This window comes from Oncorhynchus mykiss, chromosome 24 (genome assembly GCF_057628025.1).
Source record: "Oncorhynchus mykiss isolate SJ-2025 chromosome 24, ASM5762802v1, whole genome shotgun sequence".
NCBI lineage: Eukaryota > Metazoa > Chordata > Actinopteri > Salmoniformes > Salmonidae > Oncorhynchus > Oncorhynchus mykiss.
In genome coordinates, this window is record NC_143045.1 from 24392270 (window position 1) to 24536448 (window position 144179).

Below are 144179 nucleotides of genomic sequence, written 5' to 3' on the forward strand. Positions count from 1 at the left end.
TGGGAGGAGAGTTTACAGTCTAACCAGATACCTAGGTATTTGTAGTTGTCCACATATTCTAAGTCAGAACCGTTGCAGTGCGGGCAGCGATCGGTTGAAAAGCATGCGTTTAGTTTTACTAGCGTTTAAGAGCAGTTGGAAGCCACAGTTGGAGGCTGTGATTGGAGTGTAGGTGGATTTTGGTATAAGACATATATAGTGGTCAGTGTAAGGGGAACCTCTATATGGGAACAAAACCCTGTGTTACATAAACAAGTAAAAATATATTTTTCAGAACAAGAAGTGTCTATTTTTTTATATAACAATTAACCAATTCTAAGAAAATGAAGACCCAGACACCGGTGAAGGTTGCAGAGAGGTCTACGTGGGTACATGCCAACAAGGTAGACGATCCAGCCCCTGGCATAACAGTAATGGGGTGGCAGGGCACACTGGGAGAAGTAGCCTCACTGAAAACATCTGGTATCAATTCACCAAGTTTATGTTTGACAATAGTGTTGACAGGAATGTGTCATGTTTTGTTTGTGCTGAAATTCCTCATGCATCCACAAACCATAGACCAGTATTCCTGTAGCCTTGCCAGATGAGAAACGTTCATGCAGAATGATAGCATTAAGAGCTTTGGCTAAGCATTGTGATGGTGCAAGTGGTGTTGAGCGTTGTGTGAATGCTACCCAAGCCCCCCAGGATACAGGCATAGAAGCTAATGATATAAGCAGTGAGGGAGAAAGTTTAAACTGTACAACCATATGTTACAATCTGTTTTCAGGTGTAACCACCAGAAAGGGCTCTCGCTCAGCGCTGCTAACAGTTGAAGAAACATCCTCGCCTCATGCACAGTGCGTGTGTCATAATATTACTGATACACCATACCTTTGGTGGTTAGGTCAGTCTTGCTATCAAAATTATTTCAATTGGTCTAACCCTGTGGATGGTATTGCCTATAATATTACCATGAGAAATGGGCAGGTTAAGTCAAGACCTTCCCCATTAGTACCGGTTCCATTAGGTTCAACAGCCTTAATGAACACATTTTGGCACTACGAGAACAAATATGTGGCCTAGTCTTCTTCCTGGTTGGTCAGGATGCTGCACCCTAGTGAGACTAAACACCTCCCTTACGATTATTCCAACGCAGCAACCAAACCAGTCTCAAAGGAGAAGAAGTTTGAGCAAACCCACATCAGTTCCCCTAGGCCATAGGCGATCAATCCCTTGGGAAGATTCTGGAGAGGACTTGTGCCCTGGTATAGAGCCATGAGAATGCTCATGAAATAAGTAGGCTGGGTTATGTTCTTCAAGGGTATATCAATGCAACCATGCTTGGGTTTAGATCTGCCTCCGCAGAAATGAAACAGGATAGGTTAATAACTTTGCAAATTAGGGCAGCCTTGGATTATCTGTATGTGCTCTAGCGGGATCTTCGTTATACGTTCATTCCAGACTCTACTGGAAATATCTCATCCATGGAAGGAGAAGCTGGACAAGGCAGATGACCTTTTGCATGGCTAACTTCCGTTAGGGCCTTGAGGAGAAACAAGAAGGCTGCTGTGCCTTCTTCACCACGCTGTCTGTGTCGATGGACCAATTCAATTTGTCCGTGATGTGTACGCCGAGGAACTTAAAACTTACTATCCTCTCCACTACTGTCCCGTCAATGTGGATAGGGGGGTGCTCCCTCTGCTGTTTCCTGAAGTCTATGATCATCTCCTTTGTTTTGTTGACGTTGAGTGTGAGGTTATTTTCCTGACACCACACTCCGAGGGCCCTCACCTCCTCCCTGTAGGCCGTCTCGTTTTTGTTGTTGGTAATCAAGCCTACCACTGTAGTGTCGTCCGCAAACTTGATGATTGAGTTGGAGGCGTGCATGGCCACGCAGTCGTTGGTGAACAGGGAGTACAGGAGAGGGCTCAGAACGCACCCTTGAGGGGCTCCAGTGTTGAGGATCAGCGGGGTGGAGATGTTGTTACCTACCCTCACCACCTGGGGGTGGCCCGTCAGGAAGTCCAGTAGCCAGTTGAACAGGGCGGGGTCGAGACCCATGTTCTCGAGCTTGATGACGAGTTTAGAGGGTACTATGGTGTTAAATGCTGAGCTGTAGTCGATGAACAGCATTCTCACATAGGTATTCCTCTTGTCTAGATGGGTTAGTGCAGTGTGCAGTGTGGTTGCGATTGCATCCATGTGGGAACAGCAGACTGGGATAAGGATTGATTGATATGTCCGTAAACACACCAGCCAGCTGGTCTGCGCATGCTCTGAGGATGCAGCTGGGGATGCCGTCTGGGCCTGCAGCCTTGCGAGGGTTAACACGTTTAAATGTTTTACTCATGTTGGCTGCAGTGAAGGAGAGTCCGCAGGTTTTGGTAGCGGGCCGTGTCAGTGGCACTGTATTGTCCTCAAAGCGAGCTAAGAAGTTGTTTAGTCTGTCTGGGAACAAGACATGCTGGTCCGTGATGGGGCTGGTTTTCTTTTTGTAATCCGTGATTGACTTTAGACCCTGCCACATACGTCTAGTGTCTGAGCCGATGAATTGCGACTCTACTTTGTCTCTATACTGATACTTAGATTGTTTGATTGCCTTGCGGAGGGAATAGCTACACTGTTTGTATTCGGTCATGTTTCCGGTCACCTTGCCCTGGTTAAAAGCAGTTGTTCGCGCTTTCAGTTTCGCGCAAATGCTGCATCAATCCACTGTTTCTGGTTTGGGAATGTTTTAGTAGTTGCTGTGGGTACAACATCGCCGATGCACTTGCTAATAAACTCGCTCACCGAATCAGCGCATTTGTCAATGTTGTTGTTTGACGCAATGCTGAACATATCCCAATCCACGTGATCGAAGCAATCTTGAAGTGTGGAATCAGATTGGTCGGACCAGCGTTGAACAGACCTGAGCACGGGAGCTTCCTGTGTTAGTCTCTGTCTATAGGTAGGGAGCAACAAAATCGAGTCGTGGTCACCTTTTCCGAAAGGAGGGCGGGAGAGGGCCTTATATGCGTTGCGGAAGTTAGGATAACAATGATCTAGGGATCTTGAGTTCCTGTATATTGTTATGATCACACCACGTCTCGGTAATCATAACGGCCCTGATTATTAATAGGCCAGCTCCTTGGATCTGATCTACCCCTGGGTTTAACAATATCACATTTCCTACTCACATCACATGACGGAAGAGGACGCGAGATCTCATTTGCTCCTTTTTTATCTGGTTCATATACAGTCAATGAACTAAGCATACCAGACCCAGCTGCTAATGCATTGGAGCCACCCCTTAATCAGACTGGATCTGTGATCCCAAAGAATTAGATGGTAAATGGCCTGAGTGGGACATCTTCAGTTATCCACAATCTTTGGGAATGCTTTTCTGTCTCTCTTGCTAACATACCCTAAAAACACACCACTTGGATACAGCTACCACTGGAAGTTACTTTTTCATAGCAGGTTAGGAGAATTTAGGTTAAGGTTAGGAAAAGAGTTATGGTTAGCGAAAACTCACTTCCAGTTGTAGCTGTATCGAAGTGGCATGTTTTTAGAGAGCCCCTCTATGCTGGCATTAGAGGTATAACTTCCTCCTCTCAGGGAACCGGCCAATCAAAATCCTCATCAAGCCAGATCCAAAGGCAAAGGGATTCTGTAGATTACAGGGCTATTGATAAGGGTGCTGCGGAGGTCTGTAAATATTTTTGACAAAACATGATGCAAGTTCAATGCAATAGAAATGGCGATACGAAATATTGTATGTACGCAGATAGCTACTGTACATTAGCAACCACTCTTAGACATCCAGGTTACAGTATGACAATTTTCTGTGAATTCCACATGATGTGTTAATCTTTTTGTCAGATGAAGACACTTTGTCATAAAAAGTGTAATGAAAATCTTTACATTTACTGGGAAGCATTGATTTTTGTCAGCTAGTGAATTCATAATGCATGGAGCCCATGGCCAGCTGCGTGTGTGTGTAATGAACACTATTTTATAATCCATTATGAAGTGGCCTGGGGATGTTGAACATGTCTCCAGAGGGTTCAGTAAGCAAACCAATGCTGCATTAAAACATCTTAGGAGAGTTGAGCCTTTGGCTCACTGCTATGTGTTCTCATGGGCTACCTTGATACAGTATCTCTGAGATTGTCATGACCCCTCATATACCTGAACCTTTTATACTTCCCTGGAGAGATGTGTGGATATCAGTCTAAAACCACAGATAAAGTAACAGCCATAGTGCACAGCAGATTGAGTCACTGGATTACAAACAGGTAACTAAATAGTAAAGAACAGTTAAAATCCTTGCGACTCTCTTATGATTCTCATTTATGTTATTATGCTGATTAGTTGTATTTGGATTGCAAATGTTTTTTTGTTGTTGTAAATTAACACCATTCATGTTGATCCTGTCAGGCTGACCTGAAGGAGGTAGTTGTGATTGACAGCCCCACAATCTCCCTGCCTCCAAATTCCTGCTCTCCAGAAGATGGACAAATCGGCCAAACATCTGGAACTGGTTTACTAATGGGGCCATCCGCAGAGGGCCAAACTCTCAGAAAATCACTTTTGCTCTTCTCTCTCTTTATCACTCTCTCTCACACACAACCTATTTTGCTCCTTGGTTGGCTAAAATGTATCTAAAAGAGTATAAACTGAAGCAAAATCACTAAGGAAATATACTGTCTAGTTGATCCTAGCAAGCCATACTTTTCCAGAGCAGGATGTTGTCATATAGATGTAATCTGGAGGAAACCTTTTGTTGAGTCAGAATTTTTTTGGTACACGGGTCTCTTAGGATTTCAAAGAAATGTGCTTTGGCAACCACTGCAAGGGGCTGCAGGGACACCTGAATGCTCTGTGTCTCTGAGGAGGAGCACACAATGGAACACTCTCAGAGCAGAGATCTGTGGAGATACAGCCAGCCGCCATTACACAAAGTCAACCGCTCTCCTCCTTCTCCCCTTCTCTTTCCTTCTCATCAGCTTCAGACATCAGTCTACAGTTGCATGGCTCCCTACCTGGAACAAGTGTATCTGACCGCTTGTGTTTAAGGACCTCTCGAGACCACTAGTGTGTGTTTGTGTGCGTTTACAGGCAGAGTTCAAAGTAAATAAAGGAAGGAAGTTAGGCAGCATGTGAAAGTAAATAAAGTGATGCATTAGGCACTGAGGAAGACATAAGTGCTATTGTTACAGGACACATCCTGTGAGTCAGTACAGCAAACAAAATGTAATCATATGAATCCAGCTCTATGAAATACAGGGAATTCTGTGAAATTGTGAAACCCTGGTGGAGTGACGACAGTGGGCTTTAAGTGTGGTGTGTGTTGAAACCCAGACAATGTACACTACCGTTCAAAAGTTTGGGGTCGCATGGCAATGTCCTTGTTTTTGAAAGAAAAGCTATTTTTTTGTCTATTAAAATAACATGAAATTTATCAGAAATACACTGTAGACATTGTTAATGTTGTAAATTACTATTGTAGCTGGAAACGGCTGATTTTAATGGAATATCTACATAGGCGTACAGAGGCCCATTATCAGCGACCATCACTCGTGTGTTCCAATGGCATGTTGTGTTAGCTAATCCAAGTTTATGATTTAAAAGGCTAATTGCTCATTAGAAAACCTTTTTGCAATTATGTTAGCACAGCTGAAAACTGTTGTTCTGATTAATGAAGCAATAAAACTGGCCTTCTTTAGACTAGTTGAGTATCTGGAGCATCAGTATTTGTGGGTTCGATTACAGGCTCAAAATGGCCAGAAACAAAGAACTTTCATCTGAAACTCGTCAGTCTATTCTTGTTCTGACAAATGCGAGAAATTTCCAAGAAACTGAAGATCTCATACAACGCTATGTACTACTGCCTTCACAGAACAGCGCAAACTGGCTCTAACCAGAATAGAAAGAGTGGGAGGCCCCGGTGCACAACTGAGCAAGAGGACAAGTACATTAGAGTGTCTAGCTTGGGAAACGGATGCCTCGCAAGTCCTCAACTGGCAGCTTCATTAAATACTACCCGCAACACACCAGTCTCAACGTCAACAATGAAGAGGCGACTCCGGGATGCTGGCCTTCTAGGCAGAGTTCCTCTGTCCAGTGTCTGTGTTCTTTTGTCAATCTTAATCTTATTTTTTTTACTGGTCAGTCTTAGATACAGCTTTTTATTTGCAACTCTGCCTAGGAGGCCAGTATCCCGGAGTTTTGTACACTATCGATAAGAAATATACAATCTTTATGCAGATGTTTAACATCCAAACCAGCTCATGTGCAGTTATGAGGCTGATTGTCTCTGTTGGTCCATATTATACCACAGGGATAGCAACCAAGGCAGGTGTTCAAACATGCAGTTGTTGTTGCAGAGAATATCTGAAGGATTTTGGCCAATGTCGATCCAAAGTCGATGATGAAGAATAGCTGCGACATTTACAATATTTCAAAGTAGGGTGAATAATACAATGTATCAAATGACATGTGGCATAGTGTTTCAGTTAAAACACACTTCTCTGTCAGAAGAGATGTTAAAATACAGGACAAAACATGTCTGTGTTTAATACAAGTACAAGGACTGTTTTATGTTTTGGTCACGGTCATGAGAAACTGATTCAATAACGGAGCAGCGAAAAACCCCTGGGTGACATTCATAAATGTGTTTATGCAATGATTTGTTCAGACCACATTTCATCCTCAGTTTCAACCTCAAAGAGCAGTTGAAACAGAACAGGCAATGTTGGCTTCTAGGTCTTAGACCATGTAAACATTACGGAGCAAGATAGCAGGAGAATGTGTCCACTTAATAAAACTAGACATCAGATGAGGCTGGTGGAAGGAGCTATAGGAGGATGTGCGCATTGTAACAGCTGGAATGGAATAAATGGAACAGAGGCCAATGTGGTTTCCAATCTTCACCCGGCACAGCCAGAAGAGGACTGGCCACCCCTCAGAGCCTGGTTCCTCTCTAGGTTTCTTCCTAGGTTCCTGTCTTTCTAGGGAGTTTTTCCTAGCCACTGTGAATCTACATCTACATTGCTTGCTGTTTGGGGTTTTAGGCTGGGTTTCTGCATAGCACTTTGTGACATCTGCTGATCTTAAAAGGGCTTTATAAATACATTTGATTGAAAAATGTATTTGATACCGTTTCATTTATTCCATTCCAGCCATTACAATGAGCCCGTCCTCCTATAGCGCCTCCCACCAGCTTCCTATGAGAGACATACTTAACTATATACCCTACATAAGACGTTTACCTTTCTTTCTGAAATAAGAGTGGTCCTTGCATAGTAATGTGCATACTTCAATGATCTGATGATTGTTATGGAATATAACAATATTTTTCCTAGTGGCTGAGGTCTGTTTCTATTTCCAGATCCTAAAAAACTAAATGGTTTTAATATAATATCCATCAATGCTATTGGTAGCTTGTTACTGTAGTTGAAAGACATGCTTTATGCATAGCAAGCATGACGTGATAGTACAGTGGATTACTATAAATACCTCAGGCCTTTGGAATAAAAGCAAAACACATTTTTGAATTGAAATTTAAACAAACTGTTCAAATAGTAATTATCATGATTGGCGGCAATAACAAAAAGTGTTCTTTGCATATAGTGATATAAGGCACAGTTTTAGCACTAATGTGTTAGCTAGATGTCCATATTGACGGCAACGATCCGAACACAATCATGAGATAACCCCTTCAACGTCACAGGTTAGCACCTCGTCATGTTTCTGTTCCTGTCCGAGCTGCCTGTGAAACTGGCCCTGCTTTTGAGCCCTCCAACAATGGATATTCTGGCCCAGGGTGATACTCTTGATGATTGGCAAGTGACTTAGCATGTTATTTGGCAATGACGTTACTCCAGAGTTTGACAGATTGAGCTCCTGTAGAGACACAAGTCCACTGAACACAGCTGGGCTCAGTGTTTTTAGCTTGGCGTTGTTGGAGAGGTCCAAGACCTGAAGGTTCTGTAGGCCTCTGAAACAGTTGGGCTGGATGTTAAAGAGCTCAGGAAGCCCACTGAGGGACAGGTAAACAAGGTCCTTGAGGTCCTCAAAAGCACCCTCCTCAATGCGGGAGATACTGTTCCCATCCAGGTTTAGGTCCCTCAGCAGGATGCCTTTTAGCTTGGGCACGGCCCTCAGCTGGTTGGCTGCTAGAGTCAGGCTCTGGACATGTAGCAAGGGGCTCCTAGAAGAACTCAAGGAGACCACTGTCAGCCGGTTGTGGGACAGATCCACGCTGATTGGCTCTCCGTGATCTTTAGTGATGAACATGTCCAGATCAAACTCTCGGAAGTGGTTGTGGCTGAGGTCCACCTCGGTTAGGGAGAGGCCAGAGAAGCAGCCCTCGTCCAGGCCCTCCAAAGAGTTGTGGCTGAGGTCCAGAGACTCCAGGTAGCGCAGCCTGGACAGGGCCTTAGGGCTGACCATGGAGATGAGGTTGTTGCTGAGGTCCAGGCTGACCAAGGTGGTATAGCCAGGCCCAGAGAGCATGGTGTCAGTCAGCAGGGACATAGAGTTGGAGGAGAGGTCCAGGTGGGCAGTGTCCAGGGGGATGGAGATGGGGTTGGTGCTAGGGCCCACTCCCCTGCAGTCCACCCTGGTCAGGCTGAAGCTGTCGAACAAGCCGAAGCTCTCCACCTCACAGTGGCAACCCGGGTGGCAGTTCTTCACTGCTCCAGCTTGGCCATGGACCGCCAGGAGCATCCACAGGCTAACACACAGGAGAAACGCCATCATGCTCTGAGGGGACACAAAAACAAAACAAAGATGTTACGTCAAATGTATTCAGATGCTTTTAGTGTATGTGGACACCTCTTCAAATGAGTGGATTCGGCTATTTCAGCTACACCTGTTGCTGACAGGTGTATTAAAATAGAGCACACAGCCATACAATCTCCATTGACAAACATTTGCAGTAGAATGGCCTTACTGAAGAGCTCAGTGACTTTCACCGTGGCACCGTCATAGGATGCCACCCTTCCAGCAAGTTAGTTTGTCCTGCTAGAGCTTCCCCCGGTCAACTGTAAGTTCTGTTTTTGTGAAGTGGAAACGTCTAGGAGCAACAACGTCTCAGCCACGAAGTGGTAGGCGACAGAATGGGACCGCTGAGTGCTGAAGCTTGTAAAAATCGCCTGTCCTCAGTTGCAACACTCAATACCGAGTTCCAAACTGCCTAGGGAAGCAACGTCAGCACAACAACTGTTCATCGGGAGCTTCATGAAAAGGGTTTCCATGGCCGAGCAGCCGCACACAAGCCTAAGATCACCATGCACGATGCCAAGCATCGGCTGGAATGGTGTAAAGCACTCCGCCTTTGGACTCTGGAGCAGTGGAAACGTGTTTTCTGGAGTAATGAATCCCGCTTCACCATCTGGCAGTCCTTGTTCAGGGGCAGAATGACAGATTTTACCTTGTCAGCTCAGGGATTCAATCTTGCAACCTTACGGATAACTAGTCCAACGCTCTAACCACCTGCCTCACGAGGAGCCCGCCTGTTACGCGAATGCAGTAAGAAGCCAAGGTTAGTTGCCAACTAGCATTAAACTTAGTCAATCATAAATCACTAGTTGTAACTACACATAGTTGATGATATTACTAGTTTATCTAGCGTGTCCTGCGTTGCATTCAATCGATGCAGTGCGCATTCGCGAAAAAGAACAGTCGTTGCTCCAACGTGTACCTAACCATAAACACCAATGCCTTTCTTAAAATCAATACACAGAAGTATATATTTTTAAACGTGCATATTTAGCTAAAAGAAATCCAGGTTGGCAGGCAATATTAACCAGATGAAAATTGTGTCACTTCTCTTGCGTTCAATGTAGGCAGAGTAAGGGTATATGCAACAGTTTGGGCCGTCTGGCTCATTGCGAACTAATTTACCAGAATTTTACATAATTATGACATAAAATTGAAGGTTGTGCAATGTAACAGGAATATTTAGACTGATGGATGCCACCCGTTAGAAAAAATACCAAACAGTTCCGTATTTCACTGAAAGAATAAACGTCTTGTTTTCGAGATTATAGTTTCCGGATTCTACCATATTAATGACCTAAGGCTCGCATTTCTGTGTGTTATTATGTTATAATTAAGTCTATGATTTGATAGGCTTGAAGTCATAAACTGCTCTATCAACTCCCGAGATTAGGCTGGTGTAACGATGTGAAATGGCTAGCTAGTTAGCGGTGTGCGCGCTAATAGCGTTTCAAACATTACTCGCTCTGAGACTTGGAGTAGTTGTTCCCCTTGCTCTGCATGGGTAACGCTGCTTCGAGGGTGGCTGTTGTCGTTGTGTTCCTGGTACGAGTCCAGGGAGGAGCGAGGAGAGGAACGGAAGCTATACTGTTACACTGGCAATACTGAGGTGCCTATAATAACATCCAATAGTCAAAGGTATATGAAATACAAATGGTATAGAGAGAAATAGTCCTATAAATACTATATTAACTACAACCTAAAACTTCTTACCTGGGAATATTGAAGACTCATGTTAAAAGGAACTGCCAGCTTTCATATGTTCTCATGTTCTGAGCAAGGAACTTAAAAGTTAGCTTTCTTACATGGCACATATTGCACTTTTACTTTCTTCTCCAACACTTTGTTTTTGCATTATTTAAACCAAATTGAACATGTTTAATTATTTATTTGAGGCTACATTAATATAATACATCAATAAAATCAAGTTAAAATAAGTGTTAATTCAGTATTGTTGTAATTGTCATTATTACAAATACATTTTAAAAATCGGCTGATTAATCGGTATCTGGTTTTTTTTGTCCTCCAATAAATCGGTATTGAAAAATCATAATCGGTCGACCTCTAATATTAATGCCCATGATTTTGGAATGAGATGTTCGATGAGCAGGTATCCACATAGTTTTGGTCATGTAGTATATCTAAGAAAAGGTAAACGGAGAGATACATGGAATACTAATAATTTAATTGCTTCCCTTTTTTCAAATATAAAAAAAGTACAGCTAATTGGATATCATTTTCAGTGACCCAATATAAACACAGTATATGGGCTATTTAACAACACTCTGCATCATCTGGTGAACAGAGCAACACTACAGGCAGAGACACTACAGGCAGTAAAGAAGCTGTGAGTCACATTGATATGCACTCCATTACGGAGATATAAATACATACAGCTAGCGTTAAACACATAATGCATAAACATAATCTCCACATAGACATTAAAAACAAAATAAATATGACAAATGTGTTAACGGCCATAATTTACATTTTTGATTTTTATATCTTTTTTTTTAGCAGACGCATGTTAGTAGTTCATGTTTTTAAACCGTATTCCTTCCCTCAAGCCACTTATCTGAACAACATAACATTGAAGATTACACTCGGAGCAGACAGTAAATGTAGTTTTAGAATTCAAATAAAGAGTTTTTCCTTTCAAAATGCCACCGTAGCCATCTTTGCTACTCGTCAAGCTTTCCTTGCAACCCACACCAACAGCCCTAAGTTCTCTTTTCTTTGGGCTCCCAATGGATTTGACCTAATTTTCCTTATCAAAATGTATCAAATGTTTTCTTAGTTTACAACAAACTATTCATGGTTCTGATGATGCAAGCAGAGACCTCATCACTGAAGGTCCTTATACTATCTGTGTCTAATCTGTCTAATGTGTCTTTAGGAAAGTCCTCCTCGGTCTCCCCCAAGCCGACAGTTATGTATAAAGATGTCGGAGACACCAGTAGCTAGCTACTCATTAGAAAGTTCACATTCACATATTAAGTATTGTGTGGCAAAAGGCACGTATTGATGACTACTGTATCACGAATAACAATGGAATGCCATCGGCAAAACAGTTAAATGATTCCTCCAGAAACCTTGAAAACATTTAAATAAGTTTAATAACCAAGCAATAACTAAAAATGAAAATGCATTTCATACCACTATTTTCTGTTGTTGTTGATAGTTTCTTGTTCACTGCACAGCTCTAGATATCTAACTGAGAAGGCTAGTGGTTCACAGGACTTTTGTTCCTGAACCCACCTAACTCGCGTCCTTTGTGCAGGGAAAATGATCTGCTTCTAAACCTCTTTGTGCACTTGGCAGCAACACTGCCATAATGAGCAGAGCACCAGAGTACCCACACGCAACACATGGAAATTGGACAAAGGTTAAATGGGCAATCAGCAGTTGCGACATTCATTTAATTTGTACTTATAAATTAATGATATGTACCCATTGAGTATTTAAAGAATATAACTTATAAATGTTTAGTTAAACTGTCATACCCCATCAGAACACAAAATATAATCTTGCTTTACGCCAATGTTTGTAAACCAAGTAAAATGAAAAACAAACACTGTATTGCCTAAAAACATGGTTAAAACTATCATTTTGATATCATGGATGGTCTGTCCTTGCATCTAAAGCTCTGTCTTTTGAGAGTAGTAACCATTCTCAAGCCCCATCCCAACAGCTTTTTACCAAAACAGTGGTGGGGAGGGCTTTAGTGTTGTTTCAATTGCTGATTGCTGCTTTAACAGTTGTAGTTGTATAACAACTGGATAAGCGTTCAGGAGGTGTATACCCAAGCATGACCCAGCAGAAAAGCCATTGAAGGATTGATCATTAATTTGTGCAGTGGGCCAAAGTTAGGTATAGTCTGTGGAAGGTTATCACATCAAGCTTTCCAGTAGTCAAATGACCAAATTGACCTCCAATGGCCTCATGGGTGGAATGTTATTAATATCTTTCATAATGAATAAACATTTTTTTAAACAGCAGAAAATCTGGTGTTTCTATGCCAATGTGTTATGATATATTTCAGTCTTCAGTGATGTATATAAAGTGTAATATTGGGATACAAACTCCAAATGAAATACATACTTTATCTGGCATGGTACAGGTGTCTTTTTTTTAACAACTTGACCATGTGTGTGAGTTGTATACTTCCGTTTCAAAGTAGATTTGTTTAAGACTACCAAGAAACACTGTGGCCCTGATTTAGTCCACGGAAGTAAAAGGTTTGAAAAGTTCCAAAGGCTACAGAGTGACCTGCAAAGGCTACAGAGTGACCTGCAAAGGCTACAGAGTGACCTGCAAAGGCTACAGAGTGACCTGCAAAGGCTACAGAGTGACCTGCAAAGGCTACAGAATGTTCTTATGTAACAGGGGATGTTGGATAATCAAAAAGGACATCTGGAATACTTGAGATTCAACATAAAGGCTGATTATGTGTTAAGCTTCCCAGAAACTCTGATATACTCAACTGGAGTATATCATTTTGTGTGGTGGTTGAAACTGTTTATTCTATTAATCTGAAGGTTAAAAAAACGGCCAGTAATACTGGTTCTGATGTTTAATCAGGCAAATGTATACCGAATTTGAGTAATGTCGCAAAATGTTGGTTAAAAAATATAATTCTGCAAAGATCTATCAAATTTGCACATAAATAAGTCACAGTTTCCCTGTATCCAGTTGAGCGACTGTGTGTATGTTGGTGAGAGAACATGTGTTTTCATTGTTGACTCAAAGCCGAAGTACCCCCTACCATACAAGATAGACAAAATAAGTCAAAAGAGATCTGCCCTATCAAATGGATGGTCAGTAAATATTTCCCTATTAAACAAGATCAAGAGATGGAAAAACATAAGCATAATACTTCACTGACTTCTAGGGATACACAATATATCGGTGAACATATCGGAATCGGACCATATTAGCTAAAAACAAACATTCAAAGCATGACGGTATACCCAGGGATTTCTTTCAGAACAGGACAGAATGCTTCAGGAAACAGTGCTTCTACAGTGGAAAAGTAAGCCAGCTTGCAAGGCATTGTTGTCATTTTATAAAAAGCAGAAATAAGGGAGAACTATCTCATAGTAGTATACAGTTGAAGTCGGAAGTTTTAAAACTTGTTTTTCAACCACTCCACAAATTTCTTGTTAACAAACTATAGTTTTGGCAAGTCGGTTCAGATATCTACTTTGTGCTTGACACAAGTACTTTTTCCAACAATTGTTTACAGACAGATTATTTCACTTATAAGTCACTGTATCACAAGTCCAGTGGGTCAGAAGTTAACATACACTAAGTTGACTGTGCCTTTAAATAGCTTGGAAAATTTCAGAAAATGATGTCACGGCTTTAGAAGCTTCTGATAGGCTAATTGACATCATTTGAGTCAACTGGAGGTGTACCTGTGGATGTATTTCAAGGCCCACCTTCAAACTCAGTGCCTCTTTGCTTGACATCATAGGAAAATCAAAAGAAATCTGCCAAGACCTCAGAAAAATAATTGTAGACCTCCACAAGCCTGGTTTGTTCTTGGGAGCAATTTCCAAATGCCTGAAGATACCACGTTCATCTGTACAAACAATAGTACGCAACTATAAACACCATGGGACCTCGCAGCCGTCATACCGCTCAGGAAGGAGACGTGTTCTGTCTCCTAGAGATGAACCTACTTTGGTGCGAAAAGTGCAAATCAATCCCAGAACAACAGCAAAGGACCTTGTGAAGATGCTGGAGGAAACAGGTACAAAAGTATCTATATCCACAGTAAAACGACTTCTATATCGACATAACCTGAAAGGTCGCTCAGCAAGGAAGAAGCCACTGCTCCAAACCCGCCATAAAAAAAGCCAGACTACGGTTTGCAACTGCACATGGGGACAAAGATCACACTTTTGGGGAAATGTCCTCTGGTTTGATGAAACAAAAATAGAACTGTTTGGCCATAATGACCATCGTTATGTTTGGAGGAAAAAGGAGGCTTGCAAGCCGAAGAACACATTCCCAACCGTGAAGCACGGGGGTGGCAGCATCATGTTGTTGAGGTGCTTTGCTGCAGGAGGGACTGTTGCACTTCACAAAATAGATGGCAACATGAGATAGGAAAATGATGTGTACATATTGAAGCAACATCTCAAGACATCAGTCAGGGAGTTAAAGCCTGGTCGCGAATGGGTCTTCCAAATGGACAATGACCCTGTTCTGTTATGCATCTGTGTGATGTGATCAATCAGTTTGTTCCAGTTCAGAATGAAAATGCATTGAATTTTAACTGCAACAGTTCCAACCTAGACAAATATGTAAGAGTTTTTAAATGGGGGAAATAAACATGACTAGCTATTTATATGGCCATTTCATTTCATTGTTATTTGTTTTTGTCTATATTGCATTTGTTTTAGGCATAAGGGCAATGAAATGTACCAATATTTAAGTATAGTTGCACATGTTCCTAAGCTTGGGTCCCAGGAAAACACAGAATTTCTAATTTGGGTCCAGGGCTGAAAAAGTTTAAGAACCCCTGCTCTACAGTTTCCATGCCCTAATGTGAAACCAAATAAAAATTAGTGCAAGGCAATAAGATAACGGTGGCTAAATGCCAGAGGGGAAGACGTAAGGAGGAAAAATGTATAAGAAGTATGTGTCAAGACTGGAAAGGGAGTTGCTTCACGGACCAGCTCGGCTGTTGTTATATTGTAATACAATTCTAATTGAACTCACAGGCTCCGGTATTTGAGAAATATGATTGACTGTTTACTTCCACGACACTAGCCAGCTACATAACCCTGTTGCCCAAAGCTAATGTTATAAGCAGCCAGCTTGCTTCATCTGGCTAGTGAGGCTCCACCGGACCGGGTTATGTGTTGTGAAGCTAGCCTCGAGATGAGTGATGAAAAAGCTGCGACATTGGAGAAGGAAACACACAAGCTACAAGGGACAGTCAATAAGATTGAAACCCGAAATGAATGAAATGAAAAAGGAGAACACCGTTCTGAGGGAAGCCTTACTGGACATACAAACTAGATCAATGAGAGAGAATCTGGTACTTACAGGTATCCAGGAGAAAGAAGGGGAAGTCCCTGAATCTGTAGTTAGAGAGTTCCTCCTTATAGGCTTTAGATCCCACGCGAAGTTATCGACAAAATCCAACTTGAACGTGTACACCGCTTCGGACAGAGAGGCCAAAGGTATGAGCGCCCAATTGTTGCCAAATTTACTTAATTTAAAGATAAAATAATGGTTAAAAGCCTGGGTAAAAGACTTGCTGGGACCAAAATTGGCATGAACGATCAGTTTCCGAAGGAAATTGCAGAACGGCGCAAAGTTCTGTATCCAATTTTCAGAAAATAGATTAAAAGGGAAACGAGTAGCTCTCGTCGTTGATAACTATATATTGATAACCAGTTGTTCAGAGACTCAAAGATTACTCCTTGGTTATTTAAAAAATTACAAAGTTCTCATAGAAAATAAACACAATTCTAGCCCGGTTATGGATTGTAATAATACAATAAAAGAATAAAGCTTTTCTATATATCTTCACATTTAACTAATTGAACACACAAGCACTAATTCAACATAGTGAAGATAAAAACAAAGTAAACAGAAGGCTTTGGTGTGTGTTTATTTTTATTTGTTATGTTGTTAAAGTTGAGTGAGTGAGTAAGAAATGGTTGCATATCCCAGAGCCAATGTATTGCTGTGGGCCGGGGTATGATACAGCTATCAATGTTGATGGATATACTTTTAGAATGAATTATACGTCTTATTTATTTATTGTCCTATCATGGTGGAACAGTTTTAAAATAGATGATACATTTGATTTGTTATTGTCCTATCATGGGGAACTACATTTTTAAAATAAATGATATCAAATGATTTATTTATGATCCTATTTTAATGGTAAGATCCTATTTAATAGTAATACCCTAGACACCCACCTGAATGACCCAGATACTAAGGAGAAGTCCCTAACTGTTTTATGTACATGCTGCAAGCGTTTACAAACATATATTTGAATAAAAATAATTGAAAGTTGTGTCTCATTATGATAGGTGGTGAAATAAGTATAGCCAGTTACAATTGTAATGGCCTGGCAGATAATAAGAAAAGACAATGAGTATGTACATGGCTAAAAGAGTAGGAATATAATATCTATTGTTTACAGGAAACCCCTTCAACAGTTTTAGATGAAGTTTTGTGGAAAAAGAGCTGGGGGGGCAAAATATACTTCTCCCATGGGCAAAGAAATTCCAAAGGGGTGATGGTTTTAATTAACAATAATTTTGATCCAAATGTGCAAATTGTCCAAACAGATCCTCAAGGCAGATGGATTATTTAAAATATGTTATTGGACAATAAACAGAGATGGCTTATAACCTATACGGTCCGAATAATGATGATCCAAGCTTCTTTGAAAATACAGTATATACAGTGCCTTGCGAAAGTATTCGGCCCCCTTGAACTTTGCGACCTTTTGCCACATTTCAGGCTTCAAACAAAGATATAAAACTGTATTTTTTTGTGAAGAATCAACAACAAGTGGGACACAATCATGAAGTGGAACGACTTTTTTAACAAATCAAAAACTGAAAAATTGGGCGTGCAAAATTATTCAGCCCCTTTACTTTCAGTGCAGCAAACTCTCTCCAGAAGTTCAGTGAGGATCTCTGAATGATCCAATGTTGACCTAAATGACTAATGATGATAAATACAATCCACCTGTGTGTAATCAAGTCTCCGTATAAATGCACCTGCACTGTGATAGTCTCAGAGGTCCGTTAAAAGCGCAGAGAGCATCATGAAGAACAAGGAACACACCAGGCAGGTCCGAGATACTGTTGTGAAGAAGTTTAAAGCCGGATTTGGATACAAAAAGATTTCCCAAGCTTTAAACATCCCAAGGAGCACTGTGCAAGCGATAATATTGAAATGGAAGGAGTATCAGACCACTGCAAATCTACCAAGACCTGGCCGTCCCTCTAAACTTTCAGCTCATACAAGGAGAAGACTGATCAGAGATGCAGCCAAGAGGCCCATGATCACTCTGGATGAACTGCAGAGATCTACAGCTGAGGTGGGAGACTCTGTCCATAGGACAACAATCAGTCGTATATTGCACAAATCTGGCCTTTATGGAAGAGTGGCAAGAAGAAAGCCATTTCTTAAAGATATCCATAAAAAGTGTTGTTTAAAGTTTGCCACAAGCCACCTGGGAGACACACCAAACATGTGGAAGAAGGTGCTCTGGTCAGATGAAACCAAAATTGAACTTTTTGGCAACAATGCAAGACGTTATGTTTGGCGTAAAAGCAACACAGCTCATCACGCTGAACACACCATCCCCACTGTCAAACATGGTGGTGGCAGCATCATGTTTTGGGCCTGCTTTCCTTCAGCAGGGACAGGGAAGATGGTTAAAATTGATGGGAAGATGGAGTCTGCAAAAGACCTGAGACTGGGACGGAGATTTGTCTTCCAACAAGACAATGATCCAAAACATAAAGCAAAATCTACAATGGAATGGTTCAAAAATAAACATATCCAGGTGTTAGAATGGCCAAGTCAAAGTCCAGACCTGAATCCAATCGAGAATCTGTGGAAAGAACTGAAAACTGCTGTTCACAAATGCTCTCCATCCAACCTCACTGAGCTCGAGCTATTTTGCAAGGAGGAATGGGAAAAAATTTCAGTCTCTCGATGTGCAAAACTGATAGAGACATACCCCAAGCGACTTACAGCTGTAATCGCAGCAAAAGGTGGCGCTACCCAATTTTTCAGTTTTTGATTTGTTAAAGTTTGAAATATCCAATAAATGTCGTCCCACTTCATGATTGTGTCCCACTTGTTGATTCTTCACAAAAAAATACAGTTTTATATCTTTATGTTTGAAGCCTAAAATGTGGCAAAAGGTTGCAAAGTTCAAGAGGGCCGAATACTTTCGCAAGGCACTGTATAAGAACTCTACAAGCAACACTAGACTCTATTATTATGGTGGGAGATTATAATACGGTCTTAAATACCTCTATGGACCGGAAAGGAAATCACACCACAAACTATCAACCTCAGGCACTTAAGGAAATCATGCATGTCATGGATATATTGTAATTAGTGGATATATGGAGACTTAAATAGCCTGACCTAGTGAGATATAGGCTTAATAAAGCTAGTCGCCTTGACTACTTTCTTATACCATTCTCTCTGGCACCAAAACTTTAAAAAGTGTTGATAGGGGACAAAATGCGGTCGGATCATCACATAATTGGCATATATATTACTCTTACAGAATTTCCACGTGGGAGAAGATATTGGAAATTTAATCAAAGCCTACTAGATGATAAATTGTTTAGAACTAGGACAGAAAAATGTTTAACTGACTTTTTCAGACATAACATAGGTACAGCAGATCCCCTTACTGTATGGGACACTTTTAAATGTGCCTTTAGAGGCCATGCAATTCAGTACTCATCTATAAAACAAAAGCAATTTAGATCAAAAGAGTCCATATTAACAAAGGAAATTGAAGGACTAACAGTACAGTTAGATAGCACTAGAAACTGTACCATAGAGGCACAGAATAAGTTAGAGGAAAAACAAAAATAAATCGAAGAACTTATTCAAGAAAGATCCAGTGTAATATATTATAATAATAAAGCGAACTGGATGGAATATGGGGAAAAATGCACCAAATTATTTTTCAATCTTCAATATAGCAATGCTACCAACATTTTTTTTTATTAAAACTTGTTACAAATTATGGAGTCACGCATGATTCACCAAATTATATTTTGAAAGAGGAAGTAAAGTACTTTAAGAATATGTTTTCATTTCAGGCTCCTCCATCTCCACTAACTGAAACTAATTATATGGATTTTTTTCCTAATAATAATGTAAAATTAATATCTGTACAGAAAGACTCATGTGAAGGCCAAATTACAGAGGAGGAACTGCTTGAGGCAATTGGGGCCTTTAAGGAAGGGAAAACTCCAGGGCTGGATGGCATACCAGTGGAAGTATACAAAATGTTTTGTTGGTATATGGTCAAAGGACCATTATTGGCTTGTTTTAACCACTCCTATATCAATGGTAGATTATCAGATACACAACAAGAAGGTCTGATATCATTATTACTAAAACAGGACCCTAGTGGTATATATAAAGATCCAGTCCATTAAAAAAATTGGAGACCTCTTACACTTCAGTGTTGTGATGCAAAAATCCTAGTAAAATGCTTGGCACATAGAATTAAAAAGGTATTGTCAGATATTATTTATCCTAATCAGACAGGTTTTTTACATGGGCAATACATTGGAGACAATATAAGACCAGTACTGGAAACAATAGAACACTATGAAATATCGGGGACACCAGGCCTGGTTTTCATAGCTGATTTTGAAAAGGCTTTTGATAAAGTATGACTGGAGTTTATATATAAATGCCTAAAACACATATGTCAGAGTCAAGGCCCGCGGGCCACATCCGGCCCGCAAGAAGGTTTTTTACGGCCCCTGGGATGATCTTGATTTATTATTAGAACCGGCCCGCAGCAAGCCGGCAGCCCGCAGATCTTTTACACGCACCAATACTACATTTCCCACAATGCAAAGGTGACGCACCGAGCAGTAGGCTGCTTCATTTCAATATTTATTGGCACAGCAGTCGTCAGCATCACAGTAAAATTAACTTTCAGATACCCATCAAAAATGGCAAAACGGAAGGTGGATACTGAGAACCGGGGGTTTCAAACAAGGTGGGAGTCGGAGTATATGTTCACGAAGGTAGCTGGAAAACCTGTGTGTCTTCTGTGTGGAGAAAGTGTGGCGGTACTGAAAGAGTATAATCTGAGACGACATTATGAAACGAAACACGCGGACAAAAACAAGAATATGGACATGGAACAAAGGCTACAAAAGGCCAGTTTTATTTTGGCAGAAGAGATCGCTAAATCAGGCCGGCCATTTACGGAGGGGGATTTCATCAAAAACTGCATGATTAAAGTTTGTGACGAAGTTTGCCCAGAAAAAAGGCAACTCTTTTTAAATGTGAGTCTGAGCAGAAACACCATTGCCGAGAGAGTAGACCAGTTGTCCATCAATCTAAAAGAGCAGCTTGTGAAAAAGGGAAAAGATTTTATTGCATATTCCTTGGCTGTGGATGAGAGCACCGACATTTCTGACATTGCCCAGTTGTCAATTTTCATCCGCGGAGTGGACTCCAACCTAAGCGTGACAGAGGAGTTTTTGGCTTTACGTCCTATCCATGGCACAACTACGGGGCATGATTTGTATGAAGAGGTGTCAAGATGTGTAAATGAGATGGAGCTGCCTTGGGAAAAACTCGTGGGTTTGACAACCGACGGAGCACCTGCGATGTGTGGACACAGGAGTGGACTGGTGGCGAAGATACGGGAAAAGATGCAAGAGGAAAACGCGACAGGTGAGCTGACAGCTTATCATTGTATCATACACCAGGAAGCGTTGTGCGGTAAAGCCTTGAAAATGGAGCATGTAATGAGCATCATCACGCGCACAGTTAACTTTATCAGAGCCAAAGGTTTGAATCACCGCCAGTTCAAGGCATTTCTGACGGAGTTAGAAACGGAGCATGGTGATTTGCCTTATCACACAGAGGTGCGATGGCTAAGCCAGGGAAAGGTGCTTCAAAGATGTTTCGAGCTTCGTGAGGAGATTTGTCTGTTCTTGGACAGCAAAGGGAAAGACACAACACAACTCCGAGACGAAATGTTTCTGTGTGAAATGGCTTTTCTGTGTGACATTACGAGTCATCTGAATGCAATAAACTTGCAGCTGCAGGGTCGGGATCGTGTCATCTCTGATATGTACAGTACAGTGAAGGCATTTAAAACCAAACTGACTCTGTGGGAGACGCAGATGCGGAAAGAAAATTTGAGCCACTTTCCCAGCTGCCAGACCATGAAAGAGAAGCTCTCTACCAGTGCGTTCCCGAGCACACAGTTGGCTGATAAAATAGGTATGCTTGCCGCTGACTTTCGACGCCGATTTGCTGACTTTGAAGCACAAAAAAGCAGGTTGGAACTGCTCGGTAACCCATTTGCTGTTGACGTGGAAAGCTCACCACCAAACCTCCAAATGGAGTTGATTGACCTCCAATGCAATGATGCACTGAGGGCAAAATATGCGGCAGTGGGTGCTGCGGAGTTCGCCCGTTTCCTCCCCGGCACAATGCCCCAGCTGCGCATCCAGGCTGCTCAAACGTTGTCTATGTTTGGCAGCACATACCTGTGTGAACAACTGTTTTCTTTGATGAACCTGAACAAAACATCACACAGAAGTCGACTTACTGCTGAACACCTCCACTCAATTCTGAGGATTTCTTCAGCTCAGAGCCTTACCCCGAACATTGATGAACTTGTGGAAAAGATGGGACACCACCAAGTATCACCCTCAACCTCAAACAAGTGAACATTACTGTGCAATCACATATTTAGAGTTTTTACTCAGTTCAAGTTTAAAAGTTAAAATGTAATATTTGTTTTCACTGCATGTTACTTCTCCTTAAACAAAGTGTTGTTTTTGATTAATAGATTTTTGCACTTTATTTTTTTGTATTTCAATCCAATTATATTTTAAAAATATTTCAGTTGAGTGGATGATAGAAAATTGCTATTATTGTTTTTTCTTTGAAGTAAATTTAGCCCACTTTTGCTAAAATAGAAAATATAGTCTACTGATGGTGCCTTGAATACCGGTTTCTTTCATTTAATGTTCATGTTATGGGGATATTTATATAAAGGAAATTTGTCTTTTGTGTCTGTTGAAAATTAAAGATTACTGACAGAGCCATAAGAAAATATTGCTTTATTTATCTGATCATATTGTAATATATTTGTTAGGTTTTCAGTAGGTTCAATTAGGTTCACTAGACTATATGCGTCATTTAAAAATTTTTCAATGAACATTCGAACAGTCCGGCCCTCGTCTTGTAGCTGATTTTTTTATTTGGCCCTCCGTCCATTTGACTTTGACACCCCTGGCCTAAAACATTTCAATTTTGGGGAATCTCTTATAAAATGGGTTAAGGTTATGTATAGTAACCCTAGGTGTAAAATAGTAAATAATGGCTACATCTCAGAAAGTTTTTAACTCTCTAGAGGAGTAAAACAAGGTTGTCCACTATCGGCATATCTATTTATTATTGCCATCGAAATGTTAGCTGCTAAGATTAGATCAAACAATAATATTAAGGGATTAGAAATCCGTGGCTTAAAAACTAAGGTGTCATTGTACACTAATGATTCACATTTTCTTTTAAAACGACAATTAGAGTCTCTCCAAGGCCTCTTAGAGGATCTAGATACTTTTGCTATCCTCTCTGGATTAAAAACAAATTATGATAAATGTAACATATTACATATTGGATCACTAAAAAAATGCACATTTTACATTACCATGTAGTTTACCAATTAAATGGTCTGACAGAGATGTGAACATACTCGGTATATGGGGCGGCAGGGTAGTGGTTAGAGCGTTGGACTAGTAACCGGAAGGTTGCAAGTTTAAATCCCTGAGCTGACAAGATACAAATCCCCTGAACAGGCAGTTAACCCACTGTTCCTAGGCCGTCATTAAAAATAAGAATTTGTTCTTAACTGACTTGCCTAGTTAAATGAAGGTAAAATATATACATAAATAAATCCCAAAAGAAATAAATTCTCACTCCACTATTTTTTTTTTAGAAAGTTAGCAAAAATAGATAAGATCTTGCTACCATGGAAAGGAAAATACCTGTCTATTTGTGGAAAAATCACCCTGATTAACTCTTTAGTTATATCACAGTTTACCTATTTGATTTGCTTATGGTTTTGCCTACACCTGCTTTTTAAATTATATGAACAAAAAAATATTACATTTTATTTGGAACGGCAAGCCAGATAAAATTAAAAGGGCCTATTTATATAACGAATATGAATTCGGTAGGCAGAAATTATTAAATATTAAAGCATTAGACCTCTCACTAAAGGCATAAGTCATACAAAAGTTATACTTAAATCCAAACTGGTTCTTTGGTCAATTGGTACGAATGTCTCATCCTAAATTTAGGAAGGGCCTTTTCCCCTTTATTCAGATTACACCTGCTCACTTTCGGTTGTTTGAAAAGGAAATAATCTCCAAAATATCTTTATTTTTTAAACAAGCCTTAGAAAGTTGGTTGCAATTTCAGTTTAATCCACCTGAAAGGACGGAAGAAATAGTACAACAAATATTGTGGTTAAATTCAAATATACTAATTGATAAAAAAAACTGTATTTATCGAAGAAATTTTAAAAAAAGGTATAATTTTAGCGAATGATATCGTAAATAGGACTGGTGGAGTTATGTCACACATGCAGCTAACACAGACATATGGAAATGTCTGCTCTACCCAAAATTACAACCAATTAATTGCAGTATTACCACAAAAATGGAAGAGGCAAGTAGAAGGGGAAAAAAGTAAGGAACTTGTATGTCGGCCCTGTATTAAAGAACATAAATGGTTAAAGAAAAGTGTGATAAATAAAAACATATACCAATTTCATTTAAGGACCAAAAACTGACAGCTGTGCCATATAAATTGCAAAATAGTTGGGAAGAGACTTTTGATGAACCCATTCCATGGCACATGGTTTATGAATTGATACGCAAAACAACGCCGGATTCAAAACTTAATTACTATACAAAATTCTTGCAACTAATAGAATGTTATATATATGGGGGATACAATCTTCCCAGCTCCTCAGATTCTGCTGTGAGGAGGCAGAGTCATTAGATCATTTATTTTGGTATTGTCCATATGTTGTTCGTTTTTGGTCTCAGGTCCAGGAATGGCTGAAGAATTGCAACATTTGCCTAGAACTAACGCTACAGATAGCAATACTGGGTGATTTGAAAAGCCATAGTCAATCAATCAATAATATAATAATTATTTTAGCAAAAAAATATATTTTTAATTTACAATCTGTAGAAGCGATGAGAATAGGAAGGTTCAATTATTTTGTGAAGCATCACAGCACAGTTGAAAAATATATGGCAAATAGAAATCTGAAATGGCTGATGTTGAGATATAGATGGGAAGGTTGAATGGAGCTGAAGGGTGGGACTAATAACAGGATAAACAATGTAAAGCATACGGGATCTGTAAAATGTATAGGTTCGGAACTTTAGTGAAATAGCATAGTTACAAATAGAAATCAAACTGGATGGACATCAGAAATAGAGGAAGGACTAAGAACAAACAAGAGCGCACTATTGTAAAGTAGACTGTCTGTAAAATGTATATAAGATGTATAAATTGAAGGTAAAAGCAGAAGTGTTTATTAGTTTACTCCAATTGGGGGATCAGCGGTAGGGTTTGCGGGGAATAATAATAAAGGTATCATCTTAAAAAAAAGTATGTATGTCTATATATATGTATGCATGCGTGTATGGATATATATATTTACCCCAAAAATATGGGGGATTGGAAATGATGCAGACAATTACATTGGAAGCATCATTCTTTCCGCAATATTAAGCTGATCCACCCCTTAAAAAAATAATAATAATAATTTTAAAAACTATGCTAATGAAACAGATGATGTCGTTATGCTATGTTATTGGGGAAGAACATTGTTTGCATCCATGAGCTTGCTAGCTTTTTTTTATGACCAGCACTGTAGGTACGCAAGACAACTTTACCAGCATCATAGCATACGTATCGATGAATCGTTGTGACATATGAAATACGAGTAATAGTGTAATCAATGTTTAATAACTACGTAAAAAATGTATGAGCGTGTTAAATTATTATGTGACGTGCAGTCATATTCAGGTCCTGATTGGTCAACAAGCTTATTTGACACGTCAAATAGTTTTTTTTGACACGCAAAGACCCAAACGGCGTTCCATAGAAATCCCGGTTGAGAATGAAACAACTGATCAAATGAACAACGAAACAGCACAGCAAGTAAGTGAAAGAAATAGGTTTTGATTATATTTTACTGGTAATGGGGACGTATGTAAATGGAAACAAAATACATTTTTGGTCAGTGTGTGTGTGTGTGTGTGTAACATTTATTTAACTAGGCAAGTCAGCTAAGAAGAGATACATATTTACAATGACGGCCCGACAATGCTGGGCCAATTGTGCGCCACCCTATGGGACTCCCAATCACGGCCGGATGTGATACAGCCTGGATTTTAACCAGGGACTGTAGTGACCCCTCTTGCACTGAAATGCAGTGCCTTAGACCGCTGTGTCCATGTGTGTGTGTTAACTATTTAACTGTGCTAGAACGCTTAAAAGGCCACAAAAATTGTAAATATCGGTTATCGGTATCGTTTTTTTTGTCAAGGAAAATATTGGATATCGGTCTCGGCAATAAATGGCATATCAGTGCATCACTACTGACATCACACAAATCCAAGATAAGGTATATATCTTTCATGATGTTGTGTTTTCACAATACTGGATGAACTTTTACTACCCATGTTTTCCTTTTAATAAAAACAATTATTTTAACAGGAAATCATCATCCTCCATCCTCCCCAGACACCGACTACACCCTGAGTGAATGGCTTTATTAGCAAACAGATGAGGGGGCAGTCTAAAGCCATGCTGTTGGAATCTGTGGCTAAAACTAAGTGCTCATTTAGTTTAGAAGTCTAGTCTACGACATTGATGCTAGCTAGTGTCTTTCCCTCTCTCTTCATTGTCCATGTATGTTATCCATGAATACATCTGCTGCTCTTTTACTGGGGGCTGTGAACATTCCCAAACCAGGTGTTTTTCTCATCCTTTCACCAATAAATTACAGCAAACAGCAAATGACTGTTAGCCCAGACTTCAAATCAGCCAAACATTTACCACTATAATTACTTGACAACTATGGCGTACGCGCCTCAACTCTCATTACGGGAAATTATAGGCCAAACACATCTCACTTTTAGGATCTTATCTTTCAACACTCTTATATACTCATAATACACCATATACAGTGCATTTGGAAAGTATTCAGACCCCTTACCTTCGTCCACATGTTGTAACATTACAGCCTTATTCTATAGTTGCTTAAATCTATTTTTTTCTCTCCTCATCAATCCACACACACAATACCCCATAATGATGAAGGAAAACTGTTTTTTTTTTCCTTTTTCTATTTTTAAATATCACATTTACATAAGTATTCAGACCCTTTACTCAGTACTTTGTTGAAGCAGCTTTGGCAGAGTCTTCTTGTGTATGACACTGCAAGCTAGTCACACCTGTATTTGGGGAGTTTCTCCGATTCTTCTCTCTAGATCCTCTCAAGCTCTGTCAGTGTCACGCCAGCTCCCGCTCTTCCCTGTGCCAGGCTCCCCAGCATTGCGCACTCCTGCCATCCATCATTATGCACACTTTCCTTTCCCCCGTCACACGCATCAGCGATAATGGACTCACCTGGACTCAATCACCTGTTTATTACCTCCCCTATATTTATCAGTTCGCCAGCTGTGTTCCCCACTGCTGCATTGATTGATGTTTGTCATTGTGTATACGTGTGCTGACGCTGTTTCTGTCCTGCTCTTTGTCTGTTCCTAATTAAATGTAAACTCCCCGTACGTGCTTCTCGTCTCCGGAGTTGGTCCTTACAGTCAGTTTCGATGGGGACCGTCGCTGCACAGCTATTTTCAGGTCTCTCCAGAGATGTTTAATCGGGTTCAAGTCTGGGCTCTGGCTGGGGTACTCAAGGACATTCAGAGACTTGTCCAGAAGCCACTCCTACGCTGTCTTGGCTGTGTGCTTTCCCATGCCCAAACTGGACAAGTGCGTGCATCCGTGTGCGCAAATTGATTTTGTCCCCTCACACCAAACGCAGGTTGGAATATCAAAACAAACGCTGAACCAATTATATTAATTTGGGGACAGGTCCAAAAGCATTAAACATTTATGGCAATTTAGCTAGCTAGCTTGCAGTTGCTAGCCAATTGGTCTTATTTAGCTAGCAAGCTTGCTGTTACTAGCTCATTTGTCCTGGGATAAACATTGAGTTGCTATTTTACCTGAAATGCACAAGGTCCTCTACTTTGACAATTAATCCACACATAACGCGGTCAACCGAATCGTTTCAAGTCATCTCTCCTCCTTCCAGGCTTTTACTTCTTTGGACTTTATATGGCGATTGGCAACTAACTTTCATAATAAGGTGTATTACCACAACCGACCTCAGTTCATCTTTCAAATCACCCACGTGGGTATAACCAATGAGGAGACGGCACATGGGTATATGCTTCTAAAAGCCAATGAGGAGATGGGAGAAGCAGGACTTGCATCGCATTCTGCGTCAAAAATAGAAGCAACTTCTATTTTAGCACCTGGCAAAGCAGACACTCGTTGGCGCGCACAAGCAGTGTGGGTGCAATGATTGAATAACATGTACAGTTGATGTTGGAAGTTTACATACACCTTAGCCAAATACATTTAAACTCAGTTTTTCACAATTCCTGAGATTTAATCATAGTAAAAATTCCCTGTCTTAGGTCAGTTAGGATCACCACTTTATTTTAAGTGAAATGTGAATGTGAAATGTCAGAACAATAGTAGAGAGTGATTTATTTCAGCTTTTATTTATTTAATCACATTCCCAGTGGGTCAGAAGTTTACATACACTCAATTAGTATTCGGTAGAATTGGCTTTAAATTGTTTAACTTGGGTCAAACGTTTTGGGTGGCCTTCCACAAGCTACCAACAATACATTTGGTGAATTTTGTCCCATTCCTCCTGACAGAGCTGGTGTAAGCACACGCTTTTTCAGTTCTGCCCACACATTTTCTATAGGATTGAGGTCAGGGCTTTGTGATGGCCACTTCAATACCTTGACTTTGTTGTCCTTTAGCCATTTTGCCACAACTTTGGAAGTATGCTTGCGGTCATTGTCCATTTGGAAGACCCATTTGCGACGAAGCTTTAACATCCTGACTGATGTCTTGAGATGTTGCTTCAATATATCCACATCATTTCCTCTCCTCATGAAGCCATCTATTTTGTGAAGTGCACCAGTCCCTCCTGCAGCAAAGCACCCCTACAACGTGATGCTGCCACCCCCGTGCTTCACAGTTGGGATGGTGTTCTTCGGCTTGCAAGCCACCCCTTTTTCCTCCAAACATAGCGATGGTCATTATGGCCAAACAGTTCAATTTTTGTTTCATCAGACCAGAGGACATTTCTCCAAAAAGTACAAAATTGGTCCCCATGCGCAGTTGCAAACCATAGTCTGGCTTTTTTAATGGCGGTTTTGGAGCAGTGGCTTCTTCGTTGCTGAGCGGCCTTTCAGGTTATGTTGATATAGGACTTGTTTTACAGTGGATATAGATACTTTTGTACTTGTTTCCTCCAGCATCTTCACAAAGTCCTTTGCTGTTGTTCGGTGATTGCTTTGCACTTTTCACATCACAGTACGTTAATTTCTAGGAGACAGGAAGCGTCTCCTGCGTGGTCCCATGGTACGTACTATTGTTTGTACAGATGAACGTGGTACCTTCAGCCGTTTGGAAATTGCTCCCAAGGATATCCAAGACTTTTGGAGGTCTACAATTTTTTTTCTGAGGTCTTGGCTGATTTCTTTTGATTTTCCTATGATGTCAAGCAAAGAGCCACTGAGTTTGAAGGTAGGCCTTGAAATACATCCACAGGTACACCTCCAATTGACTCAAATTATGTCAATTAGCCTATCAGAAGCTTCTAAAGAATGACATAATTTTTGGAATTTTCCAAGCTATTTAAAGGCACAGTCAACTTGGTGTATGTAAACTTCTGACCCACTGGAATTGTGATACAGTGAATTATAAGTGAAATAATCTGTCTGAAAACAATTGTTGGAAAAATGACTTGTGTCAAGCACAAAGTAGATGTTCTAACCGATTTACCAAAACTATAGTTTGTTAACAAGAAATTTGTGGAGTGGTTGAAAAATTAGTTTTAATGACTCCAACCTAAGTGTATGTAAACTTCCGACTTCAACTGTATGTGTACATTTATTTTGCAAAGCTGGCACGTGATGTGTCCAGTTTGGGCAGCGTGTTAAACAGTGTCATTGTCCAATTGGAAGGTGAACCTTTATCCCAGATTGAGGTCCTTAGCGCTCTGGAGCAGGTTTTCGTCAACAATCTCTTATAACTTTCCTCCATTCATCTTTCCCTCGATCCTGACCAGTCTCCCAGTCCCTGCCACTCAAAAACATCCCTAGAGCATGATGCTGCCACCACCATGCTTCACCGTAGGGGATGGTATTGGCCAGGTGATAAGCGGTGCCTGGTTTCCTCCAGACGTGACGCTTGGCATTCAGGCCAATCTTGGTTTCATCAGACCAGAGAATCTTGTTTCTCATGGTCTGAGAGTCATTTTGGTGCCTTTTGACAAACTCCAAACAGGCTGTCATGTGCCATTCACTGAGGAGTGACTTCCGTCTGGCCACTGTACAATAAAGGCCTGATTGATGGAGTGCTTCAGAGATGGTTGTCCTTCTGGAAGGTTCTCCCATCCCCACAGAGGAACTCTGGAGCTCTGTCAGAGTGACCATCGGGTTCTTGTCACCTCCCTGACCAAGGCCCTTCTGACCCGGATACTCAGTTTGGCCGTGCGGCCAGCTCTAGGAAGAGTCTTGGTGGTTCCAAACTTCTTACATTTAAGAATGATGGAAGCCACTGTGTTCTTGGGGGCCTTTAATGCAGCAGACGTTTTTTGGTACTCTTTCCCAGATCGGTGCCTCAAAACAATCCTCAGAGTTCTACAGACAATTCCATCAACCTCATGGCTTGGTTTTTGCTCTGACATGCACTGTCAAATTTGGGACCTTTTTTAGACAGGTGTGTTCCTTTCCAAACCATGTCCAGTCGATTGAATTTACCATAGGTGGACTCCAATCAAGTTGTAGAATCATCTCAAGCATGACCAATGGAAACAGGATGTACCTGAGCTAAATTTCAAGTCTCATAGCAAAGGGTCTGAATACTTATGTACTGTACAAAAGCTATTTCTACTTTTTATTTTTTATCCAATGGCAAAAATGTCTAAAAACCTGTTTCGCTTTGTCATTATGGGGTATTGTGTGTAGATTGATGAGGGAAAAAAATAATTGAATCCATTTTAGAACAAGGCTGTAACGTAAAAAGCTAACCTATGTGGGAACTGGGAAGGATGTTTTAATGCATTTTCAGCTATTGTTCAGTCTAATTTGATGTCCCGGTATCTGAGGATGGGTTGAGCCTCATTACTATAGGCCTACGTAGTAAGGCTAAGAGTGTATTTTACCAGCTTAATCCCAAAGTCAAAGCCTACAAACAATGTAATTAGGAGATAGATGGTGCGGGCACGCTAATCCATTTAAAACAAATTAATGCATGACATTAAGAAGAGCCACGTTTAATCTGAACTTGAAGTAGTACATAAAACAGTATAGGCTAGGCTCATCAGGACAACAACAAGTAAATCCTCATTTGCCATGATTAATATGGTTGAACTATTGCACTGATAACACTGTCCATCTGTCTGTGCTGTCAGTGTATGGTTAGAGATTACATCGCGTGTTAAGACTTCAAAAGTGGTTTTAAAATGAGTTCTACACCATCTGTTTTGAATATCTAGCTTCCTGACTCAATCCCAAATGAATGGAAACGACGGGCACTAATTTCATCATTTCAGAAACTTCATTTCATAGTTCAGATGGTACCTATCTTTCACTTTCATTTGGAATTGAGGGACCACAGCATGGTGAATTAGATTTGAGTGACGTTTCTCGTATTTGCCATAATAATCGTAAAGCCATGGCAATGTCTTCCTTGCATTATTTAGATAAAGTCTGACTCAAAGCCCTATGCATGCATATCCACATAGGCTGCCTACATGACACTTTCAAGAAAATATTTTGTACTTGAGCGCAATATGAAATGGAGGAGTAATACGACTACAAGGCTAGCAAATGAACTTCGTTTTCCGCTGGAAATCACATTTCCTGTAGCCGTGGCAAACCTAGCCTTACCTTGCAGCCTACTTTTCTGAGACTGTCAAGCTCATCCGTGTGGTACCTCAGAAAATAATCAAATCTCATATCTACCAGACTACTACCAAGTTCCGCCACCTTTCTCTGTCAATCAATCATCACTCGATTTGTCACTTTCTCTGAAGCACCCAACCAAGTTTACGCATTTGGCCTGTGAATAAGTAATGGTTTTCAGGGGTTTAAAATAAAGTAGCTATATGATTATAATTGTAATTAAATAATATGTACAATGAGCCTAATAGCCTATGAGGAGGAGCGCAGTTTTTCTGAGAAATCAGAAATATGATCTGACCTCCGTGGTTCCGAGGCTTGAAAACCTTGAAATCCAAAGAAAACTCTAAAATACCGTTGATAATAAGGGTTATTCTAACTTGCTCACATATTTTCAGACATACCTTGACCATCAAATAGAAATGTAGATAGTTGGCTCGCCTGGATAATCCAGTTCACTTCACAGCGCCGAGGAATCCTGCATGAGACTCAACCTCCGCACCCATTTTTATAAATCCCATATCATTGTGTGGTTCAGGCAAGCTAAAGAGATGTCTTGCGGTTTTATATTAACTGTCAGTGCTGCGACTAGCTATTCTGATTGGAGGTCGAGACGAGACTCCCCCCAACTTCTTCGCTGAGCACTGAAGTCCGGATAGGTTTCCGCCAGCACCCCTGTCTTTTTCTAATCACTTTTGATGTTGGACCCGAACGGTGCGCGCTCTAGTGGAGAGACTGGTGCGAGGACCGACATGAAATTATTCCATTGTTACAGATATACAGAATGTTATGCAATAGAGCCCCACAGTGGAAGTGTCATAATATCCATAGAAACTAGCGGTCAAACACGGAAATGGTTCCAATCGTTCACCCACCATTCACTTTTCACATTGGGCATTAAAATAAAGGCCGTGTTTCATGTGGGCTTTGATAACCATGTCAATCTCTCTCGGACAAGGTGATTTATATCAATATATTTGGCTCAATTTACTCTCAGATTCGAAAATGCTAATTCGTATCAAAGTAGACATAATTTAAACTTGCACAATATTTACTGCAGCCTCAATGTGGTGATGAAGGCCATTCATAGCAACTAACAAATGGTTGATGTAGACATAAACAGCAACAGGGGCACTGGGTGTTAACAAAGATTTAAGAGGAAGAGAAGGCCAATATTGCTGCACAATATTGGGCTTGACGCTGTTCATCTGTGGGTTCTGGGCTACATCAATTGTTTTCACAGTATGATGACAGAGAGTGGGCCCCAACACACACACGCACACAGATGAAGAGGCAGGTATGAAAAACACTGAAGTGGAGAGAGAAAACAATACAATGTCTTTTCAACTGTGGGCTTCCCTCTCCTTTTCAGGTCTGTAAAAAGAAAACAGCTGAAGTCGAGATTAGAAGGTTGCCACAAACAGTTTGTGTACTAGATCAATTTGTATGCAGAATTTGTTTCAAGGATGAATAATTTGCTGACTGTGTCCTCAGAAAACATAGGCAGTAAGTCCTAAAATATCCCTTCCCCCCCATCTGTCACCTTCTATTTGGCAGTAAATGACTGGAAAAGTTAGAATAGTTCCAGAGAACCGTGTGATTTTGGAATCCTGTTCATTTATTATGTGATATTCAGAGAATGAGCCCCTTGTGTAGCTAATTATGTTATCAGAATCTGTCTGGATGGGGATGCTCGTTACAGATGATAAACAGTTTCTCCAGCTGAGGCATGGGGCTGGAGAAATGTAACCACCACCAGAACTGTGGACTGATGGTCCATGAAATTGACATGATGGTTTGAAACATTCTTTGAAGCTGTATATTGATGTTGTGCAAAAAAAAATAAGGATTTTGGCTCAATCTATTGAATGTTTGAGTCAAAATGACTGCTCATTGGCTCAAATGGGGTCCCTCATGGACCCACACATGTTATATTAGTATTTTCCATGAAGTGAGACAGACCATGTATGAGGTTCCAACTTTTCTTTTTAATTAACAAAGGCTGCATTTGTAGAGTTCCATAAAGAAAGATGCCCACATATCAAGTAAAACATTACAATTTCTCATTGAAAAATAGGTGTGTGGAAATTCAGTTGCATTTTCATGGTCGGTTTGGGTGGGGGGGGGGGGTGTTGACCATCTCAAGAGTTGGTATATATTCAGCTTCAGGTGCAAATGACAGGGAGGGTAAATACATTCAGTCTACGGGATATAACATGTGCTTAGTACCAATGGTTTGTCTCTAAAACAGTCCATCGTTAGTACTCCATTCTTCATAAACTACTGCTAGAGAGGGAGTGTGGCCTAAAACCACAGTTCTATAAATAGATGCATGTATTAGGTCAATTCAGACAGACTATTGTATTTAATTTATTTCTCCCTCAACTCAGTGTGCAGAAAAGGCTTTTTGTGGTGTGGAGTGCTCACCAGCAGGGGAGAGAGGGCACAAGAAGAACAAAACCAAAATAAATCACAAAAACTTGGATATGTCAATAAAAAAAGAACAGTACATCGTTAAAAAAAACTAGTGGCCACCAGTTGCAAGTTTATGCATTACACACTATTCACACTTGTACAATAGAAAATCAAAGGAGTCTGCCCACTTTTCAAACAGTCTTATGAGGCAGCTCTTCTTCTGTAATGGACTTTCTAGGATCACTGGCCTTTTGCATACCTGACGTGTGCAGACTCACTAACACTATTGTATTGCGAGCACAGCAGATGCTTGGGGAGAGAGCAGACTTGAATGGTTGCTAGGCACGGCCTTTCTTTACTTCCAATACACTGTAGATTTGATCTCTCCACACAGAATTCCCATATCCAGTATGGTATATGAACAGTCCTATTATAAAGAGGAAGTTGTGTGAAGATGTTCTGAGCAGCTGCCGTGTGGTTGGCACCTTCCTCTGTGCCAGGAACCTCCAATGGAGGTAGGTTGACTGAACCCGTGGCAGGCGTGGGTAGAAGGGCATATCAAATCTCTACGTACATAAAAATGTTTGTGCTCTTTGAGAGGCTGGGCATCCAATGGCGTTGTCTTGCTCACTGACCCCCTCACTCTCTCACTGTGCTCTCACACACACTTAAGAAAACAAAATAACAAAATCACATGCACATACACATTTTTTACACTTCTGCAAACATCAATTTACAAGGAAATTAGCTACAGTTATTCATTTATGAACATAAAAAAGCTTGTTTCTGTATTATTTAGCGAAAATTAAACGTAAAGTAACTACTCAAGTAATTTGACTGTTTTGTCTTGATTCACCCTGGAGAGGGGGGTGCCCCCTTGGTTAACTAATCAGGAACCCCTCCTCCCCAAATGCCTATGCTGGTCACCGCTAAAAGTTCCAGAGGCAAAGAAAACATCAATTTCAGTCTGATTCTCTGTCACCCACAGGCTTCTTCTTACCATAGTATTCTAAAAGCCCACCAGTGGTGTGGAGATGTGTAGAGACTGGATGTTTCATACGCCCCCTCACCCCATTTCCACGGCAACACTTATTCAGAGAGCATGCGAGCATGTTGCCCAGCAATGAGGGAGAGCTGTGGCAGGGCGAGTGGTGTTGCAGGCTGAGAAGGGTGTGAGACCCCCCCCCATCCCTTTAACCCACTTGAGCTACAGCTCGCAGCCTTCACACTTCTCTTACCTAAAGTGTCCCCCCCCACTATTCACAATAAAGTGCTTCAGCTAACAAATGAACAAAAAGTTCTAATTACAAATCTACAGATTCCTTTGCTCTTCAGGATTCTTTCCATGTGTGTAACAACGGTGTGTGTGTGTGTATTCTTGTATTGTAAAGTGTGTGTTTGGGCGTTTGAGTGTGTGTATTTGTTACAGTGTTGGCCAGACTGCCTGCCTTTAAGTTGACTAATCTCATATACTCCTTCCATCCACTTCAATACTAAAGACGATGTCAGACGGCATGACATCATCCTTCTTCTATCCCAAACCAATAAATAATCACAACAGCATTAATAACACAGAGTAAAAACCTTTACATTATTATAATAACTGTGATTTGCATTAAAAAGTTGTCTTTTTCGTCGGTGTATAAGTCTCTGTTGTCATTGTCCTCATGTCAATCTCTTTCTTCTGGTACAAAATAATTTAAAAATCCTGCAAGTCAGAAACAAAAAGCTGGGTAGTTTGTTTGATCTGGTGGTGTGTGTCCTCATCCCACTCTCTTCAAGGAGTCGGTTGACAGACAGCATGCGAGAAGATGCCTGTGTCTTGTTCATGTCCTGTGAATGTCTCAGTTACAGGATCATTGGATCATCTTTGGTAGTGAATGTGTGCATCATCTCTCGTGCACTTCAGCGGTCAGTCTGCGATGCCCAAGAAGGTTTAATACCATCTGTCGTGTTGCTGTTTGCTTAAACTAAAAAAAAGATAAAGAATCTGAAAGGTGCTTGGACTGCTACGTGAGTGAACATTGGGGTTCTGTGCTTGTTCTCAAGGTTCTACGGTTAGGGTAGAGAGTGGTCCGCCTGGGCAGAGGAGGAAGGCAGGTAGGTCACAGCTGCCCCTGATGTGTGTGTGTGTGTGTGTGTGTGTGTGTGTGTGTGTGTGTGTGTGGTCTGCTACTCGTAAAGTGTGACGGTGCAGTAGCAGAGGGCAGAGATTCTCCGGTCCACACTGGCCTTGTCTGTTGAGGAGACACAAACACATTCAGATCACAGTCACTGGAGCGGCTGTTCAATGTCACAATGCCTTGGCTGCCATGCCACACACTCTGTCAAAGCACCATAGTGCACTCTAAACCTAATCCGATTGAAGCCTCATCTGAATGCACCTCAGAGATAGACTAAGTGGTTGAAGCAAGCCTTTTAGTGCCGGTTACCATTATGATAAGAAGTCAAAGGGATTGTTCTCAACAGACTCTAGTTAACACACTTGACTCTCCATATTAATATCCATGTCCACTACACCAGAGTCTCTGATACACTACAATGTGATAAGCTAGTCTGGTCTCTGACAGAGCCTGTTGGGGGAGTCTAGCCTGGTTGTCAGATGGATTTGTGCCTTTGGCCATACATGACATATCAATGGTGTGGCAGAAACAGACTGGTATACAATCTATAGTTGAGGTCGGTGGGTGGATACTTACACTTGGCCACATTTTCAATGTCTGCAGGGTCCTGGAGGATCTTGGACAGGCCATCTAGCAGCATGGCAGCCTTGTTGTAGCGGTAGGCTATGTCCTCCGTCTGCTGAAACATCTCATCCAGAGCTGCAGACTGCACCGTTTCCACAGCGTGGTTATAGATGAGTTTCTCTGCGGTCACGCTGTTGATCTCATCTACGAAGCGCTGCTTGTCGGAGAAGAAGTGGTTCAGCTTGTCAGTGAGCCGCCGACACAAGGAGATGCAGCTCTTGTAACGCTCGTTCAGACTCTTCACCACTGAGGAAGGGGAGGGAGGGGGAGAGAAAGCTAGTTATGCTCAAAATAAACTAAAATAATGATATCTAAGTATTATACATGCATCTGGATACTATTGATATTTTAAGTTAGTATGCCGTTTTTAAAATGTTTTTTTCTTCCATAAATACTATAGTGTAATGGCACTGTTACCGGTCTGGGGACTTCTGTCTTACCCTGCTTGACTGCGCTGGAGGGGTTGAGCTTGGCTGATTTAATCTGGGCCTTGGCCAGGTGGAGGGAGGAGGCTAGGAGCTGGGCAGCCTTCATGTACAGCACCAGCTGCTCAACCTGCCTGTAGAGGGCAGTACAGCACATATTACTAACCTATACATCTTATTTCTTTCCATGGCTTTCCTTTCTTTCTAAAAAATAATAATAACATCCTTTCCTTTCACAATTTTTTTTTTAAATTGTGATGAAACAATATCATTTTTTGTGCATCACTATGACGAAATGCAACAGGTTTGGGTCCGAACTAAAACCAAAATACATTCAGTTAAAATGACCCTCCCCGCATATTTGGTCTCTCCCTTACCCCCACTCCTTGCTGAGCTGGCTGATCTGGTCCACTACCACACTCTCCTGAGTGGGGTAGAGGGAGGCAGCCGATACACCCAGGTCTGCTCCTCCTGCTCGCACCGCTGCGATATCCAGGACACAGTCAGTGAAGGACAGCATCATCCGTAGGTGCATCAGAGTGTCTGTGTGCTCTCGCTGTAGTCACAAACACATGATACAGGTCAGATATTACAGAAAGACGTGTGCAAATAGAAATTACACACACACAGAGAAGGTCCCCTCTCACCTCCATGAGTGTCTCCTCAGGCAGCTCTGGGGCCTCGAAGGTGATGAATCCATCCAGGCTGGGGGGAGAGGTACCGTAGGGGACATAGCGTAGGCTGCTGGGACCTGCCTCTGCCCCCCCTTGGGGAGGGGTCCCAATTGCCATGCCTGGAGGAGATCCCACATACACTCGCCCACTGGTGGAGCATAGGGAGCCTGCCGAACTGTTGGAGCCCACTGAGAGCGAGAGAAGGCGAGAGGAATATAACTTTATTGTTCATGTGAGTCATTATGTAGATCACTTTGGCATAATTTGATTGCTCTTTTCATTGGTTGAATTTGAATTCTAGAGAATTTCAGATTTTAAGATACAATTATTATTTTTTCCCCAGAACAATGTTCAGTCCACTGAGACAGACGATTATTGATAGTACCCACTAAGATGGACAGCACAAGAAGAGGGAGAGAGATTGCCCACTAAATTGCAGTTATGTACCTCAGGGAACTGGCATTGGAACCACTACCGAGTTAGCGCTTCACTCCAGGTAGGCAACATTGAGTGGTCATAGTAATTAGCGTTAGAAGGTTAGCTAGGAGGGTGTAGCTTTGGGAAGTGGGGTTTAGCAAATGGTTAGCCTAGCAGGTTAGCCTAGTAGTTAGCCGCTGACGCAGTGAGCGGTCTCACCTGAGGTGGTGCGCGGCCGGGTGCCCAGGTGGCTGCAGGTAGGGGGGGTGCTGCTGTTGGGGGGCGAGCCCACGGTGAAGAGAACGGTCCGGGGACTCGCCGCCCCACCCTGAAGCTGAGCCAGCCCAAACAGTCCTGCCGGGGCTAGGGAGGGAGGGGGCGGTCATTCACACTAAGCCAATCAAGCTCTCACAGGAAGTGCCTGTCAGAGCAGCCAATCCAAGCAGTTCATGCAGGGCGAGAAGCCATGAAGCAGAAAGACTGGTGAGTCTTTGTATTTGTGTTGTTCTTGGGGACAATGACAAGTGTCATCTACTAAACCATTGTTGTACAGGTCAGTTTACTAGCTAGGTTATTTCTTACTAAACTCTCTAATTTCACAACCCATTTTCTGTCTCCAGCTGTTTTCTAATTAACGGTACAAACATCTATTCCATTAATTATACCGGTGAGGACAAACTAGGACAGTGTGTGTGTGTCAGTGTGTGTTTATTTACCTGTATCCATGGGCCGCTCTGTGTTGAGGCTGTCCGTGCTTCCCTGGTAGGGCTGTCCCCCTAGAGTGATTCTGATTGGCTGTTCAGACAGACGGCCAGTACTGACAGACCTGGGGAGAGAAATACATGCAGAACACACTGAGATGAGCAAGATATACACTATATATACAAAAGTGTGTGGACACCGCTTCAAATTAGTGTATTTGGCTATTTCAGCCATACCCGTTGCTGAAAGGTCTATAAAATCGAGCACACAGCAATGCAATCTCCATAGCCAAACATTGGGCCGTAGAATGGCCTTACTGAAGAGCTCAGTGACTTTCGATGTGGCACCGTCATAGGATGCCACCTTTCCAACAAGTCAGTTTGTCAAATTTCTGCCCTGCTAGAGCTCCCCGTTCAACTGTAAGTGATGTTATTGTGAAGTGGAAATGTCTGGGCACAACAAGGCTCAGCTGCGAAATGGTAGGCCACACAAGCTCACAGGGCACCGCCGAGTGCTGAAGCTCGTAAAAATTGTCTATCCTCGGTTGCAACACTCACTACAGAGTTCCAAACTGCCTCTGGAAGCAATGTCAGCATAATAACTGTTTGTCGGGAGCTTCATGAAATGGGTTTCCATGGCCAAGCAGCTGCACACAAGCCTAAGATCACCATGCACAACGCCAACAGTTGGCTGTAGTGGTGTAAAGCTCGCTATCATTGGCCTCTGGAGCAGTGGAAACGCGTTCTCTGGAGTGATGAATCACGCTTCACCAACTGGCAGTCGGACGGACTAATAATGATCTGGGGCTGTTTTTCATGGTTCGGGCTAGGCCCCTTAGTTCCAGTGAAGGGAAATCTTAACGCTACAGCATACAATGACATTCTAGACAATTCTGTGCTTCCAACTTTGTGGCAACAGCTTGGGGAAGGCCCTTTCCTGTTTCAGCATGACAATGGTCTCGTGCACAAAGCGAGGTCCATACAGAAATGGTTTGTCAAGATCGGTGTGGAAGAACTTGACTGGCCTGCACAGAGCCCTGACCTCAACCCCATCGAACACCTTTGGGATGAATTGGAATGCCGACTGCGAGCCAGGCCTAATCGCCCAATATCAGTGCCGACCTCACTAATGCTTGTAGCTGAATGGAAGCAAGTCCCCACAGCAATATTCCAACTAGAGGTCGACCGTTTAATCGGTCGATTAACCGATTTCAAGTTTTCATAACAAATCGGTAATCGGCATTTTTGGATGCCGATTATGGCCGGTTAAATTGCATTCCATGAGGAAACTGCGTGGCAGGCTGCCTACCTGTTACGCGAGTGCAGCAAGGAGCCAAGGTAAGCTGCTAGCTGGCGTTAAACTTATCTTATAAAAAACAATATTTCTTCACATAATCACTAGTTAACTACACATGGTTGATGATATTACTAGGTTAACTAGCTTGTCCTGCGTTGCCTAAAATCAATGCGATATGCAATATTAACTAGGGAAATTGTGTCACTTCGCTTGCATTCATTGCACGCAGAGTCAGGGTATACAGTGCCTTGCGAAAGTATTCGGCCCCCTTGAACTTTGCAACCTTTTGCCACATTTCAGGCTTCAAACATAAAGATATAAAACTGTATTTTTTTGTGAAGAATCAACAACAAGTGGGACACAATCATGAAGTGGAACGACATTTATTGGATATTTCAAACTTTTTTAACAAATCAAAAACTGAAAAATTGGGCGTGCAAAATTATTCAGCCCCTTTACTTTCAGTGCAGCAAACTCTCTCCAGAAGTTCAGTGAGGATCTCTGAATGATCCAATGTTGACCTAAATGACTAATGATGATAAATACAATCCACCTGTGTGTAATCAAGTCTCCGTATAAAATGCACCTGCACTGTGATAGACTCAGAGGTCCGTCAAAAGCGCAGAGAGCATCATGAAGAACAAGGAACACACCAGGCAGGTCCGAGATACTGTTGTGAAGAAGTTTAAAGCCGGATTTGGATACAAAAAGATTTCCCAAGCTTTAAACATCCCAAGGAGCACTGTGCAAGCGATAATATTGAAATGGAAGGAGTATCAGACCACTGCAAATCTACCAAGACCTGGCCGTCCCTCTAAACTTTCAGCTCATACAAGGAGAAGACTGATCAGAGATGCAGCCAAGAGGCCCATGATCACTCTGGATGAACTGCAGAGATCTACAGCTGAGGTGGGAGACTCTGTCCATAGGACAACAATCAGTCGTATATTGCACAAATCTGGCCTTTATGGAAGAGTGGCAAGAAGAAAGCCATTTCATAAAGATATCCATAAAAAGTGTTGTTTAAAGTTTGCCACAAGCCACCTGGGAGACACACCAAACATGTGGAAGAAGGTGCTCTGGTCAGATGAAACCAAAATTGAACTTTTTGGCAACAATGCAAAACATTATGTTTGGCGTAAAAGCAACACAGCCCATCACCCTGAACACACCATCCCCACTGTCAAACATGGTGGTGGCAGCATCATGGTTTGGGCCTGCTTTTCTTCAGCAGGGACAGGGAAGATGGTTAAAATTGATGGGAAGATGGATGGAGCCAAATACAGGACCATTCTGGAAGAAAACCTGATGGAGTCTGCAAAAGACCTGAGACTGGGACGGAGATTTGTCTTCCAACAAGACAATGATCCAAAACATAAAGCAAAATCTACAATGGAATGGTTCAAAAATAAACATATCCAGGTGTTAGAATGGCCAAGTCAAAGTCCAGACCTGAATCCAATCGAGAATCTGTGGAAAGAACTGAAAACTGCTGTTCACAAATGATCTCCATCCAACCTCACTGAGCTCGAGCTGTTTTGCAAGGAGGAATGGGAAAAAAATTCAGTCTCTCGATGTGCAAAACTGATAGAGACATACCCCAAGCGACTTACAGCTGTAATCGCAGCAAAAGGTGGCGCTACAAAGTATTAACTTAAGGGGGCTGAATAATTTTGCACGCCCAATTTTTCAGTTTTTGATTTGTTAAAAAAGTTTGAAATATCCAATAAATGTCGTTCCACTTCATGATTGTGTCCCACTTGTTGTTGATTCTTCACAAAAAAATACAGTTTTATATCTTTATGTTTGAAGCCTGAAATGTGGCAAAAGGTCGCAAAGTTCAAGGGGGCCGAATACTTTCGCAAGGCACTGTATGCAACAGTTTGGGCCGCCTAGCTTGTTGTGAACTAATTTGCCAGAATTATACATAATTATGACATAACATTGAAGGTTGTGCAATGTAACAGAAGTATTTAGACTTAGGGTTGCCACCCGTTTGATAAAATACGGAACGGTTCCGTATTTCACTGAAAGAATAAACGTTTTGTTTTCGAAATGATAGTTTCCGGATATGACCATATTAAATAACCAAAGGCTCGTATTTCTGTCTTTATTATATTATAATTAAGTCTATGATTTGATAGAGCAGTCTGACGGAGCGGTGGTAGGCGGTAGCAGGCTCGTAAGCATTTATTAAAACTTTACTGCGTTTGCCAGCAGCTCTTAGCAATGCTTGATTCACACACTGTTTATGACTTCAAACCTATCAACTCCTGAGATTAGGCTGGCAATACTAAAGTGCCTATTAGAACATCCAATAGTCAAAGGTATATGAAATACAAATGGTATAGCGAGAAATAGTCGATGCGTCATAATTCCTATAATAACTACAACCTAAAACTTCTGAACTGGGAATATTGAAGAACTGGGAATATTGAACTATCAGCTTTCATATGTTCTGAGCAAGGAACTTAAACGTTAGCTTTTTTACATGGCACATAATGCACTTTTATTTCTTCTCCAACACTGTGTTTTTGCATTATTTAAACCAAATTGAGCATGTTTCATTATTTATTTGAGACTAAATAGATTTTATGTATGTATTATTGTATTATGTATTATTTTATTTTCATTGTTCATTCAGCATTTTTGTAATTGTCATTAATACAAATATATATATAAATATATATATATAAATAAAAATTGTCCGATTAATAAATATCGGCTTATTTTGGTCCTCCAATAATCGGTATCGGCGTTGAAAAATCATACTCGGTCAACCTCTAATTCCAACATCTAGTGTAAAGCCTTCTCAGAAGAGGGTAGGCTGTTAAAGCAGCAAAGGGGGGAGCAACTCCATATTAACGCCCATGATTTTGAAATGAGATGTTCAACGAGCAGGTGTCCACATACATTTGGTAATGTAGTATATATTACCCACACAGAAAGAGAAAGACCATAGTGCTCACATTACCTGCCAAAGGTGGTCCTACTGGCCTCAGGGGCAGACTGGCGCCCACTGGGATAGGGGGTGCAGTGGTGGGCACAGATGTCCCGTGCGTCCGCCAGGGTCTTAGTGGTTGTGGGACTGTCTGCCAGGGCCATCAGGTTACAGGACGCCTGCGTCTTAGGGATCTTGAATGGGGCCGAGATGGGCTGAACAGGGACATCGAGGTCAACAGTTACTGGGAATACTCACTCCAAGGTTGTGGTAAGTAGGACCGTAGCAAAACAGAATTGGGCTTATGATTAAAATATGCCAAAATGGTTATCAACTTAACCGACCTTGGTGGGGGAGCCAATGATGGTGGGCAGCGGTGACTTTGTCAGCCAATCAGAGGAGCGGGGAGAGGAGCCCAGGTGTTTGGTGGGGGAGGTGCCCAGATTGCCAGGGCGACCCAGATGAGGGGAGTGGCTGGTGGGGTAGTTGGAGGTGGAGGGCTGGATGGGGTCTGACAGCTGCTTATGGAGTTTCTGTCTGGTCTGGTAGACCTCGGTCAGGGTGGGGGCACTCTGAAGGCGAGCCCCCAGTAACTGGGACGACGGCACTGGAGAACCTAAAGGAGACACACAGTCATTCATAGAAGTCATTTATCACTTAATGTAAAAGTTTAAGTTTCATCAGTTACATTAGTGTTAGTATATTGTCATTGGAGTTGGCCCATACTAATCTAGAGAAAATGTACAATTCACCACTAGATGGCTCTACAGTTTTGAAATGTGTATTTTTCCACTGTAATCCAAGTCAAAAATAGCAGCAGTGAAGGGCCACTAGGTTAATGTTTTTATAAGCCTCTTGTTAATTCAGAGTATTGCTGCTGAGAAGTTCAAAAATACCCCTTCTAGTTTCTTCTTTAGCAGGACATCAAGTCTGTATTGGTTTCTTCTTTAGCAGGCCATTAAGTCTGTATTAGTTTCTTCTTTAACAGGTCATCAAGTCTGTATTTGTATCTTCTTTAACAGATCATCAAGTCTGTATTTGTTTTTTCTTTAACAGATCATCAAGTCTGTGTTTGTTTCTTCTTTAGCAGGTCATCAGGTCTGGCTTGTTTCTTATTTAGCAGGTCATCAGTTCTGGGTTGTTTCTTCTTTAGCAGGTCATCAGGTCTGGTTTGTTTCGTCTTTAGCAGGTCATCAGATCTGGGTTGTTTCTTCTTTAGCAGGTCATCAGGTCTGGGTTGTTTCTTCTTTAGCAGGTCATCAGGTATGGGTTGTTTCTTCTTTAACAGGTCATCAAGTCTGTATTTGTTTCTTCTTTAGCAGGTCATCAGGTCTGGTTTGTTTCTTCTTTAGCAGATCATCAGGTCTGGGTTGTTTCTTCTTTAGCAGGTCATCAGGTCTGGGTTGTTTCTTCTTTAGCAGGTCATCAGGTATGGGTTGTTTCTTCTTTAGCAGGTCATCAGGTCTGGGTTGTTTCTTCTTTAGCAGGTCATCAGGTCTGGGTTGTTTCTTCTTTAGCAGGTCATCAGGTCTGGTTTGTTTCTTCTTTAGCAGGTCAACAGGTCTGGCTTGTTTCTTCTTTAGCAGGTCATCAGGTCTGGGTTGTTTCTTCTTTAGCAGGTCATCAGGTCTGGGTTGTTTCTTCTTTAGCAGGTCATCAGGTCTGGTTTGTTTCTTCTTTAGCAGATCAACAGGTCTGGCTTGTTTCTTCTGTAGCAGGTCATCAGGTCTGGGTTGTTTCTTCTTTAGCAGGTCATCAGGTCTGGGTTGTTTCTTCTTTAGCAGGTCATCAGGTATGGGTTGTTACTTCTTTAACAGGTCATCAAGTCTGTATTTGTTTCTTCTTTAGCAGGTCATCAGGTCTGGTTTGTTTCTTCTTTAGCAGGTCATCAGGTCTGGGTTGTTTCTTCTTTAGCAGGTCATCAGGTCTGGGTTGTTTCTTCTTTAGCAGGTCATCAGGTATGGGTTGTTTCTTCTTTAGCAGGTCATCAGGTCTGGGTTGTTTCTTCTTTAGCAGGTCATCAGGTCTGGGTTGTTTCTTCTTTAGCAGGTCATCAGGTCTGGTTTGTTTCTTCTTTAGCAGGTCAACAGGTCTGGCTTGTTTCTTCTTTAGCAGGTCATCAGGTCTGGGTTGTTTCTTCTTTAGCAGGTCATCAGGTCTGGGTTGTTTCTTCTTTAGCAGGTCATCAGGTCTGGGTTGTTTCTTCTTTAGCAGGTCATCAGGTCTGGGTTGTTTCTTCTTTAGCAGATCATCAGGTCTGGGATGTTTCTTCTTTAGCAGGTAATCAGGTCTGGGTTATTTCTTCTTTAGCAGGTCATCAGGTCTGGTTTGTTTCGTCTTTAGCAGGTCATCAGGTCTGGGTTGTTTCTTCTTTAGCAGGTCATCAGGTCTGGGTTGTTTCTTCTTTAGCAGGTCATCAGGTCTGGTTTGTTTCGTCTTTAGCGGGTCATCAGGTCTGGTTTGTTTCGTCTTTAGCGGGTCATCAGGTCTGGGTTGTTTCTTCTTTAGCAGGTCATCAGGTCTGGGTTGTTTCTTCTTTAGCAGGTCATCAGGTCTGGGTTGTTTCTTCTTTAGCAGGTCATCAGGTCTGGGTTGTTTCTTCTTTAGCAGGTCATCAGGTCTGGTTTGTTTCTTCTTTAGCAGGTCATCAGGTCTGATTTGTTTCTTCTTTAGCAGGTCATCAGGTCTGGGTCGTTTCATCTTTAGCAGGTCATCAGGTCTGGGATGTTTCTTCTTTAGCAGGTCATCAGGTCTGGGTTGGTTCTTCATTGACAAGTCATCAGGTCTGGTTTGTTTCTTCTTTAGCAGGTCATCAGGTCTGGTTTGTTTCTTCTTTAGCAGGTCATCAGGTCTGGGTTGTTTCTTCTTTAGCAGGTCATCAGATCTGGTTTGTTTCTTCTTTAGCAGGTCATCAGGTCTGGGTTGTTTCTTCTTTAGCAGGTCATCAGGTCTGGTTTGTTTCTTCTTTAGCAGGTCATCAGGTCTGGTTTGTTTCTTCTTTAGCAGGTCATCAGGTCTGGGTTGTTTCTTCTTTAGCAGGTCATCAGGTCTGGGTTGTTTCTTCTTTAGCAGGTCATCAGGTCTGGGTTGTTTCTTCTTTAGCAGGTCATCAAGTCTGGTTTGTTTCTTCTTTAGCAGGTCATCAGGTCTGGGTTGTTTCTTCTTTAGCAGGTCATCAGGTCTGGGTTGTTTCTTCTTTAGCAGGTCATCAGGTCTGGGTTGTTTCTTCTTTAGCAGGTCATCAAGTCTGGTTTGTTTCTTCTTTAGCAGGTCATCAGGTCTGGGTTGTTTCTTCTTTAGCAGGTCATCAGGTCTGGTTTGTTTCTTCTTTAGCAGGTCATCAGGTCTGGGTCGGTTTCTTTAGCAGGTCATCAGGTCTGGGTTGTTAATCTCCAGGTTTTCCAAAGGAGACAAAGTGCTAACTGTATCTGCACTGTTTTGCTCAAGGCAAGTCCTTTCTATGACACTGTGGTTGCCATGGATACTGGCCCCGTGACACACTTCTGAAATCTGCGTGGACGGGTGGTTGAAACGCTCCAACTCCCATACACACAACCTCCCTCCCAGAGTGTTAATGGAATACCTGTTATTTCAAATAAAACCTGACTCATGGCTTTTGTCAATCATAAACATCCACCTCAGGGGAGGGGAGAGAGAGAAGAACATGTAAACACTTCTGTAGCTGCCCTTGTCTGTCGCTCTTTAAAAGTCATCCTAGGCTGGGTTTCATAAGAGCACTAAGATCATATTTTGGCCATTTAGTTTAAATGGAATGAAGATCTTTGGGAAACCCAGCCTTGTTCTATCGGTCCGTCTGTCTACTGAACTCACCTCCTGAGGAGCTGCGGCTGCGGGACTCGTGGCCCTTAGTGTGTCCACAACAACAGTGACCCAGCTGCTCTGGGATTGTGCCCACTTGAAGATAAACACACACAGACATATTCATGCAGTGTTGCATTAGATGTCAACAGAAGGTTTCAATGTAAAAGGATGTTGATGCCAGGCGTGTTGAATGATATGAGATATGAGGACATGTTGGGGCATGTTCTCACCCAGAGGTGAGGGCGAGTATGGGCGGGAGCTGCCTATAGAGAGACGTCTGCCTGTCATCTGAGGGCTGTAGTCTGCAGAGCTGGCGGACCCAGAGCCAACCTTAGGGAAACCCATGGGACTGGTGTTGGACCGCCTCACTGTACCAGACCTGCATAGACCACAAGCACACACAATGGAGGTTTAGATATCACAAATACACAATACATACATAACAAAAACATAACATTCATTGTTAGTCCACCAGAACCAACACCTACAGTTCATGAACCCCCTTTTTAGTTACAGCGATGCTCTAGTTTCCAACCACTATCCTTCATGTTGCCATCAAATAACACTTGAATAACCTTTCTAAAATATGTGAAAACATGAACTTTGGCAACGAGCTTAGCTAGATTCTATTCCCTCAGCTCAGTGTAACAGTTGCCTTTTTTCACATGGCCCTAATTTCAACTTCCGGAGTTATTCAGCGACCGTCAGATTGCTGCCAAGACCACCCTGTCACGCTGCAAGCACTTCATACACGGCTGTTAGCCTACACTCGCAAAAAAACAAGCATGTCGGAACATTGGTTGAGCAACTGTTGTGCTGACAGCGAGTACTCTTCCACTCTCTCTCTTTCTGCCTCACTTCCTCTCTACAGTTTTCTGGAGTTAAAAAAAAGAAATATGTCTGACAGAGAAAAGAGTAGGCAGCAGGCGGACACATATGGAAGCCAGTCCTCCCCTGAGATGTCTGCAGTGTCTGTCTGCAAGCCTGCTGTACTAGCTCTCTGCATTCATCTCTTCTTGAACATAAAGAACGGTCGCTAAACGCTAACTCGTTAACTAGCCAGACACGGTCAATGACAGGGTAGTCGGTCTATGACAGAGAGCTTAATCCTCCTTGGAGGACACAGAGTAAGACCCACGGCCAAGGGACAAGGGGCAGCAGTCGGGGGAGGCTGGCTACTCCGTACTCTGACTAAATTACTTCCGGCACCGACAGAGATGGCCGCCTCGCTTCGCGTTCCAAGGAAACCATGCAGTATTTCTTTTTTTTACGTGTTATTTTGTACATTGGTACCCCACGTAATCTTAGGTTTTATTACGTAGAGTCGGGAGGAACTATTGGATATAAGAGCAACGTCAACTCACCATCATTATGACCAGGAATACGACTTTCCGAAGCGGATCCTCTGTTTTGCCCACCACCCAGGACAATGGATCGGATCCCAGCCGGCGAACCAAAACAACGACGCCGTAAAAGGGGCAGACAAAGCGGTCTTCTAGTCAGGCTCCAGGGACGGGCACATCGCGCACCACCCCCAAGCATACTACTCGCCAATGTCCAGTCTCTTGACAACAAGGTTGATGAAATACGAGCAAGGGCAGCATTCCAGAAAGACATAAGTAAGTAACATTCTTTGCTTCACAGAAACATGGCTCACTCGAGACACGCAATCGGAGTCGGTACAGCCACCTGGTTTCTTCACCCACAGAAACAAGCATCTTTCTGGTAAGAAGAGGGGCGGGGGGGGTTGCCTTATGATTAACGAGACGTGGTGTGATCATAACAATATACAGGAACTCAATTCCTTCTGTTCACCTGACTTAGAGTTCCTCACAATCAAATGTCGACCGCTGGGGATTTTAACAAGGCTAATTTGAAAACAAGACTCCCTAAATTCTATCAGCATATCGATTGTGCTACCAGGGCTGGTAAAACCCTGGATCATTGTTATTCTAACTTCTGCGACACATATAAGGCCTCTTCCCCGCCCTCCTTTCGGAAAAGCTGACCACAACTCCATTTTGTTGCTACCTGCCTATAGACAGAGACCACGCTTCAAGATTGCTTCGATCACGTAGACTGGGATATGTTCTGCATTGCGTCAAACAACAACTTTGACGAATACGGTGAGCGAGTTTATTAGTCAGTGCATCGGCGATGTCGTACCCACAGCAACTGTTTAAACATTCCCAAACCAGAAACCGTGGATTGGTGGCAGCATTCGCGCGAAACTGAAAACGCAAACCACTGCTTTTAATCAGGGCAAGATGACCGGGAACATGACCGAATAAAAACAGTGTAGCTATTCCCTCAGTCTCGACCCCGCCCTGTGCAACTGGGTACTGGACTTCCTGACGGGCCGCCCCAAGGTAGTGAGGGTAGGTAACAACATCTCCACCCCGCTGATCCTCAACACTGGGGCCCCACAAGGGTGCGTTCTGAGCTCCCTCCTGTACTCCCTGTTCACCCACGACTGCGTGGTCATGCACGCCTACAACTCAATCATCAAGTTTGCAGACGACACTACAGTGGTAGGCTTGATTACCAACAATGACGAGACGGCCTACAGGGAGGAGGTGAGGGCCCTCGGAGTGTGGTGTCAGGAAAATAGCCTTTCACTCAACGTCAACAAAACAAAGGAGATGATCGTGGACTTCAGGAAACAGCAAAGGGAGCACCCCCCTATCCACATCGACACGAAAGTAATGGAAAGGGTAGTAAGTTTTAAGTTCCTCGGCGTACACATCACGGACAAACTGAAATGGTCCACCCACACAGATAGCCTGTCACCAAAAGCACTCACAAACTTTTACAGATGCACAATCGAGAGCATCCTGTCGGGCTGAATCACCGCCTGGTACGGCAACTGCTCTCCCCACAACCGTAAGGCTCTCCAGAGGGTAGTGAGGTCTGCACAACGCATCACCGGGGGCAAACTACCTGCCCTCCAGGACACCTACACCACCCGATGTCACAGGAAGGCCATAAAGGTCATCAAGGACAACAACCACACGAGCCACTGCCAGTTCACCCAGCTATCATCCAGAAGGCGAGGTCAGTACAGGTGCATCAAAGCAGGGACCGAGAGACTGAAAAACAGCTTCTATCTCAAGGCCATCAGACTGGCCATCACACCACTTAACATTGAGTGGCTGCTGCCAACATACTGACTCAACTCCAGCCACTTTAATAATGTAGAAATGTATGTAAAAAAAAATATCACTAGCCACTTTACACAATGCCACTTAATATAATGTTTACATACCCTACATTACTCATCTCATATGTATATAGTGTGCTCGATACCATCTACTGCATCTCGCCTATGCCGTTCTGTACCATCACTCATTCATATATTTTTATGTACATATTCTTCATCCCTTTACACTTGTGTGTATAAGGTAGTTGTGAAATTGTTAGGTTAGATTACTTGTTGGTCATTACTGCATTTTCGGAACTCGAAGCACAAGCTAACCATGTGTATGTGACAAATAAATTAGATTTATCCACTGCCCAGGCTTTGGGGCCCTGTGGTGAGGGTAGGTAGGGGGTAAGGGAGCAGAGGGTTCACTGTGGAGCTAGGCTACTCCAGTACCGCATTCCCACTGTGGATTTACCCCAATGTTTTACCCAAAAGACTCAGACTTTTCTGTTTCCTTCTATGCGGGCCAGCACCCATGTCATTGGGCTCCGGTGGACTTGCTCTAACTTGTAGCCAAGGCAAGGCCCTGGGTACTTTTCAGCTTGAATTTACATAATAATGGCCAACTTTGAACGTTAACACCTTCTCGCAAAGCAACAGATTTGATGATGCAGATGTTGTTGATTATGCTTGCCACAAGTCTTTCGTGTCACAGTCCTGACGGAAACACAATAATAGTAGAGCTTACATTAACATAAAACCCTGGCTGCTTGGAAAAGCACCACAGAAACACTAATCCCTGTGGCAATGTTCTTATCTCATCTCAGTCAATAGAAGCACAACAATAAAACTAATTTGCCTCTAAAGGAGATTCAAAACCTCCTCCTATTCCCTCCCTTTCTATGTCTTGACCCCCCCCCATCACACCACAATATAACAAGCAATATCCACTGACTAAACTGATGAAACTTTGTGAAACTTTACCTGATGCAATAACTGACAGTTATAGGTGAATTTTCCTTCCCACCCAAAGGTTAGTCATTAAAAATCCAACAACATGAAATACTAGTCTCTGATCAGCCAGGTGTGAGAACTGTATGCACCCACAAGACAAAAAATGTCTTAATCATGACAGTTGTACTTCGAGAACCACCCAGGACAGGGGCACCTCAAAACGCAATACAGCTGCACCATTGAGAGCATCTTGACTGGCTGCATCACCGCTTGGTATGGCAAATACTAGGTATTCAACTGCAAGGCTCTACAGAGTGTAGTGCGTATGGACCAGTACATCACTGAGGTCCAGCTCCTTGCCATCCAGGACCTCTATACCAGGCAGTGTCAGAGGAAGGCCCTAAAGCCACCCAAGCCATTGACTGTTCTCTCTGCTACCGTACGGCAAACAGTACCGATGCCCTTTTCCCCAGACAGTGTCTCTTACCTGGGGGAGCTGTAAAGCGTAGTGGTGGGGCTGTTGGAGAGGTTCTGCTTGATGCGCTGGTAGTTCCGCACCTGGGTGGGCACAGGGATGGGGGTGGTCTCTGCCCGGGGGGACACCATGGGGGTCTGCCCGGTGGTCTGCGGCTGCCTGGAAGGGTGAAGTGGGAAGAGCAGGCCCGTTAGCCAGTTGTCTGCTAGTTCTGCCAAAACTGCACCATCTGTTCAGGAATGTCAACACCCACAGAACTCTATGTTAAAAAATACTTCAGTCCTACCAAGACGACATTTGTATGAATAGAACGTGGAGAGCACAACAGTTGGACTAAATTAAACTCTAGGCTGACTCAAAGTTTCTAACTAGGCTATGTCTCTGAGTTCTTTGTTTACTTCTACACATATGGCATTTTCAACTGAGGCTGGGTGAGGAACTAAACTTCAGTCCTGCTGTAAGGGGGCTGGCCCAACTCAGAGGGGGCAGGGCTGTTGTGTAAACCCACGCGTATCTGCCCAATCAGTCGGAAGCAGTCTGTGCCAAGAGGAGGAGTTATGGGCGGGCCTGAAGAAACTGTGGTTTGTGGGCTCAGCCAATAGTATGTGCTGGGCCCTCCTCCTTTCTATCAGACACAGAGGGACAGGAGGGAAAAAAAGCCAGGCTAATTTGCATTCCTTTGTTATTCGATTGGTACAAAATGTTCCCTGAGCAAAAGTCATACACGGGTCACCCATAGGGGGGTCACTTGGGTTTAGAATGAAAAAGGGAAAGAGAGGAAGGGGGGAGGAATATAAATGTTATAGAACAGGACAGATTCAGCCTAGCAGCATTATGTAATAAGATGATTAGCAGGGGAGGGTGTAGACCAGAGACATGGGAATAGACTGAGGGATACACGTGAGGCACGCGACCACCCGTCTATTCTGTACAGCAGCGACATATAGACAAAGACACAGAGGGGTTCCTTTGTTTGCTTTCCACTCCGAGAAGCAAATAAACACATTTTACAACAAGACACACATTGACATAGCTTTCGATTAGACACAATCGCCCTTCAAGTTCCAACGATGAGTCAGCATATAGGGAGGAGGTCAGAGACCTGGCAGTGGTGCCAGGACAACAACCTCTCCCTCACCAACAAACTTTCATGGTCCAAACTAGAGGTCGACCGATTATGATTTTTCAACGCCGATACAGATTATTGGAGGACCAAAAAAAGGCGATACCGATTAATCTGACAATTTATTTTAATTTTTTTGTAATAATGACAATTACAACAATACTGAATGAACACTTATTTTAACTTAATATAATAAATCAATAAAAATAAATTCAGCCTCAAATAAATAATGAATAATGCAAAAACAAAGTGTTGGAGAAGAAAGTAAAAGTACAATATGTGCCATGTAAAAAAGCTAACATTTAAGTTCCTTGCTCAGAACATGAGAATATATGAAAGCTGGTGGTTCCTTTTAACATGATACTTCAATATTCCAAGGTAAGAGGTTTTAGGTTGTAGTTAATATAGTATTTATAGGACTATTTCTCTCTATACCATTTGTATTTCATATACCTTTGACTATTGGATGTTCTTATAGGCACTTTAGTATTGCCAGTGTAACAGTATAGCTTCCGTCCCTCTCCTCGCTCCTTCCTGGGCTCGAACCAGGAACACATCGACAACAGTCACCCTCGAAGCAGCGTTACCCATGCAGAGCAAGGGGAACAACTACTCAAAGTCTGAGAGCGAGTGATGTTTGAAACGCTATTAGCGCACACCCCGCTAACTAGCTAGCCATTTCACATCGTTACACCAGCCTAATCTCGGGAGTTGATGGGCTTGAAGTCAAACAGCAGAGCTGCTGGCAAAACACATGAAAGTGCTGTTTGAATGAATGCTTATGAGCCTGCTGGTGCCTACCATCGCTCAGTCAGACTGCTCTATCAAATCATAGACTTAATTATAACACACAGAAATACGAGCCTTAGGTCATTAATATGGTTGAATCGGGAAACTATCATTTCGAAAACAAAACGTTTATTCTTTCAGTGAAATACGGAACCGTTCTGTATTTTATCTAACAGGTGGCATCCCTAAGTCTAAATATTGCTGTTACATTGTACAACCTTCAATGTTATGTCATAATTATGTACAATTCTGGTAAATTAACTACGGCCTTTGTTAGGAATAAATGGACTTCACACAGTTCGCAATGAGCCATGCGGCCTAAACTGCTGCATATACCCTGACTGCTTGCACGGAACGCAAGAGAAATTACACAATTTCCCTAGTTATAAGAAATTCATGTTAGCAGGCAATATTAACTAAATAGGCAGGTTTAAAAATATATACTTGTGTATTGATTTTAAAGAAAGGCATTGATGTTTATGGTTCGGTACATTGGTGCAACGACAGTGTTTTTTTTTTTTCAAATGCGCTTGTTAAATCATCACCCGTTTGTCGAAGTAGGCTGTGTGTCATTTTGGCACCGGTAGGAACACATTGAAAAGGAAACTTTTAGGGGAAACACTGCCGTTTCAGCTGCAACATTGACTCTCTGTATGAAACAAAGCAATCTACGTTATTAATATGCAGTATGTTAGGTGTGCCTCATAAATTATTCTCCTCACACGGAAAACAAATCATGGCAGCCCATAACCTTACAACAATCAACGTGGGCACCCCCATAAGAGTTAAATATATGCATATTACCTTATTTTATTGTAAAAAATAATAATAATAATAATACTTTTTTTTTTTTAAATCGGCAAATCGGAGTCCAAAAATACTGATTACCGATTGTTATAAAAACTTGAAATCAGCCCTAATTAATCGGCCATACCGATTAATCGGTCGACCTCTAGTCTAAACACACCAAGACAGTCGTGAAGAGGGCACATCAACGCCTATTCAGGAGACTGAAAAGATTTGACATTGTCCCCAGATCCTCAAAAAGTTCCACAGCTGCACCATTGAGAGCATCCTGACCAGTTGCATCAATGCCTGGTATGGCAATTGTTCTGCATCCGAGCGCAAGGCACTACAGAGGGTAGTGCGTATGGCCCAGTAGATCACTGGGGCCAAGCTTCCTGCCATCCAGGACCTCTATACCAGGCGGTGTCAGAGAAAGGCCCAAAAAATCGTCAAAGACTCCAGTCACCCAAGTCATAGACTGTTCTCTCTGCTACCGCACGGCAAATGGTACCAGAGCGCCAAGTCTAGGTCCAAAAGCTTCTTAACAGCTTCTACCCTTAAGCCATAAGACTCCTGAACAATTAATCAAATGGCTACCCAGACTATTTACATTGACTCCCTGCCTTTTTATTTTTTTTACACTGCTTCTACTCTGTTATTATCTATGCATAGTCACTCTATCCTGTACCGCCGCACATTGACTGTGTGCTGGTACCCCCTGTAAATAACCTCGTTATTACTTATCTATTGTGTTACTTTTTATTACTTTAGTTTATTCAGTAAATATTTTTTCTTAGAACTGCATTGTTGGTTAAGGGCTTGTAAGTACGCATTTCATTGTAAGGTTGTATTCAGTGCATGTGACAAATAAAATTTGATTTCAACCAAAACTAAAAAGGCCATAAAAAGGTTCATGAAAGTGGAATTTGCAAAGGGAAAACAAACCAACTATTCCTGTGGTTTACTCTCTAACCTCAGTACACTGTATTACCCCATGCAGTCATTCAGTTTAACACATTCATTTATCCCCAGAGCAGGTCGTTAAAATCTGTTGTGTTCTAACAGAAGCTAATTGGGACATTGGCACTACAAAAGGAGCTCTCCCTAACAAAAGGCAGTTTGTAGGTCAGTGTTGCTTTACTGTTGACCCGTTTGTTTTTACTGCATCTACCCAGAGGGGAATGGAAACACAGCACTGTCTTTTCCCTCTCCGCCTCTGTGTGCACGCTCTCTCTCTAAATACTCTCCCCTTTTTCTATTTGCTTTGTGTCTGCTCGTTGCCCTCTCCTCATTTATCTTGGGCAGCTGTTCTCTCTTTCTACTTTACCTCCCTCCCTTCTTGCTTTTCTCCATATTCATCCTTAGTAGTGGCTCTGTCTCTCTGCACTCCCATCTCCCTCCCTCCCCCTCTCATTCCCTGGCTCAGGAATCGATTAAGGACAGACAGAGCACAGGGGAAAAACAATTGACAGTGGGAGGTGAGCTGACTGAGGTGTGGGATCCTCCAGGAATAGAGAATGACACTCTGGCACTCAGACTAGCTCCTTACCTCACCTACAATAGAGAGTGGTCACAGAGGGGTGGGCTAAGTATGAACCACCTTGCAGCACAACCAGGGAACCAAGGGAAAGAGAACAAAGAGGGGAGGAATGGGGGAAAGGGACAGGCCGAGAGAGAGCTAAAGATGCAGCCGGGGATCTTAAGTACTTAAAAAGTATTAACATATTTTACGAATTGCAAATCGTAGCATCACTTTAAGAGACAGGGTAAAGAGGGGGAGAGAAAAAACATCACCCCAAAGATGAATATGGAGAGATGGTGAGAAAGGAGGAGAGAAGCTATTTGTTTGAGGAGAGCACGAGAGGAAACAAACTAAGGAATAGATGAGGGTGACTACAAAACTGTGAGAGGGAATGGAAACTGTGATAGAAAACTGTATTACTGGAGTCCGTTTACAAACAGAGAAACCGAGTGATAAAAAACAGTATTACTGGAGGCTGTTTACAAAGAGAGAAACCGAGTGATAGAAAACAGTATTACTGGATGCTGTTTACAAAGAGAGAAACCGAGTGATAGAAAACAGTATTACTGGAGGCTGTTTACAAAGAGAGAAACCGAGTGATAAAAAACAGTATTACTGGAGGCTGTTTACAAAGAGAGAAACCGAGTGATAGAAAACAGTATTACTGGAGGCTGTTTACAAAGAGAGAAACCGAGTGATAGAAAACAGTATTACTGGAGGCTGTTTACAAAGAGAGAAACCGAGTGATAGAAAACAGTATTACTGGAGGCTGTTTACAAAGAGAGAAACCGAACGATAGAAAACAGTATTACTAGAGGCTGTTTACAAAGAGAGAAACCGAGTGATAGAAAACAGTATTACTGGAGGCTGTTTACAAAGAGAGAAACCGAACGATAGAAAACAGTATTACTAGAGGCTGTTTACAAAGAGAGAAACCGAGTGATAGAAAACAATATTACTGGAGGCTGTTTACAAAGAGAGAAACCGAGTGATAGAAAACAGTATTACTGGAGGCTGTTTACAAAGAGAGAAACCGAACGATAGAAAACAGTATTACTGGAGGCTGTTTACAAAGAGAGAAACCGAACGATAGAAAACAGTATTACTAGAGGCTGTTTACAAAGAGAGAAACCGAGTGATAGAAAACAGTATTACTGGAGGCTGTTTACAAAGAGAGAAACCGAGTGATAGAAAACAGTATTACTGGAGGCTGTTTACAAAGAGAGAAACCGAGTAATAGAAAACAATATTACTGGAGGCTGTTTACAAAGAGAGAAACCGAGTGATAGAAAACAGTATTACTGGAGGCTGTTTACAAAGAGAGAAACCGAGTGATAGAAAACAGTATTACTGGAGGCTGTTTACAAAGAGAGAAACCGAACGATAGAAAACAGTATTACTAGAGGCTGTTTACAAAGAGAGAAACCGAGTGATAGAAAACAGTATTACTGGAGGCTGTTTACAAAGAGAGAAACCGAACGATAGAAAACAGTATTACTAGAGGCTGTTTACAAAGAGAGAAACCGAGTGATAGAAAACAGTATTACTGGAGGCTGTTTACAAAGAGAGAAACCGAGTGATAGAAAACAGTATTACTGGAGGCTGTTTACAAAGAGAGAAACCGAGTGATAGAAAACAGTATTACTGGAGGCTGTTTACAAAGAGAGAAACAGGGAGAGGAACATGGGGAGTGTCTTGCTGCAGGCTATTTACAAACACAGAGAGTGTGTGGGGGTCACACGAGACAAGGAAGTGGTGTTTGTGCCTCTGCTTTCTGTGTGTGTGTGTGCGCATGTGTGTGCGTGTGTGTGACAGTCATTTAAGATGCCGCGACAACAACAGTCACATTTGCACAAAGTGATTTCCTGTGTGTGTGTGTAAGAGATCTATTCTTATACCACAGGCCTGCCTCGTCTGGGTGGTTCAGGATGTAACTGACCTATACACAGTAGCCGTTTATCTGAGATGTCTACACAATTTTGACATGCACAAAATGCCTTATTTAGGCATTGACATAGCTTCATAGAAATGGAAGACTGATATATTGCTTTCCGAGACAAATAGCATGTTGTTCATGACTAAGGAGTATAAAACACAGCTGCTGTGCACACTAACAGACACACTGAGATGTAGCATGTTTTATGTAGTGTTCTACATAGACATGTCCATGTGGAGTAGAAAGAATGACTTACTCATGCAGAGCTCATTCACAGCACACACACACACACACACACACAATATCTGGGGCTGAAATAGCAGCATGCACATCAGACTGGTTAATTTTTCCATCAGCTATTCAGTCGGTTTTTAACGTTGATCATTTCACCACACATAAGTATTGTGTTATGTTTTGTGTCAACCATTATTAGATCTGTCCAATGTGCTATAAATCAAATTGATCTAATACATAAAAAATTGTCGGACAGTGGAAATATCCTGAAATATCCCAGCTTAGGGACACAAACAGACTGTTTGTTAATCATCTCTGAGTTTAGGTTACATTTCTATGATGCAACAGTGAAAAAATTATCGATTTCATTGGAGCAACACGGTCAAGCCCAGGGGAGTCAACAGAGGAACCAGGTCAGGTCATCTAGATATTGTGCTCCTGGGAGTTCTTTAGTGTTCTGGTATTCTCTAATATGTAGAGGAAGTGCAGGGACAGGGTTTATGCTCCTTTCAGATGGTGGCCGGCCCAAATCAGACAATAACAATATGTTAAGATTGATGACGTTACACTCACCCTCCACACCACTCTGCGGACGCCCGACGCCCCACTGCTCCCATTGGCTGGTCATCTGAGGAAGAGGAGGGAAAGGGAAGTGAGCGAACCAGACAATAATTAGAAACCATGCCACATTAGTGAATTAACTGACTACCTATACCGCCACTCAAAATGTGTCTATTTGGTCAACTGTCTGTGTCAAAAGTGTGAGCAGGTGCTCAGTATGTGTGTTTTATAGCAGGTGCTTAGTGTAAGAGAAGTGCTGCCAGTAGGCCTAATTAGTGTAATAAGGAGTAGCAAGTCTTCAGTGTGTGTGTGTGTGTGTGTGTGTGTGTGTTCCTGCAGACTCACAAGACTCTGTGGAGAGGTGTGGCACCAGGACAAAGTCATCCGTGTCGCTGGAAGAGTTCTTGCTGCTCGTGCTTCCTCCAGACTCCTTAGACAGCTGCAGGTAGTTTGTAGGGCCCAGGGGGGGCGATGACAGACAGTCCTCAGGTAACGTCTGCATGTCTGGGAGAGACTGAAGAAGGGAAGGGGTATGTGTGTGTTGTAGTGAGCAAAAGGTGTGTGTGTGCATACGACAATGTGTGTGTGTGTACGACCGTGTGTGTGTGTGTGAGTGAATGTGAGGAGCGTAGGGCAAGAGAAAGAAAGCAAGAGGATTAATCTCAGTGAGAGAGGGTTTGGGCTGTACAATTCAATTAGAGCCAGACTGAGCTATCTAGACTGTCAGAATAATGCAATCACAGTGGACAGAGAGAAAAAGTACATCCCTGCGAAACTCAGTTTGTCCATTTTCCCACAGAGCTACTGTACAAAGTCTGGATTCTTCAGTGCTCAGTGTTGAGGTATGGTGCTATGCCTTGAGGTACAGATAAACCCACTTGTTGTGGAATGCAACTATGAGGTGTCTAGGCAGTCATGATTAACTTACGGCAGGGGAGTTGTAGCGAACAGAGGGCGAGCTGCCACAGGTGATGTCGGTCACAGCGCTAGGGCAGTTGGGTACTGGAACAGGACATGCTGGAGAAGAAACATACAAATACACATTTTCACACAAGACCTAAGTGTTCTCAACATTAACGCCATCTCACAATACAGCTATGATACCACAACATGTATTTTTCCCTGTTATTGATGAAGGAAGTTCTCATCTTCCAACTCACATTTTTTGATGGCAGACACTGGATCTAAGAAAGGATGGCTGAAAAATGCATCTGAAACAACAAGACAGAAGTGTGAATGTTAGAGAAATAATATCCAATTGATGGATAACAAACATTATGTTTTAAATAATTTCCTTTCTAGAAGGGAAGTGGCGTCAGAACTGACCGAAGTCCATCCTATCCTTCTGGTTCCTCTGCAGCAGGCCTAGCAACAGGTTGCCAAGGGGAGGAGACGTCTCCCTCGGGATGCTGGGTAATAGAGGCACAGACAACACGTTCCGGTTAAAAACATGACTTTTCAGCCCAAATGGCCTCGATCAGATAGTTAATAATTCTTCAATCCTATCACTTACATGGGCAGCAGCGACTTGTTCTTCTCATAGAACATCCTCAGGTCCTGGGGACTGTTGGCCTGAGAGAGAGAGAGAGAGAGAGAGAGAGAGAAAGAGAGAAAGAGAGAAAGAGAGAGAGAGAGAGAGAGAGAGAGAGAGAGAGAGAGAGAGAGAGAGAGAGAGAGAGAGAGAACAGAGTGTTTGTATACTACATCTATAAATGCACACCATGGCTGACATTTTTCTTGCACAGGCATGTGCTATTTTCTTCACACAGTTTAATTCTGCTTTGTGTGAGGAAAAAAAAATGCCCCATATCAACTCCCTCTCTCCATCCTACCTGGAAAGGTGGCTTCCCTACGAGACACTGGTAGACGACCGTCCCAATGCTCCACATGTCTGCCTTGGCATCATAGTTCTGAGACATGATCACTTCCGGGGCCTGGTTAGAGGACAGAGGTTAGAGGTCATGCTCTGAAAGGACCGTTCCAGTTGCAGGTTGCTGAGTAAGCAAAGCTGTTGTCACAGGAGAACAAGAGACTTAGACACAACACCCTTACACACACAACAAACAATAACCCGCATCCACTCACCATGTACATGGGGGAGCCACACAGTGTGGCAGCCATCATGTTGCTCTGGAGATATCGTGCGAAGCCAAAGTCAGCTGAAAGAGAGAAGTCCATCAGTCAGTCTGTCTGGCTGTGTCTATCTTATTAATAACAACTATTGTCAGAGTGTCACAACTCCTATTCCCAAGCCTCTCAGACACTAGACAATTGGGCACTCAACACACAACATGAGTCACCACACCTTCTGGGAATAGCATTGTGCATACTAAATATAGCTGTGAGGTTCAAAACAACTAACCATGACCTTAGCTAGCTATCATTGTGGTGCATTTTGATACATGATATATGACACTTGTGTGACACAATCAGACAAATCATATGATGGCTAACAGTTCATAGATAGGCCATCTCTATATTTACAGTATAAACAGTATTTATTTCGTATAAACATTATGAAGTTGTGTATATACAGAAATAACACTATATACAGAATTGAAGGGATAGTTGTCTTTTTGAAGGTTTAGCTTAGTTGTAGCTGAGTGTGTGTGTGTTGTATTTGAGGGGCTGGGTTGTTCAGTCACCTATTTTGATGCGGATGCCGTGGATGCTGGATCTCTTGCGGCTGGTGTATGACAGCAGGATGTTCTGTGGTTTCAGGTCTCGGTGGATGATGCCTTTACTGTTAAGGATCCTCATTGCTGCTGCTATCTGCTGGAGGAACACCCTCAGAGTGTCTTCTCTCAGTGTCCCCTTGGCTAGGGAGAGCAGAGAGGAGGGAAAAACCACTTACCCACAATCCTTCATTATACAGTACAAATGTATTGGCACATAATGTATGAAGACCAGGGATGCAGTGGTAAAAGAATACTACATCCACACTGGCTATTAGCATATTTTATCTATACAAAACTACATTACCCATAGTACACTGAAATCTCTATAAAGGACATTACCCATCCACCATGCACCAGCCTAGAGGCCACAGATACAACTTTTTACCCACACTGATCATTAACCTGCATTTCCATTTTTATATTTCCATTTTAGTAATTTAGCAGACGCTCTTATCTAGAGCGACTTACAGTAGTGAGTGCATACATTTTCATACTTTTCCCCTGTGGGAAACGAAGCCCACAACTCCGACGTTGTAAGCGCCACGTTCAACCAACTAAGTCACATGGGACTCAAACAGCCTACCCGCCCGCTAGGAGGCGTCCACATGGTCCTAAAGCACACCGTTGAATAGTTTTGTATCACATTTGAATGATAGAACTGGGGGGAACAAAAATGCAGAGTGTGTGTGTGCGTGTGGGGGGGGGGGGGGGGGGGTGAAAGTTGCACCCCTTCAACTGCACCCTGAATTCAAGGGAAAGCAACCTGCACAAAATGCTTATTCTGCAAGTAGTCTACATCTTTTATGCAAGCACAACTGATTAGGGTAGTAATTGTTTGAACACTAGCAGCCTAAGTATTAGAAGTATTAACAGTGAATGTTAGCTAGCATATGAGGTCAGGCAGTGGAGTGTATCTGGTCCCTGCTATGTACTGGTTGCAGTGAAACGACAACATTAGCTAATCCAGTGAGCTGCTAGCTAAGAGGATTCCTGGGTAAACCAAACCATTATGGTCACAATGGATCATATCAAATTCAATTTTATTTGTCACCAACACATGGTTAGCAGACGTTAATGCGAGTGTAGCGAAATGCTTGTGCTTCTAGTTCCGACCATGCAGTAATATCTAACAAGTAATCTAACCTAACAATTTCACAACAACTACCTTATACACACAAGTGTAAAGGAATTTATAAGAATATGTACATTAAAAAAATATATGAATGAGTGATGGTATAGAACGGCATAGGCAAGATGCAGTGGATGGTATCGAGTACAGTATATACATATGAGATAAGTAATCTAGGGTATGTAAAATAGAGGTCGACCGATTATGATTTTTCAACGCCGATACCGATACAGATTATTGGAGGACCAAAAAAGCCGATACCGATAAATCGGCCGATTTAAAAATAAAAAAAATGTATTTGTAATAATGACAATTACAACAATACTGAATTAACACTTACTTCAACTTAATATAATACATCAATGAAATCAATTTAGCCTCAAGTAGATAATGAAACATGTACAATTTGGTTTAAATAATGCAAAAACAAAGTGTTGGAGAAGAAAGTAAAAGTGCAATATGTGCTATGTAAGAAAGCTAACGTTTCAGTTCCTTGCTCAAAACATGAGAACATATGAAAGCTGTTGGTTCCTTTTAACATGAGTTCAATATTCCCATGTAAGAAGTTTTAGGTTGTAGTTATTATAGGACTATTTCCCTCTATACCATTTGTATTTCATTAACCTTTGACTATTGGATGTTCTTATAGGCACTTTAGTATTGCCAGTGTAACAGTATAGCTTCCGTCCCTCTCCTCACTCCTCCCTGGGCTCGAACCAGCAACACAACGACAACAGCCACCATCGAAGCAGCGTTACCCATGCAGAGCAAAGGAAACAACCACCCCAAGGCTCAGAGGGAGTAAAGTTTGAAACGCTATTAGCGCGCGCTAACTAGCCAGCCATTTCACTTCGGTTACACCAGCCTCATCTCGGGAGTTGATAGGTTTGAAGTCATAAACAGCGCAATGCTTGACGCACAACGAAGAGCTGCTGGCAAAATGCACGAAAGTGCTGTTTGAATGAATGTTTACGCGCCTGCTTCTGCCTACCACCGCTCAGTCAGATACTTAGATACTTGTATGTTTGTATGCTCAGTCAGATTATATGCAACACAGGACGCGCTAGATAATATCTAGTAATATCATCAACCATGTGTAGTTAACTAGTGATTATGATTGATTGTTTTTTATAAGATAAGTTTACTGCTAGCTAGCAACTTACGTTGGCTTACTGCATTTGCGTAACAGGCAGTCAGTCTCCTTGTGGAGTGCAACGAGAGAGAGGCAGTCGTTATTGCGTTGGACTAGTTAACTGTAAGGTTGCAAGATTGAATCCCCCGAGCCGACAAGGGGTTAACTGCCCCTGAACTAGGCAGTTAACCCACCATTCCTAGGCCGTCATTGAAAATAAGAATGTGTTCTCAATTGACTAAAGATTAAATAAAGGTGTAAAAAAAAAAAAAAAAAAAAAAAATGAATATAAACATTATATGAAGTGGCATTGTCTAAAGTGGCCAGTTTCCATGATTAAATCTAACCGTGCTTACACACATTAAATCAGGGACTAAACATGTTTACTACATGATTCCATGTGGTATTTCAAAGTTGTGATGTCTACAATATAGAAAATAGTAAAACATAAAGAAAACTCTGGAATGAGTAGTTACTGCACATATGCAAACATGATCCATGACTGAGTTCATCAGGAAGTGTATAGGATATGTTGTACCCACTGTGACTATTAAAACCAACCCTAACCAGGAACCCTAATCGCGAACCATCACATTTAATCATGGCAAGGTGACTGGGAATATGACAGAATACAAACAGTGTAGTTATTCCCTCCGTAAGGCAATCAAACAGGCAAAACGTCAGTACAGAGACAAAGTGGAGTCACAATTCAACAGCTCAAACATGAGACGTATGTGGCAGGTTCTACAGACAATCACGGATTACAAAAAGAAAAGCAGCCATGTCGCAGACACCGACGTCTTGATTCCGGACAAGCAAAACAACTTCTTCGCCCACCTTGAGGATAACACAGTGCCACCGACGTCGCTTGCTACCAAGGACCGTGGCCTCTCCTTCTCTGTGGCCGATGTGAGTAAGACATTTAAATGTGTTAACCCTCGCAGGGTTGCCGGCCCAGACAGCATCCCTAGCCGCGTCTTCAGAGCATGCACAGACCAGCTGGCTAGAGTGTTTACGGACATATTCAATCTCTCCCTATCCCAGTCTGCTGTCCTCACCTGCTTCAACATGTCCACCACTGTTGCTGTACCCAAGAAAGCAAAAGTAACTGAACTAAATGACTATCGCCCCATAGCACTCACTTCTGAGAGACAAGTCAAGGATAATATCACCTCTACTTCACCTGACACCCTAGACCCACTTCAATATGCTTACCGCACCAATAGATCCACAGACGATGCAATCGTCATCGCACTGCACACTGCCGTATCCCAACTGGACAAGAGGAATACCTATGTAAGAATGCTGTTCATTGACTATAGCTCAGCAATCAACACCATAGTACCCTCCAAGCTCATCATTAAGTTTGAGGCCCTGGGTTTGAAGCCCGCCCTGTGCAACTGGGTCCTGGACTTCTTGATAGGCCGCCCCAGGTAGTGAAGGTAGGAAACAACATCTCCACTTCGCTGATCCTCAACACGGGCCCCACAACGATGCATGCTCAGCCCCATCCTGTACTCCCTGTTCACCCACGACTCCATGGCCACGCACGCCTCCAACTCAATCACCAAGTTTTCAGACGACACAACAGTAGTAGGCCTGATTACCAACAATGATGAGACAGCCTACAGGGAGGAGGTGAAGGCCCTGGAAGTGTGGTGCCAGGAAAATAACCTCTCACTCTACATTCAACAAAACTACGGAGATGATCGTGGACTTCAGGAAACAGCAGAGGGAGCATCCCCCTATCTACATCAATGGGACCGCAGTGGAGAAGGTGGAAAGCTTAAAGTTCCTCGGCGTACACATCACGGACAAACTGAAATGGTCCACGCACACAGACAGTGTGGTGAAGAAGGTGTAACAGCGCCTCTTCAACCTCTGGAGGCTGAAGAAATTTTGCTTGGCACCTAAAACCCTCACAGACCTCTACAGACACACAATAGAGAGCTTCCTGTCGGGCTGTATCACTGCCAGGTACGGCAACTGCACCTCCCGCAACCGCAGGGCTCTCCAGATGGTGGTGCGGTCTGCCCAACGCAGCACCGGGGGCAAACTACTTACCCTTCAGGACACCTACAGTACCCAATGTCACAGGAAGGCCAAAAAGATCATCAAGGACAACAACTAACCGAACCACTGCCTGTTCACCGCGCTATCATCCAGAAGGCGAGGTCAGTACAGGTGCATCAAAGGTGGGACCGAGAGACTGAAAAACAGCTTCTATCTGAAGGCCATCATATTGTTAAATAGCCACACTAGCACATTAGAGGCTGCTGCCCTATATACATAGACTTGAAATCACTGGCCACTTTAATAATTGGAACACAAATCACTTTAACAATGTTTACATATTTTGCATTACTCATCTTATGTATATACTGTATTCTATCCTATTCTACTGTATCTTAGTCTGTGCCGCTCTGACATTGCTCGTCCAAACATTTATATATTCTTAATTCCATTCCTTTACTTGAAATTGTGTGTATTGTTAGATATTACTTGTTAGATATTACTGCACTGTTGGAGCTAGAAACACAAACTTTTCGCTACACCCACAATAATATCTGCTAAACACGTGTATGTGACAATCTTTTGTTGATATCACAGGGAGGCAGGTGTGTGTGTTATGCATTTCACAGCTATGAACTGCTATATCATTAAAGTCAATGACATTGCTTTCAATGACAGTGCTTTCTTGGGAAGCATTATGAGAGATGAGTGACCTTTGATATTGCACATTTCTAGACTTGCGTCAGAGCTGTGCTGACCTCGGTGCTAAAGAAAGAACCCATTGTGTCATAACACTGTGGTGGCTCCTACACACAGCACTCCCTTGCATAGGGAACGAACACACACACACACACACACACACACACACACACACACACACACACACACATACACACACACACACACACACACACACACACACACACCCTCCTCTCCACTGCTAGTTACTTTGTTTTGATGAATAATACCCAGTGTGTGTTGAGATTAGCGCGATGCTTACCTTGCAGATAGTCAGCCAGATCGCCACCGTTGCAGTACTGTGGGGAGGAACAAGACAAACAAAACCATTCTATTAGCAGGCTGTGTAAGAACAACACGGATTAACAGTATCAAGCTGTGTGTGTGTGTGTGCGTACATGCGTGTGTTGTATGTGACCACAAAGCCCAGATAACGATGGGTCTCATCAATTAATCTGATGAGTGGCTGTGCTGTTATCAGTACTGACAGTCTCTATTAATCCTGGCATTAGTCAACACAGAGAATGGAAAGGAGAGGAGTCCAAGAAAGACAGAGAGAGTTAGTGAGAGAGTTAGAGAAAAGGTATGAGGGAGAAGGGGAAAGAAAGTGGAGGAGAAAGAGGGCAGCTAGGTGGTAGGAAAATGTGAGCTAGCATCTACCCCACGTCTGTCCACCATTTCCAGTTCTGTCAGTTGAACCACCAATTAAATCATGTTGGTTACCAGAGCTTCCTCTGATCAAAGCATTGGTTTGATCTGGCCTTAAAGAGCCTCTGCCTTATCAGTGACCGATAGGATCTGACTCCAGTTCAGTTTATTACCACACCATGTTTTTTAGCCTTTGTACAGGGAAATCAATTACAGCTGAGATCCTTATATTGACACATGGATGGAGGGAGAGACATGCTCTGTGTGCATTCCAATCAGTTTACTGCAAGCAGCAGAGGCATTGAGCAGAGTTTAAATAAGACATTCTTAGGGGTCCACCATAACCACATAATGCTAAGGTAATATGCATATATTTAACTCTTATGGGGGTGCCCACGTTGATTGTTGTAAGGTTATGGGCTGCCATGATTTGTTTTCCGTGTGAGGAGAATAATTTATGAGGCACACCTAACATACTGCATATTAATAACGTAGATTGCTTTGTTTCATACAGAGAGTCAATGTTGCAGCTGAAACGGCAGTGTTTCCCCTAAAAGTTTCCTTTTCAATGTGTTCCTACCGGTGCCAAAATGCTGGAGAATGAGCCCTGAGCACTGACTGCTTAATAAGTAATAATTAATCTGATCCCTCCTTTAACCGGAGTAAAACAAGCCTTTTTTACTAGGCAAAACAAGCAGTCTGGAAAACACCAGGCAGATTAACATCCATGCTAGCCTACTGCCGATGCTATCTATGCTCATCTCTCTGATACATTGATTAAGCAGCCTGCTAACTAGAAGACCAAAGCCAGATTTATGTCTGTTTCTTCTCCTGTGCCAGGAGACCCCGCCTCGTTAGTGTCAGTGTGGCTCTCAGAACACAGCGGTATCTACAACAAGCTAGAACACCCCAGGCAGGCCAAGGTAACAGGTACTAGGGTCCCATGACACCTTGCACAGCCGGTTAGCTTAACAACAGCAAGAATATGAGAAGGGGCAGAATAAGTATTGCAGGGCTAAATATAAAGCAAATTAACAATGTTTTGCTCCTGGATAAAATAATTCCTGGAAATTGGGGTGTAGGTGTACAGGTATATTTTTACTTAAGGTATCATATAGTTAGTTTCTTTCCTTCAGGCGGTTTGTGGAATTTTTAGGTCTTGAGCAATGAGAGGGAGAGAGAAAGAAGAAGGGGGAGGGGAGAGGCAGAGTGAGGACAGGAGCACACTGGGTTTGCAGCCTCTCATAGGACTGAGGAAATTACATGTGGCATGTGGAGAGAGAACATGGGGGAAAGGAGAGAGAGTATGGGGGAAGGGAGAGAGAGAGCATGGGGGAGGGGCGGGTAATTAAGCAGAGTAAGACAGACAGAGAGAGAGAGGGGAGAGGTATCAACACAAAGGCAGAGACCCTGGTAGCCTACAGGCAGCTCGGCAGAAGAGGTTGCATGCTGAGAGTGTGACACTCCACCTACCTCCATGACCAGGAACACAGAATTGGGAGTTTCCTGGAAGACAGGAGAGAACATGGGTTAGAGTGATCATCTCTCTCACAACACCTGTCACATCCACTACATAGAGGAACAGCTTTGTCACACAGACTGACATGTATGTATGGCGCAGACAGATATAGCCAACATATACTGTATAGATGGATCATATGTGTACACTATATACAATAGGATTCCTTTGCCACCCAGCATGAACTGAAGCCCATAGCATAACTGATCCACTGATCTGGATTGGATCCGTACAGTACAATACCTGGCTCCAATCTAGACACATTGACACCCTCATCCTCCATCTCATTCTGTGCGACTTACATGAGGTTAAGATCAAATTAGCGCCCCTCAAGAAAACATGCCGTCCTTAGTGAACCCCTCACCTCCAAGCTGTGTCGTGCTACAGTCTACATTTTTGAGGGGAGAGGAATGGAGTTTATTACACAACAGGTCCAAGTGGAGGTTGTTGGGGTGTGCATGTGTTCGGGATATTGGGTTCAAGGGAATTGGGCAAGGTGACAGATATAGGAGCCACCTTGTCAACATGGTGATGCAGGAGCAAAGAAGATGCTGGACAGGAGCCAAAGTAACCCAAGCAGGCTTCCAGGTTAAACAAGCTCACATGTATTTGGGAGAGTGTTTGGGTGTGTGTTTGCGCATGTGTGTGTGGTGTCAGGTTGATGGTACTGCAGCATATGGCAGATCAAGCATCTTGGCGTGTGCATCAAGTTCTCATCAACAACATCAACAACACAATTGTCGTCACACATTTTCCAATCCATTCAGTGCCATTCTAAGTAGGCCATCTATGATTAGATCCAGAAGTATTTCTTGTGACAAATTTAAGAGAAACAGCCTGTCACATGAAATGCTTCTTTCCTTTCTAAGGAGCGTAAGAGTTCAAATATACTTCATGGCATTATTTTCTGTGTACCGTACTAACAAATCAATGCGTCTCAAAATCAATTCCTGGACTACCAACTGCCACACTAGTCAGTTACTGGATTGCATTACTCTCTGGCTCTAATGGTCTCTCAGCCAAGGTTTCCAGATAGAGAGCAACCACAACAGCCACCCATTAATTCCACTTCAGCTCCTTCCTATCTGCTGACCTGTCAGCCTGCACCAGGCTTATTGGCTGGGCTCCCCTCCTCCCTGGCCAATCCCATTGGCGCGTTGCTGTGGATACTAGGATAATGGGATTCTGGTCGGTCGGTGTGTGTGTGTGTGTGTGTGTGTTTGTGGTGGCTGGTCTTGGCCTGGGGAAGATTACATAACGAGCTGTTTTCAGACCCTGCTCTATACTGGTTGATGGGGACTGGGAGAGGAAGAATGGGAGGACAGGAAAGAAGAGGGTGTTGGCCAGGCTGGACACTGTCCTGGAGGGTAATTGATACGTGAGAGGTACAAATACAGGACAGCGTCACCCCCTTTAACCTCCAGCCCTCAGTAGGTTGACAATGTACAATGAACTGTCTATGCCACCATAAAATCCATCCAAAACCTCTTCCATGGTCCAAATCTAGACTAAGTGGCATTCAGTATTTTCTAAGGCAGTGTTTGGTTACAGCTGTTATTATCAACACATTTACCACAAGAGAGGAGACACCAAATGAGTCAGAATGTGCTGTGACACAAAACACTATCTGTTAAAGAATTGATGGACCTTGGACAGACACACAAGACCAACTGCCAACAGGGTTATTCTACATGACCCATCTTCCCCAAAGGAATACACCACAACTAAAAACAGAAGCATAAACAATTATGCTTCCTGCTATCCAACATCAGCAGCCCCTCACGCAAGCATACATATTCCACTTATAAAAGCATTTCACAATCCTTCTAAAAACACTGAGTCACGAGGCGATCCAGTCAGAGTTATGCCACAAACAAGCTTTGAGCGATGCTCTTCCAGAAAACACTAGAAGGAACAGTACTATATCAGTTCAAAGAAATGTTGTCTTGAGGGAAACTCAAAACATCCCCCAACCATTTCCCACCGCTTCAGCCCTCCACCTCACAGAAATGTTCAGAATGCCAACACAACTCTAGAGCCGGGCCAAAACAACAGCATATTCTTAGTGTGTCTATCCTGTTTGTTGCGTCACACGGTAGACTGTGTCCTGGGCTACATAAGAATGAAGGGGCGTAAGGTAACAGCGGGAGAAGAGAGAGGGCCGGCTGGGCTCAGTTTAAAATTGTTGAGGACATTAGAGAATAGGGTTCTATATGTGGACTGGAAATCCACTCGGCACACATCTGTTACGCAAATTCAGAGTAATCCTTAGCATTCTGAGAACCAAGAATCTTGCCTAGTCTAATATTACTGCACGCTAGATACATAGCTGTGTCACACACTATGAGACACACTGTGGTGATTAATTAAGCAATAAGGTAAAAAGGTGTGTGGTATATGGCCAATATACCACAGCTCAGGGCTGTTCTTATGCACGACGCAACGAAGAGTGCCTGGACACAGCCCTTAGCCGTGGTATATTGGCCATATATCACAAACCCCCGAGGTGCCTTATTGCTATTAGAAACTGGTTACCAACGTAATTAGAGCAGTAAAAAGTTGTGTTTTGTCATACCACGGGTATACGGTCTGATATACCATGGCTTTCAGCCAATCAGCATTCAGGGCTCAAATCAGCCCTGAATGCTGATTGGCTGAAAGCCATGGTATATCAGACCGTATACCACGGGTATGACAAAACACAACTTTTTACTGCTCTAATTACGTTGGTAACCAGTTTATAATAGCAATAAGACGTATCCCTCTCCTTAGACCAAGACAAGACAGACCTGTACAATGAAGAATGTTAGGAAAATATTGACTCAGACTGTTGTCAGAAAAGCATAATGAAATTAGAAGCCTCTAGCACAACACTTTCTCCTTGCTTGGTACATATGGAAAGTAAAAATCCTATAACCAAATATACTTGAGTGTGTGTGTGTGTTTGTCAAATAACACAAAGCTAAATCATTTTCCCTCTCTCGGGGCAAACAAAGCGCACACAAACTACCCCCAGCTGTTCTAAGACCTACAGTATTATACACTACCATCCCGTCAGCTGTTCTAAGACCTACAGTATTATACTCTACCATCCCATCAGCTGTTCTAAGACCTACAGTATTATACTCTACCATCCCATCAGCTGTTCTAAGACCTACAGTATTATACTCTACCATCCCGTCAGCTGTTCTAAGACCTACAGTATTATACTCTACCATCCAGTCAGCTGTTCTAAGACCAACAGTATTATACTCTACCATCCCATCAGCTGTTCTAAGACCTACAGTATTATACTCTACCATCCCATCAGCTGTTCTAAGACCTACAGTATTATACTCTACCATCCCATCAGCTGTTCTAAGACCTACAGTATTATACTCTACCATCCCATCAGCTGTTCTAAGACCTACAGTATTATACTCTACCATCCCATCAGCTGTTCTAAGACCTACAGTATTATACTCTACCATCCCATCAGCTGTTCTAAGACCTACAGTATTATACTCTACCATCCCATCAGCTGTTCTAAGACCTACAGTATTATACTCTACCATCCCATCAGCTGTTCTAAGACCTACAGTATTATACTCTACCATCCCATCAGCTGTTCTAAGACCTACAGTATTATACTCTACCATCCCATCAGCTGTTCTAAGACCTACAGTATTATACTCTACCATCCCATCAGCTGTTCTAAGACCTACAGTATTATACTCTACCATCCCATCAGCTGTTCTAAGACCTACAGTATTATACTCTACCATCCCATCAGCTGTTCTAAGACCTACAGTATTATACTCTACCATCCCATCAGCTGTTCTAAGACCTACAGTATTATACTCTACCATCCCATCAGCTGTTCTAAGACCTACAGTATTATACTCTACCATCCAGTCAGCTGTTCTAAGACCTACAGTATTATACTCTACCATCCCATCAGCTGTTCTAAGACCTACAGTATTATACTCTACCATCCCATCAGCTGTTCTAAGACCTACAGTATTATACTCTACCATCCCATTAGCTGTTCTAAGACCTACAGTATTATACTCTACCATCCAGTCAGCTGTTCTAAGACCTACAGTATTATACTCTACCATCCCATCAGCTGTTCTAAGACCTACAGTATTATACTCTACCATCCAGTCAGCTGTTCTAAGACCTACAGTATTATACTCTACCATCCCATCAGCTGTTCTAAGACCTACAGTATTATACTCTACCATCCCATCAGCTGTTCTAAGACCTACAGTATTATACTCTACCATCCCATCAGCTGTTCTAAGACCTACAGTATTATACTCTACCATCCCATCAGCTGTTCTAAGACCTACAGTATTATACTCTACCATCCAGTCAGCTGTTCTAAGACCTACAGTATTATACTCTACCATCCCATCAGCTGTTCTAAGACCTACAGTATTATACTCTACCATCCCATCAGCTGTTCTAAGACCTACAGTATTATACTCTACCATCCCATCAGCTGTTCTAAGACCTACAGTATTATACTCTACCATCCCATCAGCTGTTCTAAGACCTACAGTATTATACTCTACCATCCCATCAGCTGTTCTAAGACCTACAGTATTATACTCTACCATCCAGTCAGCTGTTCTAAGACCAACAGTATTATACTCTACCATCCCATCAGCTGTTCTAAGACCTACAGTATTATACTCTACCATCCCATCAGCTGTTCTAAGACCTACAGTATTATACTCTACCATCCCATCAGCTGTTCTAAGACCTACAGTATTATACTCTACCATCCCATCAGCTGTTCTAAGACCTACAGTATTATACTCTACCATCCCATCAGCTGTTCTAAGACCTACAGTATTATACTCTACCATCCCATCAGCTGTTCTAAGACCTACAGTATTATACTCTACCATCCCATCAGCTGTTCTAAGACCTACAGTATTATACTCTACCATCCAGTCAGCTTTTCTTTATATATGAAAAGGTATTGCCGGTATCAAAACCTAAACTTTAATTTACGCCAAACGACCTAGTCGCTGTAAATAAGAATGTATTCTCAGTCAACTTACCTGGTAAAATAAAGGGTTAAATAACAAATAAATAACAATTATTTCAATAAAGTTCTGCCTATGGCTTAGTATGAAACATAGCCATAATGCTGAGGCGGCATTAGCACACCTTACGCTCTTAAACTCTTGCAAGCAAAGGGGCTCATCTTGATGAATCAATCTGTCAGATTGAATATTGGTTAGACTACAATTAGGCTGTTAACTAAATTGAGGTGAGTGATGCTCATGGTCATCTTGTCTAGTTGGCTCATTTATTCCAACATTTTGCCATGTTATGTAGTTTAACAAGTGGATTATTTTGCTCTTCACTTGCAGTCGCTTAGTAGCCTAGGTCAACTCCCAACCAAAAGCCTGCAACTCCACTGGCTTGTCTGATAATCAATCAATGTGATTTTGTTCAACTGAATCTGTCTGCATAGGCTATTTGGTTAATTGGTTTCTGTCTGGGCAAATACTGTAAGTGGAGGTGGTAAAACGAATCTATTCGTTTGCTAATCTATCACTGATCAGAAACATTTAGCATGCAATAACGTAGCCTAAATCAACAGTAAGCCTATTAGTTTGCTCATTCGCGTATAGGCAACTCCAAAAGCCTGCATAGGTTGTGAAATATATACACCAGACTCACATGCTTTTGAAAATAGGATTGCTATTATTTTCTATCGGTATCATGATGAAGAACCTACACATGCTCCTTAACAAAGTGGAAGGATTTGCTTTGAATAAAAATATAAACGCAACATGTAAAGTGTTGGTCCCATGTTTCATTAGCTGAAATAAAAGATCCCAGAAATATTCCATATGCACAAAATGCTTATTTCTCAAGAAGCTGATTAAACAGCATGATCACTACACGGGTGCACCTTGTGCTGGGCACAATAAAAGGCCACTAAAATGTGCAGTTTTGTCACACAACACAATGCCACAGATGTCTTAAGTTTTAAGGGAGCGTACATTAGCATGCTGACTGCAGGAATGTCCCCAGAGCGGATGCCAAAGAATTGAATGTTCATTTGTCTGCCATATGCCGCCTCCAATGTTGTTTTAGAGAATTTGGCAATACATCCAACCGGCCTCACAACCGCAGGCCATATGCATGGTGCCATGTGGGCGAGCAGTTTGCTGATGTAAACGTTGCAAACAGAGTGCCCCATGGCAGCGGTGGGGTTTTGATATGGACAGGCATAACATACAGACAATGAACACAATTGCATTTTATCGATGGCAATTTGAATGCACAGAGATACCGTGACGAGATCCTGAGGCCCATTGTCGTGCCATTCATTCCCTGCCATCACCTCATGTTTCAGCATGATAATGCACGGACAATATCGCAAGGATCTGTACACAATTCCTGGAAGCTGAAAATGTCCCAGTTCTTCAATGGCCTACATACTCACTCATTGAGCATGTTTGGTATGCTCTGGGACGATGTGTACAACAGCGTGTTTCAGTTCCCGCCAATAAGCACCAACTTTGTAAAGCCATTGAAGAGGAGTGGGACAACATTCCACAGACCACAATCAACTCTATGCAAATAAGATGTGTCGCGCCGCATGAGACAAATGGTTGTCACATCAGATACTGACTGGTTTTCTGATCCACTCCCCTACTTTTTAAAATATTTTTTACAAGGTATCTGGGACCAACAGATGCATTCTGTATTTCCAGTCATGTGAAATTCATAGATACATTTATTTCAAGACCTTTGAAATTGTTGCATGTTACGTTTATATTTTTGATGATGTATATTCTCAATGGATTTATTAAAATAGACCCCCACCCACATCTGCACACCACCAACACTTGTCCTTGGCATGCACACGAGAGGTATACAAGGTGCATGCAGGCAAACATTTGGTAAAAATGGGCCTAGTTGTAAGGGGAGTCAAATAAATATTGCCCACATTATTCAATTTTTTTTTTAACAAGCAATATACCTTAAATCCAATGTGAAAGCAGTATATGTGTGCGTGGGAGATTTGAGTGTGCTGGGTGTGAGTTTCTAACTCAGTGGAGGCTGCTGAGGGGAGGATGACTCATATTAATGGCTGGAACGGAGCAAATGGAGTGGCATTAAACACATGGAAATCATGAGTTTGATGTACAGTGTATTCGGAAAGTATTCAGGCCGCTTTACTTTCCCCACATTGTGTTAGTGGGTGCTCCTTTAAAAGGTGTGTCATACTGCAGCACACCTTGCGGGCTGCTGCAGCATTCTGTAGCACATTTTCTAATTGTCAGCCATTTTTTCTGTTAATGCAAGTTAGTGCTAATTTGACCACCAGAGGCCATCTTTGAAAAGCGCTTGATAGTCTTCCATTGCTTAATTCATTTGATTAATATTATGGTGTTTCTATTCCATGAAAACCGAAAAACCCTCTGGGTAAATTCAGACCATTTCGCTCTCGGTGCCCACACCGGACGTTCAGGCCGAGTAGTAGGGTTGATTTGAGCGTTCTGGCCTTACAACGGCAGTCAAGCACCCAAGCTAACATTGGCTAGCATGCTACCTACTTCCAGACACAAATGAGACCACTCGCCCTAGCAGAGCTGGTTAGGCAGTTTTCGTGTTAACCAGAGTGTTGGTGAATGTAACTGTGCTGCTGGAAACAATTTAATTATGCTTTTTTGCCGATGTTCACTGACACCGCCATATTCAACGGGTGTTGAGTGCCCGTTAATTCATTATGCTTTGCCCTGGTACACTCAGATGAGAGTGCTCTGAAATCGGAGTAGATAGCCAGAGCGAATTTACGAAAGCACCCGAATAATCATGTCAATAAACATTGGGTTGTTAGATAGCCACTAGTTAATATACTGTCAAGAGTGATGTATAACTACTAACGTTAGGTAGATAACTAACATACCGGTACATACTGCTGTAATATGCTATGTTGTTTGTAAGGACAGCATAGCGAACAAATTGTCAGCCAACATAACGTGTAAGGTAACTTATTTGAAAAAGTTATTACTTTATTACATTGAGTAGCAAGATACCACGAGGATGCGCTCTACTCCCCCTTGGTCGTTAGGGCAAATCTGGTCTGTGATATGACGGAGGTTTTTCACACCTAGCTTGGCTATTAGACTATTCTCTAGTAAAGGTTGAAAAGTCTATTGTTCAGCTATTAGCCCACCTCCCCAACTTGCAACAAATGGATGTATTTTGGTCGAGAGCAAAACTTTATTTAATTTCGCTATCAATCACCCTCCATTTTGGCAATTTTTGGAGTGTCAGTTTGGCTACAACCAATACTGTTCAGCCTTTCTTTCCGACACAAAGCAAGTTATAGCGGACACCTACGAAGGATTGTGTGATGATGGAATCTCAGGTAAGCAGCACTGGGCGTTCTCCCGTCCAACTTCCACATAGCTAGTAGTTAGCTCCTATGATTCAGTGTCGGTTCATAAGATTGTACTATATTACATACATACTGTAGAATGATAAATCATGCAATTATTCTTCTCAAGCTAACCAAACACATTTAGCTACGAACGCCTGTTCTCACCATTTTCAGTTGAATTCAATTAATTCATATGTCCTATTTGATTCATAGTTAATATATAATCATATTTCATGACAGTGTAATGGTTAGCTTTTTTACAGAAGGATGAAAGATATGTCACAATATGTCTGTCAGGGAATGCTATTCTGATATGTCAGATGAAGTGTTAGACCAGAAAGTCAGGGCCAATAATTAAGACAAGGATGTCCCATGCGGGCTTTAGAATGGTCAAAGGAAGATTCCAAGCAATGGGCCATTGGGTACAATGAAGAAGAGTTAGGGAGTCTCTGCAGCGTGTAGATGGTGCAGGTATCATTGCCAGAATGATCCAGCTTTGTTGCATTGCTCGGCAAAAATACTCTGTCCCTGCTCCCCAGTCTCTCGTCCACACTGATACAAATCATACATTGACAAAGGTACTAAGATGTATGTCTCCATCAAATCTAAGAAGTAATATTGACTTTTTATTATTACTTATTTGTAGACACATTTTCAATGATGTATGAAATTGGAGTTGTTCTTCATCAACTGGTGATACATAAATAATGAAGCAGGTTAAACATTTCACTTTTAATTCCAATGCTATTTTTCAAGAGACAACATTGTCATCTTTGGCGGTATAGATGGATTTTCAAGGAAGGTACAGTTGAAGTCAGACAGAAGTTTACATACACCATAGACAAATACATTTAAACTCAGTTTTTCACAATTCCTGACATTTAATCCTAGTCAAAAATCTGTCTTAGGTCAGTTAGGATCACCACTTTATTTTAAGAATGTGAAATGTCAGAATAATAGTAGAAATAATGATTTATTTCAGCTTTTATTTCTTTCATCACATTCCCAGAGGGTCAGAAGTTTACATGCACTCAATTAGTATTTGGTAGCATTGCCTTTAAATTGTTTAACTTGGGTCAAGCGTTTTGGGTGGCCTTCCACAAGCTTCCCACAATAAGTTGTGGGTGAATTTTGGCCCATTCCTCCTGACAGAGCTGGTGTAGGTTTGAGTCAGGTTTGTAAAGCCTCCTTGCTCGCACACGCTTTTTCAGTTCTGCTCACACATTTTTTATTGGATTGAGGTCAGGGCTTTTTAATGGTTACTCCAATACCTTGACTTTGTTGTCCTTAAGCCATTTTGCCACAACTTTGGAAGTATGCTTGGGGTCATTGTCCATTTGGAAGACCCATTTGCGACCAAGCTTTAACTTAACTGATGTCTTGAGATGTTGCCTCAATATATCCACATACTTTTACTCCCTCATGATGCCATCTATTTTGTGAAGTGCACCAGTCTCTCCTGCAGCAACGCACCCCCACAACATGATGCTGCCACCCCCGTGCTTCACGGTTGGGATGGTGTTCTTTGGCTTGCAAGCCTCCCCTTTATCCTCCAAACATAACAATGGTCATTATGGCCAAACAGTTCTATTTTTGTTTCATCAGACCAGAGAACATTTCTCCAAAAACTACGATCTTTGTCCCCATGTGCAGTTGCAAACTGTGGTCTGGCATTTTTATGGCCATTTTGGAGCAGTGGCTTCTTCCTTGATAAGCGACCTTTCAGGTTATGTCTGTTTAGGACTAGTTTTACTGTAGATATAGACACTTATGTACCGGTTTCCTCCAGCATCTTCACAAGGTTCTTTGCTGTTGTTCTGGGATTGATATGCAATTTTCGCACCACAGTACGTTCATCTCTAGGAGACAGAACGCGTCTCCTTCCTGAGCGGTATGATGGCTGTGTGGTCCCATGGTGTTTATACTTGCGTACTATTGTTTGTACAGATGAATGTGGTACCTTCAGACATTTGGAAATTGCTCCCAAGGATGAACCAGACTTGTGGAGGTCTAAAATGTTTAATCTGAGGTCTTGGCTGATATCTTTAGATTTTTTCTATGATGTCAAGCAAAGAGGCACTGAGTTTGAAGGTAGGCCTTGAAATACATCTACAGGCACACCTCCAATTGACTCAAAAGATGTCAATAAGCCTATCAGAACTTCTAAAGCCATGACATCATTTTCTGGAATTTTCCAAGCTGTTTAAAGGCACAGTGAATTTAGAGCATGTAAACTTCTGACCCACTGGAATTGTGATACAGTGAAGTAATCTGTCTGTAAACAATTGTTGGTAAAATTACGTGTCATGCACAAAGTAATGTCCTAACCGACTTGCCAAAAATATTCTTTGTTAACAAGAACTTTGTGGAGTGGTTGAAAAACAAGTTTTAATGACTCCAACATAAGTGTATGTAAACTTCCGACCTTAACTGTAAGTATATTATTTGTATGCATATTTCCCATCACCTAATGAACAACCACAATACCATTCTGGTGTTAAGCTGACTGTGCTGTATTGACGTATCCTGAAAATGACATCTGCTGCTTTAGATTGAACGTTCATATCTCAGTTATTGTTTTAATATCTACAAAAAAAAGCTATTTTCTTTACTTTCAGAGTGCGAGCTGATCAAGAGGTCGGAAATGTGGATATTGCCAGATGTTCACTGTTCGAGGAACAGGCCGTAGAAGCCTTATTGTTGGCAAAAGTGTCCATAACCAGAGGTAAGTAAACTGTTCTGTGATCTTTTTCGCTCTTCCTCTGTGCCCGTCATGTTGTACATGGAACCTGTCTCACATGCATTAATTAAAAAATGCTTAAAATGTCAGCTGCTAATTTTCAGATTTACACCACAAACACTCAGCCATTTTCACTGGACTATCAAGCCCGTTGATGCCAAATTTATATCATCACTAACACAGATTTGTTTATTTTGAGCATTCCAGATTCAGCAGGTGGAGGACCTGCTTTATCAGGAGGATAATCTGGAAACACTGACAATGGGCTCATTGTTCCTGACATCCCATGCCCCGTCTACTGAGAATCTTGCTGTGCTCCAACATCAAGTGAACCCTACCAACGACTCATCTTTTGGTCAGGACATATACATGCATGCTCTTCGATTAGTATTGAGTCTCCAACCTATTTAGGTGCAGTCCTCCCACACTATATAGGATATTGTTTTAGCCCCAGTGCCACTCTTGATAATGGCAAACATTTGTTTGCCATCTGAGGAGGGTGAAAGGATAGCAGGCCCAGCTGTCAAAGTGAGAGGGGAGGCTATTCTGGATAGAGCAGGTACTTGTGTGTAGTCTATTTCTTGTGAGCTTTTCTGTCCTCAGATACAGAAAGCTGTGAAAGCCTGTCTGCAGATTAAGAGGTCCCAATGAAGAGCAGCAGTTTTCAGTCTTGGTGCTGGGGACTCAAAACGTTTGTTTGTGCCTTGGCACTACACAGCTGATTCAAATGATCAAGTCATCATCAAGCTTCAAATGGTATTTATGTATTCATTTGTGACGCTATCCTTGAAATTTGTGACGCTATCCTGCTATTGTCACATGCACAACATGCATCGATCTAGCCAATGTTATGATTGTTTTGTAATACATATTATCCTTATATTATACAGGAAGTATTATTAAAGAGATGCTTTAGATTGGGACTACTACATCTCTATTTGTATTTCAGAGTTAATGATCCAAGGTCAGTTTTGCTTTTCACCTCCTGATGATTATGATGACTGACCGTGTTAGAATAAAAAAAACTAAGCTAAATCATGCACTCTCTCTATCCATCTGTAGGTATGTTTTGATGTGAGAGAGAAAGACCCGAGGAAATCCCCTCAGCGCCGCCTCACCCGCTCTTAAAATAATCTTCGGGCCGACTGGGAGTCCAAGGCTGGTTAGAAGACACCGCTAGAGACACTATGTAATTGTGATGAACTGAGAGAATATTAGGGTGGCACTAATTCATTAATCATATGCTGTCTTCCCTGCTCCTCTGTTTTACCTCTCTCCCCACCTCTTTCTTCCTCTTTTTTGTATTTATAATGAATGTATTATGTATTTATAACACCTGGATAATGAACTTTCAATAAAGCGTTTCACATTCTCCACTGGTTGAAATTAAGTATCTCATTAAGATACTACACCTATCCTGTGTCTTCAGATTAATGTAGATGAAGGGAGTTAGATTTGCATAGGTGTATTTCTGATTTACAAATCAGCCTTTACTTAAATCATGTTTCTAGTCTTTTGCATAGTTACAATGTGTAATCATTGATATCCCAGGAGCGGTAAAGACTGTTGAAGTGCATAACTGTAATACATACATACAGACACAGCATCATTCAAAGAATGGAGTTTGATACACCTGGTATTGGATATGACTGAAAAAGAATGTCGCTCAGAGATTCATACTTGAACCGCACCTTTATTTGCCAAGGAAGAGTACATGATCAGTGAATATATTCAATGTACAGGCTACAATGTGTGGATCTCATGCGTGGTAATAACTACTGTACATGTATATTGGACTTGCATCCTTGGCATAATAAAGTTATTATATTCTACTCAATCCATAGGCTTCATTAATGCCATTCAGACTTGACAATAAAACTATGATAGCTGAGGTTCATAGATAGGTATGAATATTAGTTCAGAACCTAAAGTTTTAGAGTCCATACCATATCGGCTACATACTGTAGCTTGTTACACATCCAAAGGCATACAGTGATTTTTAACCTCCAATACACAATAAGCAAATAAATAGTTAGCTAGCTATGTTACTTCATCTGTACTGCATGGCAAATATAAGCAAGGCAAGCTAACACAATTTGCAGTAAATGCTTTAGCTAGCTAGCCTTTTATAACTAGGGGGCAGTATTTTCATTTTTGGACCTTCTAGGCAGAGTTGCAAAGAAAAAGCCATATCTCAGACTGTCAAATAAAAAGTAAAGATTAAGATGGGAAAAACACAGACAGGGGACATAGGACCTTATTCTTTGCAACTCTGTCTAGAATGCCAGCATCCCGGAGTCGCCTCTTCACTGTTGACTTTGAGACTGGTGTTTTGCGGGGACTATTTAATGAAGCTGCCAGTTGAGGACTTATGAGGCGTCTGATCCTCAAACTAGACACTCTAATGTACTTGTCCTCTTGCTCAGTTGTGCACCGGGGCCTCCAACTCCTCTTTCTATTCTGGTTAGGGCCAGTTTGCACTGTTATGTGAAGGGAGTAGTATACAGCGTTGTACAAGATCTTCAGTTTCTTGGCAATTTCTCACATGGAATAGCCTTCCTTTCTCAGAACAAGAATAGACTGACGAGTTTCAGAACAAAGTTCTTTGTTTCTGGACATTTTGAGCCCGTAATCGCACCCACAAATGCTGATGCTCCAGATCCTCAACCAGTCTAAATGGCAGTTTTATTGCTTCTTCTATCAGCATAACAGTTTTCAGCTGTGCTAACATAATTGCAAAAGAGTTTTCTAATGATCAATTAGCCTTTAAAAATGATAAACTTGGATTAGCTAACACAACGTGCCATTGGAACACAGGAGTGATGGTTGCTGATAATGGGCCTCTGTACGCCTATTCAGATCTTCCATAAAAAATCTGCCGTTTCCAGCAACCATAGTCATTTACAACATTAACAAAGTCTTCACTGTATTTCTGATCAATTTGATGTTATTTTAAATGGACAATTTGTGTGTGCTTTTCTTTCAAAAACAAGGACATTTCCAAGTGACCCCAAACTTTTGAATGGTAGTGTATGTTTTAATTTATTTTGCAACGCTTGCGAACACGACGCGGGTGGTGGGGTCAGCATGTGAGTGGAAGTCTCCATGTATAGCCCTCAGTGTGCACTGTATACTACACATGAATGACTGATATCACAACATCTGTGATGTGTGTCTGTAGGCTAGGCTTTATGGTTTGCCCACATTGAGATCTAAAGGAGCCCTCACAGTGCAGCGGGCCTTTCAAAAGGTCAATGTGCCCCAGCAGCGTTCTCTAACGAGGCACCACCTCACACTCCTACAAACACCCAGCGACAGTGCTCCTACCCTCAGCTAATGACCGTCGACTGTAAACAGACCACACTTTCTTAATAGGCATTTCAGCGTTGTGGCATCGATAACCACCAGACGCCCCCCACCTCAACTGAGGTGGTGCCACTTCAACAGACCTGTTTGTTTTTCTTTAAGAAGCCTTCCTGTTCTCCACTCATTACCTGTATTAACTGCACCTGTTTGAACTCGTTACCTGTATAAAATACTTGGTGAGAAGGCAACAACTGTTGGCGCAATTATTAGAAAATGGAAGAAGTTCAAGATGACGGTCAATCACCCTCGGTCTGGGGCTGTTACTTTTTGGGTGACCTGACCAAATTCACAAAGAATTGTGAGTTGTAGATCTTTCATTCTATTTAAAAGCAAGTCTAAGAAGCGGTAGATCAGTTTTGTGTGCCATTTTGATGCTTCCCATTCTTAAGTAAAATTTTTATGTCTTTTACTTTTGTTATTGTACATCATCTTCAAAAAAGCTAAAAATACATTACTTGTATATATTGAAAGTATATTTCACAACGGTTTAGATACAATAGTGCAATAATTAGCTACACTCTAAATGGCGACATCGAGCGAGAGACGGAGAGAGCGAGCTAGAGACTGCGACAGAACAAGAGCTTCCTGACTGGTTGCATCACTATCTGGTACGGCAATTGCTCGGCCTCCGACCGCAAGGCACTAGAGAGTACATCACCGCAAGGCACTACGGCCCAGTACATCACAGGGCTAAGCTGCCTGCCATCCAGGACCTCTACACCAGGCAGAGGAAGGCCCTATAAATTGTCCAAGACCCCAGCCACCCCAGTCGTAGACTGTTCTCTCTACTACCACATGGCAAGCGGTACCGGAGTGCCAAGTCTAGGACAAAAAGGCTTCTCAAAAGTTTTTACCCCCAAGCCATAAGACTCCTGAACAGGAAATCAAATGGCTACCCGGACAATTTGCATTGTGTGCCCCCAACCCCTCTTTTTACACTGCTGCTATTCTCTGGTTAACATATATGCATAGTCACTTTAACTATACATTCATGTACATACTACCTCAATTGGGCCGACCAACCAGTGCTCCAGCATATTGGCTAACCGGGCTATCTGTATTGTGTCCCACCCACCAACCCCTCTTTTACGCTACTGCTACTCTCTGTTCATCATATATGCATAGTCACTTTAACCATATCTAGATGTACAGTGGGGCAAAAAAGTATTTAGTCAGCCACCAATTGTGCAAGTTCTCCCATAATACTTATTTTCCAACACAATTTGCAAATAAATTCATAAAAAATCCTACAATGTGATTTTCTGGATTTTTTTTCTCATTTTGTCTGTCATAGTTGAAGTGTACCTATGATGAAAATTACAGGCCTCTCATCTTTTTAAGTGGGAGAACTTACACAATTGGTGGCTGACTAAATACTTTTTGCCCCACTGTACATACTACCTCAATCAGCCTGACTAACCGGTGTCTGTATGTAGCTTCGCTACTGTATATAGCCTGTCAGAGAGCGCGCGAGCGAGAGACAGAGAGCGCGCGAGCGACAGAGCGCGACAGAGACACGAGAGACAACTAAATAGACAAAGACCATGGGAAGAAACAAAGAAGAGAAATGAGTGCAATAGAAAGAGAGAGTGAAAAGAAAGCCTAGAAAGAGAGGACGCTTGGAGGCCTAACACCCATCTCTAACACTGCAACACTATCTTCATCTCCCTCTAAATGCCGAAGCTGCAGTCTTTTCTCTCTTTCCTTTCAGACGGCATCTCTAAGCCCCACTGCCTGTGTGCCAAAGGCGACAGCTGCAGAGGCGAGTGATGGCCCAGGGAGAGTACAGCCCTGCCAATGGGAGGAGAGTGGGGAGCAAGAGACAGACTCTAAGACAAGCTACACACAAAGCCCAAACCAGTGTCTTCAGTTATGGGGAGTGTTCTGTGGCAATCCTATTCAGAAGTTAGAAGTTGGCCATCCCCCTAATCACATATCTAGGATCAGATTCCCTGACACCCAATCCAAATCTTAATCATAAGGGGTATGAAAAGATACATCGGCATCTAGTGCCTGTATTAGTGGATGTAACCTACTTCCACTCATCCAGTCTGTTCAGCATTGACAAGGGACTTTTCAAACACATTTTACATCACACACTACATTAGCATAACGGAAATGTTTGACACTATAAGTGGTGATTACATCAGGGGCGTGGCCGGAGGGATGAAGGGAGGAGGGCCGGATGGGTAGAGCAGGGTCCCGGTGGGAGGCTTACATACACACAGGAAGTGCCTCGCCGTGTGGGCAGCGCTGCTTGATCATCACTTCAATAGCTCTCTCTAATACCATTCTTTCAATCTCTCCCAATTGGGTGGAGCCCTACCGGAAAGGCTTTTTATAGCTAGAGAATGCAGAGAGACTCATAGCGCTACCTGCTAACCATGGAGTGAACAATGAAGCCCACACAGGGCTGAGCTGGTGTTTCAAAGGCTGTTCCCTGTTCTTTAACAGAAGGCTCTCAGTGATTTCCATGCTGAACCAAAGCTACAGGTTTACTAGTCACCATGAAGTAAGGTCATGATGAGCTCGACTAACGCATGACCTTTGGTGGCGGCCATTTTGTCCCCCACCTTGGACGACCCTGCCCCTGGACACATCACTGGTGGTGAGTTCTGATTGGCGACCAGGGAGATGTTGGGCCGTACAATGCATGCTGCTGGTACAACCATGGCCAGTCACGTGGTGTCATGTGACTGAGAAGATCCCAGGCTCCACCAGTCAGTCAGTGGTCACAGCCTTGGCCCACCAGTCAGTGATCTGTCAGAGTTAATGGTTTACACATCATGACCACTGACTTACACACAGACTTCTACTCTGGACATATGCAGGCAGCTCCAGATGGATCGGATAAACACAGAAAAGGTCTACTCAGGAGCGTGGCAACCCATTCTAATGTGTTTGTCTGGCTCACTGGTCAGCTTGTGATCGAGAGTCTTCTGCCTGTATGCTGCTGCATTGCCCTGCACTGTACAATTTTGCTAGTTATAATGACTCAAACAATTTGCTTCCAGTCATTTAGGTCTAATTGAGCACTGTTGTTGAGAATGGCTAGATGAAACGAAGACCGGTCAGTATAAAAAGCACCTGAGTGAACTGGAAGCTCAGTCAGTATGCAGCCTCTTGAGTTTTAGCGACGCTCGGGCCAACTCGGCGGCTGTAGTAGCGACGCTCGGGCCAACTCGGCGGCTGTAGTAGCGACGCTCGGGCCAACTCGGCGGCTGTAGTAGCGACGCTCGGGCCAACTCGGCGGCTGTAGTAGCGACGCTCGGGCCAACTCGGCGGCTGTAGTAGCGACGCTCGGGCCAACTCGGCGGCTGTAGTAGTGACGCTCGGCCAACTCGGCGGCTGTAGTAGCGACGCTCGGGCCAACTCGGCGGCTGTAGTAGCGACGCTCGGGCCAACTCGGCGGCTGTAGTAGCGACGCTCGGGCCAACTCGGCGGCTGTAGTAGCGACGCTCGGGCCAACTCGGCGGCTGTAGTAGCGACGCTCGGGCCAACTCGGCGGCTGTAGTAGCGACGCTCGGGCCAACTCGGCGGCTGTAGTAGCGACGCTCGGGCCAACTCGGCGGCTGTAGTAGCGACGCTCGGGCCAACTCGGCGGCTGTAGTAGCGACGCTCGGGCCAACTCGGCGGCTGTAGTAGCGACGCTCGGCCAACTCGGCGGCTGTAGTAGCGACGCTCGGCCAACTCGGCGGCTGTAGTAGTGACGCTCGGGCCAACTCGGCGGCTGTAGTAGCGACGCTCGGCCAACTCGGCGGCTGTAGTAGCGACGCTCGGGCCAACTCGGCGGCTGTAGTAGCGACGCTCGGGCCAACTCGGCGGCTGTAGTAGCGACGCTCGGGCCAACTCGGCGGCTGTAGTAGCGACGCTCGGGCCAACTCGGCGGCTGTAGTAGCGACGCTCGGGCCAACTCGGCGGCTGTAGTAGCGACGCTCGGGCCAACTCGGCGGCTGTAGTAGCGACGCTCGGCCAACTCGGCGGCTGTAGTAGCGACGCTCGGCCAACTCGGCGGCTGTAGCAGCGACGCTCGGCCAACTCGGCGGCTGTAGCAGCGACACTCGGCCAACTCGGCTGTAGTAGTCACGCTAGGCTAACACAGTAGACACACTCGGTCTACCTGCAATCAACTGAGCTCTACCTTACTTCAATGGAAAACAAGATAAGGACTTACCTGGACATCATAAAGCGCCACAATGTTCTCATGTTGAAGTTCCTGGAAAAAGTCATGAAGAAAACAAGTACATTAGTGATGCATTAGCTACTGTACCTTTGACGTGACAACTGGCTTCTATTTAGATTTATAAGTCAAGGCCTTTCAGTCAAACATGATGACTAATGGAAGATCGATGTCAACTAATTCTTTAAATATGTTTCCAAGATAAGTGAGAAGGAATTAGGTTAAGCATACTACTCACCTTGAGGATTTTGATTTCCTTGCCAAGCAGGATCTGGGACTTGGAGAGGTTCTTCTTGGTAATGCTCTTGACCGCCACCTCCCAATCAGTCTTCTGCAGTCGGAGGAAGGAGTGACATAAAGGAACAACTAGTTAAAATCCCTTTAAACATGTTCAGTTCCTCCATCACTTACACTAATGCCAAGGGAAGCTTGTGTGTGTAAAGCTCAGGCCAACTGGCCTTTAATTGCTTTGTGTGCACTGTGTATCATCATTTGTGAGAGAGATACATGGGGATATCTTGGACAATAAACCAAACACAGGTTTCTTAAGTTTCAATCAGATAGACTGAATGAAGAAACAGTCAAATGAGTTATCATGCGCTTGACAGTTATCATGCGCTTGACAGTTATCATGCGCTTGACAGTTATCATGCGCTTGACAGTTATCATGCGCTTGATGGTTTTTGCAACTGCACTTGAAGAACTTCCAATTTTCCGGATTGACCGACCTTAATGTCTTAATGGACTGTCGTTTCTCTTTGCTTATTTGAGCTGTACTTGTCATAATATGGATTTGTTATTTTACCAAATAGGAATATCTTGTTTGTTCTCCCCAGTGGCACTGCATCACGGCCGGTGATTGCAAGTCACACAGGGCGGTGCACAACTGGCCCAGCATTGCCTGAGGTAGGGTTTGGCCGGGGTAGGCTGTCATTGTAAATAATAATTTGTTTGTAAATGAGAGCAAAACATTCTTATGAGAATGCCAAAAGTGGGCAAAGCTGTCGTCAGGCAAATGTTGGCTACTTTGAAGAATAAAAAATATTTGTTTAACACCTTTTTGGTTACTACATGATTCCATGTGTGTGTTAATTCATAGTTTTGATGTCTTCACCATTATTCTACGATGTTAAAAATAGCAAAAATAAAGAAAAACCATTGAATGAGTAGGTATATCCAAACTTTTGACTGGTACTGTATTGCTTCCCTTGCAATACAACTTTCCCTCAAAATAGTTGTACAATGTGCTCAGCAATACAATAAAGTTTGGTGGGCATGCACAATGTTGATGCATTGGAATAGAAGGTATGGAGAATGTTAAAGAGCCTGTAGGATTTTTTTTTAAAAGCAGTTGGGAAATTAATATTTGAGTTTCAACTACAATGTGAGTATATTTAAGTGGTTTAAATGATTAACTTCCCTACTAACCTTCTTAAAGTGCCAAAATCGTATTCTGCCAAAAATGACAGTGCGAGACATGTTTTCCATAACGTACATTTCACGCATGCGAACAAAGAACACCATCACACAGTGTTTCACAGTTAATTGAGCACAGAGACAAAAATCAGGTGTCTCAGGCAGTATTTGTGTAACCTACCAAACAATGTACAGTGCATTCTGAAAGTATTCAGACCCTTTGACTTTCTCCACATTTTGTTGTTACATCCTTATTCTAAAATCTACTAAATGGTTTTGTCTCAATCTACACACAATACCGCATAATGACAAAGCAAAAACAGATTTGAAATTTCAGCAATTTATAAATGAAAACCCCCAGAAATATCACATTTACATAGGTATTCAGACCCTTTACTCAGTACTTTTTTGAAGCACCTTTGGCAGCGATTACAGCCTTGAGTGTTCTTGGTTATGACGCTACAAGCTTGGCAACTGTATTTGGGGAATTTCTCCCACTTTTCTCTGCAGATACTCTCAAGCTCTGTCAGGTTGGATGGGGAGCTTCACTGCACAGCTATTTTCAGGTCTCTTCAGAAATGTTAGATCGGGTTCAAGTACGGGCTCTGGCTGGACCACTCAAGGACATTTAGAAACATGTCCCGAAGCCACTCCAGCATTCTCTTGGCTGTATGCTTAGGGTCGTTGTCCTGTTTGAAGGTGAACCTTTGTCCCAGTCTGAGGTCCCGAGCACTTTGGAGCAGGTTTTCATCAAGGAACTCTGTACTTTGCTCTGTTCATCTTCCTCTCGATCCTAACTAGTCTCCCAGTCCCTGCAGCTGAAAAACATCCCCATAGCATGATGATGCCACCATCATGCTTCGCCATAGGGATGGTGCCAGGTTTCCTCCAGACGTGACGCTTGGCATTTAGGCCAAAGAGTTCAATCTTGGTTTCATCAGACCAGACAATACTGTTAACCATGGTCTGAGAGTCCTTTGGGTTTATTTTGGAAAACTACAAGCGGGTTGTCATGTGCCTTTTACCAAGGAGTGCCTTCCTTCAGGCCACCACCATTAAGGCCTGATTGCTGGAGTGCTGCAGATATGGTTGTTCTTCTGGAATGTTCTGCCATCTCCACAGAGAAACTCTGTAGCTCTGTCAAAGTGATCATCGGGCTCATGGTCACCTCCCTGACCAAAGCCCTTCTTTCCCGATTGCTCAGTTAGGCCGAGCGGACAACTCTGAGTTCACTGTCTTCTTGGGGACCTTCAATGCTGCAGAATTTTTAAGTACTCTTCCCCAGATTGGTGCCTCGACACAATCCTGCCACGGAGCTCTACGGACAATTCCTTCCACCTTACGGCTTGTTTTTTTTCTCTGACATGCACTGTCAACTGTGGGACCATATATAGACAGATGTGTGCTTTTCCAAATCATGTCCAATCAATTGAATTGACCACACATGGACTCCAAGTTCTAAAAACATCTCAAGGATGAACAATGGAAACAGGATGCCCCTGAACTCTGAATAAATAAGGTATTACTCATAAATAAAGTATTTCTGTTTTTATTTTTTGTAAATAAGCAAAAAACTGCTTTGTCATTATGGGGTATTATGTGGAGATTGATAAAATAAAAAATGTTTGTCAACTTTAGAATAAGGCTGTAATGTAACAAAATGTGGAATCAAGGGGTCTGAATACTTTCCGAATGCACTGTATAGCAAGTGCCGTAGAGGGCACAATTTTACAATGTCGCAGTCCAGAAATGCCAAAATCCTGGACCTCTGATGGAGACTGTCATCAACACATGCTTCTCTTTAGGAGCATGTGTGTGCCCAGGCCCCATAGGCTACCTCAATAACATTGACTTACCAGTGCCCCGCACATTGAATCTGTACCAGTACCCCCTGCGTATAGCCTCACTACTGTTATTTTATTGTTTCTGTTTATTTATTATTTATTTTTACTTCAGTTGATTTTAGTAAATAATTTCTTAAAAAACATGAGCTGGCGCACACCCAGAAACATTATTTTGTGTGGAGGTGCTGACTAATGGCGAATAAACCTTTTATTTTTTTTTAAGAGTCGCACACTCCATATATAAACTCACAGTAATTTATTGGGAAAAATCACCTTTATTGGGGGTACGACTATTTTTTATAGTTTATAGGAAATAGTTGACTTTTTTTCCCTAAAACTGCATTGTTGTTTAAGGGTTTGTAAGTAAGCATTTCACTGTAAGGTCTACACGTTGTATTCGGCGGATGTCACAATTTTTTTACTTGAACTGTTGGAATCATAGAAATAGAATGATTACTCTAATTCTATAGTTATAATAGTATAATATAATAGTACTGACAACTAATGAAAACGCCAGGGAGGAGTTATTGTGACAGGTTAGGAAGCAAAGTGTTGACAAGTTTTTCCTAGGAGACCCTATAATCTTTGACTACATTGAATGTTTTCTCTTAGCTACTTCATGTAGCTAACATATTCTTACTTTGCACTTTCCGCTTTGCTTTAGAAGATACTTTTGCACAAGCATGATTTAAGTCTATACCATCACTGAAACTGTATTATCAGGCTGTATAGCTAATTACCTTTGTTCTGACTAGTTAGCTAACTAGCAATTAGTGGCTAAGAAGATTTAGGCCCAACTTGCTAAGAAAATACATCTGCAAACAGCTAGTTTGTATCGTAAGAAACAAACTAATAGTGTGATTATAGAACGCTAGTGGAGTTATACTAAGAAGCAAAGTGAAAACAGCATCATTGTCATCAACATTGTAGCATGTGCTGCATTGACCATGCAGACTGAATGCAAGTGTCTCATGGTCGAGGAACAACAAATGCACTCCTTGGGTGACGGGGCAGGGTTAGGTCTGTGTGGAAAGAGGCATGGAGAGCGAGCAGAAAGAGAAGACTCAATTAGCGAAGTAAACTATAAGAATGGATGTTACACACGGCCTATCCCATTTGACAAAATATTAAAATACTATATAGAAGTAAAAACCCAAAGAGCTCCATGTATCAATCAATATATCGTAAAATACAGGTATACCGCCCAGCTCTAGATCCCACCCTGGTCACCAATGTAGCGAGAGAAATGTACATTTTAGTAATTTAGCAGACGCTCTTATCCAGAGTGTAAAACAAAACTAGATTGTGTAAGACAAAATCCAGAATAGAAAAGACAACATGCAAATGCAGACGAGGTCCCACTGTCTAAATCAGGGATGGGCAACTGTCAGCCCATGGGCCGCATGAAGGCCCTCGGATCAATTTCCAGTTTCAATTTAGGAACTAATTCTGAGTGTCAACTTACTGTTGCAAGTTAGAATACACAAGGTGCAATTTTGAAATTTGGTTGTGCATTACCAGTTTTTCCCTTGTTATGTAAGACTCTGACAGTCAGTCATTTAGTCCATATCAGCGAAACTATTTAGATTGCTAAATTAGTTTTGCAGACAGCTATCCAAACTTGTTATTAGCATAGAATTACCTGCTGGGGGCCCCCATTGATTTTGTTAGGTCAGTCTCTCTCCAACCCTATGGCATTATGTGTAGAATTGTACTAAATTAACTAAAATTTGAATTTTAAAAAGTCTCTCCATTGTTAAGAGGGGAGACACTAAAATGCTTTGCTGACAATGTGGGGGGGAATGGATGTGGATACACAGACTCGCGAGCAACTGTGGCAATAGGGTAGCATGATGACATCATCCCTGGAAGCATCACACAGTGAGATAGATGTGGAGCAGGCTCAGACATAAGTAACATTCTCTCCTCTCTGACCGTCCTTCAGCTGTGCCTTGATCAACAGAACAGTTTGGTCCACATCCCCATCATGGACAGTCACCACCGTCCTGTCAGTCAGTCAAGATGCTTTGTTATCACTGGTGTGTGACCAATCAAGCTAATAGAACGAATGTATCATCACTAGACTATCATCTCATTGTATTGGTCATATAAAAAATAAAGCACTGTCAAGAAAGCATTGATGTGTAGACTATTATCATGGCTCATTTCATCACTGAAGATGGAGAAAGAAGACCTCTTGAGGAGGAAAAACAAGAAGACATGCTCCTTTCTCTCCACCTTGTCTAGGCTGGCTGCGTCAGTGAGCTATTCACTGCTGTTTGAGTCATCCGTTTCATGAATGAACGGCTGGCATCTCAATGCACCCCAGTGCCAGACCATAACGCAAGATTGCACAACATCGCATGATCGAGGCTTATGAAACAATAACATGCATAATCAATCACATTGTTATATTTGAACAAGGTAAGCCTGTAAATGGATATAATTGTATGTCATTGCAATACTTGCATCACTAATAACAAATATTTAAACATCTAGTTAGTTGAAGGAAAACTAAACAAAATGATGCCAAATAACAGTTAATTTACTGCAGTGCAATGCCATTGACCCAGATTGATATAAACGTCACCACTCTCACATAACCTCAGAGACAAATAGAGGAGAGGGAAGGTAGGGAAGGAGTAGGGAGGAGGCAAGCAATGCAATGGGAAAGATGGAGATGCAGACCTTTAATGTTCCAGATATTTACCTTTCTGTGCCTTCCTTTGAACACCACAGCAAAAGCACCATGTCCCACCAGGTCCTTTCTGCTGTATTCAAAGTCTCCAACAGTCTCCATTGTCAACGTAACCGTCCAATTTAGGTCAGGTGTCAAAAGGTTCTTTCTTCAGTAATGCACTTTGAAGGATGCTCTCTTTTGATAGTGGAACCTTGATTTAGCTGTCAAGCAAACTAGTGATTGTGGCGTTAACAGAATACAAGTCAGTTTTACAAGGACAAGCATGCATTCCAGTCCACCTTTGATATTGCCTGAGAAACAGCCAGGTGATGATGCAACTGATCACGTTTAAAATGGGATGCAAAACTGGAGCTAGTGTCAAATTCTTCCCTGTCAGTAGCCAATTACAACAGATTATATAAGGCTTTACCTTTAACTATTTCCACATTCAGACACTGCAGTCAGCTGTACACATGGCTGGCCACAATCCCAAGGTACACCATGTCAGTCCCTACTGCCAGCTGTCATTTTCTGACCCAGATTGCTAGCGTTGCAAACTGGCTAGTTAGCTAGTTAAATATGCATTTAGATGGCAAACAAATTAGCTCAAAAACTGCTTTGCCAGACATTCTACATGATGTCAAGTGTCCTGGATAAATAGATTGCAAGCTTCAAACACCCATAAACACTTCAACTATATAACCAGAGTGACATGCTGCGACGACAAGCGTCATATTGTCCATGCATTGTAGCTGGCAAGCAACCATGCTAACAACATTGTATATAGTTAGCTAGCTAGCTACCTTTAACGTTAGCTTCATGCTAACTAAACAGAATATCAATTGAATGGACGGACATCAATTTGTGATTTTCAGATTATCGCAAGAAAATACAAAATACAGGCCGAACGTTATATATGTGCCTGAAAAACTATGAAATGCAACACCAATGAGTTTGAATAGAATTTGTGTAAGTCACAGCCAGCTAACGCTGTCATAATAGTCCTCTTGTGGCGAGATGTTCAAACCAGGTGACGTCTCTCCTCTTCGAAAACATTGATGTTCGTGCGATTCTCTTCAATGTAATCCAAAATGCATCTATTCAAATTCCTTGATTTTCATCATTGGGTCATCACATCTCAGTCACAGGGCGAAAATCATTGGGTCAGCAAGAAAATGGCAACCGATTCAAGTTAACCTTTACAGTACGACAAGTAAAACCATTCAACGTATGTCCCTTATTACGCTTCACCTGAATATTCGTTTTTGGTTTTCTTGTCCTTTCCCATCACATTGACCAGGTACAGCGTTGTCTGCTGACACGCTACCAATGTCAATACAGAGCAAATTGCGAAAAGAGTACCGTGACACATATTTTACACGATATCCCTCCGCGGACTACGTCAATGCGCAATATACCCTCCTCCACGAATGATAGTTCCATGGTGTCATCGGTCATCTCGGTTAGCCCAGAACTAAAATCTCGTTTTTGTAGCATTGATTTAATTTGAATAACAACATATTACATCCTTCATTGTCAATATATGGATCGTATTAATTCAATTAAATATGTAATTACTAGGTCCCTCCAAAATAACTTCACAGTCACACTTATAAGCTGTGTATAAAAGTTTCCCCTACTCCTACTGAATTAATTGTTAATTTCTTCATTCTCTATGGTACATTTTACTTGCACAAAATCAAATATCAGTTCCCAAATGCAATATTTTTTAAAACTTGAAATCGAATATTTAATCAAATATTATGAATTATTCAATGACAAAAAACAATATTTATTCTTACAACTCTACCTTAGGTTTACAATTGGAACCCCTGACCTTTTTCTTTGTATTTGATTGGAGGTACTTTCACTTTAATTAAACTGTTGTCACTGGCAAATTCATGTGTAGTGATTTTCATTCATCATTTTTGTTTAATTTCATAAGAATACAATATATGTGTAGTTATGTCCTATGCTTATTTGTAATTGTATTGTAATTTCAATAATACAAAGAAAAAAAAACTAAAGTCTGTTGTAATTGCATCTTTTGCTGTTCATTTAACTGGTATGGATCTACCAGAAGCAAGGTATGTTTGATTAAAAAACAGAAACCATACAATTGTTTGACTGACACCCATAAGATAAATGCCGCGTTCATGTGCTTGTTGGATCTAGGAAACTCGAAAATGTCAGATTTACTGATTCGTTGACTGACTAGGTAAAAAAATATGCAGATGTACCCTCGAGCAAGGCACTTAACCCTAATTGCTCCTGCAAGTCACTCTAGATAAGAACGTCTGCTAAATGACAAACGTACTGTATCATTAACAAATTTAGCCTATCGACTGTCATCACGTGTACAGTAATTTGATATCCTTATCTCACTATGTCTTGAGATGATATTTCAATCCTAAATACCCCAAGGATGTATATGTACCACATGCCATGGTCAGCCCCCTCTAGTGTTCTAGAGGCAGTGATAGGCTACCTGAGATTTTCATTATCATTCGAGCATCTGATTGTAAACTCCAGACTGGTCCTTCATGCCTTTGCTTTGTATATGTTGCCCCCTTTTGGATTTATTCAGGTATGACATATCCCTTGATCACATTTGAAAAATAAAAACTGTTGACTCCCTTGTCACTTAATGTCCTGGATCCTTTATTAATTAATTTGTGCATGAACTAAGTAGGCCTATAGTTTATTAGTGTGACTTGCTGTTCTTCATGGAGATTAATTTGCATTCAATTTTTGTTTGTGTATTTTGCTAATTAGATTTCCGTGTGTGCATGGACATAACAGGAAAACAAAGACAGGCCTTATATGCAATTATATTTAATCAATTGGTCAATACAATAGTTGGGTTAGTTGCTTGGATAAGCCTTTGGTATGGTGTATCCTGACAGGGTAGCCTAGTGGTTAGAGCGTTGGACTAGTAACCGGAAGGTTGCGAGTTCAAACCCCCGAGCTGACAAGGTACAAATCTGTCGTTCTGCCCCTGAACAGGCAGTTAACCCACTGTTCCCAGGCCGTCATTGAAAATAAGAATTTGTTCTTAACTGACTTGCCTGGTTAAATAAAGGTAAAATAAAAAATAAAAATAAAAAAAAGGAGAGGTTTGGAAGGTTTCTCCTGTTGAAAGGTGGAAAGGTGGAGGGGTCCTCTGGGAGTCCAGACGTGGCAGCATGTCACTATGTTGGGTGCTTTTTGAGCATCTACAGGTCCTCAAAAAGTTCTACAGCTGCACCATAAAGAGCATTCTGACCGCTTGGTATGGCAACTGCTACAGAGGGTAGTGTGTACGGCCCAGTACTTCACTGGTGCCAAGCTTCCTGCCATCCGGGACCTCTATACCAGGCCGTGTCAGAGGAATGTCCTTAAAATGGTTAAAGACTCCAGCCACCCAAGTCTTAGACTGTTCTCTCTGCTACCGCATGGTAGTCCTCAGCAACTCTGGGACCAAAAGGATCCTTAACAGTTAATCCAATTGCTGCCCAGACTATTTGCATTGTCCCCCTTATTTTATTATGATTTAGAATTATTTTCTGTACTGACTCTCTTGCACAGGCTCGATGTACCCTCACCGGACTCTAACCGCACACACATGCATATTGACAACAAACACTCACATTCCTTCACACATGCTGCTGCTATTCTCTGTTTATTATCTATGCACAGTCACTTTACCCCTACCTACATGTACATATTCCCTCAATTACACTACATGATCAAAAGTATGTGGACATGTGCTCCTCGAACATCTCAGTCTAAATTCATTGGCATTAATATGGAATTGGTCCCCCCTTTTTTGTTGTTGCCATAACAGCCTCCTCTCTTCTGGGAAGGATTTCCACTCGATGTTGGAACTATGCTGCAGTGACTTGCTTCCATTCAGCCACAAGAGCATTAGTGAGGTCGGGCACTGATGTTGGGCGATTAGGCCTGGCTCGCAGTCATTGTTCCAATTCATCCCAAAGGTGTTCGATGGGGTTGAGGTCAGGGCTCTGTGCAGGCCAGTCAAGTTCTTTCACACCGATCTTGACAAACCATTTCTGTATGGACTTCGATTTGTGCATGGGGCACTGTAATGCTGAAACTGGAAAGAGCCTTCCTCAAAATGTTACCAGAAAGTTGGAAGCACAGAATCGTCTAGAATGTCATTGTATGCTGTAGCGTTAAGGTTTCCCATTCACTGGAACTAACGGGTCCACCATGAACCATGAAAAACAGCCCCAGCCTCCTCCACCAAACTTTACAGTTGGCACTACGCATTCGGGCAGGTAGCGTTCTCCTGGCATCCGCCAAGCCCAGACTAGTCTGTCAGAATGCCAGACGGTGAAGCTGATCCATCACTCCAAAGAACGCGCTTCCACTGTGAGCTTGTGTGGCCTACACCTGGTAGTAATAATCTCTGTCACCCACTTCCCTTAAAAAATAGTTTGCCCTACAGCCAATTCTGTCGAATCAAAAGAATTTGCAAAAAACAGTCCGATTTCGACAGAAATATGGCTGAGACGCAAAGAAAGTTCAAGGAGAGGGGCTACAAGAATGATCAGATTAATATTACCATTGAGAAAATTCTAAACAAAACGAGACATGACTTTTTTCAAGGTCAATCTCGCAAAAAGACGCATTATTGCGTTCTAACTACCCGCTATTCAAAGTGCTCTGAACAAATTAAGGGAATTGTTCACAAACATTGGCACATCCTAAAATCCGATGATAGTCTCGGTAATGTGTTTTCGGACCTTCCCTTGGTCGTATTCTCGCGGGGCAGAAATCTCAGAGACCAATTGGTAAACTCTGATTTACCACCCTAAAATATTCCTGTACAACGTCTATTTGCGCCCCTACTGGATGGAAATTACAAATGTAATGGCTGTGCTCAATGCAATGGCACTTATAAATATAGATCATTCAAACACCCACAAACAGGGAAATCGATCCCAATAAAAGGTGTTATTACGTGCTCCACTAAGGCAGTTATTTATCTTATAACTTGTCCTTGTGGTAAAAATTATGTAGGTAAAACAAAGCGCGAATTAAAAGTACGTATCTCAGAGCATCGCAGCACCATTAGGTGTAAAAACTTTACTTATCCAGTTGCGGCCCACTTCTTGGAGGCAGGCCACTCGATTTCGTCTCTGCCTTATATTGGCATCGAACATGTCACCCTCCCTAGGAGAGGGGGTGACCTTGATAATTTATTGTTAAAACGAGAGGCTGCCTGGATCTTTAATTTAAAGACCCTTGCGCCCTTCGGTATCAACGTAGACTTTGATCTGAAGCCATTCTTGTGATTATTGTGACTTTGCCATTGTAATTGTGTGTAAACTTGTATGGTCAAATTAATCTATGATCGTATGCTATCCATTTGTTTGTATGCTGTTCTTTGTATGACATTTTAATATTTGATTATTAACCAATGATATTAGGCCACTCCTGGCCATGATTACAGACACCTGTGTCTTTTGACACTATATAAACGAGTCATCCCGCAGTGTTTGTGATTATACCCTGATGAAGACAGCTTGGCTGTCGAAAAGTTGGTATTACATTTTTGCATCTGAGCTTCAAGAGTGTGCGGCTCTCTTTTATTTTGTAGTAATAATCTTCAATCTGGATAACAACAAATCATAAGACTAGAGAAATGTATCGACAAATACAAACATGACGGAGAGTAAGACAGTGGAACCCATTTCAAAATGAAAACGTGACTCTTCTACAGACGATTTAATATTTTCACCACCGGGAATGGTAAAGGTCGAAACCGATCTGTTAAAATCAATAAATGACAAACTGGGTATACTTGAACTAGTCAGTAAGGATATAAAAGAGTTGAAGGCAAGCCTCAAGATGAGTGACGAAAAAGCTGCGACATTGGAGAAAGACACAAGCAAGCTAAAAGGTACAGTCAAGATTGAAACCGAAGTTAATGAACTTAAGTAGAACATCATTCTGACAGAAGCCTTACTTGACATACAGACTAGATCCATGAGAGAGAATCTGATACTTACAAGAATCTAAGAGAAATAAGGAGAAGTTCCTGAATCTGTAGTTAGTGACTTCCTCCTTACAGCGCTTCAGATCACACGGGAAGCTATCGATAAAATCCATCTCGAACGTGTACACCGCTTCGGACAGAGGTATGAACGCCCAATCGTTGCCAAATTTGCTTTCTTTAAAGATAAAATAATTTTTAAAAGAATTGCTGGACGGAAATAGGCATGAATGACCAGTTCCCGAAGGGAATTGCAGAACGGCGTAAAGTTCTGTATCGAATTTTCAAGGAAAATAGATTGAAATGGAAACCAGTAGCTCTCGTGGTCGATAACATGTATATTGATAACCAGTTGTTCAGAGACACAGACCACTCCATGGCTATTTAAAAAATTACGAAGTTCTCATAGAGGAGGAAAATAATGAAACACACGATTCTAGCCCAGTTATGGATTGTAATAATACAACAAAAAAATATAGTTCTATCTATATTGAAATATAACTAATTGGAACACAAAAGCACTAATTCAACATGGTGGAGATAAAAACACAGCAAACAGAAGGCACGGGATGGATGGTGTGGTGTGTGTTTTTTGGTGTTTCGGGAAGTGGCGTTGAGTGAGAAAGGAAATGGTTGCATATCCCAGAACCAACGTATTTCTGTTAGCAGGGGTTGTGTTAGCAGGGGTTGTGAGAGAGCTTTCAATGTTGTGCAGATGAGGGATATACATTTTTTTAAATGAATTATACATCTTTATTTATTGTCCTATCATGGTGGAACAGTGTTTTAAAATAAATTCTACATCTAATTGTTTTTATTGTCCTATCATGGGGAACAACATTTTTCAAATAAATTCTACATCAAATTTATTTAGTTATGTTCCTATATTGATGGAACAGTCCACAACCCTATACCCTAGACACCGACCTGAACGACTCAGATACTAAGAAGTCCCAATCTGTTTTATGGGCCTGCTGTAAGCGGCCTGTATGCAGTCAAAATGTGGTCAGAGACTCAAGATTCCGAGCCTGCCTGGCAGGGTTGGTCCTGCAAAGCCAAAGCCCCCTGCTGGGAGAGCATAATATACAAGGAATTCCCAAAGCTGTTATTGAGAACCTTGTCGACCTTCTACCTAGCCGGTGGGGATTCCGGTGGGGTGCCCCCACCCAGGCAGTGGCAGTGCTGGCAACACTAGCTGCAGTTACCCATGGGGAGGGGGTCACACTCAGACATTCAGAGAGGGGGCATATTATTGTGGCCCTGGTGGCACAAAATCAAAGGTCTGACTGCATGGTTGGGAATATGGTCACTACGGGGGACCATGTTGTGGGTGTTTCAGGGGAAGGGGGTATATTTGACCTCCATCATCTAGGGCGTGACAATGGTTAATCAAATCTCCCCATTTCTGGCTATTTTTTTGCACAGTTTTGCAGGCCTTCTGATACAGCTGCAACTGTATATGCATTCATAAATCAAGACCTTTCTTGAGTTGGGCTCTGGGATAGTGCAACTGTTGAGAATCGGAGTCTATGGTTGTTGTGGGGGAAAGGAGTTGAGTGTGGTTGTGTGTGTATCCCACAACTGTTGCGAGGGCGTAAACGATGTTAGGGAAAATATAGGATGATTCACAATAATTGTTTGCTAATAAACTAATTGTTTGCCATGTAAATGTAATTTTACTAATGGCGAGACTGGTGAGAGGTAAAATTATTTGCATAAATTGTCTACATTACTTCAAATATTAATAGCGAATTATGGAAAATAAGATAAACAGGATTTTTTAAAATTATATATTGATTTGGCGGTTGATCTGCTTCTCTTCTGTGGGTGGCACTGTGTGCTCTTTTCGAAGGATGCGTCCCGGCCTTCCTGGGGCTATGGGATCCAGGGGGTCGGAGGTGGTCTGCCGGACATTGGGATGACAACCCAACTCGGGATGAGGAGGGCTTTTAGCAGGTGGAATAGTGGGGACCAATTGGAGGTTTACTTAGTAGCAATGTGAATATCATACTACAGCTACAGTGCCTTGCGAAAGTATTCGGCCCCCTTGAACTTTGCGACCTTTTGCCACATTAGGCACCTAACCAATTATGTGTTTTTTTCCACGTTATTTGTAACTTATGTTGTACATAATGTTTCTGCCACCGTATCTCACGGGAAAAAAAGAGCTTCTGGATATCAGGACAGCGGTCACTCACCTCGGATTAGACAAAGACTCACAGGGTTTACTTCGAACACCCGACAAGGCCACATCCCCGTCATTGGCAAGAGAAAGAGACGCAGGTACAGAGGACACAGAGCGGAGTGCCTCGTAAGGTTTCGCAGACGTCGAGTGGGAAAGCTGCCGTTAGCGCCAGTATTACTTGCCAACGTACAATCATTGGACAGTAAATTAGACGAGGTACGATCACGAATATCCTACCAACGGGACTTCAGAAACTGTAGCATCTTATGTTTCACAGAATCGTGGCTGAATGAAGACATGGATATTCAGCTAGTGAGATATACGCTGCACCGGCAGGATAGAACACCACACTCCGGTAAGACCAGGGGGAATGGTCTGTGCATATTTGTAAACAACAGCTAGTGCATGAATTCTAAGGAAGTCTCTAGATTTTGCTCGCCTGAAGTAGAGTATCTTATGATAAGCTGTAGACCACACTATTTGCCAAGAGGGTTTTCATCTATACTTTTTGTGGCTGTTTATTTACCAGCACAGACGGATGGATGCTTGCACTAAGACCGCACTCTGTATAAGCTGTATAAGGAAATAAGCAAACAGGAAACCAGCATTAGTTCTAGGTAAATGTTGCAATTCTTCAGCCATTACTGGACCTGTGACGAAAAATGAAATACATAAGGACAATACCATAATAAATGATCTAATGACTCTACCCCCTCGCAGCAAAATCTACAGAGCTGGGATTTTTGTATAATAATTTCAACAGAATTTTTGGGGGATTCGTGTCAATTCATTAATCATGTCTCCTTTGGAATTGCACATTAATAATTTTGCACGCCCACTTTTTCAGTTTTTGATTTGTTAAAAAAGTTTGAAATATCCAATAAATGTCGTTCCACTTCATGATTGTGTCCCACTTGTTGTTGATTCTTCACAAAAAAATACAGTTTTATATCTTTATGTTTGAAGCCTGAAATGTGGCAAAAGGTCGCAAAGTTCAAGGGGGCCGAATACTTTCGCAAGGCACTGTATATGGACACCCAATCATCATGTTACTTTTTAATGGTACATCTACAAACATATATTTTGATAAATACAATTGAAACTCGTTGTGGTAAGTGGTGAAATAAATATAGCCAGATATAAATGTAATGGCTCAGCAGATAATAAAGAAGACGGTCAGTATTTACCTGGCTAAAAGAAAAATAATATAATATCTATTGTTTAAAGGAAACTCATTCAACAATTTTAGATGAAGTTTTGTGGAAAAAGGACTGAAAGAAATTCAAAAGGGGTGATGATATTAATTAACAGTAATTTTGATCCAAATGTGCAAATTGTCCAAACAGATCATCAAGGTAGATGGATAATTTTAAATATGTATTGGCCAATAAACAGATATGCTTATTAACCTATATGGTCCAAATAATGATGATCCAAGCTTCTTTGAAAATATATGTAAGAATTTATCAACTCTACAAGCAACACTAGACTCTATTATTATGGTGAGAGATTATAATACGGTTTTAAATACCTCTATGCACCATAAAGGAAATCACATTACAAACTATCACCCTTATTCTGACATTTCACATTCTTAAAATAAAGTGTTGATCCTAACTGACCTAAACAGGGATTTTTTTATAGGATTAAATGTCAGTTATTGTTTAAAACTGAGTTTAAATGTATTTGGCTAAGGTGTATGTAAACTTCAACTGTAAGTGTTGAACATCCAACATATTTTGAGAAAATAAAGCTGAAGCACCAAGGAGATAAGATAGCATTTATGTGTTAGATAAATTGCATAAATAAGTTACATGAATAAGTCAATTTAAAAAATAAAAACACACTGCAATTTGCCATACCAGGTATCAAGCAGAAATGGGCTTGAAAAATGTAAATAATTTTGGTGCCCATCAATATTACAAACTTACAGTATCATATTTAAGCTCATATATATTATGTTAACTAATAGCAAAGAAAAGTTTTGGAATTGGCCTAATCAAGACCAAATTACATCTGTGTGACATGATACCCTTTGGATTTATCATTTTTGAATGTCCATGTACTAGCTAGTACACAGTGCAGGTTTTAATGATGACCAGAGGGACCGTCTAAGCACCAAATTATCCTAGGTAGATTTAAAACAACACAATTCTGCTGTTCTGGTGAGAACTGGCAAAATGTTTCACAAACTCATCGTTGCTGAGGGAGTATGTAACGGTTTTCTTGAGTTGATGGAGAGGCGGACCAATACGCAGCGTGGTTACTATTCATGGTTCTTTAATAAAGCAACTACACATGAACAGACTAACAAAACAAGAACCGTGAAAAACCAAAACAGCCCTATCTGGTGCAAACACAGAGACAGGAACAAACACACAGTGAAACCCAGGCTACCTAAGTATGATTCTCAATCAGAGACAACTAATGACACCTGCCTCTGATTGAGAACCATACTAGGCCGAAACATAGAAATACCCAAATCATAGAAAAACAAACATAGACTGCCCACCCCAACTCACGCCCTGATCATACTAAATAATGACAAAACAAAGGAAATAAAGGTCAGAACGTGACAGAGTATGCCCTCCTTGACTCAACACTGAGAATTCCGAGGTGACTTATCCTGTCATCAACCATTGTTCTCCTAAGGTGGGTTTTAATCAGTTTTAAAGCTGAGAAGCTTCTCTCGCAGGAAGCACTGGTGACTGGTGTAACAACAGAAATCTTATATAGCTCATGGAAGACCTCTTTATAAGGTTCTAGAAATACAACAAAGTCAAGTAGAGTAGATGGTCTGTCCCTTCCACTGTTCTCTCTCCTATCAAGAAGCCGCTTGGTTTGATGAATCTCATGTTTGAGGTCAGTCGAATCTGACTCAAACGTCTGAGCAAAGGCAAACAGAGGTTCCACATTCAAGAATGTTGTACTCCTTGGGTTGAGAGACTGGACCGCTTGCATTATCTAGCAATTCTTCTTTGAAAAACGCCTCTTCAGCTCAGCTGTGAGACTGTCAAGCACCTGATAAAATATAGTTATTTGGAAGGTCTCACCATCACTTTGGTCTCTATTTTTGTGTCCAACAGTGCTCATCATCAATGAGTCTTTAAATCTTAAGCTTATTTTAGGCTGATTTTATACACTGTTTGTACACTTATTTTGCAGTGCTCTGCAATCTCTTCAACCTCTTTCCATAATTCTCCAAAGTAACCATCACTGTAGTCCTGCAATGTGTCTGTAAGGGCACCTACCAGATCCACAGCCCTTGTTAGGTCAAGAGAGCTTGATTAGAACATGTCAGAAAGACATTTGCCATCTCCAAGCTCTTTACAAAAGGTAACCAAAGCCCAATGAATTGTAAATCTATCTGAGAAAGAACTGGCAGTTCAAGTGTGATATTCTGTAGCACTCTCAGAACTGCTGGAAGCCTGTCCCTCAAATTACGGCATGCCATGTATATGCATGCCCACCTTACATCCGTAAGTCTCTGTAGTTCCCTGGGCTGCTGCGGATACAGCTTTTTCTGAACTGCAAGCCATTTGAGATGAATGTACGAGCCAGATACAAAGTTCTGAAGATTCTGCAAGAGAGCAAAAAAGTTAACTGCCTCAGGCACTGATTTTACAGCATCGACAATAACCAAATTCAAACTATGTGCATTACAGTGCACATAAAATGCAAATCTTGCACTGTTTTTAATCTGTGCAGACACACCAGACTGCTTTCCGCTCATGACGGATGCACCATCATAGCCTTGCCCCATAAGATTATTTCTGTAGTTCAGACCATGTTTTTCAAGGCAATCAATTATCATTTTTGTGAGACCTGCTGCATCTAAGCTTTCAGCTGACTGAAAGTGTAAAAAGATTTTGTGGATGGCCCCCGTTGTAATAGTACTAAAGACATTTGTTCTTTTTTCTTTAAATATTTGGTCTCCTCTGCAATTACACTAAAAACAACTTTCTTTTACTTCTCTTATTATTTAACTTTGCACCATCTCAGTTAAGCCCTCAAGAACTTTGTTGTGTACTTAGCATTGCCACATGCATTCATCCTGTTCTCTATGAGAGGGTCATGCTTTGCTATTTCTTATAAGATTGTAAAAAAAATGACCCTTGTTGTGAGAGTCATCAGTCTCTCAATGACCTTGCTGCGCTTTATTTTGAGTGGCAGTTAATAGGAGAACATCTGCAATTGTTTTAATGTGAGTACAGTTTTCCTCCACTTTCTTTTTCCGGTCTTCATTTATGAAATCTAACATTGATGAGTTGCTGTCAATAGCCCTTTTATGCTGATTCCGAGCATACATAGCATTGATATGATGCTCTGCCTTCGAATGGAGCTTAAACCCATAATCTTTAAACCGTGCCTTTTTCAAGTTACAAAAACCTGACTGCGATGTGAAGGCAGATTCAGGTGTATTGGGCAGAGAAAAAGGCCTACAGTCGAATCTTGACTTACAGAATATTCAAGCCTGTCAAGTCCTGATCTGTTTTACCTGTCTTTGTGCTTGTCCCCCCCCCCCCCCCAGGTGTCACCCATCTTCACCATTATTTACTGTGTACTTATACCTGTGTTTTCTGTTTGTCTGTTGCCAGTTCATCTTGTTTGTCAAGCTTACCAGCGTTTGTCCTGTCAGCTCCTGTCTTTTCCCAGACTCTCTTTTTCTCACCCTCCTGGTTTTTGACCCTTGCCTGTTCTGACCCTGTACCCGGCCGCTTGACCACTCTGCCTGCCCCTGACCCTGAGCCTGCCTGCCGTTCTATACCTTTCCCCCTATCTGGATTTCCGACCTCTGCCTAACCTGACTCTGAGCCTGCCTTCCATCCTGTACCTTTGCATCTGTTGCTGTAATAAACATTGTTACTTCAACATGGTCTGCATCTGGGTCTTACTTATCCTGTTAAAGCCATGAATTGTCCTCATACCAGGAGCTGTGGAAAGCTCTTTTCCTAGTACCATGCTGAGATCTGGGAAACGTTTTCAAACACGTCTGTGCAGGACCCTCTTCTCTGGATCTTGAAATGTCTGAAATACACATTAAATAATGTGACACATCTCTATGGAAATGTATAATTAAGGGATCCACAAGATTAGATACTAACAACTGTTAACTAAAATGTGTAGTTTAAAGTATAGGCCTGGCCTATAATTGGGTCCTTTTGGAACAGAAGTCTGATATCTCTCCCTAAGACAGTCTGTGGTTACATCTAAGCATCCAACTACCCACATTTTAGTCCAATCTTAATCTTAATTACAAATCCCCATTATCATAACTGTACCTTAAAATCAACTACCAGCCTAAGTTTGATCATGGCTAGCCCTTCTCTGCAGTAAGTAATTAGCTAGCTACAATTTCTTACACCATTACGATAGCAAACAGGCTATCTGCAAATTCTGTCACACGTTCCAGTCTATGCCCAAACAGTTCAAGCTTCTCATTTTAAAAATGAATCTCTCCAGAAATAAGTCTCTCACTGTTTCCACCTGTTATAGACCCCCCTCAGTTCCCAACTGTGCCCTGAACACCATATGTGAATTGATTGCCCCACATCTATCTTCAGAGTTCATTCTGTTAGCTGACCTAAACTGGGATATGCTTAACACCCCGGCAGTCCTACAATCTAAGCTAGATGCCCTCAATCCCACACAAATTATCAAGGAACCCACCAGGTACAACCCTAAATCCGTAAACATTGGCAACCTCATAGATATTATCCTAACCAACTTGCCCTGCAAATACACCTCCGCTGTTTTCAATCAGGATCTCAGCGATCACTGCCTCATTGGCTGCATCCGCTGTGGGTCCGCGGTCAAACGACCACCCCTCATCACTGTCAAACGCTCCCTAAAACACTTCTGCGAGCAGGCCTTTCTAATCGACCTGGCCCGGGTATCCTGGAAGGATATTAACCTCATCCCGTTGGTAGAGGATGCCTGGTCGTTCTTTAACAGTAATTTCCTCACCATCTTAAATAAGCATGCCCCTTTCAAAAAATGTAGAACTAAGAACAGATATTGCCCTTGGTTTACTCCAGACCTGACTGCCCTCGACCAGCACAAAAACATCCTGTGGCGGACTGCACTAGCATCGAATAGTCCCCGCGATATGCAACTTTTCAGGGAAGTCAGGAAACAATACACACAGTCAGTCAGGAAAGCAAAGGCTAGCTTTTTTAAACAGAAATGTGCATCCTGTAGCTCTAACTCCAAAAATGTTTGGGACACTGTAAAGTCCATGGAGAATAAGAACACTTCCTCCCAGCTGCCCACTGCACTGAGGCTAGGAAACACTGTCACCACCGATAAATCCACGATAATCAAGAATTTCAATAAGCATTTTTCTACGGCTACCCCAACCCTGGCCAACAGCTCCGCACCCCCCGCAGCTACTTGCCCAAGCCTCCCCAGATTCTCCTTCCCCCAAATCCAGATAGCAGATGTTCTGAAAGAGCTGCAAAACCTGGATGGAAAAAATTATCCTCCGCCATTGTTGCAACCCCTATTACCAGTCTGTTCAACCTCTCTTCCGTATCGTCTGAGATCCAACACTCCTTCCGTGGCCTCCAACTGCTCTTAAATGCTAGTAAAACTAAATGCATGCTTTTCAACCGATCGCTGCCTGCACCCGCCCGCATGACTAGCATCACTACTCTGGACGGTTCTGGCTTAGAATACGTGGACAGCTCCAAATACTTAGTTGTCTGGCTAGACTGTAAACTTTCCTTCCAGACTCATGTTAAACATCTCCAATCCAAAATTAAATCTAGAATAGGCTTCCTATTTCGCAACAAAGCCTCCTTCACTCACGCCGCCAAACATACCCTCGTAAAACTGACTATCCTACCGATCCTTGACTTCGCAGTATTTCTACTTGCACATCATCATCGATCACTCCAGTGTTAATTTTCTGATTTGTAATTACTTCGCTACTATGGCCTATTTATTGCCTTACCTCCTCACGCCATTTGCACACACTGTATATAGACTTTTTTCTATTGTGTTATTGACTGTACGTTTGTTTATTCAATGTGTTACTCTGTGTTGTTTGTGTCGCACTGCTTTGCTTTATCTTGGCCAGGTCGCAGTTGTAAATGAGAACTTGTTCTCAACTGGCCTGCCTGGTTAAATAAAGGTGAAAAAAATTATAATTAATGAATAGATTGTGGTAATATTTTGAGTAACGTTAACAGATTTATAATAACAATTGTTTGTTTTGAGTTCAAGTATGAAAATCTAACTGAGTTAATGGATTTCAAATTGCTGAATGTTAACTTGTTGAACACTGACAGCTGTAGCCTACTAGTTACCCCATATTAGCTAAACATTCGTATATTGTAACTTATGACACGAGGTGAAATGAGATGTCAATCAGCATCAAACTGCCAGTAGTGAATAACATTTTGGGGTGGCACCCGGGGTGGCCCTCCGGCTCCGCCCCTGCCTATTTGGTAAAAGACCAAGTCCGTGTTACGGCAGGAACAGCTCAAATAAGCATAGAGAAATGACAGTCCATCATTACTGTAAAACATGAAGGTCAGTCAATCTGGAAATCTCAATATTTCTTTTTTAAATGCAGTCGCAAAAACAATCAAGTGTTATGATGAAACTGGCTATCATGAAGAAAGGAAGATCCAGAGTTACCTCTGCTGCAGAGGATAAGTTCCTTAGAGTTACCAGCCTCAGAAATTGGCAATTAATTGCGCCTCAGATTGCAGCCCAAATAAATGCTTCACAGATTAAGTAACAGACACATCTCAACATCAACTGTTTAGAGGAGACTATGAATCACGCAAATAAACCACTACTAAAGGACACCAATAATAAGAAGAGACTTGCTTGGGCCAAGAAACACAAGCAATGGACATTAGATCGGTGGAAATCTGTTGTTTGTTCTGATGAGTCCAAATTTGAGATTTTTGGTTCCAACCGCCGTCTAATGTCCAGAATAGGTGAAAGGAGGATTTCCACATGTGTGGTTCTCATTGTGAAGAATGGAGGAGGAGGAGGTGTGATGGTGCTTTGCTGGTGATACTGTCAGTGATTTATTTAAGTCACGGATACCACAGTATTCTATTTAAGTCAAGGCTACCACAGCATTCTGCAGTGATAGGCTATGCCATCTGGTTTGCGCTTAGTGGGACTATAATTTGTTTTTCCACAGGACAATGACCCAACACACCTCCAGGCTGTGTAAGGGCTATTTGACCAAGAAGGAGAGTGACGGAGTACTCTATTATTTGACCTGGCCTCCACAATCACCCGAACTCAACCCAATGATCTCGCAACCAATGTTAACATTCTCTCTTTCTCGTCTTCAATTTGAAAAATAATGCTTCTTTCAACAAAAGGTGGAATGAGATGTCAATCCGCATCAAACTGCCAGTAGCGAATGAAATTTAGCTCCTGGCAGATGGTTTGGGATGAGTTGGACAGCAGAGTGAAGGAAAAGCAGCCAACAAGTGCTCAGCATATGTGGGAACTCCTTCAAGACTGTTGGAAAAGCATTCCAGGTGAAGCTGGAATCAAGGCAAAAGGCAAAGGGTGGTTACTTTGAAAAATATAAAATAAAAAATAAAAACACCTTTTTGGTTACTACATGATTCCATATGTGTTACTTCACAGTTTGGTGTCTTCACTATTATTCCACAAATAACGAAAAACCCTTGAATGAGTAGGAGTGTCCAGACTTTTGACTGGTACTGTCTAAGAGATGACTCTCGATATGTAATGTAGGCCAGGGTTCTTTTGCATTTCTTTGTACACCAATATAGAAAATAGAATGTTCCTGCTGTATAAGATCTTGTTCTAATTCAGATGGGTGGAAATCTTTCTTGGAATCCTTCTTGTTCCTCTTTATGGAAGGCTAAGAGGAAGAGAAGAACAATGTCACTACAAGTCAACAACCACATCTGCCACTCCAGCACAATATTTCATTTGGAATATGAATATAATGGTATAATGGTATTTTTTAAATGGAGGGTAGATCAGCTTTAATATTGCAGATAGATTGTGGCTTCCATCAATGTAATTGTCTGCATCATTTCCAATCCCTCTTATTTTTCTTGTAAATATATAAATTATATATGTTTTCCAATATATTTTCCTTTATTATTTTCCCCTAACCCTAGCATCCCTCCCATAATTGGAGTAAACTAATGGACAACAACACTTCGGCTTCTATGTCCAGCTTATAAATGCTATATGCATTTGATGGACACAGTATATTTTACAATAGTTATCTTTTGTTTGTTCTCTGAACACCATCCAGTTTTGATTTATTTTTGCCATGTATTTTTCAACTGTGCAGTGAGCAGCATGACCATGCACAGGAGGCAGCCAAACCTTTTGGGATCAGGTTTTGTGATGTGTGTGTGACGTCAACTGCGTACAGATCCATTTGGGATTTTTGACAGAAGTCCCTCCACTAACATGCTGATGAGACTATCACCGCCTAAATTATTAGAGGAAGGATCTGAAAGCGAGACATCTTTGACAACATCCAGGCTGGTTGACATCTGATCACAAACAGTGCTCTAACCTACACCAGAACAACTGGTGGTATCCATTTCCTCAGCATCTTTGTTGGCTTCAAAGCCTCGTGCAGCATTGGAGGTCTTACTTTTTGCCATGCTGATGGTTGAGAAAGGTGGTAAAGGGGAGGATTTACCACTCAGTAGACTTCCTATATCAGTTACAGTTCTTGTTGGAGATGACCCTCTGCTTTGTGCATCAGAAACCACAAGTCCATGACTTGGCTTACCATTACTTTGGTAAATAGACTGACTGTCACTAAATGCTGATGTACCAGAAAAGCATGAAATCCTATCTTTGGATACACTAGCATTCACACTGACTCCCTGAGCCAAAGTCATTGAAGCTAAAGAGGGCACAAGGCTAGGAAGCAGGAGGCGCTTCACAGACCCTTCTGAAAACAGCTGAACCAGCTCGTAAGCTGTGGGCTTCTCCAACTTATTTTCATTCATATTCAGCTTAGTAAGGACTGTATCGGATGCACTCTTTCCACCGCCACTGTCAGAAGCTGGGGGGTCAAGTGGCTCTCAGAAATTATGCGTATGATTTGATCAGGGTGGGATGCAACCCTCCCTTCTTCCTGTGTATATCCTGTACCTCCTTTATGATGATATCCACTATTGCAGACATTTCCTCATCTATGTCTTCACATTGTGGTAAATAATCTTTGCAATTGTCCAAATCTTCTTCTTAGACACTTCCACAGCAGACTGGGAGTCTTCGGGGGCTGCCTCAGTGTACTCTAAGCTTTTCTCATTGCTATGTTGAAGCATAAAGTCTGCCTGCCATAGAGATGCATTATAAGTCGTTAGTGGGAAAAGGCTCTTTATGTCTTTGTTAATTGATCCAATGATATCAAAAGCAGTTGAATTGGTATGCATCAAGGGAATTGTTGATGTTGGTGACACCTGAGAATCTGTCTGGCTGGAACTGACTTTCCTGGGAAAGCTACTGACTGATTTTATCAGTATTATTCGCACTTTGTTGGTAGTGTTCATCTTGAACTCTTAACTGGAGAGCTTCTTAATCAGTGAGCCTGGAATATCTCTTAATCTCTCCAACGATGAAGAACCGGAATCAGTCATGTCTTCGAGGTAAGACATGATACCGTCCATAAAGCCACAGACTTCAAGGGAGTTGAAAGAGGAATTATCTGAAATAGATGATGTTCATTTCAAATCTACCACCTCTGACCTATACATGGTCACAATCTGGGACAAGACCTCTTTGGTGCAGGGCACCAGGTTGGAATAACAGAGAGACAGTAATGGTTGAGAGTTCTCATTTTGGCATTTTATTGAGAGCATCAAGTCCAGTTGAGTTGACCTCTTGTAGTATTGCCTCGCTCTTGTCTCAGATTGCTCTGGTATTTTCTCTTCGACACAGCAAGTTGAATCCCGCACACCAGATACAGGAGATGAGCTACAATCTGCTGTAGGTGATTCACTCCTACTTGGTGAATGAAAGCTCAGGATTGAGACAGGCAGTTCACTGTGTGCTCCAGAAGCACAATGCAGTGTCACATTTGGGGATCTCTCTTGACGCTTGTTGGCTGTTCTAATTTAGCTTAGTTCACAATGTCCTTGACATCTTCAACAAAGTTATCAATTATTTTTGATGCCTCAGAATCCACGTTGGTCTGTAGAAGCACAGTGGCCGCGGAATCAAGGATCCTGACAGATAGGCCAGATGCGTTCATCAAGCTGGGAGTGGCACTAAATTAATGGGAAGGTTGAACCAAAATGAGATACCACTCCTGAACCTTTTCACAACAATTTCGCTCACTGCCTTTGAGGCTTTGGTCTTGAACTTCACACTAGACAGAATGGCAAGATGTACATATTATGTTCAGCTCCTTTGGAACAGAAGAGTCTTCAGCATCCAGGTGCTCCACTGCAATGTCACTGCCAGATGCCAACATTTTAACTTTCACAGCCACTTCTCGAAGCAGCTTAGCCGATTCTGGATATTATTTTTCCAATTCATCCACCATGTCTGTAATAACAGTCCTCACCTCTTCCGTTGCAAGTGGCCAAGGCAGCAACAACTCTACTCTTTTCCAAAACTTTACTAAGGGTTGTTAACAGGCTGATTGGTCTGCTATTTGAGTCAGTAAAGGGGGCTTTACTATTCCTAGGTAGTGGAATGACTTTTGCTGCCCTCCAGGCCTGAGGGCACACACTTTCTAGTAGGTTTATATTGAAGATATGGCAAATAGGAAACACAATATTGTACTCTATTATCCTCAGTAATTTCCATCCAAGTTGGCAGACCCCAGTGACTTGTCACTGTTGAAAATTGAAAAAATTCACCTCTTCCACACTCACTTTACAGAATTCAAAAGTACAATTCTTGTCTTTTATATATTCTTGTCAGATATACTTGGATGTGTAGTGTCAGCGTTTCTTGCTGGCATGTCATGCCGAAATCTGCTAATCTTGCCAATAAAAAAATAATTTAAAGTAGTTGCAATATCAGTGGGTTTTGTGATGAATGAGCCATCTGATTCAATGAATGATGGAGCCGAGTTTGCCTTTTTCATTAACGTAATCGAAAGTGCTCCAAAGCTTTTTACTACCATTCTTTATGTCATTTATCTTAGTTTTATGTCGTTTCTTATTCTTTTTATTCAGTTTACTCACATGATTTGTCAATTTGCAGTATGTTTGCCAATCAGTTGTGCAGCCAGACTTATTTGTCATTCCTTTTACCTCATCCCTCTCACGCATACCATTTGTCAATTCCTCATCAATCCTCAGGGATTTAACAGTTTTTACAGTAATTTTCTTAATGGGTGCATGCTTGTTAGTAACTGGGATAAGCAATTTCCTAAATATGTCACTTGCAATGTCTGTTTGCTCCTCATTACACAACACGGACCAACAAATATTCTTTACATCAACAACATATGAATCACTACAAAACTTATTGCATGACTGTCACATTCGTCGTATTGATGAGAGCAAGGCGTAGCGTGATAAGAATACATTCTTCTTTTAATTAAACGAAGAACACTTAACAAACCGTGACGCTATATAAACCGAGTGCTGACAGCCAACTACACAGACAATAACCCACAAAACCAAAATGGAAAATGGCAACCTAAATAGGATCCCCAATCAGAGAAAACGATAAACAGCTGTCTCTGATTGGGAACCAATTCAGGCCACCACAGACCTATAATAAACCTAGACTAACAAACACCCCTAGATATACAAAAAACCTAAGACAGGACAAACAAGCATACCCACCCTCATCACACCCTGACCTGACCAAAATAATACATAAAACATAGAAAACTAAGGTCAGGGCGTAACAATGACCTTATACACTATATCAGGCCTAGCCTTTGGAACTGGTTTTCCTAAATATGGCTACTATATTGTGATCACTACATCTGATGGATCTGGATACTGCTTTCAAGCACATTTCTGCAGCATTAGTAAAGATGTGATCAATACATGTTGATGATTTCATTCCTGTGCTGTTTGTAACTACTCTGGTAGGTTGACTGATAACCTGAACCAGATTGCAGGCACTGGTTACAGTTTGAAGCTTCTTCTTGAGTTAGCAGCTTGAGAAAAGCCAGTCATTATATAAATCACCCAGAAAATATACCTCTCTGTTGATATCACATACATTATCAAGCATTTCACACATTATCCAGATTCGGACTGTTAGGACTTGGTGGTCTATAGCAGCTTCCCACAAGAATGGGCCTCATTTGAGGCAGATGAACCTCTAGCCATGTTACTTCAAAAGTATTTAACATGAGATCCTCTCTAATCTTTACAGGAATGTGGTTCTGAATATAAACAGCAACATCTCCACCACTGGCATGTCTGTCTTTTCTGTTAATGTTATAACCTTGTATTGCTACCACTGTATCATCAAAGGTTTTGTCTAAGTGAGTTTCAGAGATAGTCAGAATATGAATGTAATCTGTTACTAGCAAGATATTAATTTCATGAACTTCAGTTCTCAAGCTACATATGTTAACGTGGGCGATTTTGAGCTCTTTTCTGGGATGCTTGCTTGTTTTCATTGCTTTACTGGCAAGCTTAGCAGAAGTAGATATTCTCATGTTATTTATGTTAGTGCAGGGTGAGCTGCACAGAGTGGACTTCCTACTAGGGCACACCGCCTCAGTGCTATTGATGTCCATGTCCTGGCGTATGACATTGTTTTTGCACCAGGAACAGTCACATTTATTGCCATGGAGCTGCCCACAATCATGGCTGATGAGAAGGACGAGGAAATCTGTCCACTCCCATGCTTCACAGGATGATGCAGGCCTCCGACAGATGGAGAATCCCCGGCTCGATCCAGAGCAGGGATGGAAGGTTGCTGACGTCGACTTCAAAATTGTAGGGTAAGGAGTAGGAATAAGCAGAGCAGCCACAGACACAGTTACCCCCAGCAACGAAGGTGCAGGAAGATCAAGCTCCAGGGCGGCGAAACTATTCGTTATTTGTATCCGCTCTGGGCCTCTCGTTGGAAGTGTAGACTGCCGCTGTCTTCTGCTTCCATGGCTTGTGACAAGCGACCAGCGTTGATTGCCATGCTCTTCTTGCTGTGCTCCTTCAACTACGCTATCAGATGAGGAGGCGAGGCAGAAGATGGCTCCAATTGCGAACGAACTCCGGGCAACACCGGCCAGTCCGATAATGACAAATGACAAGACGGAGATGCATCCAACATGCGCGAACGCCGTCCAGCCACCGACGTAGACAAGGTAAACATTCCACTCTGCATTTCTCCCATTTCCTACGTAGGCTGGCTACCTGCATACCTGCATGATCAGGGAAGTCACCTCAAGCCTATAATCCTCAGCAAGCAAACAACTGGAACTCTGAGTGATCCAGTTTGTACCAAAACTTAGTAGATACAGATCCTACAGCGCTGGAACCATTAATGTATTTCTCTAGACAAAGAGGAATCCATTGGAAAACTAATCTGGGACTAACTTTGTTAGATTGATGGCTAATGTTAGCAGCTTAGCTAGGTTAGCGGATCTTTCAAGCAGACTTTAACCTGTCAGTTAAGCTAACTGCGTCGTGGAATCCATGCAAAAACAAGTTTGGTATTTATGTTTAACAAAGATTGGTTATATTTAGTTAAAATAACAAACAGAGGGGGGGATTGGAGGGACGCCATGTGCGATTGACATGTTTTACGTTTGCTCCCGTGGTCTTCTTAAAGTTTATGTGAATTTTGCAGCAGAACTGTATTTATTTTCAATTAGTTTGGTGATCCCTTTCCGTAAAAACCAAGACTACTTTGCTTTCGAATGTCAGCATGTCGACGAAGCATAAGGCCAAAAACATGAAAATCCGGCCTACAATACCCACTCTCATCACCGCCCTCTCCTAAGTCTGAGGGCCTGGGGACTCACACTTTACCCGGGGGTGCGGCTTGGCCTGGCGGCGCTGAAATTAATATTCTCAAGGCCATCAAACTACTACGCTCTGAGATAGTTGAAATGAAAACGGAGGTGGTTGCTACATTTGAGGCCCGAATACAGGAGGTTTCTGATACTTTAAAACCTTTTTGGGATAGGGGGCAGCATTTTCACTTTTGGATGAATAGCGTGCCCAGACTGAACTGCCTCCTACTCTGTTCCAGATGCTAATATATGCATATTATTATTAGTATTGGATAGAAAACACTCTGAAGTTTCTAAAACCGTTTGAATGATGTCTGTGAGTATAACAGCACTCATATGGCAGGAAAAAACCTGAGAAGAAATCCAAACAGGAAGTGAGAAATCTATTTTCAAAACAGTGCCTATTGAAATCCCAGTGAGATATGAATGAGGATGCACTTCCTAGGGCTTCCACTAGATGTCACCGTCTTTAGAAACTGGTTTGAGGATTCTACTATAAAGGAGTGGCTCATAATAACTCTTTGAGTGAGTGGTCTGTCAGAGATACTCGGTCTCATGACGCGCTCCCGACAGAGTTTGCTCTGGTTCCAAAGCTTTTCTTCAGACAATGAAATTCTCCGGTTGTAACCTTATTGATGATTTATGTTAATAACATCCTAAAGATTGATTCATTTGACTTGTTTCTACGGACTGTAACGGAACTTTTCGAGTTTTTGTCTGGAGGAAGTGTTTGCGCCTCATGAAGATGGATTACTGGGCTGAACACGCTAACAACAAGTGGCTAAATGATGGGCTTTATGGAACTTTATGGAACAAATCAGTCATTTATAGTTGAACTGGGATTCCTGGGAGTGCCTTCTGATGAAGATCATCAATGGTAAGTGAATATTTATAGTGTTTTTTCTAGCTTCTGTTGACGCCAAAATGACGGATATTCCTCTGCCTGTTTTGGGTTCTGAGCTCCGTTTTCAGATTATGCAGATTTTTTCCGTAAAGTTTTTGGGAAATCTGACACAGCGGTTGCATAGAGGATAAGTCTATCTTTAATTCTGTGAATAACACTTGCATCTTTTATCAATGTTTATTATGAGTATTTCTGCAAAATCACCGAATGTTTTGGAATCAAAACATTACTGCACGTAACGCGCCAATGTAAACTGAGATTTTTGGATATAAATGTGCACATTATCGAACAAAACATACATGTATTGTGTAACATGATGTACTATGAGTGTCATCTGATGAAGATCATCAAAGGTTAGTGATTCATTTTATCTATATTTCTGCTTTTTGTGACTCCTCTGTTTGGCGGGAAAATGGCGGTGTGTGTTTTTGTGACTTGACTCTGACCTAACATAATCATATGTTGTGCTTTTGCTGTAAAGCATTTCTGAAATTGGACACGATGGGTAGATTAACAAGATGTTTATCTTTAATTTGCTGTTTTGAACTTGTTAATGTGTGAAAGTTACGCGTTTCTAAAAAATATTTTTTCATTCGTGCACTGCCTTTTCAGTGGAATGATGTCGAGGGGTTCCGCTAGCGGAACGCCTGCCCTAGAAAGAGACTAGGGGGCAGTATTTAGATTTTTGGATGAAAAACGTACCCAAAATGAAACTGCCTATTTCTCATGCCCAGAATCTAGAATATGCATATAATTGTCAGATTAGGATAGAAAACACTCTTAAGTTTCCAAAACTGTCAAAATATTGTCTGTGCGTATAACAGAACTGATATTGCAGGCGAAAACCTGAGGAAAATCAAACTAGGAAGTGGTTTCTATTTTGAAAGCTCCATGTCTCATAACCTGCCTTCGCTCCATTTAAAGGGATAGCAACCAGATTCCTTTTCCTTTGGCTTCTTCAAGCGGTGAACAGTCTTTAGACATAGTTTCAGGCTTTTATTTTGAAAAATGAGAGAGAAAAAAAACCATCGTGTCAGTGGATGGCTGGGTGCCAGCAGAGTTTTTAATGCGCAACAGCCATTTTCTTTCTCTCGCCTATGGAAGAAGGTACATTCTGGTTGACATATTATCGATTATATATTGTAAAAACAACCTGAGGATTGACTATAAAAAACATTCGACATCTTTCTAAGCACTTTACGGATACTATTTGGAATTTTCGTCTGCGATGTCGGGACCGCTCGAGCCTGTGGATTTCTGAACATAACGCACCAAACAAATGGAGGTATTGTGGATATAAAAATAATCTTTATGGAACAAAAGGAACTTTTATTGTGTAACTGGGAGTCTCGTGAGTGCAAACATCCGAAGATCATCAAAGGTAAGCAATTTAATTTATTGCTTTTCTGACTTTCGTGACCAATCTACTTGGCTGCTAGCTGTTTGTAATATTTTGTCTACTGAGAGAGATGTTCTTACATAAACGCTTGTTATGCTTTCGCCCAAAAAGCTTTTTGAAATCTGACACGCCAGGTGGATTAACCTCTCTAGGGTATGTGGGACGATAGCATCCCATCTGGCCAACATCCAGTGAGATTGCAGAGCGCCAAATTCAAATAAAGAAATGCTCATTATAGAAATTCCGAAAACAAAACATATTTTACATAGGTTTAAAGATTAACTTCTTGTTAATCCAACCACGGTGTCAGATTTATAAAATGCTTTTCGGCGAAAGCATACCTAGCCCGGAACATACATAGCCCAGTTGACAAATTATTACAAACAGTAACCAGCCAAGCAGAAGCGTTACAAAACTCAGAAATAGAGATACAATTAATCCCTTACCTTTGATGATCTTCACATGGTGTCAATCAGAAGACATTAATTTACTCAATAAATGTTCCTTTTGTTCGATAAAAGGTATCTTTATATCCAAAAAGCTCTGTTTTGTTCGCACGTTTTCTTCAGTAATCCACAGGCTCAAACGCAGTCAAAACAGGCAGACAAAAAAATCAAAATTGTATCCGTAAAGTTCATAGAAACATGTCAAGCAATGTTTATATTCAATCCCCAAGTTGTCAATTTCCTTTCTTCTGAAATCACCTTATTCCTAGAAACTAATTCAATGCCAGGTATGTCCTGCACTACCATATGGGAGTCTCTCAAAGAATACCTACGTGGCAAAATTATTTATTATACAGCCAACCAAAACAGAGTTCGCTCTCAGCGACTTCGGGACCTGAGCGAATCCATAGCCACATTGGATGAGAAGTATGCTTCCTTCCTCTGATCTGCATAAAGAGCGCCAACTACTCCAATATGAATTTGATCAGCTGTCTACCAGGCAAGCTGAACAGTTACTCTTGCGAGCTCGGTACAGAGTGTATGAACAAGGCGACAAGGCCAGTAAACTCCTTGCACATCAGATCTGTAAATTTGAGGCCTCACGTTAAATCCCACAAATAAGGACCCCGTCTGGTGCCACCACAGTTATACATAAAGAGATGAATGATCAATTCAAACAATTTTACTCTGCGCTATAAACCTCTGAATCCCCTCAAGACCCTTTGCTGATTGATTCCTTATTTAATGGCTTGAATATGCCTTCAATTGATACAGACTCCCATGACTGTCTAGAAGAAGAATTTATACCTTCGGAGATTGCAACAGCAGTGTCCTCAATGAAAAGTGGTAAATCACCGGGTACGGATGGTTTTCCAACCAAATTTTACAGGATGTTTTCTGGTCTGCTTTGCGCATTCTTGTCTCGACTATTTGCAGAGTGCCATAATACCTCAAAGCTACCGCCTAGTCTTTATCAGGCTTCAATTTCAATACTATTAAAGAAAAACAAAGACCCCCTGGAATGTGGATCCTATCGCCCAATCTCGCTTTTAAACTGTGATTACAAAATCCTAGCCAAGCTTATCCTAGCCAAGCTTATCCTAGCCATCCGTATGGAAGGCTCGTTGCACCAAGTAATACACTCTTACCAGACTGGCTTTGTGAGAAATAGGCATTTGTTTTTCAATATTAGGCGCCTTATGAATATATTGTACTCCCCAGCGTGAGGGGACCCGGAGGTGGTGGTCTCACTTAATGCGGAAAAAGCTTTTGACAGTGTGGAGTGGGTTTACCTAATAGCTGCCCTTTATAGATTTGGCTTTGGCCCCAAATTCATTGCGTGGATAAAGATTCTTTATTTTTCCCCCATGGCTTCGGTACGGACTAACAACTTGTCCTCTGACTATTTTCCCTTGCACCGCGGATCAAGACAGGGTTGTCCACTCTCCCCCTTGTTGTTTGCTTTGGCAAACGAGCCTCTCGCCATTGCACTACGCTCTAATGATGCCATTCAAGGAATAATCAGGACGGGCTTAGAGCAGAAAGTCTGGCTATATGCTGACGACCTCCTTTTGTTTATCTCTAACCCTGATATCTCATTGCCACGTGCCTTATCTGTTCTTAAAAAGTTTGGATCAATCTCAGGGTACAAGCTGAATCTAGGCAAGAGTGAGCTTTTTCCTGTAAATAAGGCTGCTCTTTTACAAGTTCTCAGTTTAGGATTGTCCGGGATCAATTCACCTTCTTGGGAGTTAAAGTGACAAGGAAATATAAAAATTTGTTTCAGGAACACTTTGTTGCTCTAGCAGACAGTGTGAAACAATCTTTTACTTTTTGGAATTCGCTACCTCTTTCTCTTATTGGAAGGATTAATGTCATTAAAATGAATGCGTTGCCCAAATTGTTATATTTATTTCAATGTTTACCCATTTTTATTCCAAAATCTTTTTTTAATTCACTGGATCAAACGTTCATGCATTTTATTTGGGATGGCAAGGTACCACGGATTGGTAGGAGGATGGTATATGTGATCTTTATAACATACCAAAACCAATTGAAATACATTTGTATACCTGCAGAAACAGACACAAAAGTGAGCAGTTCAGGCATCTGCACCCAATAAAGCTGGCCATCAACATATTCTTACCTTTTTGTTGATTGGTATACATTGAATTGTGTCCATTTTCTGTTTTAGAAAGACTTGCACAAATATGAAAAGATATATTGTATAATCATAAAACAATATACATTTCGATCATACAAGGGACAAACCTTACCTTAAATTGAGGAGAACTTTTCATTTGTAAAGTTAAGTGCCTACACCTGCTGTCCTTTCAAATTCAAATCGAAGTCTTTCAGTTGGGCTGTTAGGCAGCAAGAACCCCCACCAACTAAGGAGGTTCCTCGATGAACCCCACCTATGAGGTTATTGGAAAAACCTCTTGGGGGGCATTTTCAGTGCCAAGAACCCTAAGGTTCTTTGAAGAACTTTAGGGGAGAACCGTCCTGAAATGATTCTTCTGATGGTCACAGAGAGGGACGAGTTAAGCTGTTCGACCACCTCGTTGATAAGACCAACAGTCAGCTCAGGTGGGCAGGAGGCCAAATCTCATTGTCAGATAGTTACTTGTGGACACTTCTGATAATACTGTCCTCTGGCGTTCACAGGTGGACTTTCACTGAGGTCTGGGAACTATAAAAGTAACAAGCAAAGCATGATAATTCCTGTCTGAAGTTGGCAAATCGACCTCTTTACTGCAAACAAGTCTAACAAGCATTGTAATTCTACTATTATAATACAATTGACACGTGCTCTTTTGATCTCTTTCAATGCTCATTAATTCAAATGTGCTCAAAGGTTGATACATTACATTATGTACTGCACTAGAAAGCGTAAATGCATTGGCTTGCAAATTGAGATGGATGTGAATTTTAATGGAGAAATGATTGCTCATCCGTTTATGAGGTTAGGGATATCCATATGTTAAAACCAGGGGAGGCTGGTGGGAGGAGCTATAGGAGAACTGGCTCATTGTAATGGCTGGAATGGAATAAATGGAACTGTATCAAACACATCAAACATATGGAAAACACGTTTGACTCCGTTCCATTCATAACCTCAACAGCTTTAACAGCCTTTGTCTACTGGAGCTCAATTACAGATCTTCTGTCCAGGTGTTGATTCCTGGAGACTAAAGATGTGAGTGCCTTAGAGGAAGTAGAAAGACAATTGAAGAAAAATCTGAAATTTAACAATATATGCTTGGATAGAATTGCTTGTATGCTTTTACAATAGGCCCAGTGGTGATTTTAGCATGTAAATCTTAGTTGGGCAAACTTCCCCCAATTTCCTTTGAGGCATGCCGGCAAAGCCACTACACTACACAACACAACACCGAACAATACATAAGTTGCACTAAAACGGTGCCAAACGGGGCACACAAACTGTTCGGGCCTATATAAAGCTGTCCCAACAGCAGTCCCAACACTTTAACACTGATACACCTCGCTATCAGCGGAACCTTGTCTGGCAAAGAAACAGTTCATTCAGCCTCATTTACTGTCTTTAAAAAAAACATAGCTGATATGGCTGACTTGCTTAAATTAATGTGATTTCAACTGACAATTGCGATGTACAAACTATGGCATAAGGGGACGATGAGCGGATAAGAGGCAATCCGTAATTTCGATTAAGACATTAGTGAGCGAGCTAGGACAGACATAGTCAATATAACTATTTGTTCAGCACTTTTGAAATTGACAGTGACAGAATTCAGAACATTGGCCATTCTTACAGTATTCTACCTGTACACCAAGTCAGAACCGTAGGATAAATAAAGGGGGCATATAAGCAGACAATGAAAGCTCTTACAATATTTGATGATGGCATTTCTCTAAAACAGGCTATAGCCTAAATGTTCACCACCAAATCAGAACAGTAGACTAAGTTATGAGGGGAAAAGGGACCAACTAATTAGGGTGAGGCACATGGGCTACTAACAGCTTACTATACAACGTACTACTATTACTTATTACTTATTACTTATTAGTATTACTTTCTTAGCTACAGTATGGTGGGAGGAGCTATAGGATATACCCATATATCTCCCTGGCATATTACATCATTTTTTCAGCAGCATACAATACATTTTTGGACTCTTCTTGTTGTGCTGTGCTCACTTGAACAGGAAGGTGGCGCGGCGGTCCTGCGTGGGATAATTTTGTCATCAAATTCTGTAATTCTTTGCATTTATGGTGCTTTCAAGACAACTGGGAACTCTGAAAAAAATAAGGTTGAATCATGACGTAAGTGATCTTCAGGTCGGCGCTCTAGAAAGAGGCCCGAGTTCCCGACTTGGATTTGCCAGTAGATTGTCAATTTGATTAATGATGATGACTGCTAGCTTGCTAGTATGAAAAGTATTATGTTGACATGATCAGTCCAATCAACGCTACAGTAAATATAATGTGATTTTATGTAATTTATCTGTGGCCAATGACCTTGAGCCTTCTTGGATGGGCACTTCTAGTGAAACTCTGGCAGCACCCAAAGGGCTTGAATTTTCGAGCTCTTCCAATAGATTTTGCGATGACATAGTGTCCCCATGAGTGACAGAACACTGAGCCAATCACGGCGCAACTAGAGAACATTACCAAGCCCTACGTTCCATATTTTCTGATGGCTGCCCCACCACCACAGAAAGCCCTGAGCTAGGCTGAAACACCTGCGTTTTGGAGCTGCCTTACACAGGAAAGCAAAGAAGAGACCATGTTTGTATGCGGCTTTATTAACTCAATTATGTCTTTATTTGTACATAGTTTGCAAACTGATATGTGACACGTATTAATGCCAAAATAACATGCAAAACTGGCAAGCCCCACCTTCCCTGAATGACGGGTTGCCACTGGATAGAGCTATTTGAACAGAACTAAATAGTGACCTTTCATACTGACTACATTTCAACTAGTTTGACAGACATGTAAGCCAGTGGTCTTTCCTCTGCCATGTATATGCCGCCCTCTTGTGGATTGAATTTGGTACAACATGTATTGTGTATGGTCCAGTTGATTGAACCAGTAAATCTGGCCTCACCTAGTCATCAAATACCGAGTACAGTGCGAACCCTAAAACTCAGACGTTAGACTACACCTGATGGATTTGTGTGTGAGGACATTATTATTTTATTTGCAGTGGTCCCACCTGTATTGAGCCTCACAATTTTGGCAAAAAAAAATGTTTTGGGGGGTGCTTGTGCATGATATTTTTGCAATAATACGTGTCATTTATCAGTTTGCAAATAATGTAAAGAAAAAAATATATATAATTGAGTTAATAACGCCTCATACCAACATGGTCTCTTTTTTGCTTTCTTGAGTAAGGCAGCTCCATAATGCAGGTGTTTCAGCCTAGCTCAGTGCTTTCCGTGGTGGTGGGGCAGCCAGCAGAAAATATGGAGCGTAGGGGTTGGTAATGTTCTCTAGTTGCGCCGTGATTGGCTCAGTGTTCTGTCACTCATGGGGACACTACGTCCCGCCAAGTCTAAGGGTAGAGCTTGAAAATTCAAGCCCCTTGGGTGCTGCCATATAGTTACATTAGAAGTGCCCATCCAAGAAGGCTCAAGGTCATTGGCCACAGATAAAATTACTTCAAATCACTTAATAACTGCAGTAGCTTTGAATGGACTGATCATGTCAACATCATACTTTCAAAATTTTAGCTACCAGTCATCATCATTAATCAAGTCGACAACTACTGGCAAATCCTTTTTAATCCTTGTCATATGAAGAGAAATAATGAAGAGAAAGTATAGATAAAACGTATCGGTGCTCATCGGCCATTGGACATTAACATTACACAACAAGTTGGAAATCACAAATTCAACAATGAGTGGTTTAAAAGGAATCAGTCTAACTGCAGGTTGCAACCCGGTCTCTACTTAATTATGTACTATATGTACAAATTAGCACAATATTTGTATGTACTAATAGTGAAAGCGAGGTAAGTTATCAGATAAGAAATTACCAATAATCTAGAAGTTTATGTATTTCGGCCGGCAAAATTCCAGACAATTATTTAATTTTAATCAGTTATGTGTATTGCTTTATCTTGTTGTATACTGGAAGTGATCTTTATTTTCTCTGGCCAACATTGTTGTTGTAATGTAATGTTAGCTTGTTGGTTCCCGGGAGTTTGTAGGCCTTCTACTTAGCTGTTTAAAAATGTACTCGCTGTTGTTATCATGTATGTAAAATTATTATTTATTTAGAAAATTATTATTTATTTAGAAAATTATTTATTTATTTCAGACTCGTGATTTAAGTGGCGGACTGTGAGTGATGGACTGTGAAACTCAATCTCCCATTATTCTGTAGTACTGGAACTGACCATATAATGAATCAATTTATGTTGTATTCCACACCAAATTTAAGACTAAACAATTACTCTGCATATATTACTCTGCATATAAATGTATAATAACAATTATATTTTGTATCATAATCAGATCTGTGATACTGTAGCTAGTTTATTTATTTATTTTTATTTGAGAAGTTACTCTACTCTAAGTATACTTGATTGATATATACTGAGTGTAAAAAAACATTATAAACACCTGCTCTTTCCATGACATAGACTGACCAGGTGAATCCAAAGCTATGATTCCTTTTTGATGTCACTTGTTAAATCCACTCCAATCGGTGTAGATGAAGGGGAGGAGACAGGTTAAAGGATTTTGAAGCCTTGAGACTATTGAGACATATATTGTGTATGTGTTCAATTCATAGGGTGAATGAGCAAGACAAAATATTTGCCTTTGAATGGGGTATGGTAGTGGGTGCCAGGCGCACCGGTTTGAGTGTGTCAAGAACTGCAACGGTGTTGGGTTTTTCACACTTAACGGTTTCCCTTGTGTATCAAGAAGGGCCACCACCCAAAGGGCATCCAGCCAACTTGACAACTGTGGGAAGCAATGGAGTCAACATGGGCCAGCATCCCTGTGGAATGCTTTTGACACCTTTTAGAGTCCATGGCCCAACAAATTGAGGCTGCCCTGAGGGCAAATAAGGGGGGGGGTGCAAGTGCAACTCAATTTTAGGAAGGTGTTCTTAATGTTTTGTGCAACATAATGTCATATTGCAATGAGAACATTGTAAAATACTAACTACTTCATATGACTCTAAAAGGGAATACCCCAATAACGTGCCATAAGGGATGGATGCAGATGAACACAAATGTTCTTTACTTAGTTTATGACCAATGACGTTACACTAGCCGGATAAGCAGCGCATAAGTAAAGTATTTTTCTGAAATAAAGCATGTTTTTAAGTACCATCGCGCTTAATACTCAAAATGTTGGTGTGTTAAACCAATATACAACGAATGAGGGGTGGTTTGCATACAAAATATCTAAAACTTCCCAGCTTCCTCTTTCGTTTTTCTTTTCAGCAAGCAAGGGAATAAACTAACACAAATGTTTTGTTGTCCACCTTCATCAGCATATGTCTGGTTTCAGACATCAGTTATCTAGAGTGAGACACAGGCGTAAATGATAATAATCAACAGGTCCAAGTTTTTCAAAATGTTTCTAATCAGATTTCGGCAATCGGATTGGATTAAATGTTAGAATTGGGTATTTAAAAAATATATATATTTTTATTCTAATCCTTGACACAGGTGTAAATGACAGTTGACAGTTGATTAACAGTTGGTTGGCATTCTCACATGTTTTTGGAGTGGATCATGTACTCACCTTTAACAAAGGCACTAAAACGTTATCAAATCTATAGTGAGCGAATATTGGCTGAAGTGGTATCTATTTTTTGGTGTGAACCACCCTTAAATTTGTTAAATTGCCGTTCAAATGAATGAACAATCGATTCTCAAATGACATCTTTGTTGTAATACCGTAAGCATCAGGAGAGTGCCAGAATCTCCTTCTATAGTTATGGACCTGTGTTTGTCATTTTAGCCTTTTTATTTTTCCCAGAATTACAGCGGCATCACTAGTAATTCAAATTCATATGATGTATGTAGATTTTAAATGATGTAGGCATATAGCCAGGGGCATTTCAACCACATTATTTTACTGTACCTGGTCGTACACAGGCTTTTGTGGTCATACGCGGTTATTGAAAATTAGTAGCCTAAAAAGTTTCTTCAAGGCCCCAGTCACATTTGTAATCAAATTATTTGAAACATTGCAAATACTGTTGTATATGTCATTTGTAATTTTGTACATTTGTAATTGTATAGTAATGAAATATGACATTTTCTTTCCACCACAAAAGTCTATTACTTAATAGTATGCATTGTTTTCAGCATCGGCTTGTAAGTCAGCCAACCAGGAGGAGGCAGCTGAGGAAGGGCCAGTGGTGATGGAGTGGGTAGAGAAGGTGACTGTGGTCACCATAGAGAAGGCAGCTGAGGAAGGGCCCATGGTGATGGAGTGGGTAGAGAAGGTGACTGCGGTCACCATAGAGAAGGCAGCTGAGGAAGGGCCCATGGTGATGGCGGAGCAGGTGACCATCATCCCCATGGAGGAGTTCGTTGAGGAGGGGCTCATGGGGATAGAGGAGGCAGAGAAGGTGACCGGGGTGTGGTGGTTAATTTCTTTACTATCAAATGAGGAGAGACACACTTATCACACAAGTCAGAGTTATACTTAAACTACATTTTTAATCACTTATTAATAAGGGAGCAGGTCAATGCAATGCACACATCGATGGGGTGTGCTACGATAATGATGGCTGGTCATGGCTGGTCGGCGATTCACGCTCAGATGATTGGTTGAGAGCCACGAGACAAAAGTCCAAAAGTCTTTTATAGCCAAGATACACCCCTTTCAACCTACATGACGAACAACAGATATATAGAATGGATCACAAGGTTAAGATCTGTATGAAAGATACCTATAATACATAGCAGACAGTATCTGATGTGTCAACAGTTTCTATTGTATAGAGAGACCAGTGTCTGGCCCTCCGACTCCAAACTGGAACCATCTCTCCCTGGTACGGTATAGAACAGAAACATTAACTAATGCTCTGGAATGCTCTTTAGGTTTAATCACCCAAAAGACATCATAAATCTCCTCTGTCAGTGTTATCTCCCAGAGGCCCATCCTCAGTAGAACACACACACAATAGTTAACAACATACTCTATTCTGTTGCATAAAACAACCATTTGATGCAATAAAAGTATTATAAAATAATAGCAATTTTCAACCATAAGGGTTCAACCATGGAGGAGGCCGTTGAGGATGGGCCCTTGGTGATGGGGAGACGGAGAAGGTGACCGTGGTCACCATGGAGGAGGCAGTTGAGGGGGGGACGTGATGATGGAGGAGGTGGAGAAGGTGACTGTGGTCACATTGGAGGACACAGTCAAGTTTATAAATGTAGAATAACGTGGCATTCATACATTGCTTCATAAGCACTAGTCTATACATAATGTTGGCTTGAAATTAAACTTATTTACACTAAAGAGACACTTTTTAGATTAACTTCACAAGCGTGTTGACATTTGTCATCACAGTTGTCCTGGAGGCAGAATTGAGTGATTTTCCTCTAGATATGCCAGCTAGCTATATTGTAAAAATTAATTTCACTAAATTTAGGGTTAGGGTCAGGCATTAGGGTTAGCATTGTGGTTAGGTTTAAAATCTAATTGTATGGCTTTGTGGCTTTGCCAACTAGTGACCTCTTTGCAGAGCTGCCTCTAGAACAAGACTCATGGCGGAAAATACTAACCTGTACTTCACAATTTCAGACTCGGTAACAATGCACAAACTGTCTATTTTCAGCGAATGTCCCAGCTCGTTTTACAAGCATTGCGGCGTGAGAAAAATAGCTTCTAATTTGGCCCTCTATATACTTATGATACCACTGTCTGTTTTCTCTCATTGAATCCCATGCAAATCCTTTTCCAGCCTAAACATGCTTGTTCACGCACGTATAAAAAAGGCTCCCTGTGTGATTTGCGATTTACCCATAGTGAATTTAGCCGTTCCCACTTCACTCCCTAACTCTTTCCCTTGGCCCTAACCGTTAGATGGTTATATATGTGTAAGGTGTAAGCTCCACCACTTTCCTGATTATACCTATCCTGTCACAATTGTCGTTGGACATATACTCAGACCAACATGCAGCGTGATCTGGGTTCCACATCTTTACTTGTGAAATGTACAAAAACAATAAACAGCAAACGAAACGTGCAGCAAATGCAGTGCTCACAGGCAACTACACAAAAAACAAGATCCCACAAAACACAGTGGGGAAATGGCTGCCTTAATATGATCCCCAATCAGAAACAACGATAAACAGCTGCCTCTGATTGGGAACCATAACCAGGCCAACATAGAAATAAATGCACTTGATCACCCACCCTAGTCACACCCCGACCTAACCGAAATAGAGAATAAAAAGGCTCTCTATGGTCAGGGCGTGACATATCCAGACCCTTCAGAAAAATCTAAGGGTTAAGTCAGGGCCAAGGAGGAGGGTTAGGGGGTGAATTCGGACCAGCAAATAATGTGTATGGGCCATCTAAGAGTTTCACTACCAATCATGTCTGTTCATTCAGGTTGAAGTTCACAGTGGAAGAGATGCAGGGGTCCATTGTGACCATGGAGGAGGACACTGACACTGCAGAGTGCCAGAAAAGACAGAAACCGAATAAGTGCAAAGGTACATGTCAATGACTATTTTCTTTGTCTCCACTGTACACAATGCGAGTCTGGGCTGTTACCTCTATAGTACAGCACGTTATCTTAGTTGTTTATTAATGTAACAGCAATGACAGTGAAAGTCGACTCAAACGTTTGAGGCAACGACTAAAATACATTACGTTAATACATTGTATTATTACTTTTTGATAGTATTCATAAATTATTGGAGCTGCATCGGTCTTGAATTTGAATCACATTGACGTTTGCTTATGTAATATCCGTTTTTTCTGAAAAAATGTATGTAAAAATAATGACACATTTTCTTCCCTAAACCAGATAAGTTGTGAATGAAAAATATGGCGACATTTTGTAGTTTATTTTTCTAACCCTGATCGGATTCGTATCAATACATTATTCAATATCATTATGATATGCCTGTAAATGTATATGTGCCTTCATTAAACCCTACATTACATTACATAACACTTTTAAAAGTGTGTCTTTCAGTTCTGCAGATTTAAACCTGAAATGTGGGAGCCTCATGATTTAATTAGGGTCCCTTAGTAAACCTTCATGTCAAATAATGTCAGGATAGGTTCATCTGTTTTTGACTTACGAGTCATTCCAGTTTGGAGAAGTTGCACCTTTGGGGGGCGCTACTGAGCACCCCATGGCCACCAGGGGTATGGGATTGCATGATTTATCCCAAATATATTTTGTGCCAAGCCACAAGTCAGAGCTACAAAAAAAACACACTTTTGGGGATTCCATGACCAGACATGGTTTGTTAAAATAGGTTTTCTAGGGTGTATAGCGCTTCATGGAAGAAAACAAGTGTATGTATGTAAATGTTTATAAAAAAATGTTTTATATTGATATTGGAGCCTTGAGAACCTCGGAAATATATTATTTAAACATTCTACACCCTTTATATGGCCATTCAACCCCGATACCCATTCTTCGCATAATGGCCATAACCGTACCTATTTTGCCATGGTTTTCGGCACAGCATATTTCTGATAAGCAAGACAATTATGCACTGAATTCTCACTTCCTATCCAAATAGAGCAGCTTTGCCATGATTTGGCTTTCACCTTCAGAAAACACATCCCAACCTGTTAAGGATATGGCAGACATACGCCCCCTTTGGAGAGATTGGGTACCCCTAGTAAACTGGAAAAAAAATCTGTCAAAAATTGCTAATATATGCAAATAAAAATTATTATTGGATAGAAAACACTCTAAAGATTCTAAAACCGTTGGAATTATGTCTGTAAGTATAGCAGAACTCACAGGGCAGGCATTCTTCCAAACTAGTTTTTGTGGCCATGAAAGTTGGAGCAACTTTGACGTCATGGCCCCCACCCTTCCCAACCAGTTATGATTCTGGGGACACTTTCTATCTCTTCCGCTAGATGTCCTCTTTCAGTAGAGCTTTGAATCGTTCAAATCCCGCGAGAATTGACCCTATGGGAGTGAAATTAGTGCGTGCCACGAGAGAATAGGCTGTGCGTATGGGCGCGAATTGGTCCCAGCCATTCCTTTGTTCCAGCACTCAAGAGAAGGGCAGACGATGGCCGATTGAATTGAAGTTTGTTTTGCGTGTCTAAAACATCATAAAGCTTGCTTCTGCACTTAGTTTGACCTGTTTAGTCGACATATAATATGTAATTTTGAAGTTTTGATGCGCAACTTTTCCGGACCAGAGGACGTTTTGGGTGCATTTCAGCTGATGTTATTAGCAGTAGCTAATACAAAGACGCAAGACTTGAAACCAAACGATGTATTGGGTAAGTATGAAGCCTTCCAGAACATTCTGAACGAAGACCATCGAAGGTAAGGGAATATTTATGCTTAAATCTGTGTTTCTGTTGACTCCAACATTACGTGGAAATGTAGCTTGGAACTGAGCGCTGTCTCAGCATATGGAATAGTGTGCGATTTCTGTAACGTTAAAAATAAATCTAACACAGCGGTTGCATAAAGAAGCAGTGTATCTTTCTAACTATATGTAGAACATGTATATTTAGTCAAAGTTTATGATGTCTATTTACGTTATCTTGCCGCGCTACATAGATTTCCTGCGGCCATTTTTGAGTAATTTCTGAAGGTGAACTCACTGTAAATGGACATTTATGGATATAAATGGCATATTATTGAAAAAAAAAAATATGTACTGTGTAATATGTCATATTACTGTCATCTGATGAAGATTTTCAAAAGGTTAGTGAGCGATTTATTTTTTAATCCTGCGTTTGTTGATTGCATGTTTTGGCTATTCAAATGAGCTGTGTCTGGTGGTGGTTTTACATATATATGTGCTATGTTTTCGCCGTAAAACATTTTAGAAATCTGACTTGCTGGCTAGATGAACAAGGTGTTTATCTTTCATTTGAGCTATTGGACTTGTTAATGTGTGGAGGTTAAATATTTTTAAGAATATTTTTGCGTTCCATGCGCCACCGTTTCAGCTGAACGTGGGAGGGTTGATTCCCAATTGGGAACCAGTATCGTAGACAGTATCGTACCCAAGCAGATAAATGCACCTGTAAAAATCATGCAGCATGTCAATATGATGCAGTGGTAGCTTACAGAAAGAAGCCTACAGAAAGAATGCACGTAAGGTAATAAACATAGTAGCATGGTAGGCTATATATACAGCATATAAACCATGATGATATACAAGTAGGCCTATATGTATTTTAATCTATAGCTATACTTAGCCTATTATAGGCCTGTAATTAACTCCTCAATGAAGATGGCCTCATTATCACATAGGCCTATAATAGCCCTGTATTGTGTAGCCTATTTGAAGGTCAGTTGGCAATATAATAAGCTATAACCCAATAAGTTGTTCCCTGTTAAAAATGGTAACAGGAGCCCTGCACGGCCTAAATAGTGAAACACTGTATCAGCCCTTTCAAAACGCTCTGTTTCTTCATGACACCCCTCACGCAGGTCCACTGATGTGGGAACTTGCCTACATATTCAATCTAAGTATTTTCTTGTCAAAATGCAATATTCCCATCACTTTTGATGATTGTTTTCTCATTCCTCACAATACAATCACTAGGGCTACTAAAGTTGTTCAGACCAATCCACTGCTCTTAGTAGGCTATAGTTTGTGAACTGTATACGGTCAAATTCCGTTTTTTTGTACCATGAATATAATAAATGACATCAATTAATTTAGGTAAAATAACTATTAAATCATATGCTGCTGTAAATAGGCATACTACGTTATTGTCCTCCATCATGCAGTAAGCTTTAACAGGACACATTCCATTTGAAATGATGGTGTAGGGTACAATGTACTGCTGAAATGTATGGGTTGGGCAACAGTACATTCCACTCAACATCAGATTACAAAGATGATGTTGTACTGAATGTTGCAAGGGGCAGCAATGGCTTGCAGCATGCTGCACCAACACGTTTTATTATATCAAAATAATTCATTCATACTGTGTAAACGATTGAAACACACTCAGAGCTGTTAGTGCTTAATGTATTAATTTATTAAGACATTTATTTATTTATTTTAGCAGTCCTATTGAGACCAAGGACTAATTTGCAACTCACAATTACACAAAAATCCCAATCAAGGCAGCATAGAAAATACAAAAACATTATTTTTAAATCATGAAGAACAACCACATTCCACAGTAAAGAGGTTCTTAACCAACAGACTGAGTTGCTGATGATGTCGCCATAGTCTAGGATCAGAAGAAACGGAGGTGAGGAGAGGAAACATGGCAACAATTGCGCTGAAATGACACATTCCTTCTCCACTAGCGCATCATCAGGCAAATTACATTTCCCTGGATGGGTTCAGAAGGTGAGGTGTCAGGGGTCAATGTCAGGAGACCATGCTGCTCCCAAGGGAGGTGGTGGCGGCCTTCTTCCTCTCCTTCATGAGAGAGAGAGTCCGAGAGAAAGAGTCCGGGGTGGTGTATGATTTCAGAAAGCATAGCAGTCGCTATGTTGTCTTGGTCTTGTGTCAGTTCACTCAATCTTCTCTTCAGGAGGAAGAGAAGGCCATTCCTCCCTCCCTCTGACAACTCTACTGCATTGCCTAAAAGTCACATGTAAAGCAGTAAATTATGAACAATTTCATTACACAAAATAGTAGGAAGGGTATTTGTAAAGCAAGACAAAAAGTTAAGTCCAAAAATAGTATAAACCTCAACTCACTCTGACCTTGCAGCTGTATGGACAGTGCCTCCAGAGTTCCCACTGCTCTTTGTAGGCTCCCCAGTGCCTCTTCATCTCCTGCACCAGGATCCTCTCTTCCTCCTGCAGTCTGTTCACCAACATCAGTCTGCCGAAGATTGCCTTTTTAATGGCAAGATGGCTGTTGCCTGTGAGATGTAAACTCACAGAGGTATATAGTAGAACAACAGCAATGACTGCAGCCTACACTGAAGGTAAACGTTTAATCACAATAGATACCTTCTGCAATCATATACTTATACTTACTGGTGCCAAGTCTCTCCCATGGCCACACAAAGTTGTCAGTATTGAGCAGCGCATCCATTGTGGGGAGACTAAACTCTGCCTGGTGCTCGTGAGGTTGAACAATGGAAGCTGTCAAGGCTTCTTTGTCCTCAACAATTTTTCTCAGAATCTGATGCCTCCTGTTGTTGCCGTCTGAATAAAAAAGGGTGATAAGATGGACTGTATATTCAGATATATTACATGACTATAAGTTATAGAGCTACTTACTATAGAGGCACAAACAAAGAGAGTACAAAGCAATCAACTAATTTCTGTTTATGGTCACATGATTTCTCAGTTTAATGAAATGTGTTGCATTAGATCAATTAATAACATAGGGCGTGCCTACATTTGACCATTAACATGGTCTGTGTGAATGACTAATGCATTTTCTTTCACAAATCAGTTTTACTGTTTGATAAATAATGTGTTTGAGGCCATATTATTGTTGGACCTTACCTGTCAAACGGTAGAGGTAGTGTTTCCTCTGTTTCCCACTGAGGTAAAGCCCCTCAATCTTCTTCTGGAGATGCCCTGTCTGACTATCCTGAAGTGTGGCTGTGGCAAGTTACAAACATGACTCCACTGACATCAATGCAATTATGAAGTTGAGAGACAGAGAAACATTCACTTTTCTACCTGTTGAATTCTGTCTTGAAATATGCTTATTCCTGTCATCATATTAGAATGTATTGACTACTTTACTTGTATAATAAATGTATAGGTTAATGAAGGGTTAATGAAGGGTAAATGAAGGGTGAATAGGAACTTTGGGTATGGAAAATTACTGAGTGAGACAAGGGGAAGGGCAGAAAGTGAATATTCTGTTGCTGAATATTGATATTTCTAAGGAAGAAGACAAAGGGGAGCAGTCTAGTTTAAATTCCTGATACTGCAGGCCAGTTGCTGAGGAACTAGGACAATGAGGGATGTGGAACTCAACTGGAGATATGATCAGCAGTTGAAGAGAGAAGACACTGCTGGGAGGGGGACCATAGAGGCCCACCCCGAAAACCATCTGACTACAGTCCTATCCCATACACACACACTTCCACACCTATGGGGGTCCTAGACTTAGGCAGGCCATGACAATACCAGTGAGAGGAACATACTGTGTTTCTGACTAACAACAGAGAAGGAGTGTTTATCTTAGACATGCAAGGTGGCAACTCCGTCTACTCAGATGGTATAAATATATGTTTGTGGGTAGAATAAACTTGGTTTGAACTTTTTCTGGTTGTCCGTTTCAGTTTTTGCTCTATTTGTTCAGAACCTAACGTACCTTCAGACATGTAGAAATAGATAAACATGAATGAGAAAGCAGATACAGCTAAACATTTTTTTTTAAGATGATTAAACCCCCCAACATAAAATTGGCAACAATTTGCCAACATAAAATACATGTTAGTGAACTTCCTCTTATTCCAACCCATTGCCAGTGGTGTGATAATGTCTGTCTGTACTGTTGGAAAAACATCTTCAGTCAGCTATTCTAATAAATTACTACTCTGTGGCTCATCAATCAACATAAAGATATGTCATGTAAGATTAAAAAAATGACAATAAAATCATTAACATTATATATAGTGGCTTGCAAAAGTATTCACCCCTCTTGGCATTTTTCCTATTTTGTTGTCTTACAACCTGGAATTGAAATGGATTTTTTGGGGGTTAGTATCATTTGATTTACACAACATGCTTACCACTTTGAAGATGCAAAATATTTTTTATTGTGAAACAAACAAGAAATAAGAGCAAAAAACTGAAAACTTGAGTGTGCATAACTATTCACCACCCCAAAGTCAATATTTTGTAGAGCCACCTTTTATATAGCTAATTATAAATCAATAATAATACATATGTTTCACCTAATGTTGTTTTTTATCTTTTTATCACCTTTGAACTTCTATTTGCCAGTTATGGCCTGTAGGCCTCATTGACCTGAGCTCATGCAACTCGTTTTTGAGTTAAAAAAGCATAATGTATGGCTTGTTTTATCTATAACAAATACTCAAATTAAACATATCGTGCAATTTATCACAGACTGCTTTGTGTCAAAGTTTAACAAGGACTCTCTCCTCCTCACCAATGTCATGATCAAAGATGTGATCAAGAGCCTCACATATAGTATATCGTTTGGTCATTGTGCCTCCACAGAATGAATTGTGAGCAAGGCCTTAACAAAGTTTTATATACCTGTGCTGCGAGAAAAGTTCAATATATTATTGAATCAATGTTTGTGAGAATGCCAACAGGTGTGGTTCCCGTGGGGGAAAGATTTTATTGGTAAAAGGTTCCCATGGGGGTTGCCATGGAAGCCAAGAAGGGGAGCGAGGTGTGTGTGTGTTATCAAACACACATCCATGTGGGCGTCTGGGAGAGGAAGTGTGTTGCCAGAGAATGCCAGACTTTGATGACAAAGTTTGATGACAAAATTTGCCCACGAAGGACCACCTCCCCACCTTCCTGTTCAAGTGAGCACAGCACAACAAGGTAAGTCCAAACATGTCTTGTATGCTGCTGTATAAATGATGTAATGTGCCATGGAGATATATCTCTTAATTTTGCTTACTGTTCTGACTTGGTGGTGCACATTTAGCCTATAACCTGTTTTAGAGAAATGTAATCATCTAATATTGTAAGAGCTTTCATTGTCTGCTTATAGTCCCTCTTTATTTATCCTACGGCTCTGACTTGGTGTACAGGGAGAATACTGTAAGAACGGCCCATGTTCTGAATTCTGTCGCTGTACATTTCAAAAGTGCTGAACAAATAGTTATATTGACTACGTCTGTCCCTGCTTGCTCATTGATGTCTTATTCAAAATTACAGCTTGCCTCTTACCTGCTTGTCATCCCCGTATGCCATAGTTTGTGTATATCAACTGTCAGTAGAAACCACATTTGTTTAATCAAGTCAGCCATAACAGCTATGTTTTTTTAAAGGCAGTAAATGAGGCTGAATGAACTGTTTCTCTGCCAGACAAGGCTCCGCTGATAGCCAGGAGTAGCAGTGGTAAGGTGTTGGTCCTGCTGTTGGGACTCTGCTGTTGGGGACAGCTTTATGTAGGCCCTAACAGCACCGTTTGTCACCATTATTGTGCAATTCATGTATTGTTTAGTGCTGTGCTGTGCTGTGTAGTGGCTTTGCTGGCATGCATCCCACATTTTTTTTTACCCCACCAAGATTGACATGCTAAAATCACCACTGACAATGAAAAAGAGTGAATATGCAGAGTGCACACTCACCTGGGATATTGCTGATGCTCTCTGCTGGTGCCAATAAGGTAGGCTACACTGTTGTTTGCTCAATGAAGTTGAGAAAATGTATAACTAAAAGACAGATTAGAGTCTTTTCATTGTCTTCTCTTTCCAGCAACCATTTGTTTTCCCACAATTGTATTTTGAAATATTGTGAGATGCCTGGCTGGGCCTCTACTTCCCACTGACAGTTGCAACTCAAAAATAATGTATTAGTTATTTTCAGCGCCCGCTGCCCAAGTTGCTCATGCTGCCTTTCCTTCTGACTGTAGGCAATGTGATTTAAAACAATCCAAGATAATGATCCTTTGTGGCCAAATCATGCTTTAGTAGACTATTTTGAATGCTTTTATTTATTTTTGGATAGACAGGAGTAGTCTAATAGGTGTATAATTTTGTCAATTTAATTCAATTTGCTTTAGGGAAGGCTTCCACTAGCCTTATGGATGCGTCGCCTATGATCATAACTTTCAAGGATTTTATGTTTACATAAGAGGTACATTGAGTCATTGTTGCTTCTGAAAATCTTATGCTGTTCAGCCTACCTTGTCTTCATCTACATCGATCACCTGTGTGCATCCGTTGATGGTTAAATGAGCTATAATGATTGCACAGCTACAATCCACAGATTAGATTTTTTTCTGTTGCCTATGTCATCACAAAACTGCGTTGGGATCTCCTTACATTTTGCACAGATTTTCTTAATTTTGGGCTCGAGAAGCACCGTCGTCCTGGTACATGCCACTGGCCACTTGAAATATGGATGTTTTTTAAATTTTAATAAAAAAAAATATTTCACCTTTATTTAACCAGGTAGGCTAGTTGAGAACAAGTTCTCATTTACAACTGCGACCTGGCCAAGATAAAGCATAGCAGTGTGAACAGACAACAACACAGAGTTACACATGGAGTAAACAATAAACAAGTCAATAACACAGTAGCAAAAAGAGAGTCTATATACATTGTGTGCAAAAGGCATGAGTAGGTAGCCGAATAATTACAATTTAGCAGATTATGTGATAAATGATCAGATGGTCATGTGCAGGTAGAGATACTGGTGTGCAAAAGAGCAGAAAAGTAAATAAATAAAAACAGTATGGGATGAGGTAGGTAAATTGTGTGGGCTATTTACCGATGGACTATGTACAGCTGCAGTGATCGGTTAGCTGCTCAGATAGCATATGTTTAAAGTTGGTAAGGGAGATACAAGTCTTAATGCTCTGGAATTGAGATTATTAGCAAAATATTCAGAGACTAAAAGGCTGAACAGATACACATTTCTTAGTAGGGGGGAATTACATTGAATCTAATGATTATTCCAATGATTTACTGCACGTAAGGGTGGGGTGCCACTACTAGCCTACTTTGTAATTCACTTTGACCTAATTAAACTTCCATGAAATGTTTGATATTGACATTGGATTGTACATTTCCAATACAGCTAATAACGTAGCACCGATTATATACCATAGATGACCACACCATTCCTTGCTCCTCTTTCATCCTCAGAATGTTCAATGATTTTCTAGATGCTGTTGTGCTCGCACATGTCCACAGGGAGAGAGGCAGCAGAGTATGTGTTACTGGCCTTTGCTCCTCTGCTCCTCCTGGTACTATGACTGAGGCCAGGAGTTAACCCTTGTCAGGTCCTGTAGAAAATGTTCTTGTCTGACTCATAACTATGTTCACTGACAGGCATGTGAGTTAAGCTTTTGAGCTGCTTAATTTGAGGTTATGTGATATCATTATAATTGCTTTCCATTATCTTTGAAGGTGTTGGATTCTGGGGTAATCTTTGAACATTGTTATACTCAGAGTATAGGAACATTAGTTACAAAGGAGACATGCAGGGTGCCAAAATGAAGCTTGGGAGGGGCTGAGTGCAGAGAAAACAATTGCACGTGACAGTACTACTAAGGATAGAAACCATTGAAGGCTCATATCACTTATTTCCCTGCTTAGCAAGAATGATGCAATGTTTAGAGATAAGGAGGAAACTTCACCCAAAGTGGGGTATGAATACCACCACGGGGGATGCCATCTATTGGTCTGAATTACAGCTGTAATGACCCTTTGGGAAGAATTAAACTTGGTTAAGCTTCTCTTGTGTCCGTGAGTTATTTACTCTGAAAAATTAAAACATAACAAAGGATAAACATAGGTTTAATAACAGTTTAATAACAGTTTTCTCTTTTTGTTCTTCAAAGAAAAGATCTAAGGACAGGATCGAGTTAACAACACACACAAGTGAGTAAATGATGGAGAGATTATATTTTCTTGCTTTCTCTCCCTACAGTGGCCAAGAAAGGCTAAGAAGAAAATATATCTTAAATGTATATTTTACTCAAAAACTATTTATTAGTGTTTTGTTCATTAAACAATTGTTAACACATCCAAAAAGTTTTGCATGTCAGCAGTTACATTTTGAAGATAAAGCACTTTCAGAATAGAGCAAGAACTGTGATGACAAGGCAAATTAAATAAACACTAAAATGTTTATTTAAAAGTTTTTTTGTAAAATATCCCTTTAAGCTTAATGCATGCACATACACTACCATCAAACGTTTTAGAACACCTACTCATTCAAGGGTTTTTCATTATTTTTACTATTTTCTACATTGTAAAATTATAGTTAATAACTTTTTATGTTCAAAACTGCGCACTCTCTTCAAACAATAGCATGGTATTCGTTCACTGTAATAGCTACTGTAAATTGGACAATGCAGTTAGATTAGCAAGAATTTAAGCTTTCTGCCAATATCAGATATGTCTATGTCCTGGGAAATGTTCTTGTCACTTACAACCTCATGCTAATCACATTAGCCTACATTAGCTCAACTATCCCGCAGGGGACCCACCAATCCTGAAGAAGTTGTGTTTGAGCCAATCATTTTTGTTGTTACAAGGTAGGGGGGTATACAGAAGATAGCCCTATTTGGTAAAAGTCCAAGTCCATACTATGGCAAGAACAGCTCAAATAAGAAAAGAGAAATGACAGTCCACTGACCACTGCCTGTGTCCACTGTGTAAACTAAGGTTTTATAGGAGACCAAATCTCTTTGTCAATACTTTCATTGCTGACATGGCTGATCAAGTCATGCATGTAGTCCAAGAGAAATCTCCCGTCAGCCAAGCACAACGTCCTACCAAACCTGTCGAACTGGGACAAAGCTCAAGGCCTGCAAGTCCTGCCTGGTGGGTCTGACCTCTTTCTGTGAGACTCACATGCAGCCTCATCAGATAGCCCCAGCCCTAAAGAGACACACGCTGATTGACCCTGTGGACAACCTGGAAGAAGACAGGACATGTAAGAAGCACAACAAATTCCTGGAGGTGTTCTGTAGGACTGACCAGATGTGTGTCTGCCAGTTCTGCACTGAGACAGACCACAAATATCACCACAATGTCCCTATAGAGGAAGAGTGTGAAGAGAGGAAGGCTCAGCTGGGGAAGACAGAGGCACAAGTGCAGCATCTGATCCAGGAGCGACTGCAGAAGATTCAGGAGATGAAACACTCAGTAGATCTCAGAAACAAATACACACAGAGAGAGAGAAAGCAAAAACCATTCAACTCTTCTCTGATCTGGTGTAAAGCTTTCAGAAAAGCCAGACCGACTACATGGAGGTGGTTGAGGAGGAGAAGAAAGCAGAAGAGAGGTGGGCTGAAAGGCTCATTTGGGGGTTGTAGCAGGAAATCGCACTGAGCTGGAGAAGCTCTCAAACACTGAAGACCACCTCCACCTTCTCCAGAGCTCTGCATCCCTCTGCAGTTTTCCTCCCACCATGGACTGGTCTCAGATCAGTATTCACACTAAGCTGTGTGTAGGAAACTTGAGGAGAGCTCTGTGTCAGCTCGCAGAGACTCTGAGAATCAAGCCCCAGCTGTTAGATACAGTGAAGACTTTACATAAGTCATTGTGTAATTCTGAGCACCAGAGGATGCAGCAGTATGCAGTGGATGTGACTCTGGACCCTGATACGGCAAACTGCAAACTTGTCCTGTCTGAGGACAGGAAACAAGTAAGACTTGGAGATATAAAACAACATCTTCCTGACAAACTAGCAAGGTTTGAAACTACTCTTTGTGTCCTGGGAAAGGAGGGATTCTCTTCAGGGAGATTCTACTATGAGTTGGAGGTTAAGGGGAAAACTGACTGGTCTATATGAGTGGCCAGAGAGTCTATCAACAGGAAGGGAAGGATTACACTGAGCCCTGAGAATGGATACTAGATTCTGTCACTGAGGAATGGAGATGATTACACCGCTGGTGCACCACTCTATCCATACTTCTGCCCTGGTAAACGTAGTGGAACTCTGCCCCTCTGATCATCTCAACTCTCAATGAAATTGAACTTATTGGGGTTGTGCAAAGAGAGGGAACATTCCCGGAAAAGTACCAATAATCAAGAATTTGGGGATTCTTCAATAAAATGTAAGATGAAGAAAAATGCTGAAGATATAAACTATGTTTGTAATATTTTTGTAATTCTAGCAGACGCTCGTATCCAGAGGTGCCTTCCTCAAGGACACATCGACAAGATTTTTCCTTTATCCTTTTTATCCTTTATATTCTTAACTTTCTTTATGTTTTATATATCTTTGTTATATTTTTATGGGGGCCGAAGTGGTTTCAGTTGTCTATCTCAATAGTTAAATACTTTCATATTTGCTTTCAAATGCCATCATTGTTGATAAGATGTTTGTTTAATGAATAAGGCTGTTTTCTCCTGAACCATATGGTCTATCCACTAGAAATGCATGGAAAACATGGGCACAGTCATGAAGAATCAGAAAAATATGTACCAGTTTAAATAATCAAGTGTAAATTCTCAAAGTTTCCATTTCCAAAATTACCTTTTAATTAATTATAATTTATTTCTGAAAAATTCCGGTAACTTTGGTAAATTTCCTGAACTTTTGCAACTAATTCGTTAAAGAGGAGATTGCAGTATGTAATGAAATGTAAAAAAAAACTGATCTTTGTCTCTCATATCAAGGAAAAATAAAAATAAACTTATCAACCTAAAATATTTTAAGAACATTTACTTTCCATTTGAGTTCTGTACCATCAAATGGCAAGTGTCTTTAGGGCTGGGGCTATCTGATGAGGCTGCAGGTGAGTCTCACAGTAAGAGGTCAGACAAACCAGGCAGGACTGGCAGGCCTTGAATTATGTAAAGAATTCAGACCCCTTGACTTTTTCATATTTTGTTACCTCACAGCCTTATTCCAAAATGAATTAAATTGTTTTTTTCCCCTCCTCAATCTACACATAATACCCCGTAATGACAAAGCAAAAACAGTTTTTTAGAAATGTTTGCAAATGTAAAAAAAAAAAAACTGAAATATCACATTCACATAAGTATTCAGACCCTTTACGCAGTAGTTTGCTGAAGCACCTTTGGTAGTGATTACAGCCTTGCATCTTCTTGGGTATGACGCTACAAGCTTGGCACACCTGTATTTGGGGAGTTTCTTCCATTCTTCTCTGCAGATTCTCTCAAGCTCTGTCTGGTTGGATGGGGAGCGTCTCTGCACAGGTATTTTCAGGTATCTCCAGAGATGTTCGATTGGGTTCAAGTACAGACTCTGGCTGGGCTACTCAAGGACATTCAGAGATTTGTCCTGAAGCCACTCCTGCATTGTCTTGGCTGTGTGCTTAGGGTCGTTGTCCTGTTGGAAGGTGAACCTTTCCCCCAGTCTGAGGTCCTGAGCTCTCTGGAGAAGGTTTTCATCAAGGATCTCTCTGTACATTGATCCGTTCATCTTTCTCTCGATCCTGACTAGTGTCACAGTCTCACAGTCTGCCACCACCATGCTGCCACCACCATGCTTCACCGTAGGGATGGTACCAGGTTTTCTCCAGACGTAGCGCTTGGCATTCAGGCCAAAGAGTTCAATCCAACTTCATCAGACCAGAGAATCTTGTTTCTCATGGTCTGAGAGTCCTTTAGATTGTTTTGGGAAAACTCCATGTGGGCTATCATGTGCCTTTTACTGAGGAGTGGCTTCTGTCTGGCCACTCTACCATAAAGGCCTGACTGGTGGAGTGCTGCAGAGACGGTTGTCCTTCTGGAAGGTTCTCCCATCTCCACAGAGGAACTCTGGAGCTTTGTCAGAGTGACTATCAGGTTCTTGGTCACCTCCCTGACTAAGGCTCTTCTCCCCGAATTGCTCAGTTTGGCCGAGCAGCCAGCTCTAGGGAGAGTCTTGGTGTTTCCAAACTTCTTCCATTCAAAATTGATGGAAGCCACTGTTTTGGGGGAACTTCAATACTGTAGACAATTTTTTGTACCCTTCCCCAGATCTGTGTCTTGACACAATCCTGTCTCGGAGCTCTATGGACAATTCCTTCAACCTCATGGCTTGGTTTTTGCTCTGACATGCACTGTATATTGTGGGACCTTATATAGACAGGTGTGTGCCTTTCCAAATCATGTCCAATCAATTGAATTTACCACAGCTGGCCACCAATCAAATTGTAGAAACATCTCAAGGATGGTCAATGGAAACAATATGCACCTGTTCTCAATTTCACGTCTCATAGCAAAGGCTGAATGTTTATGTAAATAAGTTATTTGTGTTATTTTTTTTTGTAAATTAGCAAACATTTCTGAAAACCTTTTTCACATTGTCATTATGGGGTATTGTGTTTAGATTGATGAGTTTTAAAATAAAATG

At 41.6% G+C, this 144179-nt stretch overlaps 2 protein-coding genes, 1 long non-coding RNA gene and 1 pseudogene across 7 annotated transcripts; 2 read left to right on the forward strand and 2 right to left on the reverse strand.

Annotated features, from left to right (window-relative positions):
- Window positions 1–6509: 6509 nt before the first annotated feature.
- LOC110504045 (tsukushi) lies at window positions 6510–32549 on the reverse strand. 2 transcript variants are annotated; one of them, XM_021582854.3, is made up of 2 exons: window positions 32183–32549; window positions 6510–8730 (listed from the first exon to the last, which is right to left on the reverse strand). In XM_021582854.3, the coding sequence occupies exons 1-2, from the start codon at window positions 32189–32191 to the stop codon at window positions 7669–7671; spliced, it is 1071 nt and encodes a 356-aa protein (XP_021438529.1). In that variant the 5' UTR covers window positions 32192–32549; the 3' UTR covers window positions 6510–7668. The 2 variants fall into 2 exon arrangements, with proteins under 2 accessions (XP_021438529.1, XP_021438530.1); XM_021582855.3 differs by lacking the exon at window positions 32183–32549 and adding an exon at window positions 11905–12105.
- Window positions 32550–33746: 1197 nt separating this feature from the next.
- Window positions 33747–94870, reverse strand: LOC110504046 (serine/threonine-protein kinase ULK2). 4 transcript variants are annotated; one of them, XM_021582856.3, is made up of 26 exons: window positions 93254–94870; window positions 87522–87614; window positions 87278–87319; window positions 68551–68583; window positions 66692–66728; window positions 61385–61558; window positions 60825–60898; window positions 60572–60673; window positions 60253–60311; window positions 60066–60148; window positions 59900–59950; window positions 59668–59756; window positions 59085–59253; window positions 58752–58806; window positions 51801–51947; window positions 47448–47596; window positions 47227–47310; window positions 43740–44011; window positions 43429–43610; window positions 39173–39282; window positions 38676–38819; window positions 38013–38227; window positions 37743–37921; window positions 37381–37499; window positions 36893–37186; window positions 33747–36430 (listed from the first exon to the last, which is right to left on the reverse strand). In XM_021582856.3, the coding sequence occupies exons 1-26, from the start codon at window positions 93341–93343 to the stop codon at window positions 36366–36368; spliced, it is 3111 nt and encodes a 1036-aa protein (XP_021438531.2). In that variant the 5' UTR covers window positions 93344–94870; the 3' UTR covers window positions 33747–36365. The 4 variants fall into 4 exon arrangements, with proteins under 4 accessions (XP_021438531.2, XP_021438532.2, XP_090074881.1 ...); XM_021582857.3 differs by lacking the exon at window positions 38676–38819; XM_090218755.1 differs by lacking the exons at window positions 58752–58806; window positions 59085–59253; window positions 59668–59756; ... (9 more) ...; window positions 87522–87614; window positions 93254–94870 and adding an exon at window positions 52075–52229.
- On the forward strand, window positions 79616–81574 carry LOC110504048 (uncharacterized). The gene is made up of 3 exons (XR_002470550.3): window positions 79616–79722; window positions 79945–80493; window positions 80800–81574. It is a non-coding gene; the product is annotated as an uncharacterized LOC110504048 (long non-coding RNA).
- Window positions 94871–127451: 32581 nt separating the features above from the next.
- Window positions 127452–141728, forward strand: LOC118944003 (E3 ubiquitin-protein ligase TRIM68-like; annotated as a pseudogene).
- Window positions 141729–144179: the final 2451 nt, after the last annotated feature.

Coding starts and splice junctions, on each gene's coding strand:
- LOC110504046 (XM_021582856.3), bottom strand. CDS start 93,343: ATGGAGACTGTTGGAGACTTTGAATACAGCAGAAAGGACCTGGTGGGA. Junction 60,899..61,384: donor CGGCATCCGCATCAAAATAG/GTGACTGAACAA, acceptor TCTCTCTTTCAG/CTGACTTTGGCTTCGCACGA. Junction 38,228..38,675: donor CCGGCCGCGCACCACCTCAG/GTGAGACCGCTC, acceptor TCTCGCTCTCAG/TGGGCTCCAACAGTTCGGCA.